This window comes from Taudactylus pleione, unplaced genomic scaffold (genome assembly GCF_031769625.1).
Source record: "Taudactylus pleione unplaced genomic scaffold, aTauple2 ptg000430l, whole genome shotgun sequence".
NCBI classification, from domain to species: domain Eukaryota; kingdom Metazoa; phylum Chordata; class Amphibia; order Anura; family Myobatrachidae; genus Taudactylus; species Taudactylus pleione.
In genome coordinates this window covers 726970-870243 of record NW_028284832.1, presented here as the reverse complement: position 1 = coordinate 870243, position 143274 = coordinate 726970, and the positions used below count along the sequence as shown (strand labels likewise).

General features: G+C 46.4%; 1 protein-coding gene across 5 annotated transcripts; it reads right to left on the bottom strand.

Moving 5' to 3' along the window:
* Positions 1-21601: 21601 nt before the first annotated feature.
* On the bottom strand, positions 21602-117659 carry ACSF3 (acyl-CoA synthetase family member 3). Of its 5 annotated transcripts, none has more exons than XM_088447351.1 (10): positions 117585-117659; positions 112784-113538; positions 110354-110509; positions 85431-85585; positions 84773-84918; positions 82194-82306; positions 80677-80803; positions 69301-69435; positions 68726-68837; positions 21602-21657 (listed from the first exon to the last, which is right to left on the bottom strand). In XM_088447351.1, the coding sequence occupies exons 2-10, from the start codon at positions 113420-113422 to the stop codon at positions 21639-21641; spliced, it is 1602 nt and encodes a 533-aa protein (XP_088303477.1). In that variant the 5' UTR covers positions 113423-113538; positions 117585-117659; the 3' UTR covers positions 21602-21638. The 5 variants fall into 5 exon arrangements, with proteins under 5 accessions (XP_088303477.1, XP_088303474.1, XP_088303475.1 ...); XM_088447348.1 differs by lacking the exon at positions 21602-21657 and adding an exon at positions 63724-67378; XM_088447349.1 differs by lacking the exons at positions 21602-21657; positions 117585-117659 and adding exons at positions 63724-67378; positions 115468-115543.
* Positions 117660-143274: the final 25615 nt, after the last annotated feature.

The window sequence follows — 143274 nt, the reverse complement described above, 5'->3', positions numbered from 1 at the left end:
GTGAATGGCCGCAAGACTCCATTTTGGAAATGAGATCGCAAGACACCATTTTTGTGGTCAGCATTAATTCAAGTTATAACTCAGGAGCTAAGAACAGATGGCAATGTTTTTGTTAACCTACCAAGGGCAACAGGAAAAAACAGCTTTCTGAGTAAAAGTAAATAAGAAGAGACAATGGGTATTTTTACATACAAATTGGGAATCCCTGGATGCAGATAAAGTATAGTTGTGGCAATTGTAATATAATATCTACACAATTGGATTTGCCTGAATCCTAGACAGGATGGCCCCAAATCCCACAGTTTGAGGTGATAATACATTTGCATTTCACACAAGAGTCTGTGAGAACAAAAGAGGTTTTGTTTTCCTTTGAACACACAACAGGTGGGGGCCTGCTGACAGAGGGCATGTAGAACTACAACTCTCAGCCATCCACACTGCTGGATGTTCACTTCGTGTATGAGAGATTATACACTTAAATCTCACCCATTAATAACTAGTGTCCTTATACCAAACCCCGAATACCCACACACTACATATTCGCACATAAGGTTCCATAAGCATCAAAATCTATGATTCAAGAAGGTTCAGTTAGTTTAAATGCTAAGAAATAAAGATATTTGTTAACTAAGGAATTATACAAGATAAACATGTCATTCTTGGAGTTGTTCTGATGCATACTCTTTCCACAGTTTCCCGGTGCTATCGGTGAGGAGATCGCATTATGCATTCTCGAGTTATGGACCGCAGAACCTACAAGCAACCAAAATGTATATTTTAGATTCAACTGTTAGGATGCTAAAGGAGGCGTTACCAGAAAGACTCCGGCTGTTAGAGGCAGGGAAAGTCTATTTGAAACAACCTGTTAAATGTGTCGTTACATATGCTTCTCCTCTGGGAACCAATGAGATCAGCAGGAAGTTCTCCCTTTGTCCTGTTTCAGTCTGGGGGGGAATAAATACATGTGTCCGAACACTGGTTTGCCAGTTCATGCTGAATTTTGGGTGAACTGAGGATATCTAGTCAGAAGTCTATCTCTGGGTCCAGAGGCGCAGCGTATGTTTAACCGTACTTGGGTCTGTATTATTTCCTTTTTACGCCTAAATTATGTATGTATAGATTGCGTGTAACTGACTGTACTTTTACCTGAATAATACTTGTGCGTTGGAACCACAGATTCCACTCCTGTCTTTATTTGCGGTCATACTGCGTATGCAATTAGCATTGTGTTTAGAGGTTTCTAGGCAGGTTTTGTCTTAGAGGTTCTAGGCAGGTGAATCTTAGAGGTTTATAGGCAGGTTTTGTCTTAGAGGTTCTAGGCAGGTGAATCTTAGAGGTTTATAGGCAGGAATGTATTAAAAGGTTTATTTACAAATTCAACAGTGGGGGCTCATCGGTTTATCACACTATCTGATACATGATAACACTCCGTCAGTCCTCTCTCAGCAAAAGGGTGGAGGCGCCTTTTGAGAGACGCATTAGTCTTTCATTACCACAGTGTTGCTGAGAGCGTACTGCCGGTTATTGTGTAGAGGAAGCGCAGATCAGAATCCAGGGACAAGAGAGAAAAAAAAAAGTTTTTTTTCTCTGTTGATAGAACCTTACGTTTAGAGGGGTGCTGCAGTATTGAGTATGCGGCTGAGATGCATTTTTGCGTACGCAGTTAAAAAGTCATTATACGCTTGTGTGGTAGTCGCATAATTGTGTATGCGGCCGGTCGCACAATAAGCGTATACGCACTTCCGGTTCTGCTGCCACGTGTTTGAACAAAGCCATTAAGGTTTAAATTTTTTTTTCTATCTACCAATATCTGGGTTAAACGTTTATTTTCTGCGCAGAGAAAAAGTGTGTAACTATGAGTATGTGTTGGACAGTTAAGGGTATCGTATGATCCTTAAGGGCTAGGTGCAAGGGTTAGCCTAGCCGCTCGGTAAGCAGCTTACTGTTCAGTACACAGAGCAGGTGTATGGTTTGTTATTTTTGTTAGGGACCGGCTCTCAGTGTGACTGCAGTGTTCAATAAAATTTGAGCATTGTAGTTGAGCCGCACTAGGTGTGATTGTGAACTGAGAGATAATAGGTGAGCGGGGAGCATCTAGAATTTCTTCCGTAGGTGAGCGGGGAGCATCTAGAAATTTCGTCCGTAGGTAAGTGAAAGTATCTTGATTGTCTTTCACCAGTTTAAATTTGTATTGAAAAGCGTAGGAGTTGTCTCAGAATGGGAGCCACACAAACAGTAGAAATGTTAGACAATGATGTGCTGCTAATGAAAGCTCCGATTGGATCAGCCCGTCGTATTATGCATACTAAGTACGGTACTTATGCAATAAGGTATTGTGATTTATGGTTTAATATGACGAGGAAGAGTGTTAGACCGTTTCCCAGAATTGGTAGTTTTGATAAAAATGTGTTAGATAATGTCCAGGATCACATCAGTAAGGTGCGATCCCGAGAGAAAAAGATTAAGTATTTTGAATGTTTAAAAATATGGCAGCATGAAGGGGATGCTTGGCTTAAAAATGTGCAAACGACGCAAACTAGCGTTGCGAACGCATTGCCAGAAAATACATCCACGACGCTGAGATGCAAAACGGGCGAGCCGCAAATTGGCGCGCACGTGCGGCAAAGTAGCATCGTGGAGAGTATTGCCAGCAGTTCACGCTCACCTCCCCCACCTTATGTGGATGAAGGTGCAAGTACGGTTACCAAAAATACCAATAAAAATGTAACAAGTAATTTGTACCCCCTCTTAAGTAACCATAAAGAAAATGTTTATGATGTAGAAGATGAGCCTATTGTAATGTCTGCTATTTCCCATGCTGTCCAAATGATAGATGCTGCATCACCACAATCACGAGTGGTGCCGCCGTCTCCATCGGTAACAGCAAGGGAAGTGTTAATACCCTCTGCACCCATTGAGGAAGTTGTTAATACCATACGTAGCAGCAGCAGATTAAACCCCCAGCCAGGTAACCAGGTCAGAAGTAGCAACGCTGCCGGTCTGCATCCCATTCGGACAATAACTGTTCCAAATGGAAATGCAGATGCAAACGGTGTAGTGCCCACGAGGGAAGTAGTAATGCATTGTCCATGGACAAGAGCAGAACTGAATTCCATCATAAATGATTTCCCCAATCCCAAAAAGGAACTAGCCAAATGTCAAAGATTTTTGAGAAATTTGGGTAGTTCTCATGAGCCCACTAATAAAGATTGGCGTGTGGTGTTAAGGGCCCGTCTACCACTCAATACCGACGTGACAAAATTTATCACGGACTGTGTATTGGATGGCGACGTTCCCTTAACAGACCAAGTAAACCAAGGTAACATTTCCCGCATTGTAACTCAATTGGGTGTATATTTTCCAGTAGTAGTTAACTGGAACAAAATTTTTACAATTAAGCAAAAAGAGAGTGAAACTGCAGAAGAATATTGCGACCGGGCTCTGCAGGCTATCACCCAGTACACTGGGATAGAAGATATTAAAGATAGCACTCACCACAGGGGAATGATAGTCATGGTACTCATGGACGGTCTGAAAGACGATTTAAAGACTCGGGTTCAGACCTCACAGCCTGGCTGGCGGGGTCTTACAATAGATAACCTCATAGAGTCTGCCATAGAACATGACAAAAACATCTCAAAAAAGAGGGAGACCCAGAGCGAAAAATTAATAGCTGTCAGTATACAAGCTCTGGAGAGAATGACGTTAACATCACAGCCAACCGACACACCTGCACCCACACACACACCTGCACCTGAACAATTACACGTCCTCACCAATCCCACACCACAGCAAACACATCCTTACCCCACATATCATACACAACCACAGGTCCCATACTCATATCCCCCACAATATCCTTACCCTCCCTATCCTTACCCACCACACCCTATCCTTACCCACCATACCCACCACCTTTCCCTCTTGCTCAAATCCCACAACAATCTTTTCATCCACCCCGTTCAAAATTATGTTTTAACTGTCACCAAGTGGGACACATAAGTAAGTACTGCAAAGCGAAGAACACCACACAGGAACACGAGTTTCCCATGAGTTCATAGGTAACCCCAGTATCTTCTCCCAGGCCTTATATGACTGTTTACAATCTTTTCAACCTATCAATGGATCTGTTCTAATGTAAAATGTGGATGATTTATTGTTGTATTTTGGGTCATGTTTAAATGATATTAAACTGTTGTGCTTTATCTCCCACTCATAGGACACAAGGTTGCTAAGGATAAACGGCAGCCATGCCAGGCTGAGGTCGACTACTCGGAATACTATCCAACCCAGTGGCACAGGCATTATTTAGAGCAGTAGCTATTGATAACAAGATTTAATTGCAGGAACCTGTATGCAGATACTATATCCCTAGAATTATTAAAAATGATAGGGGGACTTATTTTATAGGTGACGTTTCCAAGAACATGTGTAAGATGATGGGTAACAACACTGAGATTATCCCAGATTGTCTTTTCCTTTATATGCCCCCCCCTTTGAGATACTGTCCTAACAGGCAGCCTCATGTGAAAATATGATAATGAGGTTACTGTGCAGGGTCTCACGAAGATGAATGAGAATAACCGAAATTGGAAGTGTTATTAACTAACATGTCTAATGCAAACTGTCATGATGTCAAATCTGGAAGAATTTGTTATGATCCAAATTTTTTTTTAGCTCAGGTTGTTTGACTGATCGGTGGAAAGGTCCGTATCTGACGATACAGCATCCTCAAAGGGTGGCCAGGGAAGATACGTGGGTCCATTCCGCTCACTATAGGGAGGTTAACCAACCGGTGGAGATACAAGGCAGAGACAAGGCCGATAACGTGGACCTGTCGATTGCGAGCTTGTGCCGGAAGGATTAAAAAGGTGACGGTGAGATATCTGAGCTAAAGAAATGTGTAGATCAGTGCTTCAAGCAATGGAGTGGTCTGCTGTGGTCATCCTAGTTCTTTTTTTTTTTCCAGAGTTTTATTTTTTTTGTCATGATGATCTGTTTGGGGATGCTCGGTGTCTGTGATGGGGGACCGATAAAGGAGATGTGAGCTGATGGAGTGAAGTCAGGAGGAGGAGTGCTATACCAAATCAGGGGAGTGCCGGTCGAATTTCAGTACAGTAAATTGTTGTGAAAATGTGAATAACAATAATAAGGAAGAACTGTAATTCAATCCTGAGTTATGACGTAGTGTATAACAATGTAGCCTGAGTTTGAGTGGTCGTGCATGGATATAACGTTTATGTTGTTTTATGTCATCTTAGGTAATGCAGTCCCAACCCCTTCCAAGGCTCTCCTTATAGGATAGGTGCATCCCCACATCTTTCCCATGATCCCTTAAGGATCCGCGGTGTGCGTATAAGGGCAGTTTTATGTCCCTCCCGGAGACGCATTATCTGAATGGTTCAAATGACCATACTGTGTCATACCATAATAACATAGGGCCTGATTCAGACCCACTCGCGAGCGGCTGTACGCTCGCAAGTGGGTCGATGGTCTGCACTGAGCATGCGCACGACGGAGGGAGCTCCGTCGTGCGCATGCGCCAGACACGACGAGCGAAGGACTTTCCTTCGCTCGTTGTGTCCGATCAAAGGGGGCGTGCTGTCAATGTTGATTGACAGCACGCCCCCTTTGGTGGGCGTGCCGGGGGCGTGCCTCCCTGACGGGGGCGTTCCCACGGGAACGCCTCCCGTCAGAAGCCGGCCCACTGACATCTAGTGATGTCAGTGGGAGTGATTTTGGCTCTGATAGAGCCAAAATCACTCCGGAGCTTGCGGTTGAAAACCTCAACCGCAGGCTCCGGCTCGCAATTTCGATGGTCGCGATGGTCACGACCATCGCGGCCATCAAAATGCACGCTCGTATAGCCTGTGGGTGGTGACCCACAGCTATAGGAGGACGCTCCATGAAAAAGGAGCCCGGCCCTCATGCAGAGCGTGCGCTCTGCTCAGAGCGTACGGCTCTGAATGAGGGCCATTGAACGGTATATTCTCATGCATGGCTAAACAGATTCAAATTAGGTTGTGATAGCATGTAGTTTGCTATTAAAAGGTGGACTGTCGAAGCTGAATAATTGAGTGAGACAAGTTCAGTTTAAAATTTAATCGCAGCGACGCCATCTTGCGAATGGCCGCAAGACTCCATTTTGGAAATGAGATCGCAAGACACCATTTTTGTGGTCAGCATTAATTCAAGTTATAACTCAGGAGCTAAGAACAGATGGCAATGTTTTTGTTAACCTACCAAGGGCAACGGGAAAAAACAGCTTTCTGAGTAAAAGTAAATAAGAAGAGACAATGGGTATTTTTACATACAAATTGGGAATCCCTGGATGCAGATAAAGTATAGTTGTGGCAATTGTAATATAATATCTACACAATTGGATTTGCCTGAATCCTAGACAGGATGGCCCCAAATCCCACAGTTTGAGGTGATAATACATTTGCATTTCACACAAGAGTCTGTGAGAACAAAAGAGGTTTTGTTTTCCTTTCAACACACAACAGGTGGGGGCCTGCTGACAGAGGGCATGTAGAACTACAACCCTCAGCCATCCACACTGCTGGATGTTCACTTCGTGTATGAGAGATTATGCACTTAAATCTCACCCATTAATAACTAGCGTCCTTATACCAAACCCCGAATACCCACACACTACATATTCGCACATAAGGTTCCATAAGCATCAAAATCCATGATTCAAGAAGGTTCAGTTAGTTTAAATGCTAAGAAATAAAGATATTTGTTAACTAAGGAATTATACAAGATAAACATGTCATTCTTGGAGTTGTTCTGATGCATACTCTTTCCACAGTTTCCCGGTGCTATCGGTGAGGAGATCGCATTATGCATTCTCGAGTTATGGACCGCAGAACCTACAAGCAACCAAAATGTATATTTTAGATTCAACTGTTAGGATGCTAAAGGAGGCGTTACCAGAAAGACTCCGGCTGTTAGAGGCAGGGAAAGTCTATTTGAAACAACCTGTTAAATGTGTCGTTACATATGCTTCTCCTCTGGGAACCAATGAGATCAGCAGGAAGTTCTCCCTTTGTCCTGTTTCAGTCTGGGGGGGAATAAATACATGTGTCCGAACACTGGTTTACCAGTTCATGATGAATTTTGGGTGAACTGAGGATATCTAGTCAGAAGTCTATCTCTGGGTACAGAGGCGCAGCGTATGTATAACCGTACTTGGGTCTGTATTATTTCCTTTTTACGCCTAAATTATGTATGTATAGATTGCGTGTAACTGACTGTACTTTTACCTGAATAATACTTGTGCGTTGGAACCACAGATTACACTCCTGTCTTTATTTGCGGTCATACTGCGTACGCAATTAGTGTTGTGTTTAGAGGTTTATAGGCAGGTTTTGTCTTAGAGGTTCTAGGCAGGTGAATCTTAGAGGTTTATAGGCAGGTTTTGTCTTAGAGGTTCTAGGCAGGTGAATCTTAGAGGTTTATAGGCAGGAATGTATTAAAAGGTTTATTTACAAATTCAACAACTGCATAGGTACAAATACCAGTATGAAATGCATAGGGACAAATACCAGTATGAACTGCATAGGTTCAAATACCAGTATGAACTGCATAGGTACAAATACCAGTATGAACTGCATAGGTACAAATACCAGTATGAACTGCATAGGGATAAATACCAGTATGAACTGCATAGGGACAAATACCAGTATGAACTGCATAGGTACAAATACCAGTATGAACTGCATAGGTACAAATACCAGTATGAACTGCATAAGTACAAATACCAGTATGAACTGCATAGGTACAAATACCAGTATGAACTGCATAGGTACAAATACCAGTATGAACTGCATAAGTACAAATACCAGTATGAACTGCATAGGTACAAATACCAGTATGAACTGCATAGGTACAAATACCAGTATGAACTGCATAGGTACAAATACCAGTATGAACTGCATAGGTACAAATACCAGTATGAACTGCATAGGTACAAATACCAGTATGAACTGCATAGGTACAAATACCAGTATGAACTGCATAGGTACAAATACCAGTAGCATAAAACAAGTACAGATTATGAGCCTGATTCAGAGATGGTTGATCTCAGAGGCAGTAGAGCATTTTGTTTACCACGGCACATGTGTCATAGATGCACTGTTGCAATGGATGAGTGACTGCGGTCTCAGAGAGGATTTAAGTGAGAGACAGGTAGTCAGCGTAACAGGGGAGGGGGGGGGGTAGGAAAATTCAGGGGATCTGCAAATTAGTTCTTAGCTGCAGAGGCCCCGGTGTTTTAGGAGACAAAGCATAGGCAAACTCAGAAGTTCGACTGATGTTTCCGATGTTTATGCTTTTATACGCAAGAGGCGGATGTGAGATGTCAATGGTGGGCATCTCAGTGTACCAGACATAAACCACGTCATTAGAATTTTTTTTTTACGAGTCTGCTCTATACACATTTGCGTCCATCTCTGAATCAAACCCTATGTACGTGTAAACTGACCATACATATGTGTCCTCATACCAGTGGTGTAACTAGGGTATTTGGAGCCCAGGGAAAATTTGAAAAGGGACCCCCCACTCCCCGATGTGCACAAAATGGGCGTGATCACTTAAAAATGGGGCGTGTCAACATGACACACCCCTTTATTTTCACACTGAACATTCCTATCCATATGCACCTTAACCCCAGTAGTACCCCTTATACAGTACCCCCAGTATGCAGTTGTGGTCCCTCTTACGCAGGCCCATAGTAGTGCCCCTTATACAGTATCCCCAGTAGTGGTCCCCCTTATACAGCCCCCAATTAGTTCCCCTTACTCAGTACCCCCAGTAGTGGCCCCCCCAAATGCAGTGCCCCATGTAGTGTTCCCCCTTATGCAGTGCCCCCAGTAGCAGTCCCCACAATGCAGTGTGCCCAGTAGCGGTATCCCCTTATGCAGTGCCCTTTATATGGTGCCCCCAGTAGTAGTCCCCCCCCCCTATGCAGTGCCCTTTATATAGTGCCCCCAGCAGTAGTCCCCCCCCATGCAGTTTTCCCAGTAGTGGTCCCCTTATGCAGGCACCCTGTAGTGATCCCCCCTATCCAGTGCCCCCTGTAGCGGCCCTTCCTATTATTGCCCCCAGTAGTGGTCCCCCGAGTGCTGTGCCTCTAGTAGTAGGCCCCTTTTATAATGCCCCCAGTGGTAGTTCCACCCCAAGTAGTAGTCCCCAGTAGAGGTTCCCCCTCCCGATTAAGTGCCCCCAGTAGTAGCCCCCCCCCAGTAGAGGTCCTCCCAATAATGGCGCCCCCAGTAGTAGCCACCCCTCCCCCAGTAGAAGTCCCCCCAGTAGTAGCCAGCCCCCTCCCCCATTGCGCAGATAGGTTAAAAAAAAAAATATATATATAAAAATATACTTACCTGAATCCACGCTGCTACTGCTCCTGTCCGCAACGCCGCTCCCGCCCTCCACTCCGCCCGGGCTGGCGCGCTCAGCATTATGGGACAGACGTCATGACGTCAGTCCCATTACCCACTGCAGGAGCAGGACGGAAGCCCGGCTCTTGCAGTGGGTGCTGCAGCAGTCAATGAGAGTCTATCTGACTCTCATTGGCTGCTGTTTAACACACGCATCGCCGCCAGCGCTGGCGGCGATGCGTGTGTTATGCACAGCCTGAGCCCGCCTCCTAGCGCTATTGGGCAAGCGCTCATGGGGAGGGAACGGGCTCAGCTGTGCAGCACAGGACCGGCGCTGGAAGCCTAGCGCCGGTCCTGTGTAAATGTGTAGCGCTGACCGCACTCACTGCGGTTGGCGCTACACTGGCTAACTAGGGCGGGCGGGCCGGTACCGTGGCGGCGCCCCCCCGCGCCGCCGGTCCAACGGCGCCCAGGGCACGCACCCTGCTCGCCCTGCCCTAGTTACGCCACTGCCTCATACACCTATTCTTTCAGTGCCATATAGCGGCAGCACGTTTCGGGGGTGGAGTGGGGGCATGCCTCGCCTGTGTTCCTGGAGACAAAGGCCAGGCATGGAGAGGCCAGGGTCTGCGTCAGTGGATGCAGATTTCCTGGCCTCGCAAGCTGCCATCCTGAGTAAGCTGAAGCATTACTCAGACTGGCCGGTGCTGCCGCCATCGCGACCAATGATCTCAAGGGTGATCCGATGCAGCGTTTACAGATGCTGCACAGTGATTGCTGTCAGGAGTCTGCTTCCCCTCCTGCAGTATAGATGGTATCGCACTGCTGCTTCCCCTCCTGCAGTATAGATGGTATCGCACAGCTGCTTCCCCTCCTGCAGTATAGATGGTATCGCACTGCTGCTTTCCCTCCTGCAGTATAGATGGTATCGCACTGCTGCTTCCCCTCCTGCAGTATAGATGGTATCGCACAGCTGCTTCCCCTCCTGCAGTATAGATGGTATCGCACTGCTGCTTCCCCTCCTGCGGTATAGATGGTATCGCACAGCTGCTTCCCCTCCTGCGGTATAGATGGTATCGCACTGCTGCTTCCCCTCCTGCGGTATAGATGGTATCGCACAGCTGCTTCCCCTCCTGCAGTATAGATTGTATCGCACTGCTGCTTCCCCTCCTGCAGTATAGATGGTATCACACAGCTGCTTCCCCTCCGGCAGTATAGATGGTATCGCACTGCTGCTTCCCCTCCAGCAGTATAGATGGTATCGCACTGCTGCTTCCCCTCCTGCAGTATAGATGGTATCGCACTGCTGCTTCCCCTCCTGCAGTATAGATGGTATCGCACTGCTGCTTCCCCTCCTGCAATATAGATGGTATCGCACAGCTGCTTCCCCTCCTGCAGTATAGATGGTATCGCACAGCTGCTTCCCCTCCTGCAGTATAGATGGTATCGCACAGCTGCTTCCCCTCCTGCAGTATAGATGGTATCGCACTGCTGCTTCCCCTCCTGCAGTATAGATGGTATCGCACTGCTGCTTCCTTTCCTGCAGTATAGAGTGTATCGCACAGCTGCTTCCCCTCCTGCAGTATAGATGGTATCGCACTGCTGCTTCCCCTCCTGCAGTATAGATTGTATCGCACTGCTGCTTCCCCTCCTGCAGTATAGATTGTATCGCACAGCTGCTTCCCCTCCTGCAGTATAGATTGTATGGCACTGCTGCTTCCCCTCCTGCAGTATAGATGGTATCGCACTGCTGCTTCCCCTCCTGCAGTATAGATTGTATGGCACTGCTGCTTCCCCTCCTGCAGTATAGATGGTATCGCACAGCTGCTTCTCCTCCTGCAGTATAGATGGTATCGCACTGCTGCTTCCCCTCCTGCAGTATAGATGGTATCGCACAACTGCTTCCCCTCCTGCAGTATAGATGGTATCGCACAGCTGCTTCCCATCCTGCAGTATAGATTGTATGGCACCGCTGCTTCCCTTCCTGCAGTATAGATGGTATCGCACTGCTGCTTCCCCTCCTGCAGTATAGATGGTATGGCACAGCTGCTTCCCCTCCTGCAGTATAGATGGTATCGCACAGCTGCTTCCCCTCCTGCAGTATAGATGGTATCGCACTGCTGCTTCCCCTCCTGCAGTATAGATGGTATCGCACTGCTGCTTCCCCTCCTGCAGTATAGATTGTATGGCACTGCTGCTTCCCCTCCTGCAGTATAGATTGTATCGCACTGCTGCTTCCCCTCCTGCAGTATAGATGGTATCGCACAGCTGCTTCCCCTCCTGCAGTATAGATGGTATCGCACAGCTGCTTCCCATCCTGCAGTATAGATTGTATGGCACAGCTGCTTCCCCTCCTGCAGTATAGATGGTATCGCACAGCTGCTTCTCCTCCTGCAGTATAGATGGTATGGCACTGCTGCTTCCCCTCCTGCAGTATAGATGGTATCGCACAGCTGCTTCCCCTCCTGCAGTATAGATTGTATCGCACTGCTGCTTCCCCTCCTGCAGTATAGATGGTATCGCACTGCTGCTTCCTTTCCTGCAGTATAGAGTGTATCGCACAGCTGCTTCCCCTCCTGCAGTATAGATGGTATCGCACTGCTGCTTCCCCTCCTGCAGTATAGATGGTATCGCACTGCTGCTTCCCCTCCTGCAGTATATATTGTATGGCACTGCTGCTTCCCCTCCTGCAGTATAGATGGTATCGCACTGCTGCTTCCCCTCCTGCAGTATAGATTGTATCGCACTGCTGCTTCCCCTCCTGCAGTATAGATGGTATGGCACAGCTGCTTCCCCTCCTGCAGTATAGATTGTATCGCACTGCTGCTTCCCCTCCTGCAGTATAGATGGTATCGCACAGCTGCTTCTCCTCCTGCAGTATAGATGGTATCGCACTGCTGCTTCCCCTCCTGCAGTATAGATGGTATCGCACAGCTGCTTCCCATCCTGCAGTATAGATGGTATCGCACAGCTGCTACCCCTCCTACAGTATAGATGGTATCACACAGCTGCTTCTCCTCCTGCAGTATAGATGGTATCGCACAGCTGCTTCCCCTCCTGCAGTATAGATGGTATCGCACAGCTGCTTCCCCTCCTGCAGTATAGATGGTATCGCACTGCTGCTTCCCCTCCTGCAGTATAGATGGTATCGCACAGCTGCTACCCCTCCTACAGTATAGATGGTATCGCACAGCTGCTTCTCCTCCTGCAGTATAGATGGTATCGCACAGCTGCTTCCCCTCCTGCAGTATAGATGGTATCGCACAGCTGCTTCCCCTCCTGCAGTATAGATGGTATCGCACTGCTGCTTCCCCTCCTGCAGTATAGATTTTATGGCACCGCTGCTTCCCCTCCTGCAGTATAGATGGTATCGCACTGCTGCTTCCCCTCCTGCAGTATAGATGGTATCGCACAGCTGCTTCCCCTCCTGCAGTATAGATGGTATCGCACTGCTGCTTCCCCTCCTGCAGTATAGATGGTATCGCACTGGTGCTTCCCCTCCTGCAGTATAGATTGTATCGCACAGCTGCTTCCCCTCCTGCAGTATAGATGGTATCGCACTGCTGCTTCCCCTCCTGCAGTATAGATTGTATCGCACTGCTGTTTCCCCTCCTGCAGTATAGATGGTATCGCACTGCTGCTTCCCCTCCTGCAGTATAGATTGTATCGCACAGCTGCTTCCCATCCTGCAGTATAGATTGTATGGCACTGCTGCTTCCCCTCCTGCAGTATAGATGGTATCGCACTGCTGCTTCCCCTCCTGCAGTATAGATTGTATGGCACTGCTGCTTCCCCTCCTGCAGTATAGATGGTATCGCACAGCTGCTTCCCCTCCTGCAGTATAGATGGTATCGCACAGCTGCTTCCCCTCCTGCAGTATAGATTGTATGGCACTGCTGCTTCCCCTCCTGCAGTATAGATGGTATCGCACTGCTGCTTCCCCTCCTGCAGTATAGATTGTATCGCACAGCTGCTTCTCCTCCTGCAGTGTAGATGGTATCGCACAGCTGCTTCCCCTCCTGCAGTATAGATGGTATCGCACAGCTGCTTCCCCTCCTGCAGTATAGATTGTATGGCACTGCTGCTTCCCCTCCTGCAGTATAGATGGTATCGCACTGCTGCTTCCCCTCCTGCAGTATAGATTGTATCGCACTGCTGCTTCCCCTCCTGCAGTATAGATTGTATGGCACTGCTGCTTCCCCTCCTGCAGTATAGATGGTATCGCACTGCTGCTTCCCCTCCTGCAGTATAGATTGTATGGCACTGCTGCTTCCCCTCCTGCAGTATAGATGGCATCGCACAGCTGCTTCCCCTCCTGCAGTATAGATGGTATCGCACAGCTGCTTCCCCTCCTGCAGTATTGATGGTATGGCACTGCTGCTTCCCCTCCTGCAGTATAGATGGTATCGCACAGCTGCTTCCCCTCCTGCAGTATAGATGGTATCGCACAGCTGCTTCCCCTCCTGCAGTATAGATGGTATCGCACAGCTGCTTCCCCTCCTGCAGTATAGATGGTATCGCACTGCTGCTTCCCCTCCTGCAGTATAGATGGTATCGCACTGCTGCTTCCTTTCCTGCAGTATAGAGTGTATCGCACAGCTGCTTCCCCTCCTGCAGTATAGATGGTATCGCACTGCTGCTTCCCCTCCTGCAGTATAGATTGTATCGCACTGCTGCTTCCCCTCCTGCAGTATAGATTGTATCGCACAGCTGCTTCCCCTCCTGCAGTATAGATTGTATGGCACTGCTGCTTCCCCTCCTGCAGTATAGATGGTATCGCACTGCTGCTTCCCCTCCTGCAGTATAGATTGTATGGCACTGCTGCTTCCCCTCCTGCAGTATAGATGGTATCGCACAGCTGCTTCTCCTCCTGCAGTATAGATGGTATCGCACTGCTGCTTCCCCTCCTGCAGTATAGATGGTATCGCACAGCTGCTTCCCCTCCTGCAGTATAGATGGTATCGCACAGCTGCTTCCCATCCTGCAGTATAGATTGTATGGCACCGCTGCTTCCCTTCCTGCAGTATAGATGGTATCGCACTGCTGCTTCCCCTCCTGCAGTATAGATGGTATGGCACAGCTGCTTCCCCTCCTGCAGTATAGATGGTATCGCACAGCTGCTTCTCCTCCTGCAGTATAGATGGTATCGCACAGCTGCTTCCCCTCCTGCAGTATAGATGGTATCGCACAGCTGCTTCCCATCCTGCAGTATAGATTGTATGGCACAGCTGCTTCCCCTCCTGCAGTATAGATGGTATCGCACAGCTGCTTCTCCTCCTGCAGTATAGATGGTATGGCACTGCTGCTTCCCCTCCTGCAGTATAGATGGTATCGCACAGCTGCTTCCCCTCCTGCAGTATAGATTGTATCGCACTGCTGCTTCCCCTCCTGCAGTATAGATGGTATCGCACTGCTGCTTCCTTTCCTGCAGTATAGAGTGTATCGCACAGCTGCTTCCCCTCCTGCAGTATAGATGGTATCGCACTGCTGCTTCCCCTCCTGCAGTATAGATGGTATCGCACTGCTGCTTCCCCTCCTGCAGTATATATTGTATGGCACTGCTGCTTCCCCTCCTGCAGTATAGATGGTATCGCACTGCTGCTTCCCCTCCTGCAGTATAGATTGTATCGCACTGCTGCTTCCCCTCCTGCAGTATAGATGGTATGGCACAGCTGCTTCCCCTCCTGCAGTATAGATTGTATCGCACTGCTGCTTCCCCTCCTGCAGTATAGATTGTATCGCACTGCTGTTTCCCCTCCTGCAGTATAGATGGTATCGCACTGCTGTTTCCCCTCCTGCAGTATAGATTGTATCGCACAGCTGCTTCCTCTCCTGCAGTATAGATGGTATCGCACTGCTGCTTCCCCTCCTGCAGTATAGATTGTATCGCACAGCTGCTTCCCATCCTGCAGTATAGATTGTATGGCACTGCTGCTTCCCCTCCTGCAGTATAGATGGTATCGCACTGCTGCTTCCCCTCCTGCAGTATAGATTGTATCGCACTGCTGCTTCCCCTCCTGCAGTATAGATGGTATCGCACAGCTGCTTCCCCTCCTGCAGTATAGATGGTATCGCACAGCTGCTTCCCCTCCTGCAGTATAGATGGTATCGCACAGCTGCTTCCCCTCCTGCAGTATAGATGGTATCGCACAGCTGCTTCCCCTCCTGCAGTATAGATTGTATGGCACTGCTGCTTCCCCTCCTGCAGTATAGATGGTATCGCACTGCTGCTTCCCCTCCTGCAGTATAGATTGTATCGCACAGCTGCTTCTCCTCCTGCAGTGTAGATGGTATCGCACAGCTGCTTCCCCTCCTGCAGTATAGATGGTATCGCACAGCTGCTTCCCCTCCTGCAGTATAGATTGTATGGCACTGCTGCTTCCCCTCCTGCAGTATAGATGGTATCGCACTGCTGCTTCCCCTCCTGCAGTATAGATTGTATCGCACTGCTGCTTCCCCTCCTGCAGTATAGATTGTATGGCACTGCTGCTTCCCCTCCTGCAGTATAGATGGTATCGCACTGCTGCTTCCCCTCCTGCAGTATAGATGGTATCGCACAGCTGCTTCCCCTCCTGCAGTATAGATTGTATGGCACAGCTGCTTCCCCTCCGGCAGTATAGATGGTATCGCACTGCTGCTTCCCCTCCTGCAGTATAGATTGTATCGCACTGCTGCTTCCCCTCCTGCAGTATAGATGGTATCGCACAGCTGCTTCCCCTCCTGCAGTATAGATGGTATCGCACTGCTGCTTCCCCTCCTGCAGTATAGATGGTATCACACAGCTGCTTCCCCTCCTGCAGTATAGATGGTATCGCACAGCTGCTTCCATGCGGTTCCGCAATATCGTCCACATCTGAATCAGGCCTTTAGTACACATATAGGGCCTGATTCACTACGGATCGCTATTGCGATCGCAGCTGCAGTTCACCTGCAATAGTATGCTAATCCATGTGATCGCTATGAAGTCGCAGCACTACATAAGGACGCCCACCTTACCTTACACACATCCGTAATGTTTAGCAAGACTGCAAAACCATCGGTAACATCGAGTACAATCGGAGCCACTCGCACAAGGTCAGACCTCACTCTGAAATTGCGAACTTCAGCGCGCGCTATGAGACCTCAGGCTGCGTATGGCATCACAATAGGTAATTTCAACGGCGTTGAAACGCACTAGCATGCCTGCGTTTCCCTGACCACCCCCCCCTGTCACCACCCACAAATGGTGCTTCCTGTCAGTCACTCTGCGATGGGTCTGTGTAGTCACCGAGATCGCTGTCCCGATCGCAATACGCATGCGCAGTGCGCAACAATTGGCCGACTGCGTGCATATTAGCAACTGAGATCCTCGCTGAATCAGGCCCTTTGTGTACTAGGTACTTAGGATTAGTTTTTTTGTTGCAAAGAATTGGTATGAAGTCACAGATTAAGCATAATGATGCATGGTGCCGGTAATGCGTATTCGATCGGTCTTTTGCCTTTTTACCGTAGATTTTGTAACTTAATTTTCTTATAGGGTCTGGTTCAGAGGTGGACGCAGTTGCAGCCGAGGTTGCACTTTTTTTGCGGAGTCGCAGCGATGGTAACTTGCAAATGCCAGTGTCAGCCTCCCTCTGTGACCCGGACAGTGCAAGTCCTGAGAAGCCCACTTTCAATGCCTGTGGATGGTACAAGTGTGGCGGTGGTTCCAAACCCTCCACCATCGGCGCACCATCATGTTCTTTTTGCGTTCACTTCAGGCCACCTCCCAAACACTGCTTAGGAATGCCCATGGTTTTGCCTCGCCGGTTCAAATGCCAGCACCTCCATACACAACAGCGGACTTCGCGTACATATAGGGGAAAGCATTCGCCGTAGGGGTTTTCAGAACTTTTCGCACATGCACAGTAGCAATCGCTCCACCTCTGAATCAGTCTCATAGTGTTTTACGTACTTAAGATTTTTGTTGCGGCTAAAGCTGGCCACACACTAGACCAACATATCCAACCTGCCAACTAGTTGATTGGTTGGAATGAAAATCTGGTAAGGTATGACAGCAAATGACAATCAGCAATTTGCTCCCAAACGCCAGAAAATGGACTAAAAACTGTTGTTTGAACAAATTGTTTGATCAAACATTTAACAAACTTGTCTGACCGACCATTTTCATGTTTTCTGGCATTTAGGAGCAAATTGCTGATCATCATTTACTCCCAGACATTACCAGATTTTCATTCCAAACAATCAACTAGCTGGCTGGTTGGATGAAAGTTGGTCTAGTGTGTGGCCAGCTTAAGTCTCAAAGTCTGGCGTGGTAAGTGGGGGTATTTTGCGAGATTTGTGGATAGACGTATGAGGACACATTTGTAGCATAGTAACGACACTTAGATAAAACAACATAAAAAGAACAAGTAGGGTAGACAGAGAGGGGTTAGACACGAGACGTAAAGTCTATGTGTATCCCAAGCAGCCCTGACATGAAATAATTAGTCTTTCCTAGAACAGCCGGTGATATCCTATCTCACTTCCACCTGGTCCTGTTGATTTTATGTTGACTATGTTATACTGTATGACATCACTCCTTCTGGTTTACGAAAAGTAGCTTCTTTTTTTTGTCTAATATATTTTTATTGAAGCTCAATACAATATATTATGCAACATGAGGCATGTCATTTAAATGTGCTCAATACAATATGACACAGAAATGCACAAAGCTAATTTACACACAATGAAAAGACCAAAAGCAAACGGTCTAGGATATAGAGCTATAAGTTTTCTAACTTTAGAAAATATATAACATTAAGAAACCGGGACATGAAAAGTAACTTCTATTGTTATTATTATTATGCTATTATTTGGTATTATTCATGTTATAACACGATGGGACAAATGTAATAGGGTGTCAGTTTTAGTAACAGTACAGACTCCCACTTTCCTATGCGTAGATCGCATCCACTTGTCCAAGTAGGCATTCCAGGGATTTAAAAAAAAAAACATTGCAAAAAAACCCGATCCATGCCGGACACAGCAAAGGTATGTGTGTACACATACCTTTGCTCCACGTAAATGACCGGGGCACACGTGTGCCCAGTCATTGAAGAGGCCGCCAGCCAATTAGGGAGCATCTCCGTCGGAGCAGCTCCCTGATTAGCTGAATGCGGCCAGCCTGTGTGTCCCATAGACTTCAATGGTGAGAAATCCCCATTGAAGTCTATGGTGGGAACCGCTACATCGTAGCCGCAAGGTTAACTCAGGTTAATCTTGTGGTTACATCACTGATACAATGTTGCGACATCAATGACGGGGCACATGTGCGCCGGTCATTTACGCGGAGCAAAGGTATGTGTACGGATTTTTTTTCAGGTACCCCTATGGATTACTTCAGATATTAGGTGAGCATGTGTGAGTGTGCATGTATGTATTATTAAGATGTTACTTTCACGGTGTATGTTTGTTTATTTACATATTTCTTTAGTTGTGGAACTACAAGTGCCAGCGGGCCCGTAATGCGCGGCATGCTGGTATTTGTGGTTCTCCAAATAACAGCATGCGGGGGAGGTTTGCTGGTACTTGTGGTTCTACAACTAAAGACAATATGGAAACCTTCATTTTACACTTTACACTAACACTATCAACCTGGCACCCACCGCCCTAGGGTGCCGGGGATAGCCCCGGGCTATCAGTTTAGGCCTGGGGTGCCCTGGAGAGGGGTACCCCTTTATTGGGGGGGGTACCCAACTCCCCAGGGATCCCCACCTGGGCTCACTAGTGGTCAGGGATAATGCTTTGGCCAGGGAAACCGGTGAAAGGTTTTCCCTGGCTGTGGCATTATCCTCCCGCTAGAAAGAGTTCGGTGCTGGTTTTGGAATATCAGGGGATCCCTACTCGTTTTGTCCCCTGATTTTCCAGAACCAGGACCAGCTCAACAAAGCCCTGTGCTGGTTCTTAATATACAGGGGCCCCCTACATTTTTAGAACCAGAACAGGCTTTATAAAACCTGGGGCTGGTAATGCTTTGGGGAGGGTGTGCACGTCATTTTTTTTTTTGCATTTACAAACTTTTACATAAGTACACACAGAAACATGCACGTATCTCATGGATATGTGCATGTTTCTGTGTTAATCTGACCTACTCAGGATATACTCGCTATCCTGAAGCAGGTCTAATACTTGGGGACTTTTGGTAAACTTTTTTTGCGAGTCTAAAACAGACACCGTATTACATTGGGCGAGCTGATTGTTTTCAATGTGAACACATCTGGATGCGAGTTTGAGAATGGGGAGTTTTAGTAACTCTGAAAAATGCGAGTTTTAGTGAACAGACACCCTATTACATTGGAGAGTTGTGAAAAATTGCGAGTTTAGCACCAAACTCGCAATTTACCAAAACTGACAACCTATTACATTTGGCCCTATATGTCATTTGTGATGTTTGGTGCACACTCCATTTATACTTTTGTTGGCTGTTCAACAAAAACATTTGAAGAAAAAAAAAAAAATAGTACGTCCACTTATATACATAGCCCTCCTACAGCACCCACACTAACGATGTTTCAAGGAAAACTTTTCCAGATTTTCCGAATGGAGTGGCTTGAGGCCACGATGCAGAAAGAAAAGTTCACGGAAATTTTTGTTTTCCACTTGGGAAAGTTACATCGAAACATTGTCCCGATCATTGAAGGAACAATTAGAGAAATGTTTTAGGAATACTCTCTGGTATGAAACACGTATTTGTGCAAGTGATCCCCCGATATTGTTCTAATCTTATATAGTCATTCCAGTGAGAGATGTGGTGGGATATTGAGAATCCGGGCTCACACTATACGAATGTGTTAACAACATTATTTACATTTATACTGTTTTATATATTTTATTGCAGGGATATATTGATGAAAATATTTACTGATTAATTAATTATTATATCAGTTCTTAGATGTTATTTTTTCTATGTATATGCTACAAGTATGTTATTATTAATGTTAATATCAATTGTGTCTGTGTGTTTTATATAATGTTGTACACAAATCAATATGCTTCAATAAAGAAATATTAAAAGAACATATAAATAGCCCTCCTTCTTCTCAAACTCTGCCCCATATGCAATGAATAGCCCCATCACAGCACCTTGAATAGCCCCATCACAGCACCTTGAATGAATAGACACCTCTATGACACCACTATTATTTTAAATAGCTCCCACCGTTAAATAAATAGCTAACACTAATAAAGAATTGTCACCCACCATTAAATGATTAACCCCCACCCTCACCACACCAATACATCGGGCTTGCTGACTTTCTGGCTGCCGGCTCAGGGAGAGGGCAGCCAGGGGACGTGACGGTGGCCATAATGGGCAGAGCGGGGGCGTGGCTGCGTAATCACATCATCGCAGCCCTGTCCCCTGCTATACAATGCCAAGATTTCCGGCATTGAAAGGCAGGGGGGCGGGGCTATGATGACGCGATTCAACGCAAATCGCGTCATCGGATCCCTCCGAGCTGCCAGGTAAAGGGGGTGGGTGTGGTGGCCTGACTGGGAGAATTGCTTTCTCCTGCAGGGGGGAGGGTCTCCTGGCCATTACATTAAAAGACCCCCACACAAACACACACAGTGCATTCACAAGGCAGCAGTGTGCCCTGTGCCGGCCCAGCCCAAAGGACACTCTGGGTGGCACTGCAGCAGTGATACTGGCTGCAGGGTGCCTTTCCAGCTAGCCAGATGCAGGGCCCATAGGGAACCTTTGTAGATAACCGCAAGGATACAATTCAATTTGTGCTGTCGAAACAGCATAGGAACGCGACCGCAACATTGCTCATAGAAGTGCATTGGAAAATGAGCACTGTTGGGCTACCATACAGTATATATCAGTGATGTGCGCAGTCGCACATCGCATCCCAATTTCACATGTAATTCAGCTGCCACCTTAATACATTTCCGGCTACAGCAGTAACATAGTTTCGTATACAGCAGCGGAGTGCGGGATCGCATAAGCGTACATCCTTGAATCAGGCCCTAAGACGTGCGCTTGTACAACACAGCAAGGGCTTATACTAGTGTTAGCATAAAGTCACAGGCGCGAATGTGGCAAAAGGTGCTAGGGCGGTGGCAGCAGTGTGCGCCTCGGAATCGGCCCCACAGTGAGCAGTATTTTAGGAAACAAGCTGAAAAGTGTAAATAATTCAATACATGGGTTCGTAGTGATATGGAAGTAACCTTTACTTTGTAGTGACATTCTCCAAGCCACACACCGATCTGCACATCTAGGTCAGCCTCCTTTCACAGGGTACTTCCAAGGCTGATGCAAAAAGAGAAGCAGAGGGGACTGCATTCATTATAATTGTAAAATACATGAACACGGTATTACTTTTAAATTCCATCACTGCTGTCAACGGCTGTTCTATGACGTGCACAAAACTAAGACGGACAATAAATAATGCTAGTGCTAAATACATCCAGATGGTGGCAGCAAACTATCCCTTATGTGCCTTGTACATCGCAAGTAGTGACTGAGGGTCTGATTCAGCTTCAGATGGAGGTGCTTGCGAGCAGCTTAGATATTCCGTCTGTGCTGATATGGCAATGCAGCAGGGGGCATCACGCTTCCTGCTGCATTACGTATCTCTGCTGCGTTGTCCAACGCAGCATCGGATAATCTGCGGACCATCGGCCGGCTAAGGTGATCCATGGGGTCACTCGGTCGGCCGTCGCAGCTGCGAGGAAGGGGCCTGGAAATCTCCGTCAGCCGAAGGAGATCTTGGTCTTTTCCCTGCCAACCAACGGTGGGACATGCCTCCGTTTCAGGAAACGGAGGCCATCGCCGCCCCCTCCCTGCCCCCAAATGGCAGCAGATTGTTAATCACTGACAGTCTGCTGCCAGTTTACATGCGGGCTCGCAGACCCGTTCTACAGATGTGAAGAACGGGTCTGGCGCACTGAATTAGGCCCTTATTTGTAAATATGATCTGCCACTTATTTGTTTCACTACATACATATACTTTCAGAGTAAATGTAAGGAAGCTCTATCGGGGATCATTTTTTTTTAATATATGTAATAATAATAATTATATTTTTCTTCTGTCTTAAGACTTAAAAAAAACATTAAGAGGCCTATTTATCAAGGCTTTTCTCATAAAATGATGCAGGAACTGTATAATTTTATGTATCATCACTATGTACTAATAGCCTGATGCATTAGTTTTCCCAGAAATCCACTGCAAAAGGCTATCGGTGCAGACCGCAATCCTCATTATTATCAGTAAGGACTACGATCTAACCCCTATGCTTTTTGGAGTTTGGCCCTGCTGGTTTACACATCCTCAGATGGCATAAACCTCTTTATGCCTATGGAGGCATTCTCGCAGGAGAGGCGCGCGCGGTGTCACATTCCCCCGGAGGAGTCTATCACAAGTGTAAAAGACTCCACCAATATGCCAGGAAAGTAATGTGTAGGGACATTGGTTATCGCTACCTCTGTCCCTGTGAATTAACTTTAGTACATAGCGGGGGTAATCGTATCCCCGCTGTGATGTACGTTGAAAATAATGGCGGCACTCTTTGTACATACTGTAGGCCCCTTAGGGTTTGTTCACACCGATCTGTTGTCGATGCAACTAACCACCATTTGGTTCTACCAATTTACAGTAGTGCCGCGCTTAGAGAAATGCAGAATGCGACACCACCTTTTTCTCATGCGATAGCTCAAACTACCAGTACCATAGACTATATTGTTTAAAAGCAGAATCAATTTCTAAGGTTTCTAGAGCGTACGTTAAATTGAATACGTTTTACCCACTTTACCAGTACATTTCTGTGAATAATCCCATACATTTTTTTTAATCTCTTTGGAACACAAAGGGTTAGTGATTTTGCTTAATTTAGCTATTTCCTGCAACAATGTACAAAAAGAAAAAGAAAAGAAAAAAGTTTTGAAGCTCAGTTGATCGGTCGGCTGAAATAGATTACACAGACAACTTTAATATATGCTTATTTTCCCAGCAGGAGAGTTAATAACAATGGTAATCAATGTGGGATATGGTGTGTATTTCTGTGTGTTTCCCTTTTAATAGTTTGTCACAAAAACCTGCACTAAAATAAGAGCCGGACGGGAATTAGAAATAAAAAGCTTACAAAGAGTTTTCATCTATTCAGTCTTCTTCTGTCTTTTTTTTTTCTCTGTCTCCCAAAGGACACATGAAAAGATTTTGGTGACGGTGAAGATGCTGACACATCAAGGCAAAGTGTACCCCATATCTCGGCTGGAGGTAAAGGGCTAATGGGATTACAGTCACCTACGTGTGTGTACGTATGTCAGCTGGGTTTACTTCAAATAACTTATTTAATCTGCATGTATGGTGCCAATAAAGATACAGAGGCGGGAGCTTTGCTGCCGCAGGCTGTAGCACTGTAGAAACCCTCCTGGCTCCTGCTGTCACAGCTCATATAGTCACAGAAGCTGTGCCACACAGGATACCCGCAGGCTGTGCCATCTTGTCAGCCCACATATGCTCAGCTCATGTGACAGCAGCTGGAGGTGAGAGGCAGTGTTTACAACAAACACACAGCCTGTGTGTGCATCCCACCTGACTGGCCCAGTCCCCATGGTCTCTCAAGTCTACGCCGGTAATCTCACCAGGTTCTGCGGAGTGCTAGACACGCTGACAGTCACAGCTGTGAGCAAGACGTAGAATGTTCTGTTCCAATACCGCGTTATTCACACACAGACACTTTTGCATAGAACATTGCACTTACATAGTAAAGTGACTTTAGTGTTATATTAACGGGCCACTAAACAGGGCCGGTGCAAGCTGTCTGGGCGCCCTAGGCAACATTTCATCCACCGTCCCTGCTCCCTCCAATACTATGCCATACTATGCCACACCTTAGTGACGCCAATATAGAATATGAAAACACAGCAGAGTCCCAAATTCATAGTGTCGCAAATAATATGCTACACAGCAGAGCCCAAAAATCATACTATGCCTCATAACACTGCACCAATTCAAAATATGCCACACATCTGTGCCACACATTCATTATATGCTACACAGCTGTATCCCCAATTCATAATTATTCCACACAACAATGCCTCCAATACATATGGCACACAGCTGTGCACAAAATGTATGCCACATAGCCATGATACATATGCCCCTAATACATATACCACAAATGTGCCCCAAATTATAACACACACACGTGCATCAGCCTTGGTCATCAGTAGACCCAGCCGTGACTGAAAGAGACATCCTTGCTTTTTTTTGTGGACTCAGCGGCGCCCTCCAGTGGCTGGCGCCCCTAGGTAGTCGCCTAATGGTAGCACCGGCCCTGCCACAAAACTTATAATACGAACTGGGCCTGATGCAAAGCTGCACGCTGTATCGAATATTGCCGATTTTTGTTCAGCTGCGTGTGCAATGCAGTCTGCCACTTTCAGTTGGCCACATCGTGTTCGCTTCTCACATATGGCTGAATGGGAGTTAGTCGGTGGCAACGGGGCGTTCAGAGAAGCGATCCCGTGGGCATTTGGTGAGCATGGAGGGGTTGGGGATATTATTTAGACAGTCAAAATGTAGACATTAAAAAACATAGACACCATAATGTTGAAAGGCACAATATTTTTTTGGATAATTCTTTTGGGGGGTGTGCCCGCCATGTCTAGATTATTTTGACTAGTATATGACATATCTTGGTTCTGTTTTGCGAAGGAAATACTTTTATACATTTATAGTGTACTATAAATAGTACACTATAAATGCATAAAAGTATAGTGTATAGTGTAGTGTATAGTGTAGTGTATAGTGTACTATAGTGCCCTTAATGGGCCTTTGTTCTATTTATTATTTACCATTATTTTTTGTTGTATATATGCTATACTATTGCTCTGATGAATAAAAGAACTAAAAAAAAACTTTGTCATCATTTTGACTATCTCCATTTTAACTGTCGACCTTATGTCAATGTCGACCATTTGATTGTCCAAATCCTGGCGTGGAGACAAACTTGTGGCCTATTCGGACTATGCAGCGATCCGTGTGATTTCAGTCGGATCTTCTGCACTAAATACGGGTCCTGGTGCAAATGCAGATAATAGTGATGAATAAGGGGCTGGGGCGGTCACATACAGTATATGCGCCCAACTCAGTGTGGATGTTCCCGTAAATTTCGGATCGCTGGAAGCTGTCAGAATTACCACTGCTTTGAGCCTGGCGTAGCATCAGGCCAGTTTACATTTAAAAAACAAAACATTTTATACTATATCATTATATATAGAGACGTGAACAAATTTGTTGCTACTCTTCCACGAGAAAAAAGAAACCGTATTTTTTCTCTGAAATAACTTGAAAGTGACAAAAGTAATTGACATTCATTATGGTTTACTCTGTATTTTAATAGAAATCTGACTTTGCATTGTATTTTTCTGATTTAACAGAATATTTTAAATAATAAAACAAATGAAAATGGCATGGACAAAGAATTATGTGACCCTTAACCTAATATTTTGTTGCACAACCTTTAGAGGCCATCACTGTAATCAAGCCATTTCTGTAGCTCTTAAGGCCGGTACACACTAGACAATGTCTAGTGTGTACCGACCTCGTTAGCGACAGGGTGCTGGCATCGGCAAGTGCGTACACGCTTGCCGATGCCGGGAGCAACAGTGTGGGCCATAGCCGTTTGGCAGGATAGCCCCCACTGACGATATTGCCCGTCGGTCCACGGGCGACGTCGCTGACAATGCGCGGGAGCGTGCATCGTGAGCAACATACTTAGTACACATTGGCCGATATATCGGCCGATCTGCGGGATCGGACAATATATCGTCTAGTGTGTACCCAGCGTTAGACTTCTGCACCTGACAACAGGTCCCACTCTTCCTGAGCAAACTGCTCCAGCTGTCTCAGGTTTGATGGGTTCCTCCTCCAGGCTGCATGTTTCAGCTCTTTCTATAGAAGTTTAGTAGGATTCAGATCAGGGCAGTAAGTTTCACTCCGGAATGCCTTTATAGTCAACCTGTGCCAGACACAGCAAAGCAGCCCCAAAACCTAACCGTGCCTCCTCCATCTTGCACAGTAGGTATGGTGTTCTTTTCTTTGTAAGACATTTTTTTTTGTCTGTGAACATAGAGCTGTTGTCAAAAAGCTCCAATTTTGACTCATCTGTCAAGTCTGTCTTTTAAATGTTTGATTTTTTTTAATAAGTGGAGTCTTCCTGTCATCTTCCATGGAGCCTACTGTTGCCCAAAAAGCGTAAGTGCGGTCAGACACTGACATACTATGAGTTTTGCTTGTATCTCTTTGGAAGTTTTCTACCATTCTCACCATCCTTCTGTTTAATCTGTGGTCGATTTCCTCAAGCGTCCAGGGAGGCTGGTTACAGTCCCAACAACTTTAAACTTCTTAATAATATTTGTAACAGTAGTCTTGGGAGCATCAAGCTGCTTGGAGTCTTATAGCTTTTACCTTTAACATGCTTGTCTATAATTTTCTCTTTCTGAACTCCTCAGACAATTCTCTCTGGTCCATGATCAGTGTGGTGCACATGATGATATCGAACAGCAGACTGACTACTTGTCTACATTTAAAAAGGCTAAGGGGTAAATTTACTAAAGTGAGAGTTTTTAGAAGTGGAGATGTTGCCCATAACAACCAATCAGATTCTAGCTATTATCTTCTAGAAGGTGCTAGTTAAATGTTAAGTAGAATCTGATTGGTTGCTATGGGCAACATCTGCACTTCTAAAAACTCTCAACTTAGTAAATATACCCTTAAGTGACAGAGTATAAAATTGAAGGTGTGCCATTCTACTTCAAGAAAGCAATTTGTGAGAAAGATCACTATAATCCCCGCTCTGTCAGTCCCTCCATTGGTTGCCGGTTTTCTACCATATTCAATACAAAATACTTTTACTTATACATAAAGCTATTAACCAAACCACATCAACATACATCTCTTCACTCATATCAAAATATCTCCCAACCCAACTTCTCCGCTCAGCACAAGATCTGCGTCTCTCATCCCCATGCATTACTTGCTCCCATTCACGATTACAGGACTTTCTTCAGGCTGCACCCACTCTATGGAATGCCTTACAACACACAATAAGATTTTCCTCTAGTCTCCTATCCTTCAAGCGTTCCCTGAAAACTCACCTCTTCAGGCAAGCTAATCAGATTCCAGAACTACCCACATAACCTGCATAGCTTCCATATCTAATTACATATCCTTTCACAGTCCACACATAACCTCACACATTGTCTTTCTTTCACATCATTCTGATATTTGGCCGACATTCCTGTGTGACTGGATCATGCAGCCCACCAAGAACCTCTGCATTCTAGCTGGACCAAAATGCAATATATAGCACCTATCCTTGTGTATCAATGCCCATTTCCCTATAGATTGTAAGCTTGCGAGCAGGGCCTTCCTACCTATATATCTGTCTGTTATTACCCAGTTTTGTTCTATTAATGTTTACAATTGTAAAGTGCAACGGAATATGTTGCGCTATATAAGAAACTTTTAATTAATGAATAAATTATTTATTATCTTTTCTAAAGAGATACCCACAAATCTCTCCAGGCCATTATAGACTAATGGTGGGTACACACTATACAGATATATCTGCAGATGATGGTCGTTCATAAACACTTAACGGCCATCATCTGTGTCTGTCCGCGGGTCCCGGCGGGTCGGGGGCGTGTCCCGCCACCCTCCCCGCGGCTGCCGCTGTGTGTGTACGGGCGGTCTGCAGACATATCTGTCCATCAGCTGTGCAGCACAGCCAATGCGATATGTTCACCGACATATCGCGGGTACACACTGGCCGATGTGCAGCAGATATATTGGCCGATCAATTGATCGGCCAATATATCTGTCAGTGTGTACCCAGCTTAAGAATAAGCATTACTTTATCTCTTTTATTTATTTATATAGCACACACATTCTGCAACGCTTTACAAAAGAATATTTGACCATTCACATCAGTTCCTGCCCCAGTGGAGTTTACAATCTATATTTCCCACCAAATGTAGACGCGCGCACATACACACTATTGTTACTTTTTGTTGGGAACCAATTAACCTACCAGTACTTAGATTATGGGAGAAACCCGGAGCACCCGGAGGAAACCCACGCAAGCAGTCAGTATATACAAACCATGGCTTGCAGCCAGTGCCGTGTGGTGAGGTAAATGTCTGGGGAGACACTGGCTACTATCAGAGCCAGATTTACAGATACATGTATGAACCCGAGGGTATATGTGGGCATTATACAAAGGTGCAGTAGTATATAGTGCTGGATATTTTGTGAGTTTTGATCAGGGATGTGTGGAAAAGGTAGACAGGGGAGGCAGTGCCTCACCTACCATACACTTTTTACTCCAGAGTTTTGACTATAAAAATAATTAGAATAATACAAAGAAGATATTTATAATATTTTCTTTAAATATTTCTTATACTTTTTATAGTAAAAACTGAGGAGTATGACAGGAAAGGCTCTGCCTCACGTCACTGCCTGCAGAGCAGAGGAGAATGGGTGCTGTACACACATGGCACGGGTCTGTGTGGCAGTGAAAAGGTGATTGTGAGGAGCAGGAGGGGGAAATGGGATAGCCTAGCACTTTTCAGTGTGCTGGGTGGTATACAAACGCTAGAAGGGTTGTGCCATTGATAGGTGTCTGGCAGACTACAGATGTTGTCGATTGTACCAGTTCTTTTATATAAAACAAACACTTCAGGTTCGGTAGGCTTGACTTCTGTAGAGATTATCTGTGACAACTGCCTTGTGTAGATTGATTTTACTGATTCATAGAAAGGGACGGGACCATAGTTGTCGAGATCCTGGGAGAGTGGCATGGTGCCGCAAGGTGGGCGGTGTGAGGGAAGTGATAAGGTCCTGTGATCATATCATGGCCCAAACCCATCTGTACGAAGCCACCATTCCCGCATTGCAAAGTGGAGGGACGTTCTAGGAGCATAGGTATGTATGAGCAGGACGACCGATATCACAGTCCCTCAAAAGAGTAAGTTCCCACTGTTCTAAGGATGTGGGAGGAGCTTCAGCTGTCTGTAATAGAATAGGGGATGTTATATGGTCAAACAGGTCTGCAGCGGAATGCCAGGGTAACACTGAACAGTGGGTTTTCCTTAATAGATCACATTTGAAAATGGCAAGTTTGTGGTTTAGTTGGCCTTTGAGCAAAACAAACTATGCTCAAGGACAATAACTATTCCACCTTCTCACTTGCAGAGTGGTCATATAAATATTGAATAGACATACTTAAGGGGCATTCAATTCAGCGAGAATGGCGTAAACTGCCGGCGATCCATCTGTTTTGACAGTGACCACCAACATCACATATTTTCCCTCACACCCCATAGAGAGTGCACAGGATAATCTGCAATGTTGGGCTACCATAAGTCCGATTGATATATGCAGCCGCACATTGCCCAGAATTGGATTGGGTGATGTAGTTGGTTTGATGTGTTTATGATCAGGTCTGAAGTTCTAATGTCGCCACTGTTAAAATGCTTTACATAACATCACAGCTGTATCTAGCATTGTATGTATTCCGAGACAGGCTTTCTCAGACATGCCATCACAGAATTCATGTGACACCAGCAGAGGGAGCTGTTGAGCTGGCACACTATTTGATGGGTAGCAGTTGGCAGCTGTGAATACCACACTGCAGAGAAGAAAATGGGGAAGTAGCCATCACAGACCCCTGCAGTCTCCCTGTGGGAATGTCAGCTCAGCAGCAGTGTACACACAGCCAGCCATAACGTCAGATACAGCTGAGAGCACACGGGGCTCCTGTGATACGATAATGTGGGTAGGAGAGAGCTGGCATTAACTTTACAACTTTATTCCACCGCTGGGGATAATATGCTGTGTGTACAGACGTATGGATGGGAATTAGATGCTGAGTATATTAAAGTGTTAATGGCTATGAAGTGCTGAGTGCAGAGCAGTGTTAATTAGTATAGTATGCTCTGTGTGCAGTGATGCGGACGGGCACAGAGCACTATAACTGTCCTGCACAGTAATAGGGCTGCCTATGTATGGGCATGGTGGTGCAGGCTGAATAGGGGATTCTATACATGCCTAAATGTATAGAAGTGGTTTCCTCACAATGAAAGCTCAGTACAGGACGCTGTGTGAACAGAGATAAGTGTGAGCATAGGAATGGTGTGTACATACTGATGTACAAGTGTTAGATGATGGGGTGTGTACTAGAAGAGGGCTGTGACTATATATGGCTGACTATGAGGTATGGTATGTAATGTACAGAGATAGATTGGTATAAGATTCAGTATGTACAGAGGTATAGGTTAGTGTAGAACGCGTTATGTACAGAGGTATAGGTTAGTATAGAACGCGTTATGTACAGAGGTATAGGTTAGTATAGAACGCGGTATGTACAGAGGTATAGGTTAGTATAGAGCGCGTTATGTACAGAGGTATAGGTTAGTATAGAGCGCGTTATGTACAGAGGTATAGGTTAGTATAGAGCGCGTTATGTACAGAGGTATAGGTTAGTATAGAGCGCGTTATGTACAGAGATAGGTTAGTATAGAACGCGTTATGTACAGAGGTATAGGTTGGTATAGAACGTGTTATGTACAGAGGTATAGGTTAGTGTAGAACGCGTTATGTACAGAGGTATAGGTTAGTATAGAGCGCGTTATGTACAGAGGTATAGGTTAGTATAGAACGCGTTATGTACAAATGTATAGGTTAGTGTAGAACGCGTTATGTACAGAGGTATAGGTTAGTATAGAACGTGGTATGTACAGAAGTATAGGTTAGTATAGAACGCGGTATGTACAGAAGTATAGGTTAGTGTAGAACGCGGTATGTACAGAGGTATAGGTTAGTGTAGAACGCGTTATGTACAGAGGTATAGGTTAGTATAGAACGCGTTATGTACAGAGGTATAGGTTAGCATAGAACGCTTTATGTACAGATGTATAGGATAGTATAGCACGCGGTATGTACAGAAGTATAGGTTAGTATAGAACGCGGTATGTACAGAGGTATAGGTTAGTATAGAACGCATTATGTACAGAGATATAGGTTAGTATAGAACGCGGTATGTACAGAGGTATAGGTTAGTAGAGAACGCATTATGTAGAGGTTAGTATAGAACGCATTATGTACAGAGATATAGGTTAGTATAGAACGCGGTATGTACAGAGGTATAGGTTAGTACAGAACGCGTTATGTACAGAGGTAAAGGTTAGTATAGAACGTGTTATGTACAGATGTATAGGTTAGTATAGGACGCGGTATGTACAGAAGTATAGGTTAGTATCGAACGCGGTATGTACAGAGGTATAGCTTAGTATAGAACGCATTATGTACAGAGATATAGGTTAATATAGAATGCGTTATGTACAGAGGTATAGGTTAGTATAGAACGCGGTATGTACAGAGGTATAGGGTAGTATAGAACGCGGTATGTACAGAGGTATAGGTTAATATAGAATGCGTTATGTACAGAGGTATAGTTTAGTATAGAACATGGTATGTACAGAGGTATAGTTTAGTATAGAACATGGTATGTATAGAGGTATAGGTTAGTATAGAACGCGTTATGTACAGAGGTATAGGTTAGTATAGAGCGCGTTATGTACAGAGGTATAGGTTAGTATAGAACACATTATGTACAGAGGTATAGGTTAGCAAAGAACGCATTATGTACAGAGGTATAGGTTAGTATAGAACGCGGTATGTACAGAGGTATAGGTTAATATAGAATGCGTTATGTACAGAGGTATAGTTTAGTATAGAACATGGTATGTACAGAGGTATAGTTTAGTATAGAACATGGTATGTATAGAGGTATAGGTTAGTACAGAACGCGTTATGTACAGAGCGCGTTATGTACAGAGGTATAGGTTAGTATAGAACACATTATGTACAGAGGTATAGGTTAGCATAGAACGCATTATGTACAGAGGTATAGGTTAGTATAGAACGCGTTATGTACAGAGGTATAGGTTAGTATAGAACACATTATGTACAGAGGTATAGGTTAGTATAGAACACATTATGTACAGAGGTATAGGTTCGTATAGAACGCATTACGGGCCTGATTCAGAGTTGGGAATAGAGTGAGATATCTCTCTCAACTGTGAACCTGAACAAACCATATTGCAATGCAAGGGGTGTAAATACATACATTTTTTACATGTGGGGTAAATACTGGCTGATTTTGCATGTAGCCCACAAATACTGCACAGCTTTATTATTACTCTACAATTTAGATGTCAGTTTGGAAACACTCCTCCCAAATCTAAATCTCTCTGCACATTTTAAATCTGCCCCACCCGCAGTGCAGCATGGTTTCACCTAGATGATCAGTTGAGAGAGATATCTCACTCTAGTCCCAAGTCTGAATCAGGCCCTATGTACAGAGGTATAGGTTAGTATAGAGCGCTTTATGTACAGAGGTATAGGTTAGTATAGAGCGCTTTATGGCCCTGATTCAGAGCCGGACGCTCTGACCAGAGCGCTCGCTCTGAATCAGGGCCCACCTCCATTAAAATGGAGCGTCCTCCTGGACGCTCGTATAGCTGTGGGTCACCACCCACAGCATATACGAGCGTGCAAAAAGATGGTCGCGATGGTCTTGACCATCACGACCATCGGAACTGCGAGTGAAAGCCTGCGGTTGGGTTTCCCAACCGCAAGGCCAGGAGTGATTTTGGCTCTATCAGAGCCAAAAGCACTCCCACTGACATCACTAGTGATGTCAGTGGGGCCGGCTTCAGACGGTAGGCGTTCCCTTGGGAACGCCTCCGTCTGGCAGGCACGCACCCAGCACGCCCACCAAAGGGGGCGTGCTGTCAGTCACCATCGACAGCACGCCCCCTTTGGTGAGACACTCCGAGCGAAGGAAAGTTCTTCGCTCGCCGGGTCTCGCGCATGCGCACGACGGAGCTCCCTCCGTTGTGCGCATGTGCAGTGGGGAACATCGACCCACTTGCAAGCGTACTGCCGCTCGCGAGTGGGTCTGAATGACCCCCTATGTACAGAGGTATAGGTTAGTATAGAACGCGTTATGTACAGAGGTATAGGTTAGTATAGAACGCATTATGTACAGAGGTATAGGTTAGTATAGAACGCATTATGTACAGAGGTATAGGTTAGTATAGAACGCGTTATGTACAGAGATAAGTTAGTATAGGACGAGTTATGTACAGATGTATAGGTTAGTATAGAACGCATTATGTACAGAGGTATAGGTTAGTATAGGATGAAGTATGTACAGAGAATAGTTTAGCATAGGATGCAGTATGTACAAAGGAGTAGGTTAGTTTAGAATGAGTTATAGATGGTGAGGTAAGTGAATATAAAATGCTGTCCTTACAGTTACAGGTCAGCATAATGCTCGTTGTGTAAAAATGCCTGAGTAGATGTAGAATGTTTGTATACAGAGGCATGGCCGCAACTAGGGGGGAGCTAGAGGTGCACGTGCACCGGGTGCCGGAATGCAGGGGGTGAAAAAGGGCTGACTCAGCCCCTGCACACTCCGTGCAGTCTTGTAGTGCGCGATGACTTGGGGGCTGAAGATTCCATGCGGACAGCTCCATCCGCATGGGCTCTGCTGATGACGGCCATCCAAAAATGGCCACCGCCGAGAAGACAGATGCTAGAGGTCCTACTGGACCTCTAGTGTCTGTTAGGCTAGCGCAATGCACATAGCGTTCCCGGAAGTGCCGGGAACGTTGGTTGCTGCTGGGAGAAGATGCAGAAAGCTGAAACCCCCTGGCAATGAGCATGAAACCCCCTGGCAACTAGCATGAAACCCCCTGGCAACTAGCATGAAACCCCCTGGCAACTAGCATGAAACTCCCTGGCAACTAGCATGAAACTCCCTGGCAACTAGCATGAAACACCCTGGCAACTAGCATGAAACTCCCTGGCAACTAGCATGAAACTCCCTGGCAACTAGTATGAAACCCCCTGGCAAAGAGCATGAAACCCCCGACAACGAGCATGGAACCCCTGGTAATGTGCAGGTAATGTTAAAGTAATTAGAAGCCTTACTGTGGGGCATAAAATGGTGTCGGGCAAATATGTAAGTGGCACTTTGGTAATAGGCATTACAGTGTGTGGCCTAATGTGTAATGGGCATTATGGTATGTGGAATAATGTTAGTAACTATACCAGGGACGTCTGACTAGTGCACTGCCTTATGGAGGAGCAAGGACAAAATCCAGGTACGGGAAGGGAGGGGGCGAAAAAATACTGCCTTGCACCAGGTGACAGATATCCTAGTTTCGGCCCTGACAGAGGTAAGGGTCAGCATATTATGTGTTAGGCAGAATTGTATGTATGAGTGCAGCACATGCAGCGTACTGTCATTGGTAAGTATTAAAGAGGTGTGGCTTACAGTGGGCTATGCACTATAGTATGCAGTCTGTACAGATGTAAGGGTCATTATAGTATATGGTATGTACAGAGGTATGGGTCATTATGGTATATGGTGTGTACAGAGGTATGGGACATTATGGTATGTGGTGTGTACAGAGGTATGGGACATTATGGTATGTGGTGTGGACAGAGGTATGGGTCATTATGGTATATGGTGTGTACAGAGGTATGGGACATTATGGTATGTGGTGTGTACAGAGGTATGGGACATTATGGTATGTGGTGTGTACAGAGGTATGGGACATTATGGTATATGGTATGTACAGAGGTATGGGTCATTATAGTATATGGTATGTACAGATGTAAGGGTCATTATAGTATATGGTATGTACAGAGGTATGGGACATTATGGTATGTGGTGTGTACAGAGGTATGGGACATTATGGTATGTGGTGTGTACAGAGGTATGGGACATTATGGTATGTGGTGTGTACAGAGGTATGGGACATTATGGTATGTGGTGTGTACAGAGGTATGGGACATTATGGTATGTGGTGTGTACAGAGGTATGGGACATTATGGTATGTGGTGTGTACAGAGGTATGGGACATTATGGTATGTGGTGTGTACAGAGGTATGGGACATTATGGTATGTGGTGTGTACAGAGGTATGGGACATTATGGTATGTGGTGTGTACAGAGGTATGGGACATTATGGTATGTGGTGTGTACAGAGGTATGGGACATTATGGTATGTGGTGTGTACAGAGGTATGGGACATTATGGTATGTGGTGTGTACAGAGGTATGGGACATTATGGTATGTGGTGTGTACAGAGGTATGGGACATTATGGTATGTGGTGTGTACAGAGGTATGGGACATTATGGTATGTGGTGTTAACAGAGGTATGGGACATTATGGTATGTGGTGTGTACAGAGGTATGGGACATTATGGTATGTGGTGTGTACAGAGGTATGGGACATTATGGTATGTGGTGTGTACAGAGGTATGGGACATTATGGTATGTGGTGTGTACAGAGGTATGGGACATTATGGTATATGGTATGTACAGAGGTATGGGTCATTATGGTATATGGTGTGTACAGAGGTATGGGACATTATGGTATGTGGTATGTACAGAGGTATGGAACATCATGGTATGTGGTATGTACAGAGGTATGGAACATTATGGTATGTGGTATGTACAGAGGTATGGAACATCATGGTATGTGGTATGTACAGAGGTATGGAACATTATGGTATGTGTTGGGTACAGAGGTATGGGACATTATGGTATATGGGGTGGACAGATGTATGGGACATTATGGTATATAGGACCTCATTCAGAGTCGGTCGTTGCGGCCGCTCGGTCCTAAGGGAAAAGGGGCCGGATATGCAAATGAAGTGCTCGCAAGTTGCGTCGTTAAGATGGGATCGTTAGCTGGACGAGCGAGGGGAGGATGCAGCCGTAAGACTAAAAACATGCCCCCTTCTCGTTTGCAATACACGTCATCTCCGTGCATATAAGGATTAATCGAGACCATTGGGAACCATCGGAGCTGGTCGTAGAGCTGAAGGTTGACCATACCCTCTCTTAAGCACTACGATCAAGTCAGTGTAAAAACCTCCCATGTCACATGTGCCATAACACTACTTAGTTAATTATGCACTCCCATAAAACGCCATTTGCATAGTCAGGCACGCCTGCGTTCGGATCTCCACTCCCCCGTTCACAAGCACCTTCCCGTTACCAGGAGAGAAAAATTTCCGATCGCAACAGCTAGTTTGCGCACGCGCATTGCGAAACTTACGCATGCGCTGTTTTGCGAACATCGCTGGGTACGACCGAGGGGCCGCTTACGACCGACTCTGAATGAGGTCCATAGTGTGTACAGAGGTATGGGACATCATGGTATGTGGTGTGTACAGAGGTATGGGACATTATGGTATGTGGTGTGTACAGAGGTATGGGACATTATGGTATGTGGTATGTACAGAGGTATGGGACATCATGGTATATGGGGTGGACAGAGGTATGGGACATTATGGTATATGGGGTGGACAGAGGTATGGGACATTATGGTATGCGGTATGTACAGAGGTATGGGACATTATGGTATATGGTGTGTACATAGGTATGGGACATTATGGTATATGGGGTGGACAGAGGTATGGGACATTATGGTATGCGGTATGTACAGAGGTATGGGACATTATGGTATGTATAGCACACACACACATATTCCAATAATATTTAGTCACTCACATTAGTCCGTGCCCCAATAAAGTTCACAATCTATATTAATCTCAATTAACCTGCCAGTATAGGAGATAAGATTCAGTATAATGCATAATGTGTAGGTATAAAAGTGCACAGAGTGTTGTGTTCAGATGATTACAATATGGTACAAACAGGTGGAGGCTACAATTAGATTTATAGCAGTGGTGTATCTATCATGGGTGCAGGGTGTGCAGTGCATACGAGCCTATGGCTCCAGGGGAGCCCCACACTGCACACCCTGTACCCAGCACTGACCACTGTGCCTCCCTTGCCGTGCTCTGTCTTTCTTTGCTTCTCCGCAGCGCCATCTTTTTAGTGATGTATTAAGAGTTATGGCATTGGACAGGAGCTAGCAAAGACTCTAGCACTGTCCCACCGTCTTTGTTATCTTCTGTGCAATGCGCCATCTTCCCGGATTTATCACCAGAAACATGGCGCCACGGAAGAACCACCAGAAAACGGTTAGGACTAGACTATACAAGGCTGATGGACCTGTGACGTCACACCCACGTGACCCGGCCTGAAAGGGGGAGGGGAGGGGATGCTAACGGGGGACCAAAAGTGTCCCTTCACGGGCTCGCTACGCTCCCCCCGCTATGCCCTAGTGGAAGTTAACGCATGCCCTAGTGGATGGTAACGCAAGAGCGGTCCAGTCTCCTGCAGCGGTCACGTGGTGGATACATCACAGAGGTCCTTTAGCCACATAGGAAATAGCAGCAACCATCAGAAAACCAACGCACTGCGCGGGAGACACATTCAAACAGGTATGTGGGGGTAGGCTGGCTTGCTGCACACAGCCCCCACTGTTATTAATACGCCCCTGATGTGTAGCATTAGAGAATCATTACTATTATCCACTTTCATTTTTGAATAGAGTGTCCACTGTGAGATGTAAAGGCAATGTAAGCTGCACTGAATACAGAGACGCATGTGAAGATAAAAGCGAGGAGTACGGCGTGCTAGAACTAATAATCTACAAGGGAAACGAGGGAAGAGGTACAGGTGCGTGGTATAGTCAGTGGGTCAGATGTGCATAAAAGCATAGGCTTGTAGTGATTGGACTGGCCACCCAGCTGCTCTCTGGCTGAACACAGAGATAAAGTACTGTGGGGATCAGATCATTGTAACACATGCATGGTAAGGACATTATTACAGAGAAGTATAGTGAGGGCATAAGCAGGATACAGAGACATATTCTAGTCAGTCAGGTTACAACTACACCACAGACAAGACTACAACATGGATTATTTTGAGAATGTGATCCTTTAAGAGAGGGGACAATTTAGGGGCTGATTCCCAGCACGACGAGAAAGTGTCTATTTGCCGGCAGCCGCTGAAGCCAGATTTACTACCTCATGCCATTGCGTCCCTGCACAGAGATCCGTCCGAATTGGCCCCTATGTCTCAAGGCACAGTCTCATAGAACAATGTACTGCAGTGGCTCCCAAACATTTTTTGGCCCGCTGTTCAATGAATATATCTGCAGTGCGCCCCAAACCCATTGAGGATCAAAATAACAGAGTAACAACTTAAAACAAATGAATCAATATCCAATCGCCCCCTAGCTAACCTCTCACCCTTCCTCCACACCACCTTTTTTTTTCTTAGAAAACACTTGAGTAGAACATTCCAATATAGATGCAGCATGGCAGACTATAATGAAAAGATGGCAAACCGAAACAAGCAGCATAGCGGGGTATTTATTATAGGGGCTGATGGCTTGACTGTTACAGGCCCAGAGCAGTAGAAGACCCAGGGCTCTTGTTACATTTGTACTAGGGATGGACAATTTACCTGTGTTATGGTAATAACACAAGAGAATGAGGTGGAGTGGTTCTTACCAGTGGCGGCTCCAGAGGCGGGGCTGCAGCACAGTCCAAAATTCAAATGGGGAGCCACACCAACTGTCATTTCACACGCTGCCAAACATAGAAGGCTGGGACTCACTGGCAGTTGGTGTGACTCCCCTATTTGAATTTTGGACCCCTGGAGCCGCCACTAGTTATTACAGGACAGAGGACAGAGGAAGGGGCCTGACAGTCAGAATATAAAACCTGTATAATACATACAGTATATATATATATATATATGTATATATATATATATATATACATACATACAGTCAGGTCCATAAATATTGGGACATTGACAGAATTTTCAGATTTCGGCCTCTATTCACCACCACAATGGTTTTGAAATGAAACAAACAAGATGTGCTTTAACTGCAGACTTTCAGATTTAATTTGAGGGTAATTATCATCATCAATTAACATCCAAATCGGGTGAACGGTGTAGGAATTACAACAGTTTCAATATGTGCCTCCCACTTTTTAAGGGGCCAAAAGTAGAGGGACTATCAACTCAAAAGCTATTTCATGGACAGGTGTGAGCTATTCCCTCGTTATTTCATTATCAATTAAGCAGGTAAAAGGTCTGGAGTTGATTCTAGGTGTGACATTTGCATTTGGAATCAGTTGCTGTCGACTCTCAATATGAGATCCAAAGAGCTGTCACTATCAGGGGAACAAGCCATCATTAGGCTGAAAAATCAAAACAAACCCATCAGAGAGATAGCAAAAACATTAGGTGTGGCCAAATCAAGTGTTTGGAACATTCTTAAAAAGAAAGAACGCACCGGAGAGCTCAGCAACACCAAAAGACCCGGAAGACCACGGAAAACAACTGTGGTGGATGACAAAATAATTATTTCCCTGGTGAAGAAAAACCCCTTCACAACAGTTGGCCAAATCAAGAACACTCTCCAGGAGGTAGATGTATATGTGTCAAAGTCAACAATCAAGAGAAGACTTCACAAGAGTGAATATAGAGGGTTCACCACAAGATACAAACCATTGGTGAGCCACAAAAACAGGAAGACCAGATTAGAGTTTGCCAAACAACATCTAAAAAAGCCATTACAGTTCTGGAACAACATCCTATGGACAGAGGAGACAAAGATCAACTTGTACCAGAGTGATGGGAAGAGAGGAGAAGGAAAGGAACTGCTCATGATCCAAAACATACCACCTCATCAGTGAAGCATGGTGGTGGTAGTGTCATGGCGTGGTCATGTATGGCTGCCAATGGAACTGGGGGCCTGATTCAGAGCCGCTTGTAAGCGGCCGTTCGATCGCTCCGAGCAATGTTCGCACAACTGCGCATGCGTATGTGTCGTAATGCGCATGCGCCAACTAGTCATTGCGGTCGGAAATCGAGCGCTCGCAAAATAGCGAGTGCCTGCTAATTTGAGTGACTGGATGAGGTGTTTGTGGGTGGTAACAGGGGAAGGTGCTTGAAAACGGGGAGTGGAGATCCGAACGCAGGCGTGCCAAACGGTCAAAACGGGCGTTTTAAGGGTGTGCATAATTAACAAAGCAGCGTCATCGGCCACGTCACTTGGTTGTTTCTTAGCCTGAACTGTTCGCATGATTGCGGTAGGAAAATCCAACCACAAGCACTGCGAGCAGTTCAGACGCCTTTCGATGTACTCGATTAATCTAATAAATAGCGGAGATGACATAGGATGCGAGCGGCCAGGGGGCGTCTTTACAAAATAGCGAGTGCATGTTTCGTTCGCTCGCTCAGACATAGAGGCGTCAACAGACCGCAAAGAGCGAGCGCTCAATTTAAATAGCTGGCCCCTTTTTCTGAACGAGCGAGTGCAAATAGCGTCCGGCTCTGAATCAGGCCCAGGTTCCCTTGTATTTATTGATGATGTGACTGCTGACAAAAGCAGCAGAATGAATTCTGAAGTGTTTCAGGCAATATTATATGCTTCAGAACTCATTGGATGGCGCTTCACAGTGCAGATGGACAATGACCCGAAGCATACTGCAAAAGCAACCAAAGAGTTTTTTAAGGCTAAAAAGTGGAATGTTATGCAATGGCCAAGTCAATCCCCTGACCTGAATCTGATTGAGCATGCATTTCACTTGATGAAGACAAAACTGAAGGGAAAATGCCCCAAGAACAAGCAGGAACTGAAGACATTTGCAGTAGAGGCCTGGCAGAGCATCACCAGGGATGAAACCCAGCGTCTGGTGATGTCTATGCGTTCCAGACTTCAGGCTGTAATTGCCTGCAAAGGATTTGCAACAAAGTATTAAAAAGTGAAAGTTAGATTTAGGATTGTTTAGTTTGTCCCATTACTTTTGGCCCCTTAAAAAGTGGGAGGCACATATAGAAATCACATCTTGTTTGTTTCATTTCAAAGCCATTGTGGTGGTGAATAGTGGCCAAAATATGAAAATTCTGTCAATGTCCCAATATTTATGCACCTGACTATATATATATATACATACATATACATACAGACACACACACACAGTGTAGTGCCAGATTGCTTTGCAATTACACTCATACAGAGTATACACTCGCAAAGTGAGTGACAGGTAGTCAGCATTTGGGAGTGGTCAGAAGAACCCAGGCATGTCTGACCATTTGGATGCCGTTTCATGGGCGTGCATAAATTAGCCATCAGCGTGCGAGGAGAGCTGCAGTGTTTGCGGCTGGTCAGACCTGCCACAAGGGCAAGACAGCTGCTCGATTTGAGTCGATGTTACCGATATTTACGCAAGTAAGCGACCTTGTACGCAGATGAGGAGCCAGCAGTGGGTGTCCCTATGCTCGGGTGATCTTTGCAAGCATTCACATATTTTCGCAGCTGCATTCAGTACAAAATTGCAGCTGCGATCGCATTAACTGAATCAGGCCCTGTGACATCTTGGAAATGCCCCGACCTGCAACAGTTGTAACCGGCTAGCCTGCCCATGGCAAGGCGATGTGAATTATTGGAGTTCAAATGGGGCAAGATAGTCGGTAACCCAACAGGTGGGACATTCCATTTCTGAAATCGTGCACACATTTACCATTCATCGATCTACACTGTCGGTGTCAGAGGGGGTCCTGCATGATACTAAGCACCTATCCCATGACTTTTGGCATTCCAGTGTGTATATAAAAAAAAATATATATATTTATTGTGACACAGTCAGGGTTGGGGTCCCTCTCCTGGGGTAGATGGACTCTCTTTACACACACAGCAGCCGTAGAAACAGGATACAAGTCTGGGGTTCTTGTACAAACTGGTCGCGCCAGTCTATATTGTGCCAAATGAATATAAACATAAGCAAAACATAAGTCCTAGTTCGGCTGGGCACTAGCAACACAGCAGATTCCCTCTATAATAATGGTAGGGCCTATTGCCCTCACTATCAACAAAACACGTGCACAGTACTTACGAGTAAAGTAACCAAGTGTCTCTGAACAGGCTAGTCTGCCTGCTCTCCCAGGTGTGAGACACACAGCCACAAACAAACTCAGCTTATATTAGCCATTTCCAGCTGCAAGCCCTAATGAGCCTGTTACCAGGCTGAAAGGCCCAAAACCTGGAGTAGCCTGTGGATGGAGCCCTCCCTCTCCTCACATCCACACCCCCAGGACCCAAACCTGCTTTTCTCTAAAGCCGACATTTCTAGTCTGTTTTTCCCAAACAGATTTCTCCTGGGGGTTTCAGAACACATATGACAGGAACCTAGGACATACATAGAAGCCATTTCACACTTCTCCAGTGCTTCTATCACATTTCTCCCCCCCCTTTGTTTCAACCTGTGGGGCGGAACTGCAGCCCCCAAACAATGGACACGTGACAAAGCATCTGCATTGGCCAGCTGGCTTCCTGGCCTGTGTTCTACCATAAATTTAAAGGTTTGTAATGCCAAGAACCATCTCGTTATTCTCGCATTACTGTCCTTGTTTTCTGACATCCACTTCAGAGGGACATGGTCAGTGATCAATCTGAACTTTGTTCCCACTAAGTAGTACCTGAGAGTCTCTAACGCCCACTTTATGGCCAATGCTTCTTTCTCGACTGTAGCAAAGTTTCTTTCATGTACATTTAATTTCCGGCTTAAGAAGAAAATCTGGTGTTCTTCACCCTCTTTGCTTTGGGACAGGACTGCTCTGATACCTACATCTGACGCATCGGTTTGTACAACAAACTCTCTGTCAAAATCAGGGGTCTTCAGAACTGGTTGCGTACATAACAATATTTTTAACTCCAGGAAAGCCTTCTCTGCTTCAGGACCCCATTCCACCATGACTTTCTGTTTGCCTTTGGTAAGGTCAGTCAGTGGGACTGCAACGGTGGCAAAATTGGGTATAAACCTCCTATAATACCCAGTGATCCTTAAGAAGGCTCTCACCTGCTTTTTATTCAGGGGTCGTGGCCAGTTTTGGATTGCTTCAATCTTATTGAGCTGTGGCTTTATCAAACCTCTGCCAATGGTGTACCCAAGATATTTAACTTCTTCCATCCCCAGACAACACTTTTTTTGGGTTGGCTGTCAAACCTGCGTTATAGATGGAGTCCAACACCGCTTGTTTACTCTGGGTAAGTGAGACTGCCAATCAGGACTATGAATGACCACATCATCCAGATAAGCAGCAGCATACTGTCTATGGGGCCTTAGAATCCTATCCATCATTCTTTGAAAGGTAGCAGGTGCCCCATGTAGCCCAAAGGGCAACATTCTGTACTGAAACAACCCCTCTGGTGCAGAAAAAGCGGTCTTTTCTTTGGTGTTCTCAGTTAACGGCACTTGCCAATACCCTTTGGTTAAGTCAAGAGTAGTTAAATATCTGGCTGTCCCCAGCCTTTCAATTAGTTCGTCCACCCTAGGCATAGGGTAAGCATTGAAATTTGACACACTGTTCAATTTCCGGAAGTCATTGCAGAATCGCACACTCCCGTTGGGTTTTGGAATGAGCACAATGGGACTTGACCACTCACTATGCGATTCTTCAATTACACCCAACTCTAACATTTAATTTCCTTCCACACAGATTCTCTTTGGGCTTCTGGTAACCTATAGGGTTTTAGGTTAACCTTAACCCCTGGGTCAGTGATTATGTCATGTTTGATGACCGTGGTTTTTCCCTGGTAGGTCAGAAAACAGCACCCTATTTCTGATCAGAAATTCCTTAACTTCCTGCTGTTGACTGGCTGACAGGGTTTTTGCCACTGTCACTTCGGGTACCATGGGCCCTGGGTTTACAGGAGGGGCTCGGACGGCTAACAGTGCTGCTCTTTCCTTCCAGGGTTTTATAAGATTTACATGGTATATCTGTTCTGGCTTCCTTTTCCCTGGCTGGTAAACTTTAGAAATTGACCTGCCCCATTTTTTCTAAGATTTCAAAGGGTCCTTGCCATTTAGCCAGAAGTTTACTTTCTACTGTGGGAACCAACACCAACACTCTGTCCCCTGGAGCAAAGTTGCGTAAGCGAGCATTGCGGTTGTATACCCTCTGTTGAGCCTGTTGGGCCTGTTCCAAGTGCTCTCTTACTATCGGCACCACAACAGCAATTCTTTCTTGCATTTGAGAAACATGCTCAATAACTGTTTTATACGGACTGGACTGCCCCTCCCATGTCTCTTTGGCAATGTCAAGTAACCCCCTTGGATGTCTCCCGTAAAACAAATCAAAAGGGGAGACCCCTGTGGAGGATTGGGGAACCTCTCTTATGGCCAACAGCAAATAAGGTAACAAGTAATCCCAATCTCTACCATCTCTGTCCACTACTTTCCTTAGCATGTGTTTTAAAGTTTTATTAAACCTCTCCACTAACCCATCAGTTTGGGGCTGGTACACAGAGGTTCTTAATTGATCAATTTTAAACAGGCGGCATAACTCCTTCATGATTTTTGACATAAATGGGGTACCTTGGTCAGTCAGGGTCTCCTTAGGTATTCCCAACCTGCTAAAGACATGGACTAATTCTCTAGCAATGGTCTTGGTTGACGTATTGCGTAATGGTATCGCTTCCAGGTACCTGGTAGCGTAATCCATTATCACCAGAATATATTGATGGCCCCGGGCAGATTTCATTAATGGCCCAACCAAATCCATAGCTATTCTTTCAAACGGAACCTCAATAATGGGTAACGGAACCAGGGGACTTTTGAAATGCGGCCTTGGAGCATGATACTGACATTCAGGACGGGATGTACAATAGTCAGATACCTCTTTATGGACCCCGGGCCAAAAAAACCTCTGCACAATTCGCTCAGTAGTTTTCTCTACCCCTAGGTGGCCTGCCGTTATATGACCATGGGCAAGATCTAATACTGTTCTTCTGTATGCTTTGGGACTATTAATTGTTCTACAATATCTTCCCCCTTCTTAGTCACCTGATAAAACAAATCCTGACATACTGCCATGTGAGGATATGACAAAGGACTATGGGTTTACCATTAATCACCTTGACATTCTCCCTGGCTTTTACCAGTGTAGGGTCATTCAACTGCTCCACTGCAAAGACCTCTCTCCTGACCTCAAGATCAGGCAGGCGGTCCACAGGCTCAATAACACTCCCCACCTCAGTGGGAGGCACACCACTTGGCGAGCCACCATCATGCTCCGCATTCTCTAGTTCGCCAATCATACTAGAAAAAGGGAACATCTCTGACTCTGCTACTACATCAGTAACCCTTTCAAACGAGTCAGGGTGATTTACCTCTGTGCAAAATCGGCTTTCCCACATCTTCCAGAAGTTGGCGAAGTCTCTCCCCAATATAGCATCATACATTAAGCCCTGTACCAAACCCACAGAGACTATCGCGGAACCACATAGTGTTTCTATGTTCACTTCTGCAGTAACATAATACTGGGTATCCCCATGTATGCAGGTCACACCAACAGTTTTCCCCTCACCAGTTCAGCTTTCATAAGTGTAACCAGGCTACCGGAATCTAACAGAGCCTCTACTCGGTTGCCTTCTACAGTGAGTATACACATGTACTTATCTGTCTCAACCTGCCGGTCAGCAGTACAGGCTGGTTGTGCAAAGAAAGACATCCTGTGGTTGACATAAGCAGTATCACATTGCATAGGTTCAGAGGTAAGTGAACAATTAGCCGCAATATGGCCAAAACCACCACATCGAAAACACTGAATCACACTATTATCTCGTCTTTTACAGGGTAGGAACCTTCCTGGCCTGGCTGCTCCGTCTCCAGGTTCCACACCCCCGGTCTTGAGTAAACTCCACCGCCCAGCACCCTTCTCCCCTGGAACAGTCTTACCAGTGTCAATGAGAGTTCGCCGTTGTGCCATCGGGGGTCGGTGGGGCACACTCATCAGCTCCTCAGCCGCCACGTACCTCTCCACCAGTTCGACTAGCTGGTCTGCGGACTTAGGGTCTGCATGGCTCACCCACTTGCGCAGAGACGAAGGTAGCTATTGCAGATACCGGTCCATCACGACTCTTTCCACAATCTGTGGTCCTGTCAGCGTCTCGGGCTGCAGCCATTTTGTGGTTAGATGGACGAGGTCATGCATCTGTGAGCGTGGAGGTTTTTCCATTTGGAACTCCCAGCGGTGAAAATTGTTGGGCCGAACAAATGAGGTGACTCCCAAGTGGATTAGGATCTCCCGTTTTAACTTTGCATAGTCCTTGGCATCATCCAGGCATAAATCATAGTAGGCCATTTGAGGTTCTCCAGACAGTAAAAGTGCCACAAGCTCTTTAGGCCACTTCTCTCTTTCGGCGGTTCTGTCAAAGGCCATAAAGTACGCCTCCACATCATCACTCTGGGTCATCTTTTGCAGAAAGTGACTGGCCCGCATGGTGTAAGTGTTAGTTAGAAGAGCAGGGGAAGCATCTCCAGACTGGACGACAAGCTGTTGTGCCACCTCTTTTATGGCCCGGCTGTTTTTTACGCTATGGCCTGGCGGGTTTCCTCGATGGTGACTTGTTGTTGCCTCTGCGCTGCCTCCAAGGCCAATAGTTGCACCTGGGTGGATTCCTGCTGAGCTCTGGTAGCTTCTTGCTGAATTTTGTTTGTTTCCTGCTGTGCTGCCGTAGCTTGGAACAAGGCTTAACAATGTCCTCCATTTTGTCCTGGAGTGTAGGTTGGAAGCAGAATCTGGCTTCCCTAAGGCATTAGGGGATGCCACCTCTATGGACTTCAAAGGACACAACTTTATATCCACATTGATGAATTGGTGTCTGTCCCTTTAAATTTTAAACGAAAATTTTTCCTTGCTGAAATTTCAGTGTGTGATTGCCCGCATTCTCCACCAAATGTGACACGGTCAGGGTAGGGGTCCCTCTGCTGGGGTAGATAGTCTCCCTCTTTACACACACAGCTGTAGAAACAGGATACAAGTCTGGGGTTCTTGTACAAACTGGTCGGCGCCAGTCTTTATTGTGCCAAATGAATATAAACATAAACAAAACATAAGTCCTAGCCCGGCTGGGCACTAACTACACAGCAGATTCCCTCTCTATAATAATGGTAGGGCCTATTGCCCTCACTATTAACAAAACATGTGCACAGTACTTACAAGGAAAGTAACCAAGTGTCTCTGAACAGGCTAGTCTTCCTGCTCTCCCAGGTGTGAGACACTAAGCCACAAACAAACCCAGCTTATCTTAGCCATTTTCAGCTGCAATCCCTAATGAGCCTGTTACCAGGCTGAAAGGCCCAAAACCTGAAGTGGCCTGTGGATGGAGCCCTCCCTCTCCTCACATCCACACCCCCAGGACCCAAACCGGCTTTTCTCTAAAACCGACATTTCTAGTCTGTTTTTCCTAAACAGACTTCTCCTGTGGGTTTCAGAACACATATGACAGGAACTTAGGACATACAAAGAAGCCATTCCACACTTCTCCAGTGCTTCTATCACAATATTATATATATATATATATATATATAAACACATACACACATAGCTCCACAAAATGTCAAATAGTAAAGTGTGACGTTTACTATCTAACTATCTAAATAGTAGGAAAATATTTGCATGTATAGAGCATATACTTGATTGTGTCTGTGTTCATGTGTATAAGATGTGCTAATGTGTATTTACAGTATAAATTGTGGTTCATCCCCTTCAAAGCACATGCAGGTGCTATTCGCGTGCAGTGAAACATGTTTTGTTTTGTTATTTTTAATTGCTCATACAGGAGAACAGAACATGAAGCTTCAAAGATGATGGATTAATATCACTGGTCCCGCAATCAAATTTTACCATAGGGCACAGTAATCGTTTGGTATAAGCTTGTGGTTAGGTGTCTCCACATATCATTACTACACTATAGTGAAAGATGAGATGTTAGTGAGATATAGATAAGGAATTTTACTCTGCAGAGGGATAGCTGAACTAAAGACTGTACATAATGGGTTATAAAATAAAAGGTAGATGCTAACATATAAATCACAACAAATTCTTCCACGTAGGAAAATATGTACAAGTATTGCACTTATCTGTGTGAAATAGTACCAGGTATTACAGTGTGTCACATTAGCTGTCACTCTCATTCCTCTACCTGTCACTGCAGCTGTCACTGTGACCCTCTGCCTGTCAGTCTTCTCTGTATGTCAGCACAGCTGTCACAGTTCCCTCTATCTGTCATCTACTGTCTCCCAGCCTGTCTTATAATGTCTCTGTGCCCTTGATGAACATAACCAAGAGATCCTGCTTATTGTGCTGAAGGACTAGACACAGTGCAACGAGCCCCCCCCCCCCCCCTGCACTTCACATGGCAGCCCGTCCTACACCCTCAGGCACCACCCCTGTCCTCTCCACTGACCCGGCTGCTGCCCAGCAGGATGGGGCAGCTGAGCAGATGTTGCCTGCCACTGGCACTCTTCAGATTGGGCATGGCCACATCACATCACATCATGCCAGAAAAGCACAAAGCATATTCTGTCTGTCCTCCACACCAGCTAAAGGATTCACATGGCCTAGGGTGCTAAGACCACAAACAGAAATGAATGCACTGCTTATCCTCCCCACTGCTATAGTAGAAACCACAATGGATTGTATTCCCAACACTCATAACACAACACAAATCCTCTAATGGAGGGATATTATATTGTGATTGCATAATATGTTGCTGTTTGTGTCCATTTCTGAATGTGTGCTAGTAACTTGTAACTAAGTATGATATTCCCCTGTACCATGAATCTACCAGAGGCTTCTGTGCTGCCTATGTACCAGTGCCATCTATGAGCCAGTACCACCTCTACCACCTACATGCCAATGCCATTTTCCCAAAGTATGTGCTTTTGGTTTCTTACAGGTCAAAATACTTCCATTATAGTGAGGGGGTAGGATGTCAGATGTTAATACTGACGGTGACACCAATGTCTATTACTCCATGTAGGTGCCAGTACCTCCTGTATCACCAAGGTGTCCATGCCCGCTGAATCACCTAGGATACAGTGCTTCCGGTATCATCTAATTGCAGTGCTTCCCATGAATCTAGGTGGCAGTCCTGCAAGTACTATCCAGGTGTTAGCAGTGAGTGTGACTGTAGTGAGTGCCAGTATCTGAAGGAGCATGTAGGTGCTAGTGTCTCCTGTATCATCAAGGTGTATATGCATCTATCAGGGGTGGGCAATAAGCAACACTACAGCTGTTCTTGAACTACAAACCCCAGCAACAGTTTTAGCATGGCTAAAAAGCAAAACTGTGACAAGGCATGCTGGGATGTGTAGTTGTACAACAGCTGGGGGGGGGGCTCTAATTGCCCAGCAATAATTAATGATAGAACTTTCTGTAGGTCTGGGTGGAGCGGCGGCTAGTCAAACGTGGGCATGTCACCAGCGTTTCGTGGGCTTGTCGCATCCAGCAACTGCATCTGTGAACGCTGTTGCACTGGAACCAGTGGCTTAGTTCCGATGGACCTTCTGATGAGCCATAGGGATGGTGCGACTGTTTAGAGATGCATCGGCAGATTAGAGACCCAGCGGCAGATTAGAGACACAGCGGGTGGGCGTCTCTGTACAAACTAAATCGGCTGCGTCATTAGCATATATTCTCTCCGTACCGCTGCGTACAAAGAAGCAGCATCAAATTAAATTGCGTCCACCTCTGAATAAGGCCCTGTATTAATGTACTATTTAAGTTCTAGTGGCTGCTAGGTTGCACTGCCATCGATGTCACTGCATATATAACGTATAATAATAATTTGCGCAGAAAATGCAATATGTTTATCGGATAGCGTAGACATTTCAGATAGGTAGCGGTATTACCAAATAATGACATGATGATGATTTGCAGTCCTGTAAGAGTGCAGCCGGCTTTATAGATGCCCCTATTGTGTGTATTCTTTGCTAAGATCACATGACGCATTTTACACATTAAGGTATCGGTGGGTCACTACAGGCCTGGTCACATTGTAGATGCACTAAAATGTATATAAATATAGATGACGGCCTATGTCCTAAGGAACCGGAGGTAGAGGGGCATTCAACCCCTTCCCCCCATGCCAGAGCAGCAGAAGTGTACAGTGTGTTGTCAGGGGAAGGAATCCTAGGAGGATAGGATGAGCTGCACATATAGCGGTAATAAAACCAGCCGAGCCTGGAATTTTTATCTGGCAATAAAAGATAATGTCAGCTATAAAGAAAGTTGGAAGCCCAGCACCCCCCGGGCACACATTCCACCGTCTGCTGATTGCTACAAACACAGCACGGGCAGAGCAGAGGGAGCTCACACAGCACAATGCAGAGAGCAGGCAACGTTATACTGGGCACACGGTATAGAGGGCAAAAAGCAAGAGAGAGAAAAGCAGCTCAGACCTTCGGGCGATAAGAAGTACAGCACTGGGATCACAACAGATTCATCACAGTATAAAGAGAGCAGGGCTGCAGCTTACGGGGGACAATGCTCAAGAGGCTCCTTGCCATGGAGGCACGGCATAAATGCTTAGCATGTCCACAACAAGTGACAAACGCCAGGTACTGATAAAAGGTAAAATAAAGACACAGATATGAACTTCAATGAGCACAAAATAAGAGTTCCTTTACTGGGTACAACAATGCCAACAATCAGTATATGGCAAAAACAAAAGTACATAACAGACAGGGCACAGGGGGCAGAGCGCAGGGAACAAAGCACCAGACTCTGAGTACACTGGGCATGCAAATGATGTACCGTCCAGGTTACAGAGGAATCATGCATATTAGTGTCAAATACAGCCAGTGTACTAAGGGCCTGATTCAGAGCCGGACGCTCTGAAAGAGCGCTCGCTCTGAATCAGGGCGTTTTTTTTTTTTTTTTTGGAGCGGCCTCCTGGCCGCTCGCATAGCTGTGGGTGGCCACCCACAGCAATTGCGAGCGGCCAGGATGACAGTTGCGATGGTCAAGACCATCGCAACCATCGGGCTTGCGACGAGACCCTTGTGGTAGGGTCTCGAGGCCACAAGCCCCAGAGAGCTTCTGGCTCTAATAGAGCCGAAATCTCTCCCACTGACATCACTGGTGATGTCAATGGGGCCGCCCACAAACGGCAGGCGTTCGCATGGGAACGCCTCCGTTTGTGAAGCCACCCCCCCGCCACGCCTACAAAATGGCCCCTTTTGTAGTGAGCCACGGAGCGAGTGCTTTTTGGTTGCACTGGGCCACCATCGACCCGCTTGCGAGTGCTATGCACTTGCGAGCGGGTTTGAATCAAGCCCTAAGTTATATACATGAATTAGCCCAAGAGAACACAGCAGCAAAGTAGCATAGAAACATGTTGGTGGGTATGTCCATGATTGGGTGTATAAGATGTAGCTGCTAGGCCAAAACACCATAGCCGTAACTAGACTTTTGGTGCCCTGTGCCAGAAAGAACATTGACGTCCCCCCATATATTTCAAATAGGGACATAAACAGGGCCGGATTAATGGGGGGGCCACAGGGGCGATTGTCCCTGGGCCCCCACACCTGAATGGCCCCCACACCCATCGGGGTTAACATGAACCGGAGGAGACGGAACCAGCTCCGCCTCCTCCGGCCAACCTAACCCCGGCGCCGCATGGAGGCACCATTTGCCAGGCGCCCGCTGAGATTGTGACCAACGGGCGCCCGGCTCCCTCCCCGCAGTGGCAGCCGGAGCCTGGAGCTCATTCGTGAGCTCCTGCTTCCGGCTCACGCAGTGCATGACGTCTCTCCCATAGTGCAGAGGAGCAGTCGAGCGGTATGGACGTGGACGGCAGTGTGGCTTAAGTTAAATATTAGCGCTTTTTTCTTTTTTAGTGCAATTGGCTTTTCTACTGGGGGCATTACTCGAAGGGGGCATTACTCAGGGGGCAGCACTTCTGGGGGCATTACTCAGGCGGTATTACTATTGGGGGCTCTACTACTTGAAGGCGGGGCATTACTACTGGGGCCACTACCACAGGAGCATGACTACTGGGGGCACAACTACAGGCGTATTACTGAGGGCATTTATACATGGGGCATTACTACTAGGGCATTACTATTGGGCACACACAGGGGGCATTACTACTGGGGGCACTACTAATGGGAGTATTGCATAGGGGGCACTGCATAAGGGGCAACACTCCTGGGGGCACTACTACTGGGTGCACTGCATAAAGGGCACCACTACTGTGGGCTCTGTATAAGGGGCACTACCACTGTGGGCACTGACACTACTGGGGTACCCATTGTGCACGCCCCCAGTTCGTCACATTTAATGGGGGCCCCCACATGTTTATTGCCCTCCCAGGGGCCCCCACAGACCTTAATCCTGCTCTGGACATAAAGCACCTGAAAAAGGGCCATGGCCTCATGAAGAAGGGCCAGGGAAGAGATAGGGGAGGCCAGGAGATGCTGGAAAGGAAGCTACAAGTGAGAATGATACTAAATAGAAAACTAACAGGCCCAAACAGCGCCTCCTGCCCTGCAGTGCCCTGTGCCAGGGCACCGGCCGCACTACCCTAGTTACGGCCCTGCAAAACACTAACACAGTAAATAAAGACATGGCAAAGCAGAGGGAGGAAAACTGCAAACCGATGATAGTCAGGAAAGATGCAAATGGCAGCATGAAAAAAATAAAATAAAATGGAAAATGGGGGAGGAAAGAGATCAAAATAATTAGCAAAATATCTAGTGCTTGGTCATTGCCAACTATGTAGGTGTGATATATCCAAGTATCTGACCAGTGTCACTAGAGTTATACCAATCAATCGTTGCTGATCCTAGGACAGCAACCAAACATCATTTTTCAGAGAGATGGCACAGTGTAAAGCCAAAATAGATGCATACCACAACATGGAGAAAAGATGCATAAAAAATAATGCACAGCTGTGCTGGGCTGTCATGTCTGTAGCCACTCATAGACCGATTGTCTGCTTTCAGCCATTTTGTGAAAGTATTAGCATGTGCACCAGTCACCTACACACAAAGTGCCTCAGCGATGTTACTAGTACCTATACAAAGACTCCATTTCAATAACACTTCTGCAGACAAAATGGCTGCCTCCATCATGTGCCTCAGTGATGCCACTGGTTCCAAGTGAACTTATTGACTGCATGAATATTGATTCAGGGACTGATTCAGAGGAGCACGCTATTTGCGTGCGCTCACTCTGAATGAGGGCGTCCCTGTTTATTTTAATTCTGGCCTCTATGCCGCTCGCACAGCTGTGGGTGACCACCCACAGCTTGTGCGAGAGGCCTGGCGATGGTCGCGATTATCGGCACTGCAAGGAGACCCTTGTGGTAGGATCTCAGCACTCGCAATGCCAGGTGGACTTCCAGCTCTAATAGAGCCGGAAGTCCACTCCTGACATCACGAGTGATGTCAGTAAAGCCGCCCACAAAAGGCAGGCGTTCCTTCGGGAATGCCTCCATTTGTTCAGCCACCCCCCCTACCCGCCTACAAAACGGGGCGAGCTGTCAATAACCATCGACAGCCGCCCCGTTTTGCTACAAGCTCTGGAGCGAGTGAAGGTCTCACTCGCTCCGGGGCTCGCACGTGCGCACTGGGCCACCATCGACCCGCTATGCGCTCACGAGCAGGTCTGGGCCACCATCGACCCGCTATGGGCCACCATCGACCCGCTATGCGCTCACGAGCAGGTCTGAATCAGGCCTTCAGTTCACAAAATGGCTGCCTTCAGTGAATGTAGGTGATGGGTATACTTTAAATGATTAACTCAGTGTATGACTGCTCTTACCAAAGCCCCTTAACAACTAGCGTCAAAATACATAATTTTACTAGTGTATGTTAACTGATAAGGGAATGGAACCTGCTGGATCTAATGACCTGATACCCACTAGCATTTGAAGTCGGTAGCGGTTGCTTTGCAGTACAGTACCATTTTCCAATACTGCCTGCTCCCTGTACTTGAGCTCACCAAGTGTCCTCCAGTGACCCTGCCAAACTCGGAGTGTGTGTCATCATCACCATAGTGTTTGACAAGCGATGTTACGGTTACCAGTGGGTAAGTGATCTTACAGAATGAAAACGGGCAACACATAACTAAATATAAGGAGCAAGTAAGAGAACTAGCCTGTACATTTTTGAGAACTAAGCTGAACATTCTTTGTAGCTGCTCCTTCCTAATATTTTATAATAAATAGTCACAGCAATGTGAGAGGCTGCAGGCCGCAGGCTGCTGGTACATAATACCTCTATGTCTGTCTGTTATTACCCTGTTTTGTTCTATCAATGCTTCCAATTGTAAAGCGCAACGGAATATGCTGCGCTATATAAGAAACTGTTAATAAATAAAATAAATAATAAATAAATATTAATAAGTGCATAATTTTACAAGTGCACTGTATCCATATTTTGGCGTTAGACCGGCATTTATTAGATTTTATCTTCTGCTGTTATCGATTGTGAACTGACCCCGCCTTTCTCCTCCATCTGCAGGTATATCTAAAACCAAACATTGCTGAAAGAATATTCTGATGTTTGCAGCTATCTACTGATTACTAGGTATATCTAAAACCAAACATTGCTGAAAGAATATTCTGATGTTTGCAGCTATCTACTGATTACTAGGTATATCTAAAACCAAACATTGCTGGAAGTATATTCTGATGTTTGCAGTTACAGTATCTACTGATTACTAGGTATATCTATGTAAATTCCATCACTGCTGCAGCAGCTCTGTCTAAACTATCTGCACACATACTTGCCTACCCTCACGATTTGGTCGGGAGCCTCCCGAAAATCGGGTGCCGCTCCCGACCTCCCGGGAAGGCAGGCAATCCTCCCAGCCCCGGCAATGTGTCCACACCCCCCCCGCGCCTTTAAGTACAAACCCCGGCAGCAGGGGGGCCGGTGACGCAATTCGCGCTGAATCGCGTCATCGTGGCTCCACCCTTGGCTGCACAATGCCATTAATCACAGCATTGTGAAGAGGGGGCGGAGCCACGATGACGCGATCGTGCCCCCATGCTCCGCCCCCAACGCTGCGTCATGTGACGGGCCCCGCCCCCTTTGGCCGCGTCACGCCCCCAGCCCTGTAAGCCTGACAGCTCCCTCCCGGAAGGAGGGAGCCAAATGTTGGCAAGCATGTCTGCGCAGTGTATTGCAAACCAGACCAAGTTCCTCTTAGCTTTGTGGTATTCATTGTTTGTTTGTGTTAGGAATTTTATTACTTGCCATTTTAGTGGGTGGGTTTTGGGGGTTGATTGCAATCATTGCATACACATGTCAGCATTCACTATTTAACTTTCATTGAGAGGCTGCAGGCCGCTGGTGCATAATATTAATAAGTGCATAATATTCATATTTTGGTGTTAGACCGGCGTTAAACCGAAGTCAAATAGAATGAGACCACTCTAACCTCAACCCATCCAAAAAACCTGACCATCTGGACAAAGTATAAACAAGATATGTAATTTCACAATCTCTTCTCTACAAGCAACTGCTGTCTGCTCAACCTGGACATTACTCACTGGACTCACTCTTTATTTGCTAATATTTGGGCTGGCTCTCTGATTTCACAAATATTTTGCAGCATAATGTACTGTATCTGTGCCAATTTCAGTTTCTCTCTACCTTAATTATTTGCCAGGCCTGTCATCTGTCTTCTAACACAGTTTACTTTAATAATCCATTTCTTCCCCACTAAATCTCCATTTTTCCTTCCCCCAATTATAACCTTTTATCAATACACAAATACACCTTCTTCCACTGTACTTTTACTTGATTCTCTGCAAATCTGCACTTTCTCTTACATATATATTCTGTTCCTACATCTAGATTTCCTCCCCAAACTCTACCCAGCCACACCATGACCATGTTTTCATCCAATTCCTCCTCCACTCAGTGTATACCCGATCCACTGCTTGCCCCCTTCTTCCACCTTTATCATTTCCCCCTTATCTCCTCCACCTCCTCCTTCCTTTATCTCCCCTCCTCTGTCTGACTTCCTCCCTCTCCTCTCCCATTACTCCACATTTGTTCTCTTCTACCCCACCTGAGTCCTACTACCCCTCCGCTAATCCTTCCTCCAAGCCTCCTCTCCACACCATGCCATCCCACCTCCACCCACATCTCATTAAACTCCCTCCCTGTCCACCACCTCCAGGTTCCCTTCCCAACACTGGTGCCCGCACAATCTCTCCACTACATTCATCTCGGTCACCCAAATTAATCTCACCTTCTCGTCACAGCAACCCTGATAATCTCATTCACATCTCTCCCATAAACTCTGTCCCTCTATCTTGTGCCCTCTGGAATGCCAGATCAGTCTGTAATAAACTGGTTCCCACCCATGAGCTTTTCATTTCCAAAAACTTGCATCTCCTAGCCATTACTGAAACCTGGATTTCACCCTCTGACACCACTTCCCCTGCAGCTTTCTCTTCTGGAGGCCTCACCTTCTCTCACACCCCTCGCCCTGGGGATCGCCATGGTGGTGGTGTGGGGGTCCTTCTATCCCCAGGATACTCCTACCAACTCCTACCCTCTGAACCATCCCTTACATTCTCTACATTTGAGGTTCATGCTATACGCCTCTTCCAACCAGTACACCTGCGAGTAGCTGTCATTTACCGTCCCCCTGACCCTCCCTCTAATTTCCTTGACAACTTTGCTTCCTGGCTCCCTCACTTTCTCTCCTCTGACCTCCCCTCCATTATCTTTGGTGACTTCAATATTCCAATTGATATTCCCACAGAATCCTCTGCCTCCAAACTCCTTACCCTCACATCTACATTTGGTCTCTCACAATGTACCTCCTCACCCTCACATGTGAGTAGGCACTCACTTGATTTAGTCTTCACTCACCACTGTAATATTTCTAATTATTCCAACTCCCCATTCCCCCTCTCTGATCATCACCTTCTCTCTTTTAACCTATCTCTCTCTCCCTCCTCTCCTCTACCTCCGAAGGCCACCATCACTAAACGTAACATTGAGGCTAGCAATGCCATTTCTTTATCTTCCCTGTTTGACTCGCTTCTCTCCCCTATCCTCTCTCTCTCCTGCCCTGAACAAGCTGCTTCCCTATACAATGCCTCCCTTACTTCTGCTCTGGACTCTGCTGCACCGGCAATCACTACTCACCCTCGCAGATCCACACTACAACCCTGGCATTCCAAATGCACCAGATATCTGCAAAAGTGTTCAAGAACCGCCGAACGACAGTGGAGAAGATCACGCTCTAAGGCAGATTTTCTCCATTTCAAATTTATGCTCTCATCCTACAGTGTTGCCCTTTCCCTATCTAAACAGTCCTATTTCAAGAACCTAATTTCCTCCCAGTCCTCAAATCCCCAACGTCTCTTTACCACCTTCAACTCCCTCCTCTGTCCACCCCCTCCCCGCCTCCCCTACTCACTCACTGCCATTGACTTTGCTACCTACTTTACACCCAAAATCGATTCCATACGTCAGGACATCACATCCCACCAGTCCCCCTTCTCTACACCTCATTCTTTCCCTGATCACCCATCTCCATCCATTTCACCGACTCCCTTGACCCTATCCCTTCACGTCTCCTCCGCTACCTCTTTCCTTGTGCCTGTTCCCATCTTGCCCACCTTCTCAATCTCTCCCTCTCATCTGGCACTTTCCCTTCTGCATTCAAACATGCAATAGTCTCCCCATTCTTAAAAAACCTACCCTTGATCCCAACACTCTCTCCAACTACCGTCCCAACTCTCTCCTCCCTTTTGCCTCCAAGCTCCTTGAGCGTGTTGTTTACAAACGCCTTACCACCTTTCTTTCCTCCCACTCCCTCCTTGATCCTTTTCAGTCTGGCTTCCATTCTCTCCACTCCACTGAAACTGCCCTCACAAAAGTCAGCAATGACCTCCTTGCTGCCAAATCCAAGGGCCACTACTCTCTGCTTATTCTCCTTGACCTCTCTGATGCATTTGACACTGTTGACCACCCTCTCTTGCTGCAAATCCTTCACTCCCTTGGTTTACGTGACACTGCTCTCTCCTGGCTGTCGTCCTACCTCTCAGACCAGTCCTTCTCTGTCTCTTCTCATGACTCCTCTTCCCCACAACAGCCTCTTACAGTAGGTGTTCCCCAAGGTTCCGTTCTTGGACCTCTACTATTCTCCCTCTATACGTCCTCTCTAGGTGAAATCATCAGCTCTTTTGACCTCCATTATCATCTCTATGCTGATGATACTCAGATCTACCTTTCCTCCCCTGACCTCTCCCCCTCTCTCCTCACTCGTATCTCCAACTGTCTCTCTGCTATTTCTTCCTGGATGTCCCAGCGATTTCTTAAACTTAATATGTCTAAGACTGAGCTGATCACTTTTCCACCCTCCAACATAACCTCACTTCCCACTATTTCTTTAACAATTGATGGTACAACTATCTCTTCTAGCCCCAAAGTGCGCTGTCTTGGAGTTATCCTGGACTCCTCCCTCTCCTACAAACCACATAGCCAGAGCCTCTCACAGTCCTGTCGCTTCCATCTCAAAAATATTTCCAAGATTAGACCCTTTCTCACCCAGGATGCCACCAAAACCCTCATACACTGACTGGTCATATCCAGATTGGACTACTGTAACCTTCTCCTATCTGGCCTCCCCAACTCCCATCTCTCTCATCTCCAGTCTGTCCTCAATGCTGCTGCTCGACTCATCTTCCTCTCCAAACGCTCTACATCTGCCTCCCCTCTCCTACAAGCCCTCCACTGGCTCCCCTTCCCCTTTAGAACCCAATTCAAGGTTCTCACACTTGCTTACAAATCCCTCACCCATTCCTCTCCCATTTACATCTCTGACCTCATCTCCCTCCACTCTCCTGGCCGCCCCCTTCGCTCAACCAATACACGCCGCCTCTCATGCCAACTTATTACTTCCTCCCACTCCCGCCTCCAAGATTTTGCCCGTGTTGCTCTCGACCTTTGGAACTCTCTCCCTCTCCCTATCAGACTCTCCTCCTGTTTACAATCCTTCAAACGGGCTCTCAAGACTCACTACTTCATCAAAGCCTTCCAGCTCCCATCCTAACTTGCTGCAACATGCTCATTCCTCCATTTACCCCATCTGTGTCACACCTGTTTGTCTGCCCCTCCCCTTTAGAATGTAAGCTCTTACGAGCAGGGCCTCTACCCTCTTGTGCTTCTCCTTACTTTACTTTCACCTACTTCTTACCCACCACCATGGCACCTAACACTTGGTTGCTTACGCTCTGTTGCATATGTTGTTATGGTCACTTATGTATCAATGTATATTATCCATGTCCTTGTCCTATTTTTTACTGTAAGTCCGTTGTCAAATTATTTGTTTATGTACTTTGTAAGGCGTTGCAGAACTCTTGTGGCGCCATATAAATAAATTATGATGATAATAATAATAATAATTATGGGTCTGCTCCACAGTTGAATGCAAGTTGGCTGCATTGCTCGCACAGAAAGAAGGGTGACTCTTATTCCCAGCTGTCCACATCTATGTATTCACTTTACGAAATAGCCATCATCACTATCAGAGCGTATTTGCACAAGACCTATACCTGCTGCAAGAGATCTATCCTAAATCAGGCCATTCCATCTACACACCCACAAAACGTGATGGTAACTTAGGAACGTATGCTAATTGTTCCAAAAGCAAATGCGGTGCAACCGGGTTTTATAGGACTCTGAATTGCCCACTGTTTCTGCTAATTGAATATGTTGTGCTTTGGATGCATGCACAGTGCGAAACATCGCAAGATTATTCAGCAAAACGGCCTACGTTATTAATACAATTTTAAAACATAAGCCGGGACTCCGACCCTGCTCCGGCCCCAGTGTGTGAACACGGATTCAAACCATGTTACAACACGAATACCCATATTCATACTAATGATTTTATTATTTATTTATTACTGGTTATTTTAATAGCGCACACATATTCTGCAGTGCTTTACAGAGAATATTTGTACATTATCTATGTTCCCTACCACATGTACACACACACATACACATTAGCACAGATGGTGTAATGGTTAGTATTACTACCTCACAGCACCGAGGTCATGGGTTCGATTCCCACCACGACCCTACCTGTGTGGAGTTTGTATATTCTCCCTGTGCTTGCGTGGGTTTCCTCCGGGTACTCCGGTTTCCTCCCACACTCCAAAAATATACTGGTAGATTAATTGATTCCCAACACAAAATTAACCCTAGTGTGCATGTGATAGGGAATATTGGCCCTCATTCAGAGCCGTACGCTCTGAGCAGAGCGCACGCTCTGAATGAGGGCCGGGCTCCATTTTCATGGAGCGTCCTCCTGGACGCTCGTATAGCTGTGGGTCACCACCCACAGGCTATACGAGCGTGCTTTGTGATGGCCGCGATGGTCGAGACCATCGCGACCATCGAAATTGCGAGCCGGAGCCTGCGGTTGAGGTTTTCAACCGCAAGCTCCGGAGTGATTTTGGCTCTATCAGAGCCAAAATCACTCCCACTGACATCACTAGTGATGTCAGTGGGCCGGCTTCTGACGGGAGGCGTTCCCGTGGGAACGCCCCCGTCAGGGAGGCACGCCCCCGGCACGCCCACCAAAGGGGGCGTGCTGTCAATCAACATTGACAGCACGCCCCCTTTGATCGGACACAACGAGCGAAGGACTTTCCTTCGCTCATCGCGTCTGGCGCATGCGCACGACGGAGCTCCCTCCGTCGTGCGCATGCTCAGTCCATAACATCGACCCACTTGCGAGCGGACAGCCGCTCGCGAGTGGGTCTGAATCAGGCCCATAGAGTGTAAGCTCTACTGGGGCAGGGACTGAGGTGAATGGCCATATATTCTCTGTAAAGCGCTGCGGAATATGTGTGCGCTATATAAATAACTGGTAATAAATAATAATTAGGGTTAATTTTTGTTGGGAACCAATTAACCTACTAGCTTATTTCTTTGGAGTGTGGGAGGAAATCGGAGTACCCGGGGGAAACCCACGAAAGTACAGGGAGAATATTCAAACGCCACACAGTTAGGACTGTAGTGGGAATCGAACCCACGACCTCAGTGCTGTGAGTCAGTAACCATTACACCACACTACCCCTTGGATCCGGGTTATTCCCGGGTCGACCCCTTTCACACTTAAGCCATGTCAGCCCTGGCAATCAGTTTCAAACATTTAAAGTGGATGCTTTTTTGGCTCACAAAAATTAGGTCATGAAAAGTGGGTGATGACTTGGGTGCTGGGTGGTCGGTGGAGACTGAATTGCTTTAATCATGCATTTTTTTCCTGTTTCACACAGCAAATGAGAGCTTGATGCAGCTGCTTACTCTGTGCTGCATTGCACAGTGTTATTTCAGGAGAAGGGCGTAATTGACAGCTAGCAGCTTGCGCACCTCGTCTTCACCCCAGTGAGCCATGCTGTCTGCTCTGCCGCCTGCCTATGAGGTCATCAGCCAGTGCCCCGAACAGCCAACCAGCTTCCTTTTGGTGTGACCTGGGTCTAAATGTTCACACTACAGGCGTCCCTGGTCGGGGCAGGGAAAAACCCTGGTAGCGAGAAGGGTCACGGACCCTGGACAGTCAACCTGGGTCAGACACTTTCACGCTGAGCCAGGACCCAGGTTGATCTTAGCAAGCCCTGGAAATTTCCTGGGTCGAACTGTATGTTTGAAAGGGGAAAAATGTATAAAACACAACTTCAAATGTACAGCAAATAGGTGTAAGTGCTTTAACTCTGCTTCACATATTAATACAAATGCAAGTGAAAAGGTGACAATGTTGCACTGTAAAAGTAGGAAAACTTATTCACACCTATGCATCAGTCCTCTATTAACATACTGAAAAAGTAGTACTCTCTTACCTCCTAATCACGCTCAAGTTTGCAAATCAGCTTATTACAGACCGAATCAGTCTATCTACTTGCAGCATCCAGAACAGTACGGTCACCCTCTCGGCTTGTTTGTGGATTATAAGTGTACTGCTTTATGAGAGTCACTGACCCTAGACTGAGAATGTCATTACTCTTCCAGGAATTAGACTTGTCGTTAGTCTAATGGGGGAAGAGGCATGTCACTAGTCCTGTGGCTAGGTTAGGAGGTTAATTGCAGTGCGGCAGGCACGTTTTAGGTCCCATTTATCAAAACAGATTTCTCTGGAATTATATTAATGATTTAGAGCCTCAGTCTCCACCCACTCTCCCCACACACACACACACATACTCATTGTACTTCATTACCTACGGCTGGACTGGCCCAGAGATGGATCGGTAGTGGCTGGTCTGCTATTAATTCCCTGCTGGGTCCTGCCTGTCACAGGAACAGTTATGAATGAGCCTCTGCTGTTTTGTATTGATCAGCCTGCCAAGTCCGGGAGATGTCACTGAAATCAGGGCCACACTGGGGATGTAAGCCCAAGAATAAATCCGTCATAGCACGCAGGGTAATTAAAAAGTAGAAAAGTGCTTAACATTACATATTATTCATCTTATGTTGTAGCATATATTCTTTTTTTTTTTTTACTTATTATATAATTATAGCAAGTTATGTGCAATATGTTTTACATGTTCGATCACTATGAGTAAATGCAGCATAAAGCTCTGCATGTCCTAGGACTGCTCTGCAGGTAATTACACTGAAACGCTCTGTAAGACCTGACTGTCCTGCAGGTATTTATACTATGGGGTCTATTTACTAAGTAGTGTTAGGAAAGTGATAAGGTGCCAGCCAATCAGCTCCTAACTGTCATCTCACAGGCTGTGTTTGAAAAATGACAGTTAGGAGCTGATTGGCTGGAACCTTATCACTTTCACTCTGTCTCCTAACACTGCTTAGTAAATAGACCCCTATATCTTTCCTATTTATGACTGCTCTGCAGATAATTACAGTATAATGCACTACATGCTGTACGACTGTTCTGCAGGTAATTATGGTATATTGTGCCTCATGCTAGAGGATTGCTCCGCAGTCATTCCATTATCATGTTCTAGATGTTATATGAAATACACTGCAGGTAATTACAGTATGATGTCCTGCATGATATACCCCTGCTCTGTTCATACTACGTACAGCAAAATCTTCTTGTATGAATGCTCTGCAGGCAGTTGAGCAGTATACAATCCAGTTTATTACAAGACTGCCCTGCAGGTAATTACAGAACACAGTTCAGCACATTATAATGCCGCGTATCCACTAGGCGATTTAAATGAGCAATTGAACGATTACTTCATCGTAATCGTTCAGTCGCTCATTAATAGTGCACCACAATGTCAGAAACGACCAGCGATGCGCGCTTCCGCTGGTCGTTTCGGACATCAATAATCGCCTGACCATGCAGGTCAATCTGCTGATAACGACAGATGGGGCATGTTCGGGGATGAGGGAGGGTGCCTGCACTGAATGACATATCGTTTAGTGTAGGCACAGCACATTATGAGGAACGACTGTACGATTACAATGTTGTAATGGTACTGTCGTTCCTCTATCTGCTAGTGTATACGCACCTTAAGACTGCTCTGCAGAAAATCAGGGTATAAAATACTCCCTGTTATAGGACTGTTCTGCAAGTAAATAACAATATACAAAATATTTTATGCAAGAGGAACACAGTTACATTTTTTGCTACTATAAAATTTAATGAAAGCTTATGATAAAATAACTTCATTTGTTTAAGAGATGCGTAATTTCATGGGTTTTTTTTCTACCGACCATACACAGCAGCATTTTATAATTGCAGGGGTATTATAATCATTATAATTTTTTTTATTTCTAAAGGCGCCACGGGGCTCTGCAGCGCCGGACAGAGGAGAAAACAGAGCACATATAAAACAGAAACATCAGGTAGCCAATTTAACTGAGGATTTTAAAACAATGGGTAGGGAAAGCTGAGCTTGTGAGGGATATTACCATCTAGCGGGAAAATGGTGAGGAAAGAGTGAGCAGAGTTGAGCTAAGAAAGCCTATTGGCACAGTAGCGTGACTATACCAGTGTGGGCAGTATCGGTGGCAGCAAAGTTGGTTCTAGTAAAGAGGTGAGTTTTCAGAGAGCGCTTCAAGATATAAAGACTGTGGGAAGAATCTGATCCAGCACGGCAGGAAATTCCATACCTGGGTAGTGGCATGGGAGAAGTATTGTAGATGGTTGTCAGTCTTGGGTCCTGATTCAGAGGCGCTCGCTATTTGCGAGTGCTCGCTCTGATTCAGGGCTTTTAAAAAAAAAAAAAAAAAAAAAAATCCGCCTCCAGGCCGCTCGCATGGCTGTGGGTGCCCACCCACAGCTTGTGCGGGTGGCCTGGCGCTGGTCGCAATTATCGCGACCATCGGGCTTGCGACCCTTGTGGTAGGGTCTCGTCCACTGCAAGCCCCAGTGAACTTCCTGCTCTGATAGAGCAGGAAGTTCACTACTGTCATCAGTAGGGCCGCTCACAAACGGCAGGCGTTCCTTCGGGAACGCCTCCGTTTGTGCAGCCACCCCCCCCGACCCGCCTACAAAACGGGGTGAGCTGTCGATCAACATTGACAGCCACCCCATTTTGCTGCGAGCCCCGAGCGAGTGAAGTTCTCACTGCTTGCAGGGCTCGCGCGTGCGCACTGCCCGGCCATCGACCCACTCGTGAGCAGGTCTGAATCAGGATCTTGGTTCTCAGAGAAGAAGCGAGGCGCAGCCAATGGCACATCTAAGACTTTGTGATGGAGAGTATGTTTGAGATGTGTGTAGTGCTGGTGGTGTAGTAGGTTTGGTAGGAGAAGGGAGAATCATTTCAATTGGATTCCTAGACATGGGGATTTACAGAGTTATGCAGCAGGTGAGGATCAGTGAGAAGAGAAGGCGACTGGCACTGCCGAGGCTTTTTGGACTCTCTGAATCGGGGGACAGATGGGTGTGAGGAAGATCATATAAGAGGAGGTTGCAATAATCAATCAGGAGAGGAAGAACTTTGGAAGCATCTTGGGAAAGGAAAGCGTGTAAATCATAGATAGACGGAGTGAGACTGGATGTGGACAGTAAAGCAGAGGGCGACAAGAAAGCATTGTGTCTGGGGGACTAAGGAGATTGTGGTGACTCTGAGAGCAGGGTAGATGGTAAACTCAGTTTTAGACATATTTAGCTTTAGGCAGCTTGGAGACATTCACATGGATATGGCAGAGACACAGTTGGACACATGAGATTGGGGAGAATAGGAGACAATAGAGGAGAATAGGGGAGGAGAGGTGGATTTGGGTGTTGTCAGCACACTAGTGGTACTGGAGGCCAAATGAGTACACAAAGAGTAGAGGTGTACGGTGAGAATAGCAGAGCACTGAGCACACCTTCAGGGATCCCAACAGCTAGTGGGGGCAGTGCTTGTGCCCGAGGGAGAGATACTGGATGGAGCTGGTATGATAAGTACTATAGCAAATGAAGTAGGAAAGATCTGCGTCACGAAGGACAATGGAGGGCAAAGTATGGGGAAGGGGGTGATCAACAGTGTTAGGGTAGCAGAGAGGTCCAGGAGGATGGACATGGAAAATGACTTTGCAGTAAGAAAAATGTTAATCACTTTTAGAAGGTGGTCTCAGAGGAACTTTGGGGCCAAGTACAAATAAACATGTAGAGCCCCCCCCCCCCAATCATCTGTGCCTCAACCTCTTCCATGCCACAAACATGGAATACAGATATACACATGGACAGATACACGTAGAACAGGGGGCCTGATTCAGCAGCGGATGGAGGTGCTATCTCAGCTGCTTACAGGAGGCGTCGCGCCTCCTGCAAGCATCACAGATCTGAGTTGTGTTCTAGAGCTCAACATCGGATCATCTGGGATACCATTGGCCAGCTAAGTGACCCATGGGTGTCAAGCAAGCCGGCCACCGCAGATGCAGAAAACAGGGCAGGAAATCTCCGTCAGCCGACCAAGATCTCTGACAGTATTCTTATCCGAACTGCGAGCAGCATCGCAGACCCCTACTGCACATGAGCAGCACGGGTCCGGCGCATTGTTAATCTGAGTAATAAACTTAGCTGCGTCCTCAGCTGAATCAGGGCACAGAGACTGCAAACGCCATCCAGTGTGAAGGCATATGGCTCTATCAGTAAAGTACCTTTCTTTGGTATAGATCTAGAACTCCAAACTTGTTACTTTAGTTGAGGAGCGCATCAGGGTCAGGTGTATTAGCTTTCACCTTACATTCTGTCTCTGAACCTGATTCAGAGGTGGACGTGCATAGGCAAATGCAGGAGGGGGAGAGGGGTTCCGGGTGCCTGGAAACCCCCCCTCCCCAGCCCACACCATGACCACAAAAGAAATAGTAATATAATAGAATGTTACTAGTGCTGCATGTTCTTCTCAGTATCACAAATGAAATAATTAGCAACACCTGTGGATCTTTTAACATGTGTCAGCTAAGAATAAATACACCTGTGCACCAACTTGGAGATCGGCAAAACATGCACTGTTAGGGGTGCACTGCTATAGAATAGGTCATCAATAGGGTTAATTATTAAGACTGTATAATAATACACTATGCAGTACATAAGGAGACCAATATGTACATATATGTCCAGAGCAGTGCTAGGTTCTTCTGCTGCTCCCCCAGACTCCTGGAACTGGTCCAGTGCTCTGGGATGGTGCCTGCATCTGAAATAAAAGCATTCAACTCAGGCAGGATGACCCTTTACAAGTGTAGCCTGGAACGAAATTACAGAGCCAAGAAGTGAGAGGGAGAGAGATTGGCAGTCCTACGCAAGCTGCTCAGGTAGCTTGGGGGTAAAAGAGAGGTAAAGAGTAGGGCAGTTGCTTGAAAGAAGTGCTGGATCAGAGATGGTTTATTTAGGGTATGGTTTGATTACCAAATTTAAAGAAGGATAGGAATGTGGTACCAACTGAGACTCAGAAGTAATAGGGGTGAGCTAATGGTGGGCATGCCACAGCGAGGAGGCGGCAGAGCTGAGAGGGCAATGACATGAGTACAGAGGCTTTGTCCTGTGTTATGGGGCAGAATGAGGTGAGGGTGGATTGGGGTGTTCAGGGTCTGGTATGTTGAAGGTCCAGAATACAGAGACACTGTATTCCGTGTGTGTCCAGGCAGGTATACACTATCCTCTCACTGTGGATAGAAGTGAGCCAGCAGTTGCTTTTTATTGATTTTTCCCATTTGGTTTCTGGGAATTTCTTCCACCTGGATGAGCTCAGCAGGAATGCAGTACGGGTCCATGACTGCCCTAAACAAGAGAAGAGCAGGCTAAATCACTTACATCACAGGCATGCTGGCTCTGCACAGGGACCGTGGGCCGTCCACAGCATCATAGGAAGCACGGCAAGTTTTAATAAGCTACTACTAAGGCAGTAACCTCACCCAACATATCCACAGCAATATTTTCAGAGCTTGAGTGATATTAGTATAACAGACCTACATGATACTACGATTATGGAACTATAGGGGTCAGCATCTTTTTCCATGCACAGAATGCAGAGCCCTCACACCTTATATGCATAGAGTCTTATTACTGCACAGATATTCATAGACATAGGGAAAGGAAAAAAGGGGAGAAAATACCTGCACTCTGTCATTGAATTGATAATAAACCCCTATATAATTATTGATTCAATATTCCGTATATTCACGGGGGTGCAGCCCTAACCAACTAAGTTGAATCATATAATAAAAAAAGAAAAAAGGAGTTGTGGATAATGGGCGCACGGAAAAAAATATATAGTTGCAAAGTAAAATTTTACTTTTATTGGTTACTACCTAAAATTAGTTAGCCCCCTTAGAGGGGAAAATACACAATGAAATATAAGGTTAAAAGATTGATATCAAACAAAACATACAAAATATTAAAATGGCAGATCCACTAATGTGTTGCTGTGTTGAGTCTATTGTTATCTCAATACCTATCTCAATGATATTAATTGACTCCTACCCATCTTAGATGCTATGATGCCTAATAAGATAGACACCCTTTTATAATTATTGGGATGTCAAATTCACACTGTAGTCAAGATAATTACTTAAGTAGTTATGTAAGGCTGGTTATTGCCCAGTCCACGATGATTTTCTGAATTCTGAATGCTAATTGTGCTATATATAGACAAGGGACACTACCAGCGCTAAGAATCATACATTCACTTGATATATTGTCCAGTACAGCAGTATCAATGGTACTTTCTCAGAAATATTAGGAGGGTAATAAGCTAGCTTGCAACATTGTAACTTAATCAGCAAGTGTTGGATTGTTAAATTGTAACACAGTGCTTCCTGTATTTATTGTGCTGAATAAAGTTTAAAGGTCTGGGGCACCTAATGGATTTACCTATAATGATAATATAAGGTTAACTTTTAATCAATCCACAGCTGATCAAATAATAATCAATAATACTGTATGTATCATCAGTATCGATCTAGTAGCATGGATTGAGTCCCATATAGTCCAAGGACTTAGTCACTGGCATCGTACATGCCGATTAACATAACATCTAGTATAGATTGGGAAATATTCATACACACAACAAACACATAATATGGAGCTGCCAGTGGCGTCAGGTCAGGTCTATGTGCCTCTACTCACCTTGCCCACTGCTTTAGCTCGTTCAGGGAAAGCGTTTGGCCGTCGCACAGTTTCACAATGGCTGCTACACGCTGCCCCCACTTCATATCTGGAGCTCCAATCACAGCCACATCTAGATACGAGGGCAAATAATGCAGAAATTCATTATGAGGGACATATATTAGCGTTCCTGTGATAGTAAATAAGTGCATAAAATTTATCATTTATAATTTAAGGTGCATCACCTTTGAAAATGGCGCAACTTCTTCCAAACCCTAAAAGAGAGCCTGTCCTTGGTAGGACTTCTCAGTCCTGAGCTTGAGACATATTTAATAAAAATTATGTCTAAGACATTTTTACAGCCTTTTCAAGTCCTATAATAAAAGTGCACTCTTATTGTTAGTATAGTCTAGGAGTGGGACAGAAGCACTAGGCTTTAAACAGAAGATATGATAAATCAAAATAAGCCATTTTATATTTATTTGAATGTTGTGAAGGGAGGCAAAGAAAGAAAAGAAGTGAAAATGGTCTGTGCGATATCTACTGCATGCCTAGTGTGTACAGGTACTTTCCTTCTCAAGAGGCACAGTAGATACCTGCAATGCTAGGGTGAGCCAATAGGTGGCGCTCTACCTCCAAAGCGCTGATTTTGTAACCTCCACTCTTTATTATGTCGACAGAAGTCCGGCCAAGGATCCAGTAAGAGTTGTCCTTGTACACTGCAGTGTCTCCTAGGAAGAACATATAACCAACAATGTCAAGAACATACAGCATTTACATCTACTTTCCATAGAAAGAACTGATCACTGATATTCAGTGACTTCAACCTATTAGAAGACTTGTCATAATCTACTGTATGTACAGAAGCATTTCCGGTCGAGTCCTGTACACAGCTACCTGTGTCCATCAGGGTCCTGTGCACAGCTACCTGTGTCCATCATAGTCCTGTGCACAGCTACCTGTGTCCATCATAGTCCTGTGCACAGCTAACTGTGTCCATCATAGTCCTGTGCACAGCTACCTGTGTCCATCATAGTCCTGTGCACAGCTACCTGTGTCCATCATAGTCCTGTGCACAGCTACCTGTGTCCATCATAGTCCTTTGCACAGCTACCTGTGTCCATCATAGTCCTTTGCACAGCTACCTGTGTCCATCAGAGTCCTAAGCACAGCTAACTGTATCCGTCAGAGTCCTGCACAGCTACCTGTGTCTAAGAGTCCTGCACAGCTACCTGTGTCTAAGAGTCTTGCACAGCTACCCGTGTCTGGCAGAGTCCGTGTGCACAGCTACCTGTGTCTGGCAGAGTCTTGTGCACAGCTACCTGTGTCTGGCAGAGTCCGTGTGTACAGCTACCTGTGTCTGGCAGAGTCCGTGTGTACAGCTACCTGTGTCTGGCAGAGTCTTGTGCACAGCTACCCGTGTCCGGCAGAAACTTGTGCACAGCTACCTGTGTCTGAGAGTCATGCACAGCTATCCGTGTCTGGCAGAGTCCGTGTGCATAGCTGCCTGTGTCTGGCAGAGTCTTGTGCACAGCTACCCGTGTCAGGCAGAGTCCGTGTGCACAGCTACTCGTGTCCAGCAGAGACTTGTGCCCAGCTACCTGTGTCTGGCTGAGTACTGTGCACAGCTACCCATGTCCGGCAGAGTCTTGTGCACAGCTACCAGTGCCCAGCAGAGTCCTGTACAGAGCTACATGTGTCCGGCTGAGTCCCGTGCACAGCTACCCGTGTCTGGCCGAGAACCGGTTAGAACTACCCATGTCTGATTGAGTTCTGGTCAGAGCTACCCATGTCTGGCAGAGTATTGTGCACAGCTAACCGTGTCCGGCCGAGTCCCGGCAGATCAACATTTCCTTAAAAGGTGCACTTACATCAGAGAGGGGTTTCTGCAATCCTGTGACGCGATTGGAAATTGGCAATCTGTCGGGTGGAAACACCGGACGGCCGCCATCGATGTTCAGCGATCTGTCGCAGGATCGCTGAAATTTTCCATGTTAAATGACCCCGATTAGACAATCACGATTATTTTTTGATCACGATCGTCAAATCGGGAAAATCCAACATGTTGGATTTCTGCGATCCTGCGATGCCGGGTTGCAGCATCACGGGATCGCGGCAATCCGTCGCTAATGTATGCAGCCCTTCACTTGTGTGCACAGTTGTTAACCCGGATCCTGTACACAGCTGTTTTTAATGAGCTTGTTCAAAAGTACATGGCCTCCTCATCACACTGTCTAAAGGCCCCCATACATCAGCAATCTGAAAACCACAATTGAACAATTTGAAGATTTATTGCCCGATCTTAGGATTTCCCAATCGAACAATCTGCGCCAATACACTACAGATCTTTTTCAGTGATTTGCAGATCGATTGCAGCAAACACAGATCTGGCAATCTTGAAAGGCCCATCATTTTACTAGTAGCGGTCTGCAAATCTGCTGATCATGTCCATACACTAGCAATCTACAGCCCCAATCGATCTGTGAAATCCAACATGTTGGACAATCTGATTAAACAATTCCAATCACATTTTGGTTGCAATCTGCGATCTGTGAAGCCCATACATTGCAGATTTTTATACACAATCGATTGCAAATTGCACGATTGCTGCAATCCATCTCTGATGTATGGGGGCCTTGAGTTAACAATTCCAATCACTTTTTGGTTGCAATCTGAGATCTGTGAAGCCCATACATTGCAGATTTTTATACACAATCGATTGCAAATCACAGAATTGCCACAATCGATTGCTGATGTATGGGGGCCTTAACTCCAGATGCCCCTGTTTACAACACTGTCTGCCCCAAACACTGCCAGTTGACATCAGTCTACCCCGGATACTGCCCTGTCATTACTGTATGCTCACAACGCTACCCATGCACAACATTGTCTGCCATAGATGTTGCACATTCACAATATTGTCCATTTACAACTGTGTGCCCAGGATACTGCCACCAATTAATGCCCATTTACAACTGTGTGCCCCGGATACTGCCCCTGAGTGTGCCCTTTCACTACTGTTTTTCCTGAATGCTGTCAGCTTCCAAATGTCTGCCCCAGATGCTGCCTGTTCACATCAGTCTGCCCCGAATACTGTCTATTCATTTACAACTGTCTGTCCTAGACAATGTCTGATCACAGCTGTCTGCCCTGGACGATGCTCTTTCAAAACTGTCTGTTTCGTACAGTCTCACTTATTACTGACTGAACTAGTTCACAACTATCTACCCAGGTTTGTCCTGTCCACCGCTGTCTGTTCCCGGCTGTCCCATACACAGCTATCAGTCTCTGACTTTTCTGTTTACAGCTATCACTCCTTGTCTTCCCTGTAATGTACACCGCAATCCATTCTAGCCTGAAAAAGGCATTGAGATGCTCTCTCCCTAGCCTCTAGGATGATGTCTCTGAGGTAGTAAACACAACCGCGCTCCCCAGGGTGGAAGGAGCAAGGGGGGCTCAGAATGAATTAAGAGACTTTCACATCATCTATTTCCTGGAGTGGTGCATGTAACTGTGGACTGGAGATACGGTCACTGGGATGTGTCTTGTAAAAACATCTTTCCAATGGTTCTATGTACAAATCGAACAGAACAAAGTGACGTGGTATATAAAGAAAACAAGGTCTGCAGAGCAAGCTGTGGGCTAGATTCAGCAAGGATCACTATTCTGCTTATATGCACGCAACGCAGTTGCTAATATCAGCGGTGATATGTAAATGTTTGCATTCGCATTGCGATCGCAGCCTGACATAAGGACGCCCACTTCCCCTTACTCACATCCGTATACTTTAGCAACATAGCAAATCAATCGGTAACATCGGCATATGCACAGGTAAGGCAGGTCAGACCTCACTCAGGGACTGCTTACCTCAGCGCACACTATTAGGCCTCAGGAAGCGTATGGTATCACAGTTGAAAATTTAAGCATGGTCCTGCAAGGGCATGCGAAGCATTGGCACGCCTACGTTTGCCTGACCACCCCCCCGTCACCACCCACAAACGGCATTTCCTGTCAATCACTCCAATGGGACTGTTGGCCTGATTCAGACCCGCTTGCGAGTGCATAGTGCTCGCAAGCGGGTCGATGGCCGGGCAAGTGAATTTTCACTCGCTGCGGGACCTACTACAAGACGGGGCAGCTGTCAATTGTGATTGATAGCTCGCCCCATTTTGTAGGCATGCGCGTGGGGGGGGCTGGACAAACTGAGGCGTTCCTGAAGGAGCGCCTGCCGTTTGTGGGCGGCCCTACTGACATCACCAGCGATGTCAGCAGTGAACTTCCTGCTCTATTATTAGAGCAGGAAGTTCACTGGGGCTTGCGGTGGACGAGACCCTACCACAAGGGTCTCGTCACAAGCCCGATGGTCGCAATAATCGCGACCATCGCTAGGCCGCCCGCTAAAGCTGTGGGTGGTCACCCACAGCTTAGCGAGTGGCCTGGAGGCTGGTGAAAAAAAAAAAAACGACCTGCCCTGATTCAGAGCGTTGCGAGCACCTCTGAATCAGGGCCTGTGTATCCTCTGGGATCGCAGTCCCGATCGCAGCGTCTGGTTCGCACACGACGTACGCATGCGCAGTGCAAAATAATCGGTAGATTACATGCGAATAAGCAACTGCAATCCTGGCTGAATCATGCCCTGTGTCCTACGGAGAGCTAACACAGAGCACACACAGTAAAGGCTTTTATTATACATGAGCGGCACCAAGTCATCATACACTTTTCCAGACTGGATCTTATGGATTTACTTATAAAGATGAGGTTGTAGACAAATAAAAAAATAAAAAAAAACCTTTACAGATACAAGTGTCTCACAGGACTATAAATTGCTGCGTAAAGCATGAATGTCACTATTATCAGCCCTCTCTCCACAGGTTTTGTTTTTGCAAACCTCAGATACTGAAACTGATGTGCTCCTACACACCCAAACTTCCCTGACCAACTAAAATGTAAAACTAATTGTCAATTATCATCATTTAATTATAAAAGGCCACAAAGGTTCTGTAGTGCCATACAAGGTGAAAACAGGACAAGAAGAAACATAGATACATAATTACACTGCGCAGTTAGCATAACTACCTAGGGAAGGCACTACTTATACGAACTTGAATCTATAGGTAAATGGTAAACTTTGCTTTCTTGTACATACAGGAAGTTGGTTTGTTTTTTTGTTATAGGCTTGGAATAATAAGAATAATCTGTTGGAGACAATGAATTTGCTTGCACAAAGCCGGTGGCCATACATGGTCTGTTGGAGGTCATGCTCCACAAAACAATATAGTAAGTTTACCTGCCTATGTGGTTATATTCCATGAGAGACTACAGCAAGTCTACCTGCATACGTGGTTATATTCCATGAGAGACTACAGCAAGTCTACCTGCATAAGTGGTTATATTCCATGAGAGCCTACAGCAAGTCTACCTGCATACGTGGTTATATTCCATGAGAGCCTACAGCAAGTCTACCTGCATACGTGGTTATATTCCATGAGAGCCTACAGCAAGTCTACCTGCATACGTGGTTATATTCCATGAGAGCCTACAGCAAGTCTACCTGCATACGTGGTTATATTCCATGAGAGCCTACAGCAAGTCTACCTGCATACGTGGTTATATTCCATGAGAGCCTACAGCAAGTCTACCTGCATAAGTGGTTATATTCCATGAGAGCCTACAGCAAGTCTACCTGCATACGTGGTTATATTCCATGAGAGCCTACAGCAAGTCTACCTGCATAAGTGAAGCAGATAGAGGTGAGGAGAAAGAGTTTTATCTAGAGATGAGCGGTTCAGTTCTACTCGGTTATGTTGGGATCTGAAAAATGGCATCTTTTTGGCTATCTGGCTATCACGTCTTTTGGATAGCCAATAAGGTAAATCCTAACTTGGCTAATTTGGAGAAAAGAACCAAGCAGAACCGAACCGCTCATCTCTAGTTTTATCACACACAGGAAGAAAATCTGTGTTCATAAAAGAGCAACAGACATACTTCAAGTAGGCGACAGTACAGAGTTTTCCCAAGAGTTTCCTTCAGGTGCCCTGGTTTCCTCCCACACTTTAAAAAACATACTGATAGATTAATTGGTGACAACATTAACTCTGGTGTCTGGTAGATAATACAAATTGAGAGAAAATAACAAGAAAAAGAATGATATTTTTAAATGGAAACACTACTGCGATTTTAGCCTGCAGACAGCGGAGGCCATCATTTTGTGGGCTGGCCCAAGACTTACTAAATACATTCACTAGGAATCCGTGACATCACTGAGACGTACAGTAAAAGGTGGCCATTTTGTTGGCTGAAAATACAAACTAGCAATTCGTCGGCAACCACTGGAACCGGGATGTAGTTATGAGACCGGCAGCCGCGATGCTGCCGGTCTAAATCCCGACAAGGAACTTAAGATAGGCGGCGAAATACAGACACCTATCTTAATCCTGACGCCGGAATCCAGAAGGACGGCTGCCCGAACGAGGGAAGTCATAGCCGCGGGAAGGGGGGGGGGGGTTAGGCACCCATACGGGGAGGGTTAGGCACCAGTTGGGGGGGGGGTTTAGGCACCAGTGGGTGGGGGGGGTTATGTTTATGCACGAAGGGGGGGGGGGTTAGGTTTAGGCACTAACGGGGAGGGTTAGGCTCAAGAAGGGAGGGATAGGGAGAGAAGGGTAAGTATACTTACCCAACCCCTGTTGGGATACCAACCATCAGGATGCTGCTGTCTGTATTTTGACAGTAGGCATCCCGACAGCCGGCATTACATACCCATTCCCTGGCATTATAATACCCCTTTCAGATTAGCAGCAAAATTCCAGGTTATTTCATGTTAACGCACAACAACCAGGGATTCTGATTATTCTGAAAGGGGTCAGGAAAAATAACCCGGGTCTACTGACCTGGTAATCCAACCTGGGTAGCGACCTAGTGTTGGACACGTCGACCCGGGACTCAGAAATTGGAGCTTTGTGAGCTTAAAAAAGGCCATTTTTGCGGCTCTCCATAGATTTTGCAGCGCTGACCCAGGTTCAGTGTGAACGGGGCTTGGTCCAGATGGCATCCAAATTGGACCTGTGTTCAAAATCCAGGGAGAGACCCGGGATTGCTAATCTGAAAGGTATATAACACGCAAGTGAATAGATAGTCTGCCTTCTCATTAATATTAGTTTAGACATCAATATTCCTCCACTATGGGCATCTACAGATGCACATTAAAAGGAAAATATAATCTATGAATAAGTACGGTATCCTTTAAATTTTGTCTCTTCCAGACGCAGATTGTGGAAACAATAATACACTTTTTTTTTCTAATAAATTGGAAAATGATTATCGTTAATTATAAAGATGATTTTAGTGTCAATCAGTTCGGTCTCAAATTTTTTTCCGAATGCCCAAACTAAACGCACTGGCCCTCTTCCAATTAAAGAAAGAAATGTTGCTATCAATTATGACAAAGAGCATTTTGCAAAAATGATTAATTACCCAACCTACACCCAGGTGCACTTCAGAGATGTATCATATGAACACGAGACATTTTTTCTCGCTGTATTTGGGAATGAACAGGGGAGGGGGGGGGGCTTCTCATCCACTGGGGAGTGGGATTCTGTCTGACTGTCTCTTGTATGTGCGTGTGGCATCCCCCCTCCCCTCTCACATAAGGAGCCGCATCAATAGTCCTCCATCTGCTCACATACATCACACTCTTCATTTCAGTTTATTAGCCGGAATAAATCATAAATATTTCATTGTACATCAGTGCGGCCGGCGGGGGGGAGTGGAGTCATCCATCTCACGCCCGCTCCTGGAGACCTAACACCCGCCAATAACCCTTTCACTCTATTAAACAAGATTGATACAGTGCTGGAATCTGCACAGAGAGGGACATGGGGGGGAAAGAACTCTGGGGACTCGGGAAGGCCAGAACTACGCAGGAATCCGCCAGACTCATTGTATAATAAGAGAAGCGCACAGCAAGCTTATTACATCGGTCATATAAAGTGGACATGGAAGAGAGAAGGTGGAGGTACCATAGTGATGTCGTTTATATTGAATAAAAAACAAACAACCCACAAACAGATCCATCGATGCTTTATTCAGTATGGAAACTTCAGTTGCAAATTTCTCTTCCAAGCCTTATAAATGGCAAAATGTCAGACCTGCGTCGCTGCTTTACCTGCACGAGCCGTCTACTTGTGCTGCTAGTGAATGCCACGGTACATGCCAATGTGCCCGATTCAGATTTGTACGCATAGCCAATTGGAGCATAAGCAGGATGGTCACGCAGATGATCTGAAGGCTGCATCCTCGGACGCAGCAGCGGATCGCAGAAGCCGGCACAAAACGCCTCCTGCAGCATTAGCATCAAAGATGTCGCTGTTTATTAAATGGCTCAAAGTGCATCTAAAAACTGCGCTTTTATACAGAAGCGCAAATGGATGGTGCATAGCGTGTGCTGTAATATGTGTATAGGGATGAGCTCTGATCTCCAGGACCTCTGGACTGTAGATAATAGTAGGCCTATTACAGGGAGGAAAGGCCGTGCGCGACCTCCTACAGGACCGTAACTAGGGGTGTGCAAGCGGTGTCAGTGACCAGGGAGCGGCACTGTCACTGGCACGTAGCACCTGGATTTGGCTTGTAGCGTGCCTGGAACGTCACCCTGTATCCCGTACAGGCGCCCGGAGCGTCCTAGGGCAGTGCTGTGCTTCCTGAGGCCAAAGGTCGCGAAAGACGTGTTCAGGGCTGGCGCAGGGTCTGTTCCGACACTGAGGAGTGCCTTTGGACCCTCTCTTTCCTTCATGTCGCCTAATTTATCGGTTGCTGCTATTTCCAAGTTGGAGAAAGGACCTCTGTGACGTAGACACCACGTGACCGCTGCAGAAGGCTGGACCGCTCCTGCGTTACCATCCACTAGGGCATAGAGGGGGAATATATATTTGTGGCGGGCGCAGCGAGCCACCGTGCCCGAAGCGTGGCGAGCGTAGCGAGCCTGCGAGGGCACACTTTTGATCCCCCGTTACCATCCCCGCCCCTCCCCCTTTCAGGCCGAGTCACGTGGGTGTGACGTCACAGGGCCATCAGCCCTGTATTGTCTAGACCTAACCCTAATTTATCATGTTACTGAAAATGGGATGTGATTAATTAACTAGATGCGCTCGGACACCTAATTTGCATTTACTAAGGAATGCATTTGATCTTCCCAACTCCTCAGCCAATGGACATTTTTGCACCCTCCAGATATGCTGTTATACTGGCGAGGGTAGAGACTCTACCCGAGTATCCTTCATTTTCTGACCTACTTTTACTCCTGTGCAATGGTTTTTCCAATTCTTCCCCTCTTCCTTCCTTTTTACTTATCCTGTATAACGAAGCAGGCTATTTTGGAAAAACGCTTAATGTTATAATTGAAGTGCTGAAATATTTGATATCTTGGATTGAGTTCTTGGGTGGAAGCACAAAGCACAGAGAACAGGTTGCGTTTCCCATTACTATACAAAAAAGCCTGTGTAATAAACTATATTACGTACCAGAAATAAGTTAAAGGGCTCTCAAAGCAATGGAAGCTTTTTCTTAGCCAGTCGGGAGGCTGCAGTCTTCCAAGTTCGCACACCCGGATACACTTACAGGTCATAATCATAATATAAGTTTGTAAACTTTTGTTTAGATAGCGTAGAAAACGCATCTGTGATTATGTTTGATTTAAATAAAAAGTTCTCTCTACAATAGAGCAAATATCATCTTCCTTCCCGTATAGGAAATGGCTAAATAATTATTTCTAAAATCATATAATATATGCAGGATTGATGAAGAAAACACCTATCATTTTCAGAGATGAATTTGTGATCACCCAATCAAAAAGCGGCTAGCTAGCGCTGGCGACTACCATCCTCATTATCACTTTTTGTCTGCACCAGCTCTCAGGCATACACACAAAAATGATACAGCTTCTGACACACGTGTAATGCTGTGTACAGACTGGCAGATATATTGGCCGATCAAGCGTCGGCACATAAGTGTGTACCCGCAATGTGTCTGTCAATTAAGGACCTCATTCAGAGGGCGGGCGAATTTAAAAAATGTTCTGGCCTCCTGGCAGCTCACTAGGCTACCACCCACAGCCTTAGCGAGCGGCCAGGATGATGGTCGCGATGGTCAAGTCCTTCGCGACCATCGGGGCTTGCGACGAGATCCTTGTGGTAGGGTCTCGTCTGCCGCAAGCCCCAGAGAGCTTTCGGCTCTAATAGAGCTGTAAGCTCTCCCACTGACATCACTGGTGATGTCAGTGGGGCCGCCCACAAACGGCAGGCGTTCACTTGGGAATGCCTCTGTTTGTGAAGCCACCCCCCCGCCACGCCTACAAAACGGGGCGAGCTGTCGATCAACATCGATCCCTCCATTGCCGCTGGCAGCCGCCTCCCCCATAGGTTTCTATGGGGGATGCGATGCTGCCAAATGTATCAATATCGGAAATGTGAAGCATTCCCGATATTGAAACCAGCAGCTAACGCCATCTTGCGGAGGGATCTCCCAGATGCCTCCGCTGGCAATGGGCGGCGCTCATGTGCAGTCCGCGGAGCCCGTCACCCTGCATGTGCCGGATCATACATGCAGCCGCTATGATCGCATTTTGCAATGCGATCATGGGCAGTACTGCATGCCCTGATCGCATTGCAAAATGCGATCATTAATAAATGGGCCCATTAATCATGTACAGGAAGATGCTGCAGTTGCTGTCTATGGAGATATTTAGTCACTCTTGCCTAATGTGTCACATTTTTCCCTAATATAGCTACTTCCATCAATGCCTCCATGAATACAACTACTGTATAACGTGTATCTATGCAGTGGATGAATCTCTGGTTACCTGGGGTAAATGCCTGTTTGCATCTTTAAGCAATAATAGTACATATCACTCTCTGGGCCTGATTCACTACCGATTGCAACTGCGAATGCAATAGCGATTAAGCACGCAGTATAACATAAGGATGACAATTTTACCTTACACACATCCGTAATGTTTAGCAAGACTGCGAAACCATCGGTAACATCGAGTACCATCGCCAGTCTCATGCACACTTACACGAGCTCTGACCGTCCGCAGAAATAGCTAACTTCAGCGCACGCAATGAGTACTCAGGCTGCGTAAGGCATCGCAGTGGATAATTTACGCACGCCCCTGCAATGGCGTTCAAACGCCCTGGCACGCCTGCGTTTCGTCAAAAGTCACCTCCCGCAAACGGATCTTTGTGTCAATCACTCTGCGATGGGTCTGCGTAGTCACTGGTCCCGATCGCAGTGGCCAGTTCGCGCACGCGCTCTGCGATGCATACGAATGCGCAGAACGTAACAATCGGCCGTTTGCGTGCGTAATCGCAGTTGCGATCGGTAATGAATCAGGCCCTATGTCCACTGGAGATAGGGGATACAAATATTACTCATATCAGAAAAAGACAATACTACACACATATAGGTCCTGCGGGCGTCATTAGACGGTTTTCTTTTATGTATGCAGATGTGTTCTCATACACTAGTGCCGCAGTCGTGCCAAACAGCCCTTCTTCGTGTGCCAGGCCCAGCTTGGCTTGCGCCAATTGCTTTTTCGCCCAAATCTGCGTTTTAGTTGAAAAGCGGTCTTACAAAACCACTTCATGAGAATGCACCGATTCATTTGATATGCGACTCTTGTATATCTGTGTGTGACAGGGACTGCATCTGTATATGAAGGTGCTGCGATGCAGCGGCCGCGGCTTTTTTCCACGCCACATCCCGTTGCACAGATTGACGCACACAGATATACAGATATAGAAGGGTCACATATCAAGTTAAACAATGCATTCTCGTGAAGCGGTTTTGTTGCATTGCGTTGCGAAATAAGACGTGGAAAATGAGCTGCACCGCTTGGCGCAGATCACTCGCGCCACATGGCGTATTGAGGCTAGGTGTAGGAGGACACACCTGTAGTCTTTTTTTATTCCTCTTACCTGTTCTGAACCAGCCATCTGGAGTGAAAGAGTCTCTTGTTTCCTGTGGTTTGTTCCAGTACTCCCTGAAAACAGTTGGTCCGCGTACCTGCAGCTCCCCTTCCCTGTCCTCCAATCCTGGGGGGACCTTGAATAACACACCTGGAATTAGTTGATGCCAGACAAGACTGGCACCCCGCCCACCCACACATCTCCCCTGTGCAGCTGGTGTTGACCTCGCACAATTTCTACAGTTTTGGTAACGCTCCCACGTCTTTAGGAAAACATCTGCTGCGCGCGGCATCTGCCAGTTGGGAGTCTTGGCACAGGCTGGCGCCAGTTGGCAGAATTAGAAGAGGGGGGGGGGGGTTGGAAAGAAAAGGCGAGAAAACAATAACACAAAACCTGTAGGTTTGTAATGGATTCTACCTTCCTGAGTCGGCGCAGTTAACTCCTTCCCTGCCAGTATAAAGAAATAAATAAAATAATGGCTACCCTTTGTCCCTCGCTCCGGTACGTCTTCCAGCCAGCATCTTAAAGTTTTATGCAAAATGCCCAATTGTTTTGTGTCTTGTCCTGCTCTATACCCGTAAACATGAAGTTTTGTTTCCAAATTAATATCGGTGCTGTAATATTTCTCCGGGGGAAAAATAAAAATTCAACAAGTTGCGCTAATGTCATTTCCTTTACAGCCATCTGTTGAAAGAATAAAATCAGGAGCCCATCTCATTCCCTGCTGATTATTACACGCCTTTCAGAGTTACGGGAAATATCTAAAAAAAAACTATATATATTTTTTTTTTCTTTACAAATGGAAGACTTGTCTCTCCTGGGAAACATTGTTGCATTAACCTCAGTTGAACTTCTGCTGTGCTTATATCTGGGTTTGCGGCTCTCAGAAAACAGCTCTTTCATTCACACATTGAAGGCTAGGAGAAAAATACCACCAGTATGAGCAGCAATAGGAATGAACAGGGAAAACGCGGCTGCGGGGAGGCGCCGACAATGGGCGCAATGCCGATTTTTACGCAGATGGAGCAATTGTTTGCTATTGCGCACGCGTCTCAGCCGCACTGCACAGGTGCGGCAATTGTTTTGCGACTACGCCAGCACAGAGGATCCACATGCAAAGTCAGCGTTTGGGGGATGTAACCGGGGGGTTTAGAAAAACGCATGCGTGTCTGACTATTTAAACACTGTTACATCGACGTGCATAAATTAGCTATTGCGAACTCCTACGCAGCATGCCAACCCTCTGCGTGTCAGGAGAGCGGCTGTATTCGAGACAGGCCAGACTCGCCGCAAGGGCTGCATGGCTGGTTGATGTGCGTTGATGTTCCAGATATTTACACTGGCGCGTAGGACGCAGATGAGAAGGCAGAAGTGGGCGTCACTATGCTCGGGTAAACTTTGGAACTAGTAGCATCTTTTCGCAGCTGCGTTCCCTGCGAAATTGCTGTGATCGCATTATCGTCCATCTTCGAATCAGGCCCATTGGCTGCCCTGTGTATGTGCATCGAACTACAAGTGTCACCTACCTTTGTACCAAAGACATCTCCCTGAGCAAGGGTAGTATAGGAGTCGCCTTCATTTGGAGGTGCCTTGGTGGCGATGCGGACCTCTACTCCTGGCAGGGGGTTGCCCACTGACCCTGGCAAAGAAATGAGATGCCGCAGCTGACCATATGTCATTCAGCTTTGCACCCATCACTGACTCAGAACGACAAGCATAAACATGTCCATCTACTCTATGACCCCATAAGGTGCAGTACAGGATTCAGTATACACTAATGTCCAGGGTTCAAGTAATACACTTAAGTTATTTAAAGGTCAACATTTAAGTTAGAACCCTCGTAACATTGCTATAGTGCTTTATGGAATTTACTCATGTCTTTAATTGTCTGGCTCAAAAACTCATTACCTTATACATGTACTTGTATAGCCCCAGGAAGAAATGAGCTGTTCCTGAGCTCCAATCACAGGAACCCAGTTTCACTGCCATGTAACTGACAGTACCTTAACCAATGGAAGCAGCCCGTTATACCCATGACAGTGAGACGTAAGGGTACGACGTAAGGGCGATCTGGGCAGCTGTTTCATTTTAGAAGACATCAAGGTTGTGCCAGCCGGCAATTATACAATAATACATGTGTGAATAGTAACATGTACAAATGTAAACACACGTTAATGGCCTATCAGATCTCCAAACTGCCTAACAGCGTGATGTGAGCGGGTGCAAACATAAAATATAAAGATGTAAACAATAAAAAAACAAAAGAAAACATACGTCGACCATAATGACATAGAGAGCACACAATACAGAAAATGACTGAACCACACATACAACCTTGATATCCCAAACATACACGCACCACGCACAGCCTCAGTAAACAGAACAGACGCGCGTCCTTGATGAGCACATCTCCTCCGTTCCGAGGCTGCTTGCGAGAGCAGAGCTGTGTAATTGAGGATGCTGCATGTGCTAAGCTCAGGGGGGTCCACATGCTGCTGTGTACTGAGGGGCCCTGGGAGGATTGAGACAGGCCGGTGATAAGACACACTGCGATCCGCCTGTCACAATGCGCCAGGTCCCCGCTGGAGCAGCCATTAGCCAACTGTGATCTAAACCTCCAATTAAAGCGCTGATTAGACCCGACGAGGCGTGAGCTGCCCATGAATAATTCATGGCTCTGTGCGTGAACAGAGAGAGAGGGAGAGAAACTCCGGCAAATGCAGCAGAATTAACCCTTTCCGCACTCCAGGGCTCAGTTATTAACACCGAACTGTTATTCTATCTCTAGTCTTCTGCAGGAAGCACTGTAGACAGATGGGCTTCAACTAGCTTGTATCTTATGGGAACAGAGTGGTAGAGGCTTGTCCAAGGTCATAAGTATCAGACAAGGACATGCAAACAGACTCCCAAATAAGAAGCATTGGGGGGTACATTAGTAAAAAAAAAAGTTTTGAAAACTTGAAATCACACATCTAGGAGCAGGACAGTTACAGTATCTAAACAGGGTGCATACAAAAATGAGCGGGGTGCAGTTAGTTTATCGATAGTGATGATGCCGGAATACAGGAGCCATGATGTCAAAAAGGTTGATTTACCAGCATGTTTAAAGTTATAATGCCAATACGATTAAAATACTGTAACTAGCATGCTATCCCTGTCGATATCATGGCGCCTGCATTCCGGCATTGACATAGACGCTGTCAACGTACGGACTGATTCCGAATTGAAAGCAAACCCGATGGTTTGCATACAGGTCCAACAGTGGTGGGACTGTGCATGCGCAAAACGGGTAATAGCGAATTGGCATAACTGGCATACTGCGGGCGTTTGGCGGCTGGGAAGCGTTGCTGACCATTTTGCAGTCGTGCCGAGGCCAGGGTAAGCATCTTCTGACGCAGATTTCCTGGCCCTGGCTGTGCAGTTCCGATGGTCGTGATGGTGATCTGATGCAGTGTCTTAGAACGCAGCACTCGGATCTGCGATGCCGACAGGAGGAGTCTTTTCTCTTCTTCAGGCGCCTCCTGCTGAATTAGCATATTTTTAGCATCGCTGCTACGTCCACACACTCAGGAGCAATGTATATACATGTACAACACTGAATCAGACCCATAGAGACTGCGGATAGAACGTATCGATATTGTTCCACGTATTACCAAGGGGACTTTACCAAATGAGGGTGTGTCATTTTAATAAAGGAGTTTTACACTTTATGGCTCTATTTTGTTACATTCCCTTTTCCGGGCAGTAGTTGTTGCGTGATTTTCCCACCCTTGAGACAAATAATGTGGACTTGGGCTGGCCAAACTCCGCAATAATCTGTGAGCGCCAGAAAAAGGGAAATGACACGCCGCCTGGCTAAAAATGACAACCAACTCATGGATGAAAGGCTGCTGTGCCCATCCAATCAGAATCGGGCTGTTATCTGTAGTCTTAATTCAGATCATCTAGCGGTCAGAGGTTATTATGGAGGCTGACCAGAGGAGGTCCTCCCTGGCAATCTGGAACCCTGCTATATTAACAAAGACAAGGACTCCCATCAATGTTCTATTTTGTGGGTAAGAGGGAGTCAAGTTTATATGAAAGCAAGCCAAGAAGATTTTTGTACCTGGCACACGTGGGCCATTGAGTGGGTTGGTCAGAGCCATGCCAATTTCTGTCATGCCATATCTCTCCAGAAGAGTGTGACCAGTGATATCTCGCCAGCGCTCCAAAACCGGCACAGGGAGAGCCGAGGAGCCAGACACCATTAACCTAAGGAAGAATGGAAACACATTCTGCAAGCAGACTGCAAACTACAGCCACATTCATTGCATTGATATGAGATTTGTACTCAATGTGCAGCTGTCACTTACTCCCAAATAGGGAGCTGAAGAACTATTCATGTCAATGCAGCCCACAGATTTGCACAATAGTCATTAGTCACTGCCGGAACTACTTCCACAAGAGGGGGCACAGCCGCTACTAGGTTTAGAGGTTAGGGAAACCAGGGTATGTCAGGCCACCTGACCAGCACATCTAAGCATATTTGGTGGACAGAACATGTGCTATGAAGCCCATTAGGCATTACTAGGCCCTCTTCCTCAGATGTTACTATTAGGCCCGGCTATGCTGTATTCCACTTCTGATGTCAGTGCTTCTCAATATATTGATAGGCGACATTCTCGTGAATAATGGTTCATTCAACAAAATGGCTACCTCCTCAGTGTGGAGACTATGGTACACTTACATGGTGCTTCTTCTAGTGTGCAATAACGGCACTGTACCTGAGTTTACGCTGGCACATTGTCCTCACAAAGTCCTGAATACTTGGCTTAGCGAAGTGACAATCGTAATAATCGATAAGTTTACTGTAGACAGTAGGCACAGCCATAAAGATGTTGATGGCGGAGGCCTCTGTGCTAAGAAAGTGTTCCCATACCTATGGAAAAGAGACAGGCGTTAGACAACAGTAACAAAGACAACTTGGTCATGGGAAAATATAGATCAACAATTTAAAGTAACAGATTTCTCACTCTAATTTGCATGACATATTTATATATATAAGTGACAGCTGCCAGTCTGAGGACCACCACGCCACCTAGAGGATCAGCATCAAATGACAACCGCAGAATCCCAGAGAAAGCTATTTTGCATAATAACATTTCAGTGCATGTGATTCATAATCTAACAGCACCTTATCATACGGTTTAAAACAAAAGTGGACTGGCCACCATAGATTAACATTTTAGTACATAAAAGTACCCATAAATACTTAATTACTTTTTAGTTGCTATCTACTACTGGCAGGAGACACAATGCATTTGCCTTTTGGTAGATCTAGCGCCCATGTTCAGCATTTCGTGGCTTGTACTAATGTTCTTAGCAACTGCCATTATAGGTTAGTAGAGATTTATGAAACGGTAAATATAAAGGGCTAAAGAAACAATGGTTTAATATGGGGGTGACTGTGCCCAGGGCTGGAATAATGGGCACATGTGCAAGGGACCTGGAAAAGATCAAGGGCCTATTGTGATAAGGGGAGGAGCTATGACCAATGCTGTGTGGGTGTGGCCAGTGCCATATTGACGTGTACATCTCCTACACTATCAGCCCCAATGTCTCCCTAATTATACAAAAGTTTAGAACACTTCATGATTTAATAAGGAAAATAAAATGCAATTTTTATGCTTATGATTTTTGCCCGACCTTGTGGCCAGCTGGTGGCTGGCCATCTTCGTGCAGCCATGACGATGGGCCTATTTTTATGTGGATGCCTGGGACTGTTAATCTGGCCCTGACTGTACCACTGGTTGATTTTCCCTGTACAGGAATTTACCTAAAACAATCAGTTTTTTTCTTAAACGTGGGGCAAATTGAATTATACTCAAAGGCCGCCAGCATGGGTACCGGTGGTGGCTACCGGGCCTTAACTGCAGATTTTGCTTTCAAGTTATGTATCTGCGAACTGAATCTGGTCTTGAAAAAGGTCCTGGAGACCGAAACGCGTTGACATCTACTGAGGATGTGAGTAGCTAAATACCTGGACCTATATGCTACACTTTTTATTGCATGTTTTTATCTGTTTTTTTTTTTTTATTATGTACCTTTCTTTGGAGTTTTATTATTGCCCATTTTATTCATTTTGAGATTTTTTTACTGTGTCGTGGGACAGCTTTTTTCTTCAGGAGTGATTGCTCCACATATGTGTCTTTTTATTATGGGGGATAAAAAGACACATATCACTCCTGAAGAAAAGATACCTCTATGAAAGAGCCATCATTCCATATCATGTGAGTTGGGCTATGAGTTGGGGTATGCACCCGTATTTACCGTACCAAGATACCTTTATGTGAACATCTGTCCACTCTCTAGTGTGAGTTTGGGTACGCAATTTAGGACCTCTTCACTATAAAGAAACTTTTATAAGATTAACAGTTATAGCCCAGCTGCGAGGCTTGGAAACACGCGCTTAACGTCAGTCTTTTCCAGCAAATAAAGTGAAAAAGAAACCTTTATATATTTCATTAAAATACTGAGAGATGCGAGTTGGGTACGCAAACTCTGCATAAATATATTATTTATACTGGAATATAAAGATACCTTTGAGCACATTTCTTCCCCGTTATTCATGTAAGCGGGGTACGCCATATTATACAAGATTAAATATCTGTCCTGTCTGCTAGCAAGTTTTGTGTTTATGGAATTACTACACATTGGTTCCTTTTTTCTCTTTTTTTCGACGCCTCCCCTTATGTGACGATTGAGTGGACGTCGATTGGGAATTGTAGTCAGAAGGAGATACATCTGTTGATTCCACTTGTGATATCCTCCGTATTTTTTTTTTTAATCATTTATTTTAAATGCACTACACAAAGATATTACAAGTAGCTAAAAATAAGTATCAAAATATGGGCAACAAAAATAAACAATATGATACAAAAATAAAAGTAACATTCTGCTCATCCACAACATAACAGGTAGTGTAGTGTTTTGTAATTTTTTACAAATCTTCAAAAATTCTATGGAATAAAACAATAAATCAGAAACAAATATTAATATATTTTTTAAGAGCGAAGAAAGGGAAAGTGGGGGTAGAAATGTAGAGAGAAAAAAAAAAAAAAAAACCAGGAGAGAAGCGATGTAGTACTGGTAGCTTATGTGACATAAATATCAATGAGGTGCTCCTGGTAGTGAGGAGTTGTGGTAGGTAAACCAAGAGCACCGTACCTGCTGGTGTATGTAGATACTGTATTATGTAGTAGGGAGGTAATATATTCCATTGAAGAAATATACCATAGCCTGTTAATAGGAGCTGTTTTGGTAGGAGAATGAGGGGATTTGCAATGCTTGGCTATTAAAAGTTTGGAGGCGTTGCAGATATGCCCAATCAATTTATTCTCAGATTTCGATGCCGAGTGCAGAGGTGTCTGAAGCAACAGTATTGGCGGATCCAAGGGTACATTGGAGGAGATTATTTCTGACATTAAGGTTACCGCCATAGACCAAAACTAATGAATCACGGGGCAATCCCACCAAATATGAAGAAAAGAACCTTCCAAACCGCAGTTACGCCAACATCGATAGGAGGAGTGTGGGTACATGTGATGTAGTTTGTCGGGTGTTATATCCTCCGTATTTTAATGATAAGGAATGTATTATTATTGTTACTCTATGTAAATTTATGAGCGCCGCAGGTTTTGTCTCTTTTCATTGTGTTGCGCACTGAATCTGCCTGCCGTAACTGGCAGATAAATGCGCAACGCGAGCCTCCATCGACAGCTAGCGATGACTTAGATCTGCCCCCAGACTGGGGATTTCTTTATTAAATACCGATTTGTTCTCTATTTAACAAAAATAGGATTCCTCCATACCTCACATAGCATGCAGAGCTCTGCCATGTGAACAGCGTTCTCAGCGGAACCGTTATATACATTTAAATGCATAGGGACTGACACAGGGTTGTATATACTCCTGTATGCAGAGCGTATCTCCCATGAACTCACACTGTGCACGTTCAGAAACTGAGCGCACGCAAGAACTGTCGACGCTGAGCCGAGCATATTTTGGTCGCATCTACACTTACCGAAGGCGCAGCACTGAGATGTGACGGGTCATTTCGTGACGCCGGCATAGTTCGGTGAGGGCGCAAATACGAGCTATGCAGAACTGCACCTTAGCAAAAGGCATATATTTTGCTCTTAGAATAGGGCAGGTGCGATTTCTCACGGATGATGACTTGTGCCAATGCCACATACGCAGATGCGGGCTCATAGATGCGGACAACCCTGCCAATGGGCGAATATATATGCATTTTTTTCCTGCGCAGTTTGTATGTTGATTTCTTTCCAGCTCTGCCATTCTCCTGACGTGTTCAAGATTCAATCTTATAAAGCAAATAAAAAGCTGGTTCTGCTCACAAACACTCTTTAATATCCTGAATCTAAACCAACTTCAGAGGGAACAAACGTAAGGATCAGGGCCGGGATTTAAACTTTAATACTCTTGAAAATCCAATCATCCACAGTTCAGGAATTTCAACACCCTCCCTCTGCGAGTGACAGCGATTATTGTAAGAGAGTAATGATAAAAAGGGCTAGACCTATCATTAGCTCTATATACAAATGCCATCTCCAGCTTTTATTGTTGTATAATTACAAATACAGATGTGTCCTCATACACTATTGCTGCAGTCGCACCAAACAGCCCTTCTCAGCGCGCCAGATCCCGTGCAACTCAGCTCGCGACGAGCGTCGTTATTGTCCACCAACGCCTCTTAGTCGCAATCGGATGTGACAAACCGCTACACGAGACTGCATTGATATGAGACACTTGTATACGAGTCGCTATGTGACAGCGACCGCTGCCTTTTTTACAGCAATTAGACACATTTTCAGGGGAAAAAGATGCTCTGCACAAGCCGAGTCTTGCGCTGTCGACTGGCGCCACATGGCGTATTGAGGCTAGGTGTACGCGGACATAAAAGGGAAACCAGAACACAAAACACTGTGATATATTACGTGACGTACGATTATATATTACGTACAGTCATGTAGTGGTAATGAATATTTAGCCCCCACAAATAAACAGCCAGCAACCTTCCGTAACCATAGAGATGGGGAGAGACAAAAAGAAGGCTGGCTGCATACAGGGCCTAATTCTGAGTTGGACGCAGTGGCTGTATTTGCGGGAAGCGGCGGAAGCCACATTTTCTGCCTTATGCTAATGTGAGTGTCCCTAGGGCTAATGCAAGGATCTTTACAGCTTCAAGTGGAAAGCCGCTCTGCTTACTGTGTTTTTCGTACACACCTGCAGCGGTCACATTAGTATCAGCACGCGCACCGGCCTCAGGCTAGGCGCAAGAGAACCGTCAGAAACAGGCGTCCCTGTGCGCAGGACTCAGAATAGCACGGAAGTATAGCTCTCCTCTTGTTTGTGACCACAGCGCCACTGCCCATAAATGCCCGGTTCACGCAGAGAGAGATCTTGTCAAGGCCTGGAGATAAGCAGAAATGCATAATTTCACTTCTGCACATGTGCTTTTTGCTAAACTCGCTATTTACCGCCGTATAACAAACTATATGTAATCATGCCCATAGTGCTTTACTGGGCACTGGTTGGTCATGATATGTTGGGATAATATGAGATATGGTAAGAACTTACCCTTGTTATCTCTATTTCTACGAAGTCCATAGGGTTCCACAGGATACCTTGGGTATAGGTGTGACGTCAGTCGCAGGGCACCAAAGAGTTAAGCTTTCAGCCTCCCAGGATGCACTAGGTCCCCCTCCTATACCCCGCCCCCGGGCCAAGGCACCTCAGTTAGTTACCAAGCCATAGGCCGGAGGAGGAGAAGGAAGAGAGAGAACAAAGATCTGGACACATACAAGAATCACATTCTCACCAGAGGGAGACGGAAAACCGGTGACCAGAGCAAAGCCCATCTGCAGCACAGGTGCGACAGGGCGGGAGTCCTGTGGAACCCTATGGACTTCGTAGAAATAGAGATAACAAGGGTAAGTTCTTACCATATCTCATATTTTCTACTTCAGGGTCCATAGGGTATCCACAGGATACCTTGGGGATGTCCCAAAGCAGTATCCTTTAAGGGTGGGGACGCTCCTGTGCAGAAAGGAGAATCCGCCGCCCGAAGGAAGCATCCTGAGAGGCGAAGGTGTCAAACCAGTAATACCTCACGAAGGTATGGACAGAAGACCACGTAGCAGCCTTGCAGATCTGAACTGCCGAGGCACCACGTCGAGCTGCCCACGAAGGACCCACAGACCTAGTGGAATGAGCCTTCAGAGAAGGAGGGACCGGTAGGCCTTCATGAAGATAAGCTTCAGAAATAGCCATACGGATCCAGGCTGCCAAAGTTTGCTTTGAAGCAGGCCAACCCTTTTTACAGAAGCCATAGAGGACAACAAAGCGTCCGACTTCCTAAACAAAGAAGTGCGGTCAACATAAGTCCTTAAGGCCCGCACAACATCCAAAGAGGCCTCACCCACGGAAAGACCCGGTGAGTTAAAGGCCGGAACAACTATTTCCTCGTTAACATGAAACTGGGAAACAACTTTGGGAAGAAACTTGGGCCGAGTGCGGAGCACTGCCCTGTTCCCATGAAAAACCAAGAAAGGGGGTCTACAAGAAAGAGCCCCTAACTCAGAAACACGTCTGGCTGAAGCAACGGCCAGAAGGAAAACAGTCTTAGCTGTTAGCCATTTAATATCCACTGAGCCCAGTGGTTCAAACGGCGGTCCTTGGAGAGCCCTCAGGACCACAGCCAAATCCCAAGGCGCCACAGGTGGAACAAAGGGCGGCTGAATACGGAGAACACCTTGCATAAAGGTGCGCACATCCGGGATTGTAGCAATCCTACGGTGAAACCAGACAGATAGGGCCGAAACCTGTACCTTCAAAGAAGCAAGGCGAAGCCCATGATCTAGTCCCGCTTGCAGGAAGGCGAGAATCCGAGACAGACGAAACTCCCGCGGTGCATAACCTCTCGGTCGACACCACTGGAAGAACATATGCCACACGCGATGGTATATCCTCGCGGAAGACGGTTTCCGAGCTCGTAACATGGTACGCACCACAGAGCTGGAAAACCCCCAGGACCTCAGCATGGCCGTCTCAACAGCCACGCCGCCAAAGACAGCCGAGTCAGGTCCGGGTGAAGACAAGGACCCTGAGACAGAAGGTCCGGTCGTAGCGGCAACCGCAGAGGACTGTCCACGGACAGACCCTGAAGGTCTGAGAACCAGTGCCGTCTGGGCCACGCGGGAGCTATCAACAGGAGCGTCCCTCCTTCCTGTTTGAATTTCCGGATTACCCGTGGAAGAAGGGAGACCGGAGGGAACAGGTATGCGAACCTGAACGTCCACCGGACGGACAGAGCATCCACCAGAGATGCCCCTTCGTCTCTTGTGCGAGACCCGTACACCGGCAACTTGTTGTTGTGCCGGGACGCCATGAGGTCGATTTCTGGAAGACCCCACCTGTCCACCAGTAGTTGAAAAACGTCCGGGTGCAGGGACCATTCCCCTGGATGAACGTCCTGGCGACTTAGAAAGTCTGCCTCCCAATTTAGCACTCCCGGGATGAAGACCGCTGATATGGCCGGAAGATTGCGCTCCGCCCAAACCAGGATCCAAGAGACCTCTACGAGAGCCGCCCGACTGCGAGTTCCTCCTTGCCTGTTTATGTAGGCCACGGTGGTAGCATTGTCCGACTGGACCTGCACCGGGTGACCCTGGAGAAACCGCTGTGCCTGCAGGAGAGCATTGAAGACCGCACGGAGTTCCAAGATATTTATTGGAAGCTCCGCTTCTGTCGGTGTCCACCTGCCCTGGAACAAGTGTGGACCCGAAACTGCTCCCCAGCCCCGAAGACTGGCGTCCGTTGTCAACAGGACCCAATTTGGAACCCAGAACGGACGTCCCTTGTTGAGGTGGGTCGTCTTTAACCACCACGCAAGGGACAGGCGAACCTCCGGGGTGAGCACAATCGTCTGGAACTTCAGAGACTGAGGCAGCCCGTTCCACTTGGACAGGATCAGGTGCTGCAGAGGTCTGGAGTGAAACTGGGCGTATTCCACCATGTCGAACACCGACACCATGGAGCCCAGTAACCTCATCGCCGAGTGTAAGGACACCCGGCGGCTGTGCAGACAACTGCGCACCCTTGACTGTAAAGCAGAGATCTTGTCCTCCGTCACGAAGATCCTTTGCTGTCCCGAGTCCAATAAGGCTCCAAGATGCAGAATCCTCCGAGACGGGATTAGAGTGGACTTCTGCCAGTTGATTAGCCAGCCGTGCCATTGCAGCAGTACAATGGTCAGGTCCAAGTGGTGTAACAGGAGCTCTGGAGATCCTGCCACCAATAACAGGTCGTCCAAGTACGGCAACATGCGGACTCCTTGCAGCCGCAGAGAAGCCGCCATGACCGCCATAGCGTCCTGTAAGTTCAATGACACCATGTAGTCCCCAGGTTCCAGCGCCAGAATGATGGACCGTAGGGTCTCCATCCGAAACTTCGGGACCCGCAAAGACTTGTTGAGTGCTTTGAGGTTGAGAATCGGACGATATGACCCATTGGGTTTCTGTACCAAAAAAAGATTTGAATAGAAACCCTGGCCCCTCTGGGAGAATGGAACAGGCACTATAACTCCAGCCTGGAGCATAGTGTGCAATACCTTCCGCAGCTCCGTAGCCTTGTTCCGGTCTGATGGTAGACCCGTGGTGAAGAATTGAGCCGGGGGTCTGTGCCGGAAGGAGAGGGCGTACCCGTGAGAGACCACCTCCAGAACCCAAGTGTCTGTCGTAGTGAACGACCAACACCGGGAGAACTGCAGCAGGCGGCCTCCCACCCTGGGATCCCCCAAGGGGAGACCCGGACCGTCAGGCCGCAGGCTTGTCATCTGGCTTGGGGGCCGGACGTCTGGTACTCCATGCCTGTTTCCGGGGCTTGACCGATTTCTTAGGGCCAGCCTGTCGAGGAAACGACTGTGGTTTGGGCCTGCCCTGGGCCCTAGATGACCGAAAGGACGATGGTCCAGAACCAGAAGGAGCAGCGGCCGACGGGAGACAAGCAGATTTGGCTGCCGCCAGCGTGGCCACAATCTTATCCAGATCCGGACCGAAGAGAACTTCTCCGGTAAACGGCAACGCTTCCAGACCTTTCTTGGATCTGCGTCCGCCTTCCAGGATCGCAGCCACAAGGTGCGACGAGCAGCTACCGCTGCTGAAGAAATTCTAGACACCAGAGTACTAATGTCTAGAGCCGCCTCGTTGATGTAGGTGGCCGAATCACGGAGATTGCCAATCAACTCCGCCTGTTCGGCCGGACAGTCGGATTCAAAAGAAGCCTCTAATGAATCCGCCCAGCGCTCCATAGCTCTGGCAACCCAGCAAATGGCCATAGCCGGCCGTGCTGCCCCCCCTGCAAGGGAATAAGCAGACTTCAGGCAGATTTCTACCTTGCGGTCCGTAGCATCCTTAAGGGAGGACATGGATGGCATCGGCAATGTGGCACTACGGACAAGACGGGTCACGTGAGAATCCACCTGTGGAGGGGATTCACACTTAGCAAAATAATTATCCGCGAACGGATAAGCCACCGCCAGGCGTCTCTGCGGCTGGTATCTTTTGCCAGGTTGTTTCCACGCCTCCTCTAAATGGTCCACCAACTGACCCGAAAGAGGAAAGACTGTGGCATCGCCCTTCACATCTTTGAAAAAGGCATACTTAGATTTAGCCGCTGGGGGAACTTCGTCCTCAATCACCAAGGCTGTGCGGACCGCCCGAATAAGTCCAGGAATATATACTTTGGACTTAGCATCAGCGTCCTTAGTATGGAAAGGTTCCTGATCGTAAGGATCCAGAATCTCCCCATCATCAGACGTCCCTTCGTCATCCTCATAAGGAGCGGACAGAGACGCCACCGGCCTTTTATGAGGCCGCATCACAGACTCCCCTTGCAACACATCCGACAAGTGCTGTACAGAACTCGTCAGGGAGTTAACCCACGCTGGCTCCTGAGAACCCGGGAGCGGGGAAATAGGGAGACTGTGGGGTACCACCAATTGTCGTGGGAACCCCTGCATGGGTGACGACACCACAGACTGCTGGGACAAACCCATCGGAGTAAACGCGGGCTGCGGAGCTAACTGGCCCACTAAAGCTGTTAACGCCTGAGCGAAACAAGCCCAGGGCGGCTCCTGTACCGGTGCTGTAACCGTAATAGGCCGCGCCATGGACAAACACTGCCGGCAAAGGCCCTCCGCGCTACCCTCCCCCTCCGCTAACGGTACTTTGCACGTGGTACACTGTAGCCGGAGGGGAAAATCACTTTCAGACATGATGGCACCACGTATGTGACCTCTCTCACCAATTAAGTATTAAATAGGCGAGAGACCACCCTGCAGCACCGCACCGCAAGGGCTTTAGCAGAAAGAACAGGGACAGTAATAAAGCTGACAGTTTAGAGAAGAAAAGTTACAGGCAGCGCTAGCACAGTCACATACAATGCAGAGAAATAACAATTCCTGCACTAACAGCGCTGATCACTCAACTACACAGACACAGGGCCTGGTAGGACACAGCGCTGCATACACAGACCTGAGCCACAGCGGAGGAGAGGTATGCGGGGGGACCCAGACCACGATGCTTCCTTCCAGACTTCCAGCAGCGTTCACCATGCGTTGCAGAGAAGATGGCCGCCGAGGAGCAGAGAGAAGCTGGCCTGGGGGAGGAGCGCTGACACAGGACCAGTCAGCACAGTGCAGAGAGGGCTGTGTGCAGCGGGGGAGGCGCCGGCTGTGAGACAGGGAAGGCGCGCTCCCCTGGCATGCATTTAACCCCTGGGACGCCGCAGCGCTACCGCTCTGCTGCGGTCCGCTGTCCCAGGGGGTAGTGGAAGCGCAGGTTGGTCGCCTGGCTCCACGCTGCAGCCAGTCCCCAGGGAGCCCCCTGCCTGGGGACTTAGGACCATGTGATCAGCGGGGACCCACCGCGGAACCCCGCTGCTTACCTCTGTCCCCCTTGAATCCGGCCATGGTCCAGAACATCTGGGGTCACCGCTAGCTGTGACCCCAGACGCCCACCAGCATCCCCGGATCAGTACCGGCGTTCTGGTACCGGCGGGGTGTAGGGAAGACAGCATGGACGTCAGGACTGACTGTCCATGCTGTTCATCCAGATGTGCAGCCACAGCTGCATGAAGAAAAAGCTTCAGGGGCTCTTCTAGCCCCCACTCCAACAGGTGCACCCGACTCCGGCCGGGCACCAAACTAAACTGAGGTGCCTTGGCCCGGGGGCGGGGTATAGGAGGGGGACCTAGTGCATCCTGGGAGGCTGAAAGCTTAACTCTTTGGTGCCCTGCGACTGACGTCACACCTATACCCAAGGTATCCTGTGGATACCCTATGGACCCTGAAGTAGAAATATACTATATACATCAGGTAATTATAGGGTGATCATTATTAGGAAATACTGTACTGTATATTAGTATGCAAATTAATTAATCAACATTATTGCTAAGACGTACAAGCACAGCCATTGTTCTGCGTAGCCATGATACAAAACCTTACCCTGCCATTTATTTCCTTATAAAACTGTTGTCCAATGGTTTTTGAAGGCATATATCCAAGTATGGACCTACTGTACATTGTCTACCCTACTATAAGAGAACCCTTTTAGGCAACAAAATTTGGGAACAGCGCAATACAAGGCATGTATTAGAAAAAAAAAATACTGTATATTTTATTTATAGATAAAAACATTTCCCAGGGAGGGACTGAATTATTTTTTTCTTGTCACTTTTTTTTTTTTTTTTAAGATAATGGATCACTTTGTTACTTTACCCATACTGAGAGCCTACTCCGTGGACCCTGCTGGCTTGTGCAAATAATGATTCTTTTTAGATTTTCTAATGGGATAGCTCAAGTGGAATATGTTCCCAGGTAGTAGATATGCACCGCATCCATTATATATACAGTATTAGCACTTCGTGATAAGTGGATGGATACCTGGTCGAGAAATGGTTAATTGCAACAGACTAGGCGGATTATTCTGCAGACAAATCTGCAAAGGTGGGGATACCTATAACGGTCACATGACTCCACCTGTTTCACCTGGAAAGATATATGCAAATGATAGTTTGGTCTATTTGTTGCATTAAAAAAAAAAAAACAACCTTGCCCCACATTACCCCCCCTCTCACTACACTGATTTATGTGATTCGTAGCCTGACAGGCCTCCCCGTGCCTACACTGTGCCATGAGCAGAAGCCTTCACAGGGGAAAGGAGCGTGGACTGATTAAAGGTGAATCTCTCTTAGCCTGAGCACACAGACGCCCTCAGTGCTCTTGCACAGAACTCCAGGCTTCGCATTCCCATGAGTCCTTTATAGCCTCCTCCGCCTCCCCCCCAAGCCTTCTCCTTGCTCCTCACACCGCTGCCCCAGAACAATTCTCTCCAAAACACTGCAAGCAATATCGTGCCTTACTGCAGCTGAGAGAGACATCAAAACCGCGGAGCAGCCTTTTCATTCAACGCAGCCAGACCAGAAGACGAAAGGCGGAAAATCTGCGAACTGTGTCTTAGGCAGCACGGCCAAATCTACATGGAACGGCCGTCTCTCAGGTCAAGTGCAGTCTAAAACATTTAATTGGTAGAACAATTTCAATGCATATTGCATTACAGAGAATTTAGGCTCGTGTCTGCATAGATAAATCCCTTCGGGGAAAAAAGAAAAAAAAAACAGGTTCATGACATGGAAAGATTGGATTGGTGCAGTGAACGCAGAGTCAAAGTGTTATTGTTTTCTCTGTGTGATGAGCATTAAATTATTTAAATTGTCTATATAACGATTAATGTCGCTCTAATATGTAACATACTGTATATTATGAATCTATAGTACAAGCTGTACCTGGAATTCAGACTCACTACAGGGTCAATTCTTTTAGCTCTTATTGGCCATTACTCGTCACCATGATGTGTTTTGGGTTCCATTTCAATTCTACCTTTAATGACAGATAGATGTCCAAGATACAGAAATAACAGGGAAGGAGATCATGAATACAAGTCTAGTGTTCATTCTGGTACCCTGCACCTGTCACAACCCATGCAGTTCCTCTTTCCTGCCTGGGGGGGTCACTCTCTGCTCTGGTGCTTCTAGCACACTCAGCTAATGCAACAAACCTCTTATATACAGACCAGAGTGTGCTAGGAGCGCCAGTGTGGAGAGCGACACCCCAGGCCGGAAAGAGGAACTGCACAGGATGTGACAGGTGCAGGGTGCTAGAATGAACACTACAATTCAATGCCTAAACATAACACACCCCCTGCTCCACCCCCCCCCCAAAAAACAAACAAACAAAAAAAAAACCATGTAGTGCTACTGTCTAATTAAATGTTTCAAAGAGTTATTAAAAACAGGTAGAACCTCAGAATCCTAGCCTGTAAACCGCAAAACATAACCATACTGGTTGTAATCTTTTTAGGCCTATGCCATTAGTATAGATAATACGACAGCTAAAATTCTCATAGATATTCTGAATGCATGGTTGCCCTCATTATTAGGGACAGGCCACAGACAATCCGTGCACAGTGACCCACCGGACACAGGCTGCCACCCAGGAGATAATTCCCTCAATGCTGTTATGTTTTGATTTACACACAGCATTTGATCCCTAAATCATCTTTATTAATTGCCACAGAGATGGGGTTTTGGCTATAACTTTATTACCGTTATTAGTTCTGTTTATGCTTATTCCTCAGCTTGTGTTTGACATATGGGTCTCCGTCTCCTGTCACCCGCCGTTCCCCCTCCAGCTCTCAATGCTTATGGGGTGCACTATATGGCTGTCTTCTAACTCTTCCGTTACTATTTGTGTTTGCTGTACAGTCACTGCCAATTCAAATTTGTGATAATCCACACATCCTTTATGTGGAGACTCGTTCTTTACATCATAAACAACGCTTATTTGTGGAGGATATTATTTTATATATTACTTTAAACTTTCCTATGTAATTTATTTGTTGTTCTAGAGTCTAGATAAATTCTCTATGATATCACACCAGAAAAATCAAAAAACCACAAAATGAAAAATCCTGACCATGTATTTTACAGAATAATTCCACTAGCATGACTATAGGAAATCCCCACTGTATTACATAGTACTGATACACTGCTGGCACTTCATATGCTAAAGCAGGGGTTCCCAACCACGGTCCTCAAGGCACACTAACAGTCCAGATTTTAAGGATAGCCATAGTTGAGCACAGGTGACTTAATTAGTAGGTATTTTGATTTAACCATCTGTGCTTAAGCATGGATATCACTAAAACCAGGACTGTTAGTGTGCCTTGAGGACCGAGGTTGGGAATCACTGTGCTAAAGGCTTACTACAAAATATGCATTTCACTATCCATGCAGAGGGGAGGAAATCTTAATATACCTGCAGCTCTGCAAATTGAGGATTTATTAGGGACGCAATTTATGTTTGCATTTTAGACGTAAATTGCGTTCATCTCTAGATCAGCCATTATTATTACAAATGAACGTAATACTGCTTTTATACCTAAATTCGGGGTCTGAGCCGGAGGTTGGAACAGAGTTCCAATCCGGATCAGACCCGGAATTTCCCAGGCGCCGACCCAGGATATTCCTGAGTTGGCGCCGTTCACACCGGAGCCGGGTCTGCGGTGACCCGACTTTTCCGGCATTGTAGTGGAGGACGTCATCTCCAAGTGCCACTGAAGCTGGCCAATCGGCATGCATGTGGTACGATCCGAGTCATCGTGACCCGGATCGCGCCATTTACACTGCAGGGTTTCACGGGTCATTCCCATGTTAAATCCTGCAAGTTACCTGGGTTGGATTGCCAGGTAATTCGACCTGGTAATCCAACCCTGTCCCCTTTTACACCAAGAAGCTACCCGGGTTAACCCTGCAATAACCCGGGTTATTGGAGGCCAGGGAAAAGGACATCGGTGTGGCTAGGGATCTTTATATTTTCACATGCCTCCCCCCTCCCCCGGGGCTGTCTGCGCCCAACTTAACTTCGAATGGTAAGCCAGGTGTCGGGCTCCCGGCAAGGGTCTAATGACGCCTGTCATTAGACACTTGCCAGGATTAGACAGTCGGGAAGCCGTCGGTCGGGATTTCGTCCGTCGGTTTCCCGACTGCTTCCTGTTACAAGTACTTACTGAAACATACACAGGTCGAAATAATTTCTAGGATACTAAGTAAGCCCTAGCGTACCAAGTAATGTGTTGGTGATATCATCAAGCAGCCGGCACCGCCACTCACATTTGGTGACATTGGACCACATTCAGATCCGCTCGCGAATGCCATCGCAGCTGAAATATCTCATGATCGCAATTGCTAAAATATGCTAACGAGTCTCCCGCCAATCAGGGCTTAGAGACAACCACTGAAAGCATCTCACACACAAAACTGGAAACATCTGAAACATCTAACGCAGATCAGGCGGCTATCAGCCCTCTGAGTAAGTCTAAGGTGCCGCAGGCATAGGACGCAGCAGCTAATTTATGCACGCCCTCAAAACAGTATTTAAATGGTCCCACATGCCTGTGTTTTTCTATACACCCTCCCGTTACCTTCCCCAAATGCTGACTTCCTGTAACTCACTTTGAGAGTGAATCCTCTGTGTGTGCATGATCTCAAAACAATCGTTGCACGTGCGCAGGTCGGCTTTAACGCATGCACAATGGCCAACAATCGCTCAAACTGCGTAAATATCAGCATTGCGTGTGGATCTGAATCGGGCCCATTGTCCCAAATTCCCTGCATTCTTGTGAACAGGGATTAAAATTTTAGCAGAGACAGTAGATGGGCTACTAAAGGTTATCAATTTATATTTTAGAAAATTAAAGCGAATGCACATATTGTACAGAGAGATAGGTGTTCACGCAGAGCTAAACAATATACAGTGGCAGGCCTGGCGACAGGGGGGGACTAAGGGGACTTCTGTACCAGGCCCCCGAGGACCGGGCGGGCAGTGGCACAAAATGGGGCCATGGTCGGCGGTCTTTGTTCCAGCCGCCGGGACCCATAGCGGCCGCCCAGCCCCTAGTCCCCTGTAGCCTGGCCCGAGCAGAACTGAGCTCTTCTGGGTGACTCAGCTGCGGCCCGGGCTGGGCCTGACCCTTAGTTGAGCAACGTGGCGGCATGACATCATAGGTCACATCGCCGCACGTCAGATAGGCAGTGCCACTGCGGGTATAGAAGTGGAAGTGGATAAATCCCCGGATGGTACAGCCTGAGGAATAGGTGCTGGGGATGGAAGAAGTAGGAAGCTGATAGGGGCTGGGGGCAGCGGAAGGTGATGGGGGCTGGGCATAGAGAAAGATGAAGGGGCATAGGAAGGTGATGGGGGCTGGGGGCAGAAGGAGACATGGGCTGGGGGCAGAGGAAGGTGAGATGGGCTGGGGACAGAGCAAGGTGATGGGGGCTGGGGGCAGAGCAAGGTGATGGGGGCATAGCAAGGTGATGGGGGCAGAGCAAGGTGATGGTGAAGGTGACATGGGCTGGGGGCAGAGGTGGTGATGGGGCTGGGGATGGAGGAAGACGAAGGGGCAGAGGAAGATGCTGGGACTAGAAGGTGATACGGGCTGGGGGCAGAGCAAGGTGATGGGGCAGAGGAAGGTGATGGTGAAGGTCACATGGGCTGGGGGCAGAGGTGGTGATGGGGCTAGGGATGGAGGAAGACGAAGGGGCAGAGGAAGATGCTGGGGCTAGAAGGTGATACGGGCTGGGGGCAGAGGAAGGTGATGGGGCTGGGGATGGAGAGAGGTGAAGGGGGTAGAGGAAGATTATGGTGCAGAGAAAGGTGATGGGGGCTAGGGACGGAGGAAGGTGAAGGGGACAGAGGAAGGTTGATGGGGCTGGGACAATAGGTGATGAGGACTGGGAACGGAGGAAGGTGGTGGGGGCTTCTGGGCTAAGGATGGTGACGAGAGGCTGAATTTGAGGAAGGTTATGAGTAGGGGTGAGCGGGTTCGGATTTCTGAAATCCGAACCCCCCCGAGCCCCCCCGATCCGAGTCCGATCCGAATCAGGCTCGACTTTTCCCGCCTGACTCGGATCTGAAATCGAGGCAAAACGTCATCATCCCGCCTTCCGAGTCTCGCGGGTTTTGGATCCTATATAAGGTACCCACGTCGGCGCCATTTTCTCACTCGGCTGTGGACAGTGAAGAGGGAGGGTGGGAGTTAGGGCTGTGTAGTGTAGTGTAGTGTAGTGCTGCTGTTGTCCACTACTTCAAAGTCCATAAGGGCTGGCTGTGTTGTGCTGTGCTGCTGTTGTTAATAGGGGCTGTGTCCACTACTTCAAAGTCCATAGGGGCTGGCTGGACTGTGTTGTGCAGTCAGTTCTCCATAGGGGCTGTGTCCACTCCAAAGTCCTGTGCAGTGTCCCAGTCCTAAAGGAGTGCTGCAGTGTTGTCCAGGGGGTGCTCTGTCCATCAGGGGTGCTCCCCCCAAGTGCTAAAAAAATAATATATTTTCTGTGTTTGTGAATTGTGTGCGCAGTAGCCGCACGTGCATCAACAAAGTAGTGCCAAGCGTGCGCCTGTGTCATAAGTAAAGGGCCGGCTGGCTTGACCGTTAAAGGGTGCTGTAACCCCCGAAAGTACACTCCAGTCCAAACCAAAAAAAAATGATTTTCTGTGTTTGTGAATTGTGTGCGCGGTAGCCGCACGTGCATCAACAAAGTAGTGCCAAGCGTGCGCCTGTGTCATAAGTAAAGGGCCGGCTGGCTTGACCGTTAAGGGTGCTGTAACCCCCGAAAGTACACTCCAGTCCAAACCAAAAAAAAAATTATTTTCTGTGTTTGTGAATTGTGTGCGCAGTAGCCGCACGTGCATCAACAAAGTAGTGCCAAGCGTGCGCCTGTGTCATAAGTAAAGGGCCGGCTGGCTTGACCGTTAAGGGTGCTGTAACCCCCGAAAGTACACTCCAGTCCAAACCAAAAAAAAAATTATTTTCTGTGTTTGTGAATTGTGTGCGCAGTAGCCGCACGTGCATCAACAAAGTAGTGCCAAGCGTGCGCCTGTGTCATAAGTAAAGGGCCGGCTGGCTTGACCGTTAAGGGTGCTGTAACCCCCGAAAGTACACTCCAGTCCAAACCAAAAAAAAAATTATTTTCTGTGTTTGTGAATTGTGTGCGCAGTAGCCGCACGTGCATCAACAAAGTAGTGCCAAGCGTGCGCCTGTGTCATAAGTAAAGGGCCGGCTGGCTTGACCGTTAAGGGTGCTGTAACCCCCGAAAGTACACTCCAGTCCAAACCAAAAAAAAAATAATTTTCTGTGTTTGTGAATTGTGTGCGCAGTAGCCGCACGTGCATCAACAAAGTAGTGCCAAGCGTGCGCCTGTGTCATAAGTAAAGGGCCGGCTGGCTTGACCGTTAAGGGTGCTGTAACCCCCGAAAGTACACTCCAGTCCAAACCAAAAAAAAAATTATTTTCTGTGTTTGTGAATTGTGTGCGCAGTAGCCGCACGTGCATCAACAAAGTAGTGCCAAGCGTGCGCCTGTGTCATAAGTAAAGGGCCGGCTGGCTTGACCGTTAAGGGTGCTGTAACCCCCGAAAGTACACTCCAGTCCAAACCAAAAAAAAAATTATTTTCTGTGTTTGTGAATTGTGTGCGCAGTAGCCGCACATGCATCAACAAAGTAGTGCCAAGCGTGCGCCTGTGTCATAAGTAAAGGGCCGGCTGGCTTGACCGTTAAGGGTGCTGTAACCCCCGAAAGTACACTACAGTCCAAACCAAAAAAAATATAATTTTCTGTGTTTGTGAATTGTGTGCGCAGTAGCCGCACGTGCATCAACAAAGTAGTGCCAAGCGTGCGCCTGTGTCATAAGTAAAGGGCCGGCTGGCTTGACCGTTAAGGGTGCTGTAACCCCCGAAAGTACACTCCAGTCCAAACCAAAAAAAAAATTATTTTCTGTGTTTGTGAATTGTGTGCGCAGTAGCCGCACGTGCATCAACAAAGTAGTGCCAAGCGTGCGCCTGTGTCATAAGTAAAGGGCCGGCTGGCTTGACCGTTAAGGGTGCTGTAACCCCCGAAAGTACACTCCAGTCCAAACCAAAAAAAAAATTATTTTCTGTGTTTGTGAATTGTGTGCGCAGTAGCCGCACGTGCATCAACAAAGTAGTGCCAAGCGTGCGCCTGTGTCATAAGTAAAGGGCCGGCTGGCTTGACCGTTAAGGGTGCTGTAACCCCCGAAAGTACACTCCAGTCCAAACCAAAAAAAAAATTATTTTCTGTGTTTGTGAATTGTGTGCGCAGTAGCCGCACGTGCATCAACAAAGTAGTGCCAAGCGTGCGCCTGTGTCATAAGTAAAGGGCCGGCTGGCTTGACCGTTAAGGGTGCTGTAACCCCCGAAAGTACACTCCAGTCCAAACCAAAAAAAAAATAATTTTCTGTGTTTGTGAATTGTGTGCGCAGTAGCCGCACGTGCATCAACAAAGTAGTGCCAAGCGTGCGCCTGTGTCATAAGTAAAGGGCCGGCTGGCTTGACCGTTAAGGGTGCTGTAACCCCCGAAAGTACACTCCAGTCCAAACCAAAAAAAAAATTATTTTCTGTGTTTGTGAATTGTGTGCGCAGTAGCCGCACGTGCATCAACAAAGTAGTGCCAAGCGTGCGCCTGTGTCATAAGTAAAGGGCCGGCTGGCTTGACCGTTAAGGGTGCTGTAACCCCCGAAAGTACACTCCAGTCCAAACCAAAAAAAAAATTATTTTCTGTGTTTGTGAATTGTGTGCACTGTGGCTGCACGTGCATCAACAAAGGAGCAGCGCCAAGCGTGCGCCTGTGTCCCATAAGTAAAGAGCCGGCTGGCTCATTTCTTAAAGGGTGGTGTAACCCACAAAGTGCACTACTCTCCAGCAAAAATAGAATAATATTTTCTGTGTTTGTGTGCGCTTTAGCCGCACGTATATATATCAATATAACATAAATGGAGGACCAAACTTTCTCCGATAAAAATAAAATAGGGAAAGATCAAGAACCACTTCCTCCTAGTGCTGTTGCTGCTGCTGGGAGTTGTTCATCATCCCAGAGAGGAAGTAGGAACATCACTACTTTTACTAAACAATTGACCCTCCAACAGTCCCTAGCGATGAGGATGAAGTACGACAGCAGTCATCCTGAAGCAAAACGTATAACTGAGGCCTTGACTGCTATGTTGGTGTTAGACGTGCGTCCGGTATCCGACATTAGTGCAGTGGGATTTAGACAATTGATGGAGGTAGTGTGTCCTCGGTTCCAAATCCCGTCTAGATTCCACCTGCATCCTCAAAGCAGCAGCGACAAGCGTGCGTCTGTCTGTTAAAGGGTGGTGACACCCTCAAAGTGTGCTACACAAACAATTAAAATATTGTTCTTTTTTTTTCTGTCTTTGTGAATTGTGTGGGCTGTAGCCGCACCTGCATCCTTAAAGCAGCAGCGACAAGCGTGCGTCTGTCTGTTAAAGGGTGGTGACACCCTCAAAGTGTGCTACACAAACAATTAAAATATTGTTCTTTTTTTTTTGGTCTTTGTGAAATGTGTGGGCTGTAGCCGCACCTGCATCCTTAAAGCAGCAGCGACAAGCGTGCGTCTGTCTGTTAAAGGGTGGTGACACCCTCAAAGTGTGCTACACAAACAATTAAAATATTGTTCTTTTTTTTTCTGTCTTTGTGAATTGTGTGAGCTGTAGCCGCACCTGCATCCTTAAAGCAGCAGCGACAAGCGTGCATCTGTCTGTTAAAGGGTGGTGACACCCTCAAAGTGTGCTACACAAACAATTAAAATATTGTTCTTTTTTTTTTGGTCTTTGTGAAATGTGTGGGCTGTAGCCGCACCTGCATCCTTAAAGCAGCAGCGACAAGCGTGCGTCTGTCTGTTAAAGGGTGGTGACACCCTCAAAGTGTTCTACACAAACAATTAAAATATTGTTCTTTTTTTTTCGGTCTTTGTGAAATGTGTGGGCTGTAGCCGCACCTGCATCCTTAAAGCAGCAGCGACAAGCGTGCGTCTGTCTGTTAAAGGGTGGTGACACCCTCAAAGTGTTCTACACAAACAATTAAAATATTGTTCTTTTTTTTCGGTCTTTGTGAAATGTGTGGGCTGTAGCCGCACCTGCATCCTTAAAGCAGCAGCGACAAGCGTGCGTCTGTCTGTTAAAGGGTGGTGTAACTCTCAAAGTGCTCCAAAAAATAAAAAACTATTTTTTTAATGTGTTTGTGACTTGTGTGCGATGTAGCCGCACCTGCATCCTTAAAGCAGCAGCGACAAGCGTGCGTCTGTCTGTTAAAGGGTGGTGACACCCTCAAAGTGTGCTACACAAACAATTAAAATATTGTTCTTTTTTTTTCTGTCTATGTGAATTGTGTGGGCTGTAGCCGCACCTGCATCCTTAAAGCAGCAGCGACAAGCGTGCGTCTGTCTGTTAAAGGGTGGTGACACCTCAAAGTGTTCTACACAAACAATTAAAATATTGTTCTTTTTTTTTTGGTCTTTGTGAAATGTGTGGGCTGTAGCCGCACCTGCATCCTTAAAGCAGCAGCGACAAGCGTGCGTCTGTCTGTTAAAGGGTGGTGACACCTCAAAGTGTTCTACACAAACAATTAAAATATTCTTCTTCTTTTTTCTGTCTTTGTGAATTGTGTGGGCTGTAGCCGCACTTGCATCCTCAAAGCAGCAGCGACAAGCGTGCGTCTGTCTGTTAAAGGGTGGTGTAACCCTCAAAGTGTGCTCCACAAACAATAAAAATATTCTTTTTTTTTTCTGTCTTTGTGAATTGTGTGGGCTGTAGCCGCACTTGAATCCTCAAAGCAGCAGCGACAAGCGTGCGTCTGTCTGTTAAAGGATTACATCGGTGACAGCATCCAAGTAGGCATGTCAGACAGTCCGTACCTGTACTGGCAGGAAAAAGAAGCAATTTGGAGGTCCCTGTACAAACTGGCTCTATTTTACCTGAGTTGCCCCCCCTCCAGTGTGTACTCCGAAAGAGTGTTTAGTGCAGCCGGGAACCTTGTCAGCGAAAGGCGTAGGAGGTTGCTTCCACAAAATGTGGAGAAGATGATGTTCATAAAATGAATTATCAACTCTTCCAGGGAGACCAGCCTCCAGAACGTACAGAGGGACCTGTGGTTCCAGCAGGGACGAATTAATACTCTGTGAGGATGAGGATGTACACACTGAAGAGGGTGAGGAATCGGTGGATGAGGAGGATGAGGATGACATCTTGCCTCCGTAGAGCCAGTTTGTGCAGGGACAGATTAATTGCCAGCTTGTTTTGTGGGGGCCCAAACGAACCAATCATTTCAGCCACAGTTGTGTGGCAGACCCTGGCGCTGAAATGATTGGTTTGTTAAAGTGTGCATGTCCTGTTTATACAACATAAGGGTGGGTGGGAGGGCCCAAGGACAATTCCATCTTGCACCTCTTTTTTTTCTTTGCATTATGTACAGTTTGGGGCCTAGTTTTTCAAACTGCCATCCTGTCTGCCACTGCAGTTTCACGCCTAGATGGGTCACGTGTTTGTGCCGCCCACTCGTGTCGCTTAGCATAGTCATCCAGCTACCTCGGTGCAACCTTTTGGACATAAAAACACTATTGTGAGGTATGAGGTGTTCAGAATAGACTGGAAATGAGTGGAAATTAAGGTTATTGAGGTTAATAATAGCATAGGAGCAGAAAAACCTACAAATTCTGTGAGTTTAGCTGTTTTTATGCTTTTTAAAAAAAAAATACAGATCCAAAACACAAAACCCAGAACCCAAAACACGGAAGGGTGGTTTTGGCAAAACCAATCCAGATCCAAAACACGAAGAAAGATCCAGATCCAAAACCAAAACACAAAACACGAAAAGTGGCCGGTGCACACCCCTAGTTATGAGTACTGAGGATGGCTGGCTGCAGACACCATCCCTCCTACCCCTGAGACAACACTGTCATCAAGAAGACCTTTCAAGAGACGGCAGACAAGAACTACAGCCTGCATCGTTAGTGACAGAGAGACAGTGTGATTACTTTATGTAAAGGCTGGCGTATCTTTCAGTTAACATTCTCAAGCTTCACATATCACACATGCAGGAAAGGGATGTGCAGGATCTGGGGTGGTGGTGAGAAGTTGGGGCCCCAGAGACATCAGTGTACCGGGCCCCGAGATTTCAGTTCCCGGCCCTGTACAGTGGCTATAAAAAGTCTATACACTCTTACTGAAATTGTGGCTGCTTGTGATGTAATGCCACAAATAAAATAAATAGCGTCAGACCTTTTCCACTTTTAACCCAACATAATTCAAGAGAAAAACAAGTTGATATTTTTTGGGGAAAAATAAGGTACTGTTAAAACCAACTAAACCCTGGCTGTATAAATGTGAACACTCTTTCATAATAGGGCCACAGCTGGGTTCAGAGTTAACCAATCACATTCAAAATCATGTTCACTGGTAATTAGCATACAGCTCCTGCCACTGGCAGTGATTGTGATTAACCCCAAATTAAGATCAGCTTTTCCTTTAGGATTTCCATGCAGTTTTGTTGGTTGCATACTGATGGAATATCACTGGTCTGCAGGACATTTTCCAAATATCTACAGGACCTCATTGTTCAAAGATACCAATCACTAGAAGGGTATAAAATTATTCCAAAGCCGTCAAGTTGTAGGCGCTGGATTAAAGGTGCAATAATATTAGCACAAAACCAGGCGTATTTTTAGAACTAATATTATTGCTCCATTATATCCAGCATCCGTCCAAAACCATAGAAGATGCGGCGGCTTTGAAAGTGTCGCTTAGTAAATTCACTTTATGGTCTGAGGAGACCAAGGTTGGACTTTTTGGCCTTAATTATAAAAGATATGAGTTTAAAGCATAGACAACACAGCTCATCACCCAAAGGACACCATACCTTCTGTGACACATGGTGGTGGCAGCATCATGCATTGTGGCTGCTTCTCTTCAGCTGAGACAAAGGCTCTAGGCAGCATAGAGTAGCTCCAAATATCAAGCTATTTTGGGAAGGAGCCTGCTGGTCTCTGGGCCTGATTCACCATTACACGTATGTGCAATGCTGAGCGCAGATTCATGATTATCGGGAATCTGCGTGTGCGCAGGACCCGTTCTGCGATTGGGCAGAACGAGTCCTGCGTGACAACACGCTGGTCGTTTCTGACATAAAAGTGCACGATTACTGAGCGACTGCACGATTACGATGCCATAATCGTGCAATCGCTCAGTAATATAACCCAGTGTGTACTAGCCTTAAGTAAATGTGTGATTTAACCTCAGAAACACAACATCAATGTTGATCGATTTCAAATAGATTACAATCGACCTTTAGTAAATATAACCCTTAGGCCTTACAACCCTCTACTTATTCTGTCCCTCTCCCCTTGTTAATCCCCCTATTGTTTATACTTTGGCCTTCTGTCTCTTTTTCGCTATATTTAAGAATTGTTACTTTGCTTTTTGGTATCTGTGTTCGCATCGGTTAATGAGATATAAAGTAATTTCACCTTCAAACATGGTAATGCTCCAAAGCTCACATCCTAATCAACCAAGGCAAGTCTTGAAATGGCCCAGTCAGATCCTAGACCTCAAGCCGTGTACAGGAGATCCCCTTACTATCTGATGGACCTTTGACTTTGTTTCCAGGGTAGAGTGGGATAGAATTGTAAAGCCCAGGTGTGCGAAATTGATAGGAGACTTAAGGCCCCCATACAGCTACCGACGGATCGCCAGATCCTGCTATGGGATCGGAAACGCCGATCCGCTGGTCAGAAATGGCGACCATTGATGATCCGTGATCCGTCGGTGGATCTGTAAAATTCTCCATGTTGGATTTCACCGATCCTGCAATGCCGGGTTTCAGGATTGCAGGAACGCTGTGATCCGTTGGTAGTGTATGGGCCACTTTATTCAAAAATACTCCCATATTAGTTTATGGGTGTGCACACTTATGCAATCAAGGTATAGCAGTGGGTTATTTTTTTCCTAAAAAAAAAAAATGTCTATTTGTTTTTATTTAAATTTTAATGTGAAGTCCCAGACTGAGAAGTTCTGAGCATTACTAGATTCCATTCACACTTATTCCTCCTCCATCGTTCCTTATTCCCTAACATGCCCCAAAAAGTTACTGTAAGATTTCTCTAATGTGTGTTTGTTGACTTGATCATTACAATACATAATTATAATGGCTGTAAGCCAAAGCTTCTGTCCTTATATGTCCTCAGCGCTGAATAAATCAAGCTTGCATAAAATACATTCAGGAAACAAGAAATCTAGTGAGCCTGTGGCCCTTATAGCATTTTAAAAAAAACTTGTTTTCCCTTACAAAATATATAGTAAGAAAAGGATATCTAACAGTGTAACATTCAGAATACCATTAGTATTGATAATGTAAAGGTCAGAATAACATAATATGACAAACATGAATCGTATTATCTTTCTTTCTTGGGAGAGAAGATCCTGGGAAGGTACGTAAAATATAGTTCACTTAACGAATAAAGTTGCAAGGTTTTGTAGCTTGATAAAGGGGGGGTGCGCAACTAATGTGACCTTTACCCTCCACTCGCTGGGGTTGTTACCTTTTATACAATACTGATAATGACCCATTAGCAAATTGGGTATTTTGCCATTTTCCAGGGCATCTTCTGATGTATAACTCTTTCTCAATCCTGACTTCTTCTTACCTTCTCCGGGGAGAATTTGGGGAGCATGATACAAGAGGCACCCACCCACAGAGGGCAGAGCAACTTGTTGACCACTCCATGCAGATGGTTGAGGGGCAGCACATGCAGAATGCGATCTGCATTAGTCCACGACCACTCATCTACCAGAGCAGTTACCTGTGAGGAAGAACAAAGCCAGGTGAAAGCCTCCGCTACAAAGGATACACAATACATACTTTTTTTTTTCAATAATGAAATGGTCGATTACGGTACTATTAACTCATAAACTATAATGTCTGTGAAATAACGTTAGCAGCTGCCTTAGCAAGTTTGGTCTAAAACAAAAACCAGAATTTAACCAATGGCACTGCAAAAAGACCCTAAATAAATGTTAAATAAAAGTAATATAATACATCAGCGGTTCTTGAGACATTCTTTGTCCAGCAGGACTTTCTACAATTATTTGGATAACCATTCTGCCATCATTGCCAGTCCTGAAATAACGGAGAGGCTGAGACATTTTAATCCGATTAGGACACATTAATACACCTCGGCTGAGAATTACATATATCCCCGGAATACCACGTGGAGAGGCCGCGTATTGCTGGTAATTACCAGACGAGCCGTGACGTGGAGAGTGAACGCTGCAGACAGAGCCGGTCAAGTCAGAGGTCTGCTTCCTATCATGACGTACAATCGTGCCTCCGCCGGGTGTCGCGGACATCTCCGGATACCGTGCGGAAAGGCCGTGCATCACTGAGAGGCATCGGGTGAGCCGCAGCGTGGAGAGTGACCGCTACAAATAGAGCCAGTGGAATTGGGGAATTGTCTCCCACCACTGTGGGACAATAAAGGTACCACACAGGTCACCACACACAAGTGGGTGATTACCGGGTGCCGCAAGCCGGGACTGAGTTTGAGTGAGAGGTCCCTGCTAGACGGCAGTAGGACCGGGAGGCTGGTGGTAAGAGTTCACATTTTACCAATATATGGAGCAACCTTGAAATTTTCCATGCGGGTCACGGAGAGATCTGGACAGTGTTTGTCTAATAAATCGGGAGATTGATATATAAAATGGAATATTGAATCAAGTGAGCTCCCTTTTATTTTCATCTTTTTATTCGGATTTTATATGAGATATTCAGCAGGAGTCTGCACAGCTGATCATCAGTACTACCAGGGATCAGTTACCAGCTGGTATTTGATATTTAGTCTCTGGGCTGTCTAAATAACTCAGGATATTGTTACAGTATCATTTGTTGTTGATTATTTTAAAATGCATATTTTATAGTAGTGTCTCATTGGCCAATGATGTATGTTGTTTATATGTGTATTATACAATTTAGCAAATAAAAGGTAACAATTCATCTGATATAACTGATTATTATTGTATCCATTTGATATCAATTCAGTTGCAGGTGTCCCACAGCGCTGTTATTTTTTTCTTTTCTTGGTCTAAAACAAACCAATTCTAAAAAAAAAAAAAAAAAATTCAAAAGAAAACTACATTCAAAAATGGAAACGAAAACTGCAATTTGCATTTAATGTTAATACCCCATTAATATATCTAAAAATGCAAAGAGTGATGGAGTATTTGCTCTACACACAAAAAAAAAAAAAAAGAAAACACTGGATGAAACTAGTATTCATTCTAGCACCCTGCACCTGTCCTAACCGATGCAGTTCCTCTTTCCTGCCTGGGGAGTCACTCTCTGCTCTGGTGCTTCTAGCACACTCAGCTAACATGCAACAAACTGCTAAGATACAGACCGATGTTTGCTAGAAACACCAGAGCAGGGAGCGACACCCCAAACAGGAACTGCGTGGGTTGCAACAGGTGCAGGGTGCTAGAAGCACCGGAGCAGAGAGCGACACCCCAAACAGGAAAGAGGAACTGCGTGGGTTGCAACAGGTGCAGGGTGCTAGAAGCACCTGAGCAGAGAGCGACACCCCAGACAGGAAAGAGGAACTGCATGGGTTGCGACAGGTGCAGGGTACTAGAATGAACACTTTGAAACCACATTCCACAGTCCTTAGTAGTTAAGGAGATACTTAAATGATATCGGTTATGGATGTCACACTAACCAAGATGTTGTATGTGTATCCCCAAATCTGTTCAAAGCATTCCTGTTAACTAGGAGACAGCAAACCAATCACTCAGTTTTAGGATTCTGCACTGCTGCACACCCCCTACCTTTGGTGATACAAAATAGAAAAACACCACGGTCTCATAAACTGTTTATTTATAGATGTCTGCCCTTTGCAAAGTGATGGGACAGTGACCCTGCTGGACAGACCTACTAAAGTACCAATAGTTATACATTGCATATCAATAAGTAATTCACAAGAACACTTGTGGTGTATTGTATCCATCAATCTCCAATTCCTCTCCAGTATAAGCCCTTCTCCATTCTGTCGCACGCCCTCTTATGTGATCTAATTTGTTCTTACCATAGCGCTTAGATTGCAGTGAGTGCTGAGCACACCTTTTGGTCTTCCTGTGGTCCCGCTAGTATAGATAATCATAGCCCCCCTCTCTTTCCAGTCCAGGTCAAAATGAAGGGCTTCCGCCTTAGAAGTTTGATTCCAGTTTGGAGAACTAGGTACAGTGAGCTTTGTGATGCCCAGCTTCTCAGCCAGAGGGTGTATGACATCTGTGTAACTTGCCTCTGCCACTACCAGCGCACTCTGGGAGTCCTGCAAGATGTACTCTAACTCAGGCAGTGGGTGACTATTAAACAGCGGGACTGCAATGGCACCACTCATCCAAGCAGCCCACTGGCACACTACATATGAGGAATCATTAGGGCAAAGGAAAGAGACTCTTTCTGGGGGGACCTCATTGCTAGGATTACCCAGGACTTGAGTTATCTCTTTGGACAGGGCACAGCTCCTGAGATATAAATCCTGGTAACTGTGCTGCCCATGATGGTCAACCAGTGCCGTTCTGCTACTAAATGCTGGTGCCTTAGAAAACACCGGAGCCCAAGGCTGGGCATGACTAGGCACAGGTGTGTGAAGGGAACAGGAAAGTGGACGAAGACAGCGTAATCTATACTGGGATACTAGAAGACGGTATAAACCAGCCATTTCACCACAAGTTTCAGAGGTGGGACAGAGGCTTCAATCAGCAGAACAGATCCAAAAGTAGTAAAGTCAGTTGATAAAAGTAAGATTGTTTCATTCTATTGGCTGATGAATCCATGCTGCAAATACAAAAGCCAAAAGTCACTTTCTGTTACAATCCTGTAACATTAATACAGTATCGCTAGATAATATATCTATATCTATATATATATATATATATATATATATATATATACTGACCATTTTCTGCAGCCTGGACTGTTGCAGTCATTTCCTAACGACGGTGGGTAACCAGCCTAAGAACACATATCTTATCTTATCAGACTAGAATCACACCTAGGGCCGTATTCAATTAGAAGCGAAAAGCCGTTATCCGCGGGAAAATATCACCGAATTTGTCTTTTCGCGTGGTCGGAACTTATCTCCAAATTGGATTCCAGGCGGGTTTCGCTTGCGCGGAAAGTCACTGCAGTGTAATAGGCGAAAAAGATTTGCCTAAGAATAGCAGGGGAAAATAAGTGCAACATTTTTATTTTGGGGTGCAAATGTGGGGAAAACACTCAGAACCCTTGGGACAGCCCCCCAATAAACATAAGAACACCCCAAAAAAGTACTTTCATTTTGGGGGCGAAAAAGTACAAAGTGGGGGGACAAGCACAAAAACTAGTGAAATAGCCTTCTTAGGGGTCTGCAAGGATGGGTCAGGTGTTTTTAGGATTACAGGTGCGTTTTTCAAGGGTTTTTTTAAAACCTCACTTTAGAGATATAAAAATATGCTGGCACCTATTTTCAAGTACCCCAAATTTGACTGGACTACTTATTTTTACTAAAAAATACTACTTACTGCCATTCTTTACCGCTTTCACAAGGAAGCTAATAACAAGAATTTTCTGCAACTTCAGGACCCCAAATAGTTTTATTAGAGCTATTGGAACACTACTACATTGATCCCCTATGTTAGTGCATCTTTTGGGGGGGATCAGGCTGATTTCCCCTATTCTGACAGTACTTTCCGCCTGTTCCGCATTCGCCGCTTTTGCCTGGTTTGTAATTGAATACGGCAAATAGCGGGGATGCGCACGATAAGTTTCTGCGACCAAAACACGCGATGTAGCCAAAAATTCCGGCAGGCGAAACTTTATCGCCGATGCAAAACTAATTGAATACCGCCCCTACAGGGCATTAGGAGGTAAGTCCCTGCCATTTCTATCTTCTATAACATTACACAATATATCTCCCAGGAGTAATAATAGTATTTCTTATATAAAAATTTCTAATAATAGTTTTTGGGCTTCAGTCCCGCCAAACAGTCCCTCTCGGCGCACCATGGACCTCATTCAGAGGCGCTCGCAAGTGGCCCGATGGTTTGTGAACGCGCATGCGCACGCTTCGGTCTGCACGTGCGTGAACTACTCTGTGCGATCGCAGCCTGCTCGCTCGCCCAGCAAAGACAGCCCAGTGAAATGAGTGACAGGAGAAGCCGTTTGTGGGTGGTAACAGGGGCAGGACACTAATAATGGGGGAGTGGAGGTGTGAACGCAGGCGTGCCTGAGTGTTTTCAGGCCATTTTTAAGGCGTGCATAATTAACAGGCAGCGTCATAGTACACATCACATGCCTGGTTGTTACACTGAAGTCCTCACAGTGCTTGCAGTAGGGTAAGGCAACCACAAGCGCTGTGATCGCTACCGATGGTCCTCGATGTACCAATGTTTTAATACACTTCCTGGAGATGACGTGCGCTAGAGGGCGTCTCTACATACGCTAATGGGTGTCTGCATACATAGAGCGATCGCTCGCACAGCCAAAGTGAGTGTGCTTATGCCTTGGCGAGCGATCGCTTCCCATGCCGTCACTTTGTCAAATTAGCATACGCTGGATGCGAGCGATCGCATCTAGCGAGCGGGTCTGAATGAGGTCCCATGTCCCAGACAAGCGTCTTTTTTGCTCAACATGTGCGTCTTATTTGCATTAAACAAAATAAAAGCTGGAAGCAACAAAACTACTTTTCTAGATTACACTGATCAATAAGATGGGCGACATTCGTACATCTGTGCGTGAATGAGTCTGATTCTGTACACGAAGTGCGAGGATGCAGCGTCTGCGGCTCTTTCTCACATCAAGTTCTGTTCTACTTCATCTGTAACTTTTATACGTGTTTAAAACTAATTCCTGTGCGGTTAAAGTTGCAGCCCAGCATCTCTAATATACTGTAAGTGGTGTTTCTCTGTGTCTGCAATGCGAATAAGGCACAAAATTGAAAGTAAAAGACTGTACGCAGCTCCTCTCGGAGCGGCTCAGTTGCGCTGGGCGTCTCGTGCCGTATGGTGTATTAGGCTACTGTAGATGTATGAGGACACATCTGTATTCCATTTTAGATCATGTTAAATCAAGGGTTCAATAGCTTATGAAATGTTAATTGAGCCACTTAGTATTAACCATCAATACAACCTGACCAAAGCACAATTAGGACCTGATTCCAAGTCTTGCACTGCTGCGACTAGGGATTGTCATCAGTCTGGTTACCATCGATGACATTTTTGCAAGTAGCCATCAATGGTGACCAACTATCGATGGTTACAACAACCGATGTATATCCCTGTTTTTTAACTGACTGGCCGGTGGGCCAATCAGAACCAGAGGCGGGTGTCGGGCAGAGCTATGCTCTGTGTCCCGACACCTTGCAAAAAACCCCCCCCAAAAAACGGTTGTGCTTTAGCATCGATGGAGGAAAACCATCTGGTTCTCCCCCATCGATGGTAAAAGCATTCAACATTGGCCATTGATTATGGATCGTCGATGGCCATGCCTAGCTGCAACTGCTTTAGTGTCTTTTGCTGTAGACGCATAGTAGTTTAGTGCTCACTATGTGCATCTTTAGATGCTGTAATGCAGCTTGGTAGGCCGCCACTGGTCGGGCACACCATCAAAACTTGCACCAGCCCTATGGTAGGCGCAGATTTCCACCCGAGTATGACTCCAATGTGAACGAATAAGCGTCTGTGTGTGCAACCACATCAGCGACACGTCTGCAACACTCCCATGACACGCCCATAAGACAAACCATCTCTGTGCATCTAAATAGCCTCCTCCCAGTCCATGCCCATAAAAGCCAACCACATTTCCAAAACGTTTCTGATCCGTGCATCACAATAGCAATTGCGCCTTTGTGTGCACACTGTGTAACACATGCGCCATAACAGTTTTCCGTGCACGCGTGTTAGCTAAAAATGGAAAATAAAATGCTAAACTCCGTGAACTTCAGCAGTGTGTGGGAAAATCAGGCTTGTGGCTATCACAGTGGGTTGCTTCAGGGACGGACTGGGGCTGTAGATCAGCCCTGTTAGTCCGCCCTGTGCGCGCCTTAGGCGTGGGTGTTTAGTTTTAAGGGGGCGTGCCGCGAGTCACGGGGGCACTGGCCCATCACTGCCGACACCCCTTCCCTCCCCCTGAGCTAATATCATGTATCCGGCGACAGGGGCACTTCCACCCTCCTCGAGCCGGCCCTGAGGCCACCAGCCCTTCTGGCGTTTGCCAGAATTGCCAGGTGGCCAATCCAGCCCTGGGTTCCGTTAACGTTTTCATGCTTTGCACTTGGCAGGTGAACCAGCGTCCATCATGTGTGATGCAGTACCTCCAGCACCTGGGGCATTTTATTTTACTGTCACATTTTAAAAGCTTTACCTTTGATTATTAGCCACTTATAATTTCAAATGATAAGCTGATATAGCAAGAAATACACCCAGAATAGAAAATAAGGAGTCTTATTGTGCAGATGGCTAATACTTGCAATTGGGACAAATTTGGTAAAATCGGGACACTGGTAACAGTAAGTAGTGCATCTGCGGAGTAACACAGTCACACCAGATACGGTTTTTAATTAGTATGGGCTAACTGCCTGGACAGTTCCTATACTTCTGTAGGAAGCAGCTGAGAGGTAAGGCTGAATTTTGAGGACATGGCTCCCACTGACTGACGGTCACTGTGCATGGTGTGACAGGGCTACATGCATGAATCATGTAACATGACACTGCTAGGGCGGATGCCACGCTTTAGCGCGTTAACCACAAACGTAAATAGCGAGTGACTGAATGGTGAGGGAGATATATACTCTGTATGATGAGGGACAGATATACCCTACTAAGTAAAATTGCCAGTTCCCTCACCTTTGCAGCCCAGCCACTGGGGGACCGCTCCGCTGATACACAGCTCTCATGGAAACAGAGACCCGGCACATATAGTTCCGCCGCGCTTGGAGACTGCAGATACCCGGCGCATTATTCACGAGACTTCAGCCTCGCTCGTCAGAATTCCCAATATAGTATATATAATCTCCCAAGTGGCCTTCCTCCTTCTAGTGGTGCAATATCTAACGCTTTCTCACTCTCTCCCCCAAATTATCTGTCATTTGGGTCTCACTTTTACATAAACTCCTGTAAAGACTCAGAAGCGCCTGTCTGCCAAACATGACAATACATGACTGTAGGCTGTACAATTCTGGTTACTGGGTATTGTAAAGTAGATATATTTTTAATATGTCTTATTTATATCATGTTTGCCAATGTACGTGTGAATGTAGGATTGAAAGAAAAAGTATATAAAACCTCTTTTTACTAATGCGTTTTGCAATGGAATGGTATGAGTGTGATCGATCTATCTATCTATCTATCTATCTATCTATCTATCTATCTATCTATCTATCTAGTGCACCCAGTAGTGGTACCCCCTATGCAGTGCCCCCAGTAGTGGTCCCCCCTGTGCAGTGCCCCTTGTGCAACCAGTAGTAAGCCCCTTATATAGTGCCCCCAATAGTGGTACCCTTTATGCAGTGCCCTTTAAACAGTGGCCCTACTTGTAGTTCCCCCCCCCCATGCAGTGCCCCCAGTAGTGGTCCCCCGCCTTATAGTGCCCCTAGTAGTAGCCCCCCCTTGTAGTAGTCCCCCCAGTGGAGGTCCCCCCCTTGTAGTGCCCCCAGTAGTAGCCCCCCTTGTAGTGCCCCCAGTAGTAGCCCCCAGTAGTAGACCCCTTGTAGTGCCCCCAGTAGTAGCCCCCTCTTGTAGTGCCCCCAGTAGTAGCCACCCCCTTGTAGTGCCCCCAGTAGTAGCCACCCCCTTGTAGTGCCCCCAGTAGTAGCCACCCCCTTGTAGTGCCCCCAGTAGTAGCCACCCCCTTGTAGTGCCCCCAGTAGTAGCGGTGCAGCTGTGTCACAGAGACAGACTGCCCGCGGCCCGCATGGTACGCAGCTGAGGCGCCATCCACTATGTGATGCCCTACGCAGCTGCGTACCATGCATAATGGGAGAACCGGCCCTGCTCATATTTATCTATCTCATATCTATCTATCTATGGGGCCTATGTATGAAGCCATTTTTTACATAAAATTATGCAGAAACTGTAGTTTCTGCATAATTTTATTTGTAAGTCCTATGTACTAATAGCACTGTGCAGAAGCTTTTAGGAGTTTAGCACCGGTAGTTTACACCATATTCAGATGGTGTAAACTACTGTTTGCCTATGGGGACTCCAAGGGCAGGAGAGAGATCTTTCAATTTCGCCCCCGGAAGCTGACGCTGTGTGCATGCGCAGAGTCCGCTTCCCCGGGGAATCTTTCACTTCAGTGAAGGACTTCTCCGAAATGCCGGGGGTATAACTTGCGGGGACAGCAGTCCCTGCCAGTTCCTGGTAGTACATAGCCGGGATTTTTTCATTAAAACTGAAATATTCCCGACGAGATGGAACGGTAATAGTCGCGGCAATGCCACGATTATTAATACATAGACCCCTAAATTTCATATCTATCTATCTCAAATCTCTATCATTGTAATGGATACAGCAATAGAAATGTTAAGTAATAAGTAATTTATAATCACACTCCAATAATCAGTATTCAAAATGTTGAATACTATTTGAGCTACTCATGTACATAACACTTGGGCCTGTATTCAATATTGGAGTGAAAAGTCCATGCTGGATTTTTCGCTCCACATCGGAGCTTTTCTGGGGATAAAGTATCGGGCAATAAAGTATCGAGCTGGCGAAAACAGGATCCTGCGGAAAGGTAAGTATCGGGAATGTTAGGGGAATTTTGGGAATTCATCCTGGGACCCCCCCTAATGATGTCCAGACATGGGGGATCACTGTGGGTACCCCCTCTTAGCTCTGCAGAATGTGTTCTGCATTTCTAAATAGCCGCGGCAGGTGTTTTTTCCCGACATTGAAGAATGGATGCAGAAGAGCACTTAGGTTTTTTTTTTTTCATTTTTAAAAGTGTTCCCATCAAATTTGGGGTACATGAAAATGGGTACTAGCATATTTTTAAGTCCCTAAACTAATTTTTAAATACTTCTGCAAAAAGCCACCTGCCGCTAATAGCCTATCCTAGAAAACACCTGCCACATACTTACAGAATACCCCTGAACCTATTTCGCTATTTTTAAACACTGGGCCTGATTCAGAGCCGAACGCTCTGACCAGAGCGCTCGCTCTGAATCAGGGCCCTCCTCCATGAAAATGGAGCGGCCTCCTGGCCGCTCGCATAGCTATGGGTGACCACCCACAGCATATGCGAGCGTCCATGATGATGGTCGCGATGGTCTTGACCATCGCGCTTGCGACGGAGACCCTGCGGTAGGGTCTCGCTGCTGCAAGCCCTGGAGTGATTTTGGCTCTCTCAGAGCCAAAATCACTCCCACTGACATCACTAGTGATGTCAGTGGGGCCGGCTTCAGACGGTAGGCGTTCCCATGGGAACGCCTCCGTCTGGCAGGCACGCCCACCAAAGGGGGCGTGCTGTCAATCAACATCGACAGCACGCCCCCTTTGGTGCGAGACCCGGAGCGATGGAGAGCCCGTCGCTCGCCGGGTCTTGCGCATGCGCACGACGGAGATCCCTCCGTCGTGCGCATGCGCAGTGGGGGAACATCGACCCGCTTGCGAGCTTCCTGCGCTCGCAAGCGGGTCTGAATGACCCCCACAGTTCCCCATTTTTTATTTTTACACCCCAAAATGTTAATATTTTTTTGGGGGGTATCCCTATTATTTATTTATTTATTTTTTGTAACTTTTTTTTTACACAGTTGGTTTTTAGGGGAAATTCTGACGGGTGCAGGAAATTTTTTTTTAAGCCTGCACCCCTAAAGCCCAGTTCTGCACTTTTCTTCTTCGAACCGGCGAAAAGTCTTTGTAATTGAATACGGGGATAATTTAAACATGCAAAAATGACGTCATCTGCGATAATTTAGCGCCGATTCCCACTTTTTCGCAGCCTGATTGAATATGGCCCTTGGTTGCTTTTCAGCCTGTCAGTTAATATGCCAAGACAAGCCTGTCATGATAAAGATTATTAATATGAATACTTCTAGTAATGTGAATTAGAATTCTAGGAGAGCTTTGCATTTCAGCGTTCGGCTAATATGGTGCTTTTCAACATGTGCTATGGTCATTATTTTCAGGGCATGTTCTGTTCATTGTTTTTTCGGCCCAATGTAAGGACATCATAGACGGGTGCCATTACTGTACAGGGGAGGTAGTTGAAATCCTGATAGCCGGGAAGCAGGTGCTCACTGTGCAGAATTACTATGGGATCTAGTGTGAATAACTGAGGCGAGAAAAAGAGAAGACAAAAGACGATTTCCTTAAATGCTAAGGGGCCCATTTATCATTAATTGCATTTACAATGCAATCTGGGTGCAATATTAGCACCCATGATCGCATTGCAGAATGCGATTACAAAGTCTGGATGTATTATAGAGAACCCACAGAGACAGGGGCTTCCGAAGAGAAGCCGTCCCTGCGATTTGTGAGTGCCGCCGGGGCTACTGTACATGCACAACGCCTATCTCTGGGGAGAGGGCTCCGGGAGAACCCTCTGCCAGCTGAATCTGCGATGTGTAACCCATAGATTACAATGGGCTACCTATGGGGGGATTGCATCGGCTATCGGAGATATATGTGGCAGTCCCTCTGTGGGAAACTTAATATTTGCGGTCAACCCCCAAAAATGAGTGTTTTGGGGGATTAAGCCGCAATGAAACAATGATAAATGGGCCCCTTAATGTAAGCACGCTATCTATATTTATGATTTTTGCTTTTTAGTGGGGGTGCAGAACCTACCCCACAATATGTAGGGGACCCTACTACTGTATTTTAAGTGGAATTGATGTTTGACATATTGCGCTGAATTTTACAAACATTTGTCTTTTATAAGTCTCAACCATCTATCATATTTATTTTTTCAATATTTCTATTTTTTTTTAATCCCCACAGCCATCATAATGCAGATATTTGTGGCAAGGTGTTGACAACAGGTAGATTTATAATTATTTGTCTATTTACCATAAATGTCCATGCTTTTATCTGATCAAACAAATCAAAAGTTGTTTTTTTTTGTTTTACACAGACAGAAATATTATTGGGCACTTGGTCAGAGTTGGACGTAAATCAATTGCAATTTTTTTAAAGTAACTTTACACTATGCTTATCTGGTTAAAGTGCACTTGCGACCGCCTACGACAAAATGGCAGGGAGGAGGGATGGTGTTGTCGTGTAGCAGTAACCAAAGTACAATACGGGTGTGTTGAAATCGCACATGTTCCTGTCTGTTGGGACACACCCATTAATGCTAATTGAGTTAAAGTGCTGCAACTGTGATTTATAAGCAAGATTACATTGCACTGGACGACATTCTTCTGTTTGCTGCTCAGTTCGGGGTGGGGAAGGCTGCTCGTATGTTCATTACTGTTGACAAAATGTAATATTTGCACGTTTTGTTACCTATACAGAGTTGGTCGCATTTTGCATATGATGATGACTCTCGATACTCGCCAAATGAGACTCCGCCCACATTTTGCGTTTATGTTTGCTTCCAACTCTGACTGAAGTTCATGAATTTAAAAGTTAACCTGCAATTCCATAATACCTTCTTGTTCTGTCAAATCACTTTTAGTTATATGTCTGTAAGCGAAACATTATATTATTATTATCCTTTATTTATATGGCGCCACAAGTGCTCCGCAGCGCCTTACATAGTACATAAACAAATAATTTGACAAGTGACTTACAGTACAATATAGGACAAGGACATGGATAATATACATTGCTATATTAGTGACCATAACACCTAGATATGCAACAGAGCGTAAGCAGCCAAGTGTTAGGTGTCCTGGTGGGGGGGTAAGAAGTAGATGAAACTACAGTAAGGAGAAGCACAAGAGGTTATATATTCTATTACACACAGGCTTGGTCATTTAAGATTACTGACACTGTTGGTGGTGTGGCAGCGCACAGTGGTAACTGGCAGCATGGGATGTGTTGTTTAACCACTTAATTGATGAATCATTTTTTTTTTCGTCAAAACCGCACAGAAATTGTTGTTGTTTTTTTTTTATTATTATTATTTAATAAAGTTTAAAAATGTATGTATGGGTTTAAAAAAATCTTTTTTCGATTAACGCACCCATCCAGCCACAAAGATATTTGAATGGCCTGCAAACCCCCCTCCATCCCCAGACCAAAAGATGCCCATCCCCCGTTACTCCCCCTGCCCCTTGAATTAGCTCCGCCCCCTCACATTTGCGGAGCGTGGGGCAGGGAGGACTGATCATCAGGCCCCTCTGCTGCACATGCAGAGATCAGCACAGGGGTGCTCGGAGGGGAACTATGTTCCCCCTCCTCGCACTCTTACTAGCAGCGTTTACGCCCCAGAGTGCCGTTCGCACTACATTCTGAGCACGATTCTGGGTGCAATGTCAGCGGTCACAGACTGCCGTTTCACTTCCGGGGGGTCCAGGGAGACAAAGGTGGTCCGTTATGCACTTGGGCAGAACGGATCTCCTCTGCTAAAGCCGGGGGACAGAGCAGGCTGGCGTGGTCGCATGTAATGCAACCTTGCCAAATGAAGCAATTCTGGCCTCGGTCGCATTACATGCAAACAGGCCAGTTCATGTTTTCAGGATTTCCCTTTCTAGGTGGGTTGATCATTATTTTGCTTGGTCCGTAATTAGCCCACTTGTTTTCACAGACCAAAATCCTGAAAACAAGACCTGTTGACAGCTGGAGTTGACATAGAGCAACTTGCATTTTTTATATTTAAATGTTGTTTATCCTGAGTAATTTATAGAGTGTGTTTTCCAGGTTTATACATATTGTAATGAATTGACTTATAAGTAAAATATCACCATTGTTAGAATACGCCAGGATTGTCCTGTATAGTGACTTCATAGGTGCAGAGACCATAGAGTGCTGCGCTTTTCCCCAACTCCAGCTACTCCCTATGGGGGTACCACGTTTTACCAGCCCTGGTTGTGTGTGACAATGGAGAAAGTCTGTATAGCACACAAGCTGTCTGTATGGGAGGTGTGTCGGCAGCAGATGAGCGAGCACTTGGCACAGCGCACTGCTTTTTAACACGAGGATCTACTTGGCACACAGAACACGTCGGGCACATCTGCCTTTCCCGATAGCAGCTGCGCCATGTGTTGGCACACACAAATATGTGTGGTGTTATTATCCCAGCACGGATGATTGTGTCACCTACCTGTAGCTTTTGATTACTGTCTCCCTTATGTAAATATTGCATAAGTATACAAGCCAGGCCTTATGCCGCTAACGTTAGGTGATAGAACATCTGCGAGGTGATTCCCAAGACTGATTTAACCTATCCCAATTCCTGCCGGCATTGCTCAGTGAGTGCTACACTCACTTCTCTCATCCACTTGCCAGTCTGTACGAAGCATGATTAAATAATGCTAATACTTCTTAAGGTGCCTACACACATAGCGCTGTGCTCACGATCCAACCTGAGGCACGATTTCCCCTGAACTCTCCCCCGGCAGCTCCCCGGCAGTCGTGGTCACTATTTTAAAAAAAATGTCCAATCTGACTTAAGATCTATCATGCATCCAGTGCATTGTGTCCCAGATTGGCAAATCTGCCCTACAGCACGGCAGATCTGAAGATGCGATGTACGACGAGCGGGGACGCGCATCGGCATCGTGAGTAGAAACTCACAATTTGGGCATATTTTACACGATTTGTTGTCACGATTCCTCGAAATCGGGCAAATCGTGTAAAAAATCGCTGTGTGTGTGTAGGCACCTTTACAACCATTTACCAGAAGATTCAAACATTAATATAACCAAGTAAGTGCAATATGTAGCCATTATCCTTACGCTTCAAATGCCTATTTCCCTATAGATTGTAATCAGCCGAGCAGGGCCCTCTTACCTCCTTATCTGTCTGTTATTACCCAGTCTTGTCTGATGAATGTTTTGTTCCCAATTCCAAAGCGGATCTCTCTCTCTTCTCTCTCTCCCCCCTTCCTGGGTAATGTCAAAATGATCCTACCAACCTTGGAATATTGCGGTTATTTTAACATCTGTAAGACATTTTCATGGTAAATATATCCCTGTTGAACTGCAAGAAGGATGAGTGTCAGAATTACGCTATGTCATGCAGACTTTATTCTTGCATGTTCTGGTTGCTTTGGAGCATGATAAGTGATGCAAATATGATTTTCCACACATCTTCACACTCCTAACCTCTGCTAAAATTCCTCTCAAACTCCATTCGGGTGTAGCCTTAAGGCATAATGCCAACATCTTTAAGTGATTGTCAGGGACATTGACTGATAAGTGGGTACACATAATCACAGCTTACAGAGTGCTGTCTCTTTCGCTCTTTGACTTGTTTACTGTCGATGGTTATAATGTGGTTTTGTGGGATTAGGAATTGTGCTGTACAATCAATACTGAAAATTAGGGATATTCTAAATCGCTAAAATTTCCAGGGACATACTGTACCTAGAATACCTGTAACTTTGGGAAATATTTACTAAAGTGAGGGTATTTAGAAGTGGAGATGTTGCCTATAGCAACCAATCAGATTCTACTTAACATTTATCTAACACTTTCTAGAGAAGATAATAGCTAGGATTTGATTGGTTGCTATGGGCAACATCTGCACACTTGACGTCACGATTCGTCAAAATTGGGCAAATCGTGTAAAATATCGCTGTGTGTGTGTGTGGGCAGCTTGAGTTTATTATTTTAGGGATCCCTCCAATGGCGTGGCCACCCATGAAAGCAATCTAACCCCAGCCAGCCTCTTCCCAAGTACATGTAACAGTACATACCATTCTTGTATTCTGAAGGAATATTGCAGAAGCAGCATCACTTGTTTTACATATTCAAGCAGAGGGTGGGGGGATTCTAGGTGCCTGCCGTGCCCCCTACAGAGCAGAGTGCAGACCTAAAAGAGACTGTACTGCCCAAGGCTGAGTTCTAGTGCCACCCCCTGACACTGCACATCCAGGTCATGTCACATGCATGATTGAAGATGTCAGGAGAGAAGGCCAAGGAGCCCTCCGTTCTGATGCTGACAAGCTGATTTATTAGCAGATAACACAAGGCAGAACCTAGGGAGGAAGCCACCTTACATCTACTCTTACAGTGCGCAGTCAGACAGCAATTAATCATAGATCTGTCCTCTGTATTAGACATGAATGCTGCCTGAGTTTACTCTTCTCACTTCTCTGGAGCTGAGATACTGACAGGGCAGAAGAAAGGGCTAATGCGCTCCAGCACTTCTACAATTACAGAGGCTCTTGTGCCAACTCCTTCTCTCAGGGTGAGGACATTAGTTGTAGATGGAAGCACTTGTGGCCTGATTCAGCAAGTAACGCAGTTGCTGATACGCACGCAATCGGCCGATTGTTGCGTACTGCGTATGCATCGGTTCTCAAGGCCATTCTGCGCAACCAAAGGGTTACTCAGATAGACGATTATCATCTGATCCGCGTCCGATGCTGCGTATTTCTACGCAATTGCCTGGATATGCGAAGCCGCAGGTGAGCGTCTCATTACAGAGCCAAGCGACTGCAACATTTGCATATTTTCGCACAGCCGCTGTGTACATATGCGCAGTTGCGGAGGCATTAGCGTACATCTCTGAATCAGGCACTAGGACGGCTAATGACCAGTGTATATAAGCTAGGATAAAAACGAGATTGTATGCTTGGTTAATAACCAACGTGAAAGTTATCACCACCCCTTTGGCCATTGGTGTCCGGGTCTCGCGCATGCGCACGACGGAGCCGGCTCCGTCGTGCGCATGCGCTCTGGGCCACCATCGACCTGGTGGCGAGAGCACAGCGCTTGCGACCGGGTCTGAATCAGGCCCTATGATCTGTGTTTGCATTAGCTTAGCACTGTATAGAGATGGCCATCGACCATCGATAGTTAAAATCATCAATGGTTCCCTACCATCGATAGACGAGTGGAGGGCGATAGTTATATTGTTTTCTTGGCAGGACGGAGTTTAGCCCTGTCCCCCGGCAGCCACTAAGCCCCACCCCCGTTATTCAACAGCGGTGGCCTTCGAGGGTTGCAACCCATCGATGGTTCACCATATATGGTTTTTGTGCCGCTGATGGTAATCAAAGATGGACCCATCGATGGAAACACCACCAATGGCCATCCCTAGCGCTGTGTGTAGCTGAGTGAACTGAGCAACATATATTACCCAGTGAGACCCAATGCCTGCGATGCTCAAATGCTGAAATTGACTTGAACCATATCGATCTTGATATCTATTAAGCATGATGGTAAATGTGGTTAATAGATGACTAGCATCAGCCTATTTGTGTGTTCTAATAGGACCCAGTGGTGCCGGAACTGATAGGGCTAAGTGGCACTGCATCAGCGGCATTGCACTTAATTTTTTCGACTCCAAACTGTTATACGTATTTCTGCTATCTGTGCTCTGTGGTGCCATCTAGTGATTACAATCCAAGTTTAGGCATGTCCAAAGGAGGTCAATTTCTAATCATTCGACAATTTGCACAGGAGCCTCTAGAATTCTGCGGAGAAGCAAACATGTAAAATAATCAATAGGGGGAATTAATTTCAGCGTGACAGACGGAATGTTCTGTTCGGGAATGGCACATCGCGGACATCGGCATCACGGTGTGGGTCCCACCGGTTATGGCCGATATGTGCACTGCAGCAGAAGATCGCGTTGAATTGAATTCCCCCAGTACTGGGCATCTCTCTTTGGGCTGTATTCAATTGCCGGCAAAAAGCCGAGATCGTCGAAAAAGTTTCTCACCGGTGACGTCATTTCGCCAGGTGAGAAGTTTCCCCTGTATTCAATTGCAAAGACTTTCCGCCGGTGCGAAAAGTCTGCGCCTTGTAACCAGCGGAAAAGAGTCACCTCTGAAAGGAGGCGGAAAAAAGTGCAGAATTGGGGGTTTGGGGTGCAATGTTGCGGCAACACCCCTGCAGCCTTGGGACAGTACCCCAAAGGTAAACTGCGTCAAAAAAAGTAAAAAAAAAAACTTTAGATCACCCCAAAAAAGTACTTTAAGTTTGGGGGCAAAAAAACAAAGTTGGGGGATAAACTTAAAAACTAGCTAAATCGACTCCATAGGGTCCCCCACGTATGCCCAAGCTGTTTTTTATATTTGCAGGTGCATGCTGAAGGTGCATTTTTTTTAGCGATTTTTAACCATGCTTGCACCCATTTCATGTTCCCCAAATTTGCTGGGACTACATATTTTCCCCCAAAAAACCTGCTAAACGTTATTCTTCACTTGTGCAAAGACGCTAAATAGCCACAATTGAGAGCATTAAAGCACCCCAAATACCTTCAGCAGGGCTAAATGGGGGTATCCATAGTGATCACCCATGTTAGTGCATCTTTTGGGGGGTATCGGGCTGAATTCCCCAAATCTGACAGCACTTTTCACCGATCTCAGTTTCGCCGGGACGCGTCTCCGCATCTTTTGCAATTGAATAGGGCGAATCGCGGTGACGAGAGCGATACTTTTCCCGGAGGCAAAACTGCCGATGAAGGTGAAAAACCCGGCATGCAAAAAATCTGGGACTTTTGGACCGGCAATTGAATACGGGCCTTTGTGTAGTATAGATTACATTTTCATGAGCAAGATTGTTGATATGATCCAATAATTAACGTACATCTCTGATGTTGAGGGGTCTGCGCTTGTGCAGAAAGGGTCGTGCGATCTCACTCACAGACCCCCCCTAAGCCGCATCATGATTGACATACGCGTTTGAAGGGCAAAGCGGAGGCGTGTCTGGTCGCCGTTCCTGGAAACGCTTCTCGTCCCTATTGAATGGAAGGGACGAGGCCATGGTCTGCGTCTGTGGATGCAGATTCCTGGCCTTTTAAATGACCAGCAACTGGTCAAGCTGCGGGAAGCTTCAGGATGGCTGCAATGGTGTTCCCAGCCTGTAACGTCGGTCACAGCGCTGGGATCGCAGATGCAGCAAGCAGGTGTCTGACACCTCCTCCTGCATTTACATCTGAGCTGGACGGAATCGTACGGCCTCTTGTGTGCGACTCTGCATATTCCTCCATCTCTGAATTAGGCCCTAAGGGACGTGAAAAGGGTGTTTCTGACCAGAAAGAAGGTTTAATAACATAAACTGTCGAAAATAATGTGTATAATAAAAGATTATAGTAAATTTGGCTTTGAATACTTTTACAAATATTACAAGACCGTTGTATCTGTCTGTTCCACACACAAAAAAATAAACACAATACTTACTTTAAACCCAGATCCTGCTTCCGCTGCCGTCTGCCGCTCCTCGGAACTAATGGAGAGACGTCACGACGACTCTCCCATAGTGCCTGTGGGGGGGAGCCATTAGCCGGAGCTCGCTGTCGCTGCGGGGAAAGAGCTTGGCGCCCGCTGATAATTAAATCTCAGCGAGTGCCCGGCAAGTGGAGCCTGTGGCGGCTGGGGGAGAGATATGGAGTGCGGCGGCGGTGGGGTGCAGGAAGGAGATGTGGCGCTGGGGACTGAATTGTGGCGCGGCGGTGGCTAATCACAGCGCCCTCTGCTTGCTGGCGCCCTGCGTAGTCGGCGTAACGGGCGAGCCGGCCCTGCCTCTACCCTCTTGTGCTTTTCCTTACTTTACTTTCATCTACATCATACTCCCAACTAGGGCACCGAACACTTGGTTGCTGTGCTCTATTGCTTATCTGGGTGTTATAGTCGCTACTGTAGCTATGTATATTAGCCTTGTCCTCATCCTGTATTGTATTGTACTGTAAGTCTCTGGTCAACCTATTATACTGTGTAAGGCGCTGCGGAACACTTGTGGCACCATATAAATATATGATAATAATAATACACATTTATTTCAGTGCCCAAAATTAGTTCAACCCAGCAAGGGCAGCAGGGGCTGCAGTCACTTTGTGTGCTGAGCCGACGTTTATGACAGTTCAGCCTATCAGCACCTAGTGACATCACGCTCACAAATCATTTCACTGATTTGGGGAGGGGAGGGGGGGTTGGTTTATGTATTTGTGTCTTGGTCACACTGTTCTTCCCCCTCTGTCTTCAGCCTGCGGACACTGCTGTCCAGGGAACTTGATAATTGCCCATTCTCTGCTGATTATTGACAAGGTGTCCATGACTCTGTAGTAGGCGTTAACCCGTAATTGGCATCTCCCTATAGTAGACCATAGATTGGAGTCCCATAGGACTGTATTTCTGTAATATTCATGCGATGGGTTCACAATGACAGTAACCCATTCCGCAGTCCTTAAACACGGACACTTTATGTAGTTCAGTACTTTTCGGTCTGCTCACTACAGTCTATAATGCACTTTGATATGGCAGAACTCTTGCAGGCTGCTAATGTAGATATATGTAGCGAAAAGAGGAGATTCTGATGATTTTACCAAGGTGGAAAAAATACAGAGGCACAAAGCAAAAGCCTTTGCTTCTCTGCAATGTGATGGGCCTAATATAGCACCTTGTTACCTGTTTTTTATGCATTGCACAGATTACCTCGACAATATGGCTTGCCTTTGAAATTACAAGCAAATATCTTTATTGGACAGTATGTTTCGCGAGCATTGCACAGTACTGTATGACAGGGCAAGGACACAGTATGGTGGGTAGGCATTACACAGTATGATGGGCCAACGTTGCACAGTATTGTGGATGGATATTGCACAGTATTGACGGGCGAGCAATTGCACAGTATTGACGGGCGAACAATTGCACAGTATTGACGGGCGAGCATTGCACAGTACCATGGGTGTGCATTGCACAGATATGGAGATAATGAGGTATTCCTAACTGAATGTGGATTGATGCTACAATAAATTTGCTGTCTACACGTATATGCAAAAATAAGCGGTTCTTTAGTAGAATGAGATATTATAATGAGGGTGGTTAGTGTTACACAAAATGGCCATATTGTTTTTGCATAATCACCTCTTACAGTTCCATAAGAGATCCAGCAGCCCAACCCTGCACCTAATGTCTGGATCTCATCCAGCTTGGACACCTGTGTGTGACACTGATCCTGGATAAAAAGCAACGTTGTTATGTGCCCTGGGCAGGGCCATCTTGCCGCACCAAAACGTACTGCAGTTTGCTTGGTAATTGGGTTCCGCAGAGCACAGAGACTTCCTTGGCACCCAGCAATTATGCAAAGAAAAAACCCCAGCATAGTCCGGATTTCTATTTTATTAATACGTTTCAATTCTGCTCCGTGTATCACAAATATTGTCTTTTCTACTTCAGGGTCCATAGGGTATCCACAGGATACCTTGGGGTATAGGCGATGGCGGCAGACATCCAGGCACCACAGAGTTAAAAACTTCTCCATCCTCCCAGGATGCACTGGGGTCCCTCTCCTATACCCCGCCCCGAGCCTCAGGCACTCAGTTTTCGTCGGTGCCTGGCCGAAGTCGGATGCACCATACAGAGTGGGGGTCTGCACAGCCCCTGAAGTTCTTCAATACAGCTGTGGCTGCACATCTAACGAGCAGACAACATGGACAGTCTGTACTGACGTCCATGTCGTCGCTCCTACACCCCGCTGGTACCAGAACGCCGGTACTGATCCGGGGATGTTGGTGGGTGACTGGGGTCACAGCTACCGGTGGCCCCGGTTGCCCGGACTGTGGCCGGATTTACGGGGGTTCAGGTAAGCGGCAAGGTCCTGCGGTGGGTCCCAGCCGAATAGCACAGTCCTTAGTCCCCATGCAGGGGGCTCCCTGGGGACTGGCTGCAGTGTGGAACCAGGCTACTGATCCCTGCGCTTTCCACTACCCCCTGGGACTGAGGACTGGACAGAAACAGTAAATGTCCAGCGTCCCAGGGGTTAAATGCATGCCAGGGGAGCGCGCTTTCCCTGCTAAGCAGCCGGCGCCTCCCCCGCTGCACACGGCCTCTCCACGAGGTTTTTAGGCATCTGCATGCGCTCCGCCCCCGGACCAGCCCTCCCTCTGCTCCTTGGTGGCCATTTTAATACATGTGGCAAACGCTGCTGGAAGCTGTTAACGCGGGCATCGTGGTCTGGGTCCCCCTGCATACCTCTCCTCCGGTGCAAGGTCAGTGTACGCAGCGCTGTTTCCTACCAGGCTGAGGTCTGGTTAGTTGGTGAAGCGCAGATACTGCAGGGTTTTCAATATTCTGCATTGTATGTGTCTTTGGGCTAGCGCTGCTGTCTGTTACTTTCACATACTGTCAGCTATTTTCCCTATCCCTGTTTTTCTTCTCTGCTAACAAGCCCTTGCGGTGCGGAGTTGCAAGGGGGATTTATACCTCACTATACAACTTGTTGTGAAGTGCGGTGGTCACATACAACTCCGGGTCACACACTCAGTATGTCTGACAGTGAGCACGATTTCCCCATTCCACCTCAGTGTACTGTATGCAAGGTACCATTGGCAGAGGGTGATGGTAACTCTGATGGATTATGTAAGGGGTGCCTGCGGTGACACGGCCGATTTCTGTCACTACACCTGTGAGGGAGCTACCATGGGCTTGTTTTGCTACGGCACTTACTATCCTGGTGGGCCAGTTAACGACAACCTCTGCGTGTCCCCAGATGGGGGTCTCACAGCAGTCTATGGTGTTATCCCCTATGCAGGGGTTTCCTATACAGTTAATAGTACCTCAGAGTTTCCCGCTGTCGCCCCCTCAGGTCATCCATGAACCTGCGTGGGCTAATTCACTGTCTACCTCAGTACAATAGCTATCAGAGGTGTTACAGGGCGAGTCGTCTGTGCGGGCGCAGAAGCGTCAGCTGCAACCTCATCAAGATCAGGATGCTGTGACGACAGATGATGGCTCATACGTGCGGTGCGCACGGCCTTGGTTATTGAGGAATGCGCTCTTCATGTAGCTAAATCAAAATATGCCTTTTTCAAGGATATTAAAAGTGATGCTACGGTGTTTCCCCTATCTGATCAGCTAGTGGATCATTTAGAGGAGGCATGGAAAACCCCGGGTAAGCGTTACCAGCCCCCTAGACGGTTTGCGGTGGCATACCCTTTTGCAGATAATTATTTTGCAAAATGGGATAACCTGCCACAAGTGGATTCACACGTCTAGTAAAGAGTGCTACGTTGCCTATGCCCTCTATGTCCTCCTTAAAGGATCCAACGGATCGCAGGGTAGAAATATGTTTGAAAATGATTTATCCCCTTGCAGGAGGCGTGTCAGACTGGCTTTGGCCGTGTGATGGGTGGCAAGAGCTATGGAGCACTGGGCTGATACCTTGGAGGCATCCCTGGACCCAGACTCGTCACCTGAACAGGTGGAGTTGGTGGGTAATTTAAGGGACTCAGCTACCTTCATTAATGAGGCAGCTTTAGATATGGGCCTCATGGCGTCCAAGATCTCCTCGGCAGCAGTGGCGGCTCGTCGTATCCTGTGGCTGCGTTCTTCGAAGGCGGATGCTGATTCCAAAAAGGGTTTGGTGGGGTTACCCTTCAATGGAGAAGTGCTGTTTGGCCCTGATCTAGACAAAATTGTGGATACTTCGGCAGCATCTAAGTCTGTGTGTCTGTCTTCCACTACTGTCCCATCAGGAGCGGGTTCTTCATCCTTTCGGCCCTACAGAACACAGAACAGACCCAGGGTACAGTCCTTTCCTAGGAGGACTGCCGCCAAGTAACCTGCAAAGCCCAGGAAGCAGGACTGGTGTACCAGACATCCCACTCCCAAGTCCGATGACAAACCTTCGGCCTGACGGGACGGGCCTCTCTTTGGGGGACCTCAAAGTGGGAGGCCGACTTCTGAAATTCGCCCAAAGCTGGTGTCTGACCACTTCAGACACATGGGTCAGAGAAGTGGTCTCTCAGGGGTACGCACTCTCCTTCCGCAGGAGGCCTCCCAGCCGGATTTTCACCATTGGCCTTCCGTCCAATCAGGACAAGGCCCGGGAACTCAAGAAGGTAATGCACTCAATGCTCCAGAGTGGAGTTATAGTGCCAGTTCCTTTGTCTCAGAAGGGATTGGGGTATTACTCCAATCTTTTTCTGGTGCAGAAACCCAATGGGTCCTACCGGCCAATACTGAACCTCAAATCCCTCAACAAATTTCTGAGGGTTCCTCGGTTCAGGATGGAGACCCTGCGTTCCATTATTTTAGCAATGGAACCTGGGGATTTCATGGTGTTGCTGGATAATCAGGATGCTTACCTGCATATCCCTCTTGTCCCAGCACACCAGTGCTTCCTCAGATTTGCAGTGGTCAAGGACCACTTCCAGTTTCAGGCTCTGCCCTTCGGTCTGGCTACAGCACCTCGGGTGTTCACCAAAGTTCTGGCCGTCATGGCAGCCCACCTGCGGTTGCAGGGAGTCCGCCTGTTACCTTATCTGGAGTCCTCAGAGAAACTTCAGCGCCATCTGCAACTAACAGTCTCTGTATTGCAGTCTCTCGGCTGGCTGATAAATTGGTCCTCGCTGGTACCATCACAGAGGATGCTCCATCTAGGAGCTCTGTTGGATTCCCAACATCAGAGGATCTTGGTGACGGGAGAAAAGATCTCTGCGTTACAGGCAAAGGACCCCCTTTGCATGCAGAGTCGCCGGGTGTCTATTCACTCGGCAATGAGGTTACTGGGATCCATGGTATCTTATGTTCGACATGGTGGAGTTTGCCCAGTTTCACTCAAGACCTCTGCAGAAGCTGATCCTCTCCGGATGGAATGGGTCGCCCCAAAGGATAAAGACACAGACTATGGTGCTTTCCCCGGAGGTGCGATTATCTCTGGCCTGGTGGCTACAGACGCCTCACCTGAACAAGGGGCGCCCCTTTTGGAATGCAGACTGGGCCCTTCTGACGACGGATGCCAGTCTCCGAGGCTGGGGAGCGGTGATGGGTCCACATTTCTTTCAGGGAAGGTGGACATCGGTAGAAGCTGCTCTTCCAATAAACATATTGGAACTGCGGGCAGTATTCAAGGCTCTCCAGCAAGCAAGACAGGTCCTGCAGGGTAAACCTGTGCAGGTACAGTCGGACAACGCCACCACGGTGGCATACATAAACCGCCAAGGAGGGACTCGCAGTCAGGCGGCTCTGACAGAGGTGTCCCACATTCTAGTATGGGCGGAAAAGCATCTCACCGCAATATCAGCAGTGTTCATACCAGGAGTTCTCAACTGGGAAGCAGACTTTCTCAGCCGTCAAGACGTGCGTCCAGGAGAGTGGTCTCTTCACCAGGAGGTGTGTCAGCTACTGGTGAACAAGTGGGGCCTTCCAGAGATAGATCTCATGGCCTCACGAAACAACAACAAACTGCCAATGCTCGGGTCAAGAACAAGAGACGCAAAGGCTTGTCTAGTGGACGCTCTGGCGGTCAAGTGGACCTTCCAGTATGCGTACCTCTTCCCTCCGTTCTCCCTTCTTCCTCGAGTGATACGCAAATTCAAGCAAGAAGGCGGCACGCTATTGCTGATTGCTCCAGCGTGGCCCAGGCGGCACTGGTACACGGATCTTCAGAGTCTCTCAGTGGACACTCCGCTGTTGTTGCCTCAACGTCAGGACCTGCTATCTCAGGGTCCTTGCCTTCATCCAGACCTGAGTTGACTGTCTTTGACGGCATGGCTATTGAGACTGCCCTCTTGAGGTCCAGAGGTTTCTCCAGTTCGGTGGTCAACACCATACTGAGAGCTCGGAAGCCTTCATCTACCAACATCTACCATAGAGTGTGGCGGGCTTTCTTCCAGTGGTGTCGCACTAGAGGTTATGCTCCTCAGGTGTTCAGATTGTCCAGGGTTCTGGCCTTCCTACAGGCAGGTTTAGACCAGGGTCTTCGCCTAGCTTCCCTGAAGGTACAGGTGTCTGCACTTTCAGTGTGGTTTCATCGTAGGATTACTATGCTTCCTGATGTCCGCACCTTTATGCAAAGGGTGCTTCTTATTCAGCCTCCCTTTGTTCCACCTGTGCCCCATGGGATCTGGCTGTTGTCTTGAAGACTCTTCAAGGACCGCCATTTGAACCACTGGGCTCAGTGGATTTGAAATGGCTAACCATTAAGACTGTATTCTTTCTGACTATTGCTTCGGCCAGAAGGGTTTCGGAATTGGGAGCTCTCTCATGTAGACCTCCATTTCTAATTTTTCATAGAAACAGGGCTGTTCTGCGCACTCGTCCTGGGTTTCTTCCAAAGGTGGTATCTAGTTTCCATATCAACGAGGAAATTATTGTACCATCGTTTACTTCACCTGACCTTTCGGTTGGTGAGGCCACCTTGGATGTGGTGCGGGCCTTGAAAATCTATGTGGACCGCACTTCTGTCTATTTGAAGTCAGACTCTTTGTTTGTCCTTTATGGCTTCCACAAAAGAGGTTGGCCTGCCACTAAAGAAACATTGGCAGGATGGAGTCGACTGGCTATCTCTGAAGCTTTTGCTCACGAGAGCCTTCCTGTTCCATCTTCTGTTAAGGCTCATTCCACTAGGTCTTCATAGGCAGCTCGATGTGGTGCCTCAGCTGTTCAGCTTTGCAAGGCGGCCACGTGGTCATCTGTCCATACTTTCGTACGGTATTATACTTTTGATACCTACGCCTCTCAGGATGCTTCCTTCGGGCGACGGATTCTCCTCTCAGCATAGGAGCGTCCCCACCCTTGAAGGATACTGCTTTGGGACATCCCCAAGGTATCCTGTGGATACCCTATGGACCCTGAAGTAGAAAATATGAGATATGGTAAGAACTTACCCTTGTTATCTCTATTTCTACGAAGTCCATAGGGTTCCACAGGACTGTCGCACCTGTACTGCAGATGGGCTGTGATTCTGGTCACCGGTTTTTCCGTCTCCCTCTGGTGAGAATGTGATTCTTGTGTGTTCCAGACTTTCTTCTCTCTCTCTTTATCCTCCTTCGGCCTATGGCTTGTGACGAGGCTCGGGGGCGGGGTATAGGAGAGGGACCCCAGTGCATCCTGGGAGGATGGAGAAGTTTTTAACTCTGTGATGCCTGGATGTCTGCTGCCATCGCCTATACCCCAAGGTATCCTGTGGAACCCTATGGACTTCGTAGAAATAGAGATAACAAGGGTAAGTTCTTACCATATCTCATATTTTTTATGCTTTAATTCATGCCTTATCAGGTGGTTGCATTGCATAGGAATTGATACACTGTGTGGCTCTTAACCTTTATGGGTGAGCCTTCTGGGCTCCTTATGCTGCTTTGTCTTTGATGGAAAGACAAAGGCCCTCATTTAGACCCACTCGCAAGCGGGCGCACGTACGTTAGGCGTACGTACAAAAATATTTAAATTCAATGGCTCGCTCGTATTTTCGTTCGCATCTAAAATTCCTCCCTGAACTCTGACGACCCCTCCTCTAACTAACGAGCGTACGAAATAGCGAGCGTACATCCCCGAAATGGCTTGAAAGGAACGCACGCACAAGTATAAACAGGAAGTGGCCTTGTCAGATGTCGATTACCTGCTCCTTTATTCTGCCTACCTCCATCAATCGTATCATGCCAATCAATGTATCAATTAGCTTAATTGTTTGTTTTTTTTCAACACAATGCAAGAAACTTTACTCTTGTCCGTGTTTGTGTTTACCCGCAGAATACGTACGGATGAAACATTCGCTTTTATTGTTCAAAAAACATGTGAACCACAATTAAACAATTGTACTATTGCTGTGGATCCCCGCATATTTCCCTGGGTTCATTTCTTTATTTAAATTTGCTTACGCATGTCACTGCATCAAGCCTATCCTAACTCTCCAGAGATTTCTGGCCCTGTCGAACACATGACTCATACACTAACCAATAAAATTGCTCCTGTTAATTTCCAAAATACATTAGCCAATCAGAAAATTTTTACACACTTTATCAAAAATGATTTTTAAGAAAAACACCATTGCCATCATGAGAGCCTCCGCATTCACCAGGCGTGAGCTGCTGGTGCTTACGGAGGTCATGGATCGCCGGATCACCAGCCAGCCTCAACCCATGACCAACCGGCAGAAGCGCTCCGCGTATGCGGAGGTACGGTCCCACCTGCGGTCCTTCGGCTCACGCCGCAACATCGGGCAGCTGGAGCGCAGGTGGTCCGACCTGCAACGGCGAACGCCCCGCTTGCTGGCATGCTTTCGCATGCAGATCCTGGCAAGTAAGTGTTATGTATTGTGGTTTTAATGTTTGTGTTTGTGGGGCAAACTGCGTGTGCATGTTTTCCTGTCTGTTCTATTTATTATTTGTACTCATATCTGCGTCTGCATGTTTTCCTGTCTGTTCTATTTATTATTTGTACTCATATCTGCGTGTGCATGTTTTCCTGTCTGTTCTATTTATTATTTGTACTCATATCTGCGTCTGCATGTTTTCCTGTCTGTTCTATTTATTATTTGTACTCATATCTGCGTGTGCATGTTTTCCTGTCTGTTCTATTTATTATTTGTACTCATATCTGCGTCTGCATGTTTTCCTGTCTGTTCTATTTATTATTTGTACTCATATCTGCGTGTGCATGTTTTCCTGTCTGTTCTATTTATTATTTGTACTCATATCTGCGTCTGCATGTTTTCCTGTCTGTTCTATTTATTATTTGTACTCATATCTGCGTGTGCATGTTTTCCTGTCTGTTCTATTTATTATTGGTACTCATATCTGCGTCTGCATGTTTCCCCTCTTTTTCTGAATTTTTAATTCTACTGCTATTTTTTTTGGTTTTATTTTTTATTAATTTTTTTTTTTTTGTTTGTTTGCCCGGATTTGTCCATAAACTAAACGCAATTTATTTGACATATTTTAGGGGGACAGCCAAGACTCCGCCGTCAACGTCGGCGTTCCCGCCCACTCTCCCCAACCCCCAGCCAACACTCCACCCCAAATCTTTCCCCTATTCCCCACTCCTCCCCATCCTTCCCAGACCCTCTCCCGGAAATGTCGGGCCTCCTTCCCCTCCGTCCCACTTCCCCCTCTCCTCCACCCACCCCTCTTCCAATTACCCCCTCCCCGGAGTCCTGCATAACTCCGCCCCATTCTTTGGGGAATGACGGATCCTCCGAGGAGGATCATGGAGGTTTGGCCGGAGCTCCCGATTTGTTTCCCGGTATGTTTTTTAATTTTTTTTTTTAAAGCACAAACTGTTTGTATGTAATCATGTGTCGTGCCTTTCTTCGTGTTTTTGTGGCTTGACTTTTGTTGATTGTGAAGGTTTGCCTTTACCTCTTCCTGGTGATTTAAGCATACACATATCATACCTGTGGGAATTTGTACCTAGGCCTTGTATTTTTGCCAGCCCACCCTTTTTATTTCTGTTTTTGGGTTTAGGAGTGATTTGGTATTTTTTTTATGTTTTTCTGTGGAGTCCCTATTGTTGTATTAACCCACACACTTTTCTCACCCACAGAGGAACAGAGGCGTCGGCAAGAGGTGGCGGATGTTGTGGGGCAGATGCGCCACCATGTAATCGGCCTTCTGGTGGCCCTCGACCGGCTGTCTGGCCTCCTTCGGCATTAGATTATTTTTTTTTGTTCTATTTTCCAATTAAATTTATTAAGACAAATATACGTTGTGGCTCATTTTTAAAAACCAAAACCAAGATAGTTTAGCCTGACATAAGTTCCTGCAAGGATTTCCCTTTTTTAAAAGTTAGATTGTGTTTTGTCTTTGTATGTCAAACAGACACCAGAAACACATAACAGTAACAATGTCATTTCCCTTTTTGGGTGTAGTGTCAATTTCAGATTTCTACATTTTCCAGGTTCCTACTTGGTGCGCAAGCTGCTTAGGCCAATCTTACAAATCCCAAGGTTGGGCCAGGCTTCCTTTTGGTGTGGATTGGGAAGCTGAAAACATATTTCAGTTTTGCTCAACTGGCGTCAGTACTGGTTTACCCCTTAGTCAAATGTAACTTGTGTTAACCTGGTTACACTTGCTGTTAACGTCCCAAAAAAGGAAGACCATTTCACTCTTCAAACATTTATTGACAACATAACAGAGAAAACAAAGTGGTCACTCCCAAAAAAAATACACAGTGATAAATTCAAATACAACACATACCAAGAAATAATTAAATAAAAACACAAAATCAAGAACTGGTTGACGAAGGACCATGCCAACATGATTCCACAAACATGGCGTTGCGATATGGGTTCAAGAATATATGCCCAAAAGGACCAGATCCAGGTTTGGTAAGGGTAGCAGGAAGTAGTGAGCGTTGGAGTGCCAAAGATTATGTGAACAAACAGAAGATGGTGAGAAAATTATAAATAAATTAGATGTTGGCCAAAAAACACAAACACATTAGGTATAAACACTGGAGTTTTGTTCAAACTTACCTAAAAAATCTGGCCACCACATCATCGCGTATGGCCCCCCCACATACTGACCTTCGACCAACCTCGGGGGGGCCATCCTCAGGTAAGGCATCCTCTGGCTGCATTGGGACACCACTCCTTATGGCAATGTTGTGAAATATCCCACACAGGACCACAATTTTCGACACCATATCCGGCACATACATGAGCTCGCCACCAGAGCGGTGGAGGCATCTGAATCGGCCTTTTAAAAGGCCGATACAGCGCTCCACCACTTGCCTGGTGGCTGTAAGTGCGGAATTATACGCACTTTGTGGCCCTGGTGTGGGAGCCAAATAAGGAGTGAGCAGCCAGGACATGCAAGGGTATCCACTGTCTCCTGTGAACAAAAATAGACCACATCAGGAACACTGTGTATCAAGCTTAACATTGTTATGTACTAAAGGTCTCCACTTACCCAGAAGCCACGCATCACCAGCTTGTAGGTTGGTTAATTTCTGCCATATCCCTGATTGCCGGATGACGAAGGAGTCATGAGCACTTCCGGGTAATTTAGCATTCAGGGACAGGATCTGGAAGGAGGCATCACATACCACCATTACATTCAGGGAGTGATAGTGTTTCCTGTTTCTAAATATTGCCTCCAGCCGTGCTGGAGGCTGAAGTGGTATGTGAGTACCATCCACAACCCCTATGATGTGTGGGAAGCCAGCTATTTGGTAAAAATTGGCCTTGGCCACACTAAGGGCACCCATATCCAAAGGCATTTTAATAAAATGATGGAGGTGCTTGAAAAGTGCCTCCATCACTGCCCTCAGGATCCGGGAAAAGGAGGATTGGGAGATGCCCGCCACTATTCCCACCGTTGTTTGAAACGATCCTGAGGCACAGAAATGTAACACCGCCATAAATTGCGTCAGTGGTGGTATTGCTGTTGGACTGTCAATTTGCCGCTCAAGATCACTTTCTATTAATGAGAGAGTGTCTATGATGATTTTGGGAGGTAGACGGTAGCGTCTTAAAACCTCATCATCGGGCATTCCAAAAAGGGTGACACGTGTTCGAAATATCTGGGGCCTTGCATGCCTACGATGCCTACGCCTGGGACGAGTTTGAGGTTGGTCGTCTTCCGGGAGCAGGGCCAGAACAATTCGCCCCAGATCTACCTGAAATTCAAAGTTTACAATGTAAGGCTTTTGACCCACCCCAAAAGTAAGAAAAAACAACTTAGCTTTCTGATACCATCCATAGCTGCTTACATGCCGGGGTATTGTCATGATACGTATAAACTGTAAAAAAGGCAACAATGAGACTTCAAAAATTTAGAGGGTGTTTTTTTTGTTTAAAAATTGTTGCAAGCCAACACAGAAAATAGCGGAAAAACACATTTGGCCATCGATGAAAACTACATTGCACACCGTACGTCAAATAGGGTTCAAATGGACCCAAAAAATGGAAAAGGGAAAAGCAAAACTGGATTATATGATGAATAAGCCGTCAAAAATGCGGTAATTAATTCGCAAATGCAAGTCACTACACCAACAGTCAAAAATGCGGTAATTAATTCGCAAATGCAAGTCACTACACCAACAGTCAAAAATGCGGTAATTAATTCGCAAATGCAAGTCACTACACCAACAGTCAAAAATGCGGTAATTAATTCGCAAATGCAAGTCACTACACCAACAGTCAAAAATGCGGTAATTAATTCGCAAATGCAAGTCACTACACCAACAGTCAAAAATGCGGTAATTAATTCGCAAATGCAAGACAAAAAATGGACTTACCCAACTCGAATATATAAGATTTCCACAAAAAACTTCTTTGGGTCCGAAAACAAAAAAAAACTAAAAAAGATGAAATGAGTGTTAAACAAATTAACGAACCACAAAACAGAAGAATACACCAATTGGCCACAAATTTGAATGCACAAAACTTACCAAATCAGGAAAGGATGTTGAAAAAATGAAAAAAATGCGAACGGAAAAACCAAAGAAATGTAGCAAAAACAAACAAACAAACAACTCTGCAAAATCCTCCAAACGCAACCAACCAAATCCAAACCACTTAACCGACAACACTCCAACAACCCCACCTCGAATCCACACACACCAAGCCATAAATAGTGTTTATTTTCCCGCACAAATTAAGGATGAATCATAGGGACGCACAATCAATGATGCGGCCGCAAACTAAGGACGCATGTATAAATACGTCACGAAATCACATAGAATTTCTGGATGATTTCATGCTGGAAGCAGAGACATGGCTTCAAACCAGGGAAACAATGGTCAAAATTGCGGCGGTAAGGCCTTCATGCATTTTGTCTCAATGATTCTTTTAAAACATAATATTGTGCAAGTTGTGAAGTGGCTAAATCTGCATATTTACCCAAATAGGTGAGGAGGATGACATGGAAGAGACTGCTGGCCCCAGTCAACCCGCCAAAGCTGCCAAAAAAAAAAGGCAGCCACATTTCACAAGCAAGGAGATGGAGGTTTTGATCCAGAAGTGCGTTGACATCCTGCCCCAGGCAGCCAGGAATATGAGCCAAAGCCAGAAGTGGAGAATGTGGGAGGAGGTCGCCGTTGCTGTCAATAGGGTGGGTGATTATGTCCGTCTAGCCCGGGATGTCAAACGGCGGTAAGTAAACACTTTCCCATCCTATAAACAAACCCCATTGTAAAAAAAAGGATAATGGTTCCAAATTCATTCCACAGATGGGCAGACTTCAAATATCGTCTCAAACAAAAACTTGCCGACAGGGCTAGGCATGCAAGGGGGACAGGTGGGGGTCCCACCCCTGTGTCATTGGAGTTGACAGACTTAGAAGAGATGGCACAGGGGTGTGTGCAGGCTGTGGAGGTGTTTGGCGTGTCCAACATGGATACGGACATGCCAGACTTTGCGGCTCCTCATGTTGGCCAAGGTAAGTCTTGTGATGTCACCAACTCAGAAATGCTATTGTGCCAATATGTAGATTCTAATGTGAGTCTTTTCTCCAATTTCCTAACAGAGACAGAGGCGGTTGAGTCTGCTCCAGAGGGGAGCCTTGGCCGCAGAATTTCTGCTGACTCTGCAGGGGAGGAACCAGTACATCCGGCTGAGGACCCTGCAGAAGCCAGTCCAGGGCGTGCCCCCTCGCAGGCAGTGGGCCTCCTCACAGAACTCAATTTTAAATCGGATTGCCATACGGAGATTCTGCAGAGGATGGACGCCAGTCTGATACGGGTGGCTGAGGCCCTGGAGCAAAATGCTGCGGCCAACGTGACCATTGGTCAGGCCCTGGCGGAAAATACCAG

What these genes read in the sequence shown, in the direction of transcription:
- ACSF3 (XM_088447348.1), bottom strand. Translation starts at nt 113,422, where the DNA reads ATGGCTGGTTTATACCGTCTTCTAGTATCCCAGTATAGATTACGCTGT. An exon ending in ATGTGCCAGCGTAAACTCAG is followed by an intron (nt 84,919 to 85,430) that starts GTACAGTGCCGT and finishes ATTCTTCCTTAG; the next exon opens with GTTAATGGTGTCTGGCTCCT. An exon ending in CAATGGCCCACGTGTGCCAG is followed by an intron (nt 82,307 to 84,772) that starts GTACAAAAATCT and finishes TTTCTTTGCCAG; the next exon opens with GGTCAGTGGGCAACCCCCTG.